General features: G+C 39.4%; 1 protein-coding gene and 1 pseudogene across 2 annotated transcripts; one reads left to right on the forward strand and one right to left on the reverse strand.

Annotated features, from left to right (window-relative positions):
* Positions 1-58,644: 58,644 nt before the first annotated feature.
* FAAH2 (fatty acid amide hydrolase 2) lies at positions 58,645-114,485 on the reverse strand. Of its 2 annotated transcripts, none has more exons than XM_069063721.1 (11): positions 112,762-114,485; positions 103,580-103,662; positions 102,787-102,923; positions 101,867-102,076; positions 93,171-93,290; positions 91,757-91,892; positions 87,669-87,786; positions 66,594-66,713; positions 65,921-66,032; positions 64,519-64,713; positions 58,645-62,935 (listed from the first exon to the last, which is right to left on the reverse strand). In XM_069063721.1, exons 1-11 carry the CDS (start codon positions 113,308-113,310, stop codon positions 62,865-62,867), a joined length of 1,851 nt encoding a protein of 616 aa, XP_068919822.1. In that variant the 5' UTR covers positions 113,311-114,485; the 3' UTR covers positions 58,645-62,864. The 2 variants fall into 2 exon arrangements, with proteins under 2 accessions (XP_068919822.1, XP_068919821.1); XM_069063720.1 differs by having other exon boundaries at positions 58,645-63,405.
* A 27,311-nt stretch (positions 114,486-141,796) lies between these two features.
* LOC138142694 (brain acid soluble protein 1 homolog) overlaps positions 141,797-144,179 on the forward strand; it is a 7,878-nt pseudogene continuing 5,495 nt past the window's right edge.

The following is a 144,179-nucleotide window of genomic DNA, read 5'->3' on the forward strand; positions in this document are numbered from 1 at the left end:
CCCACCCCTCCCTCTCCCTCTCATTTGTATAACTGTCTATCTAATTTCATACCAAGCTTATGTGAGATAATTTCCCCTAATATTCCTTTTCCTTTCCCTGACCAAGAGTGTATTCCTCTTCCCTTCTCTTTTCATTCTTCTTTTAGGATCATCAAGATATGAGAGAACTCCCAGGTCTTATCCAGTTACACTCCCTCCATGACCCCTGATGATACTAAGGTTCAGAAATGATTCATGTATTATCTCCCCATTGTAGAATGTAAACATTGTATCTTAGTTTATTCCCTTTATCCATGTTTACCTTTTTATGTTTTTCTTCATTCTTGTGTTTGAACTTCAAAGTTTGTCTGCAGCTGTAGTCTTTTCATCTGGAATGTTTAGAAGCCCTCTATGTTCATTAAAGTTCCATCCTCTCTCCCCCCCCCCCCCCCCAACCTCAAGGATTTTACTTGGTTTTGCTGGGCAAGTTATCCTTGGTTGCAAGCCATATCCCAAGGCCTCTGATCCTTTGTAGTGGTGGATAATAAATTAAATGTGATCCTGACTGTGACTCCTTGGTACTTGAATGCGTTCTTTCTGACTGCTTTTAATAATTTATTCTCTTTGACCTGGAAGCTCTGGGTTTGGACTATGATGTTCCTGGGAGTGTTCATTTTGGTGTTTCTTTCAGGAGATGATTGGTAGAGTTTTTTTTCTATTTTTACTTTGCCCTCTGGTTCCAAGAAATCTGAACAGTTTTCTTTTATTATTTCTTGAAATAATACCAAGCTTATGTGAGATAATTTCTAGGCTCTTTTTTTGATCATGAATATCAGGTGGTCCAATGATTCTTTTTTTCACTCTTTTTTTTAATCTTTTAGTTTACATCATTCATTTCCACAAAGATTTTAGTTACAAATTTTCTCCCCAATTTTCCCTACCCACCACCCCAAAACAGCATTTCCACTTAATATCCCCTCCCCCAATCTGCTCTGTCCCATATCTTCCCCCATTCCCCCTTCGACTTTCCAGTAGGGCACGGTGGATCTCTATGCCCCAGTGCCTGTATATTTCATTTCCCAGTTACATGTAAAATATTAATAAAAATATGTATATATATTTTTGAACATTTCATTTTAAAACTTTGGATTCCAAATTTTTTCCCTTCCTCCCCTGACACCCACCTTCACTGGGAAGATAAGCAATTTAATATAGGTTGTGCATGAATAGCTATGCAAAACATTTCCATAGTGGATATATTGTGGAAGACTGACTATATATCCCTCTATCCTATCCCATCCCCCACTTGATCTATACTCTACTTTGATCCTTTCCATTTTCAAAAGTGGGTGCTTCCAACTTCCCTCTCACCCAGCCTGCCCTCCCTTCAATTATCCCCCTTCTCCTCCCTTTCCCCTCTACTCTGCTGTAGGGTGAGATACCCTATTTAGTATGTATGCCATTCCCTCCCTAAGCCAAATTCAATGAGAATAAGATTGACTTATTTCTTTTTGCCTTCCTGATTTTTCCCTCCATTGTAACAAATTTCCCTTACCTCTTCTATATGAAATAGTTTACCCCATTCTGTCTCTCCCCATCTCCTCTCATTATATTCCTCTCTCACCTCTTGATTTCACCTTTTAAGTATCAACCCTTCCTATTCAATTGGTCCTGTGCCCTCTGTCTATGTATACCTGTACACATATGTACACATACTCACAAATGTATTCATACTCCCATATACCCTCCTATATAGACATATATATGCATGTATACATATGCACACATATACATACATATATTATACACATACACACATGTACACATTTCTATTCCTTGCAACTATTCTCATACTGAGAAAAGTTTCATAAGTTACAATTAACGTTTTTCCATGTAGGAATATAAGTAGGTCAACTTTGATAAGTTCCTTATGATTTCTTTTCCCTGTTTACCTTCTCAAACTTCTCTTGCTTCTTGTATCTCAATGTCAAATTTTCTATTCAACTCTGGTCTTTTCATCAAGAATGCTTGAAAAGTCCTCTATTCCACTGAATGACTGTATTTTCTCCTGATACTCAGATTTGCTGGGTAGGTGATTCTTGGTTTTAATCCCAGCTCCTTTGACCTCCAGAATATCATATTCCAAGCCCTTTGATCCCTCAATGTAGAAGCTGCCAGGTCCTGAGTCATCCTGATTGTGTTTACACAGTGTTGAAATTGCTTCTTCCTGGCTGCTTGTAATATTTTCTCCTTGATCTGAGAACTCGAGAACCTGGCTATAATATTCCTAGGAGTTTTCTTTTTGGGATCTTTTTTTCAGGAGGTTATCAGTGGACTCTTTCAACCTCTATTTTGCCCTCTGGTTCTAAAACATCAGGGCAATTTTCCTTGAGAATTTCTTGAAGGATGATTTGTAGCTTCTTCTTTTGATCATGGCTTTCAGGTAGTCCAATAATTTTTAAATTATCTCTCCTCGATCTATTTTCCAGGTCAGTGGTTTTTCCCATGAGATATTTCACATTGCCTTCTATTCTTTCATTTGTTTGGATCTGTTTAATAGTATCTTGATTTCTCATAAAGTCACTAGCTTCCATTTGCTCCAGTCTAATTCTGAAGGAATGATTCTCTTCAGTGAGCTTTTGAGATTCTTTTTCCCCCTGGCAAATTCAGCTTTTTAAGGCATTCTTCTCCTCATTGCCTTTTTGAGCCTCTTTTGTCATTTGAGTTAGTCTATTTTTTAAGGTGTTATTTTCTTCAGTCAGGTTGTTGACTCTCATTTCATAATTTTCTTGCATTGTTCTCATTTCTCTTCCCAATTTTTCCTTCACTTCTCTTATTTGATTTTCAAAAACCTTTTTAAGCTCCTCTATGGCCTGTAAGCAACTTATTCTTTTCTTGGAAGCTTTTGGTGCAGGATTTCTGACTTTTCTGTCTTCCTCCTGTTCCATGCTTTGATCCTTTTTGTCCCCAAAATGGAGTGTAAAGTTAGGTTGCTCTGTTTGCATTGCTTCCTTTGCCTTCTTGTGTTGCCACTCAATTACTTGACTTTTGGGCTTTTTGCCACAGTAGAACTCTGGTACCAGAAACGGGAGCTTTATTGCAAATGCTGGGGTTTTCTCAGCTGCCATAGGTATTAGTTGGGTGCCATCTCTAAAGCCTCCACATTCTCTAGCAAGCTGGTCATGCACCCCATGACCTCCATTCTAGATAGCAATCCACATCCAAGCAGGTTAACGCAACAGTGATTATTCCTCAGACTGGTTGCTTGGTCTCCCTACAACTTGCAGACCAGGGGCAGCTGCATGGTGGTGGCACCTCAGCAGCTTCTCACCCCAGGGGCAAAGGCCAGAACGCACTCTGAATTTTCAGGTCCCAAAGCCCACACTGCACTGACCTCTCACTTTGTCCTTGACATCTATGGGTTGATAATTATGGAAACTGCCACAGCTGCTTGTGACCTGAAGTCCCTCCAGCCAGCAGCTGGTCAGGCCACCCTGGAGCTAAGACCTCCAGCTCCAGCAGGACTGGGGTTGCCTCCCAGAGCACTGTCATCAGCAGGAGGTTACCTTCTCTGTGTCATTTTGTGGGTTCTGTAGCTCCAAAGATTTTCTAGAGTAATTTTTACATGAATTGAGGGAGGTGGGAGCCAGAGCTGGGAGGAAGTCCTGTTTCTACTCTGCCATCTTCACTCTGCCTCTTGGTCCAATGATTCTTAATGTTTTTCTCCTTGATCTTTTTTCCAGGACAGTTGTTTTTGATGAGATGCCTTATATTTTCTTCCATTTTTTCAATCTTTTGTCTTTGTTTTAATAGTTCTTATTTTCTCATAAAGTCATTGCTTTCCATTTGGTGCATTCTAACTTTTTGAGAGCTTGTCACCTGTCCAAGATTTTGTACCTGTTGCACACAGCTGTTACCTTTCCAGTTCTTTTTTTCCATAGTTATAATTTCTTTTCCATTTTTTTCCTTAAGAAGTATTCTCATTTCATTTATTAAAAAATTTAAGTCTTAAAAATATTCTTGTTTCATCTCTTCCAGGAATTCTAGTTGAATTTGTACCTGTGCTGTCTTTTTCTCCAAGCCTTTACTTGCACATGTTTTGGTATCATTCTCTTCCAGGCCTATGTCTTAAGCATTCCTGTCACCATAATAGCTTTTTATGGTGGGGTTCTTTTTTGTTTCCTCATTCTTCGAACCCACCTCCTGATTTTGGATTTTATGTTAAGGCTAGGCTCTGCTCACTTTTGGGGTGGATGTCTGAGCTTAGTTTTTGTCTTCTTGAACTCTTCTGCTATTTTCTTGGGGTGTTGAATATTGTGTTATTCTAGGATTTCAGGAACAGCTCAGGCTCTGGACATCCAACTTCTCAGTTCTCTCAGAGTTATGTGATCAAAGGAAAAGTCTGTTCACTTTCCTCTTTGGTGGAGATCTGCAAGTTTCTAACTCAGGTTTGGGTCTGAGAAACCTAGTCATCCCTGGTTGGTGGTTCCGGTAGATGCTGCTAGACCCAGTGACTCTCAGCCAGTTAGGAAACACTGCAGGGTGATAAGAGAACTGCAGGCTCCTTTTTGGTCTGGGCTTCCTGCCCCAATTATTCGACTGTAGACTTCAGCCTGGACTGGAGGCTGTAACTGGGTCTCTGCTCTACTCTGGGAGTCAGAGCCACATAATGTGTTTCTTACTTCTGAACACATTATTTTCTTAATATACAACCTAGGGACATTAACCTCTCATATCTTCTACACCCAGGCACAGATCCCCCCTATCTCTGCCTTGGATCTTTGACCTATAATTGGCTAATGAATGGTAGAACTGCTAGATGGCATGATTCCCACATTGTGTACTGATTTAAGGATCTCTTCCTACCACAGTGCTTAATCTCAGTCCTTTCTCTCCACTATGTGTTCCTGGTCAGATTCTACTCCCAGCATACTTAGTCTAGGTCCCTGTGCTAACTTGAACTTGAAAAGTAACTCACTATGATTTTTTTCATGGAGTTCCTGATCAGGATTCAGCCAAATGTATTTTCTAGATGTTTGTGGAGGGTTGGTGTTGGAGGAACTGGGCTATGTTTTTGCCTACTCCACTGCCATCTTGATTCTGCCCTGACAACCAGACATGACTACAAGCAACTCCTAAGAAATATTTGTATGTACAAAAATTTAATTTCAATATTACAAAAGCTATTTTAAAAGTAGAAAAAGAAGGGGCTCTATCAAATTCTTTCTATGATACAAATATGGTATTGATACCTAAACCTAAACCAAAGAGAGTTTCAAAAGAGAATGAAAATTATACCTTAATATGTCAAATAGAATATACCTAAAACCAAGAGCTAGCTTTATATGTAATAGGAATAAAGTAGAGTCAATTTCCATAAGTTTAAGGGTAAAGCAAGGATACTAAAAGCAGAGACATTGCTGTTGCTCATAGACCTTGCTCCCCTCCAACCACACTGAGACAGATCTTTCCCACTATTCTGGTAAGTTACTTCCCTGCTCCAAGATCAATTCTGAGGCAGTTTTCAAGTTGTTTGGAGGGCAATTTGGAAGGGCTTCAGAGGATTTGCTCTGCCCTCTTGTCACTGGAAATCAGCTCTCTTTTTTTGGTGATTTTCTTGCATCACTCTCTTGCATCACTTTTCTTTCATTATTCTTGAATCACTTTTTTTACATTTATTATTTTCCCAATTTTTCTTCCACCTCTCATTTAATTTTTCAAATACTTTTTGAGCTCTTCCAGGAATACTTTTTTGGGCCTGAGACCAATTAACATTTTACTCTGAGGCTTTGTATGTAACAGTTTTAACTTTGTAGTCTTCTGAGTTTGTGTTTTGATCTTCTCTGTTGCCATAGCCTATTTCTTGACTTTGAACTTTGTGTTAAACTTGGTCTCTGCTCCCAGGTTGGAAGGTGCAGTGTTCTAAGCTTCAGGCTTTTGTGCTTCTGTTTTCAGAGCTAGTTCTAGGGTTTCTGTAAGTTCTCAGTCCTTCCAAGATGGTACTATGTAAGGAGAGATGTGGTTGGTCACTGCTTTCCTGGCCTATGCTCTGACCTTTGAGTGACTATAAGCTTTCTTTTCTACCCTGAAACTATGCCCAAGGTCATTGTTTCCCTGTGGCTGCAAACTGTGTTTTTCTAGTGCTTCTCACTCTAGGACTGGGGCCTAGATACACATATGGGCAATGCAACCAAGTCCTACACCTAGTACTAGCAAAGAGAGATCTTTAATCTCTTTCTGAACAATTTCCAACCACCTTGCCATCTGTGGGCTGAGAACTCAGGAAGCTACAGCTGCAGATTCAGTCTCTCACCCTGGTCTAACAGACCCTTCCTGCCTACCTAAGTTGTCTTGGGCTGAAAATTTGTTTTACCTCATCCTTTTGTGCGTTCTGCTTCTTTAGAACTCATCATTTTGAATAATTATTTAGAGGGTCAGGCCAGGAGGCAATGGTGCAGGGTAGGCCGGGAGGAGGCCTGTTCAATGAGGGGGGCAAGTTGTCCCACCAACCACAAGGGTCACTACCAGGCCTTTCACCAAGGGGCTGGGACTGGAAAGAGCAAGGTAAGAACCAAATGCAGGGCCCCTGTCCAGGATAGCAAATACTCCTGGGACTAGCACTCCATAGCCCAGAAATTCTTTAGCAGTTCCATTTAAAAGATGCCAAGACTTTTTGCTCTATTTTTTTTGTTTCATTTTGTTTTGTTTTGTGTTTTTAGCAATTTGCTCAGTTTTATTTTCCCTTCTGTTTATATTTCTTTTCAACTTATCCAAACCTGATTATTTCCTTTTTCCATTCTGTTACTGTCATATCTTCTTGTAGCTCTGTTTTCTTCATGAGTTAACCAGGTGGAACAGTGATAGAACATTGCATCTGGAATCAGGAAGACCAGAGTTCAAATTTGTCCTGGGACACTTACTAGCTGTGTGACTCTGGGCAACACAGGTTTTTCCCCAGTTTCCTCAACTGTAAAATGCATATTATAATAATAGCACCTACCTTGCCAGGTTGTTGTGAGTATCAAATAAGATGATAGATGAATTTAGATGCTAAAGAATTTGAAACATATAAATTTAATACTGATATTGGCCTGTTGTCTATGGTTCCTTTCAACATACTGTCATTTCCTTGTTTATTCCTTTTTAGATTTTGAATGTTTGTTTTTCTTTTGTCCGATAGTAGATTACAGTTCCTTCTTTCTTAATTGGCTTGATAGAATCATGTAAGGAACAATCTTGTAAGATTGTGGGGTTTTGTTTTCTTTGTCAATCTATCACTTTTTCATTTTATTGGATTGGTTAATCAATTTACCTTTAAAATTTACAAGAACTAGGTTTATATTTTCCTCCATTTGTCTCTAATATTGTTTCATTTTCCAAATGAGTATTTTCACTTTCTTCCTCAGTATGATGTTCCTTCAGTTATATTAATCTATTTTAAGGCAACGTTATTTCCACCAGGTCTCTTTCCCTTACTTTCAACCCCCTTCCCCACTTTTCATCTCTTTCCCTAATTTTGGAGTTTTGGACATTAGTTTCTTTTTGCTTACTTTTATATATTATTTAATTCTTTCCTTCCTTTTTTCCTCTCAGTTCGGTAGTCAAGTAGGATACCCCTTCCTCTCAGGCATCATGGAGTGCCATGCAGACTCACAACCTTCCCCACCCACCTTCCTCTATTCTTCAGTTCTGTTCAAGCTCTGTTGTGGTGCTGAGACAGCTCTTTGCTGTTGTCATGCTCTTGCAGCCCGAGCAAATTTCTGTCATTTAGAGAGCTGAGGCACTATGAAAAATGTGGATTTTGGAGTATAGCGTTGAGTTCTTTTGCAAGATTATGAGTCAGTTTGTGCAGTTCTGCATGGGAGCATGGAAGGGGGGAAGTGTTGAGTGATTGCATTAGGGGTTAGAACTAGCTTCTCTGCTTTGTACCTACTTTGAATTCTCTGCACACCCCACTCTGAGGTCTTCTCACCTGAGGAGGCTGGCTATGAGGCAGCAAAAGGAAGGAGCAGATTCTCTGTGCTGATGGATGATGCCCAGCCTGGCCCCTAGCACTCTTTTGTCAGGGGACTTGCCAGGTCCTTATGCACCCACAGTTGGAGGTTCAGGTAAAGAAGTATTTAGCTTTCGGAAAGTTAAAAGGAACATTCAAGTATGTTAAAGTATCTTTGAAGCATGGAGATGAATAGATATTGGAGGACAAGCTGGCTCTGCAGTTTTCTCCATCCAAAGAAAGATATCAGGAGGTAGTACACAGAGATGAGGTGGAGTACATTCACAGTGGGAGAGAAGCAGAAATATCATTTCTGGACAATTCATGGACAGGTGATTCCCAGGGGTTGGAATACAATAGACCTCATGGACAAAAGTGTATGGGAAAGGACTATAATAAATACTTTTTAATATGGAAATGCCCTTTGAAGAATCTCTTCCTCACGTTCTATCACTTGGTAAGAATCTGAAGAGTTATTGAAACAGGTTATGAGAGAGAAGTCAAAGGAATTATTTTGGAAATTGAAATACGTGTGGTGTAAACCTATGAGAAGTCACCAAGCTGTTGCAAGCAGTAACTGACAGCATGAAATTCAAGGATAATCCCTAGGAAGATCTTGGTGTCAGTATAACCTTAATACCCAGGAGAGATGAAGTAAAAAAAATGAGAATCTGTGAATTTAAAAGAAGCATTTTAATCATATTTTGAAGATAAGAGCTGAATTAGATTAAGTTCTAAAAGACAAAATTAAAGGTTAGTTGCAATAGTAATAAATTTTGATTTGAAAATTTTTAATTTAAAAAAAGAATTTATTAATTGTACAATTTCAGTTATCTGAATAAAGAATGAACCTTTTGCTTTAAAAAAAGGGATAAGATTACTCCAGGCACAGAGGACTCTTAGATATTTGGGGGACAGGTCAGCCTTTCCCCAAACTCAGAGAGCAATTCAGACTCTAGTTGGGGGGTATATAAGGGAATGCAGACCATAGCTCACTTTACTTTTGGGTCAGTCTTGTTGCTGGTCCCACTGTAACTCTGTATTCTTGATCCAGGACCTGGGCTCTTGACTTACATCCCTCTTCCAGTAACTTCATCTTGTGCCCCTATGCTCCAGGTACTTGTGTTTGGTTCTTCTGAGCCTGGGGGTCCTGTCTTCCTCTCTCTTCCCCCAGCCCTTCCCAAAGTACCAGTCCCCTGGCTTGGTTGACATTATTTGCTTCCAGACCTCCCTGATATTTCTTACCTACTTATACCTCAACCTCTACTGGTGTTAGAATTCCTCCCCACCCCACACACACATTCCTTCCATGCTGTACTCTGCTCAGATGCAAAGATTGATTCCTATTTCCTGATACTCGATGTCCTTCCATCTCCTATCTCTCCTTTATCAGCCCAAGTAGCCTTTGACTAGCCAACTAATGTTCCTGGCTGGTCCTGTAACAACTGCTTGAGCCACTGAGAAGTTTTCTTAATTTGATAAAAGCAGAAACGATTTCATAGGGATTAAGTACTTTATGTGAGGTTACACAGATCCTTGGTGACAGAACCTGATTCCCCAAATTCATAAGCTTCAGCTCTTTCCACTAGGCCATGAGCTTTTCCTCAGCTAGGGGGAGCCACAGTGCATAGAGCTCTGAGCTTGGACTCAGAAAGACCTGAGTTCTTAAATGGCCTAGCTGTGTGACCCTGGGCAAGTCACTTTTCCTCTGCTTCAGTTTCCTTATCTGTAATATGGGCATAACAGCAACTACTTCAAAAGGATGCTGTGAGGATCAAATGAGACTGTAATTACAAAGCTATTAGCATAGCACCTGGCACAAAGTGCTTTAGAAATGCTAGCTATTATCATTATTTTGGCTGCATTGGGTCACCAGAGACTTTCCACTGTGCTGTATTGTCTCCTTACATCAAACCAAACCCATTTGGAATTCAATTTTTATATTCCTGGGTGTCAGCACTCTCCCTTAGCCTGCTTCCATATGCAAACTTAACTCAGCAAATGTTTGCATGAACAGACTTCCATGTAGTTTGTGTGACATATTACATTTTACTGGGAAAGATAATCAGATACCTGGTAATATTAAAGGTGCAATAAAATATCTCAAGAAGTAAGCATTACATATGTAAAATTCAGTCATTACATTAATAATCAATCACTAAGTAAATCCAATGAGCCCATTTGATTTGAAAATAGACTAAGTAGGGGCAGCTAGGTGGTGCTACAGTAAATAGAACACCTTCCCTGGAGTCAGGAGGACCTGAGTTCAAATCCAGCCTCAGACACATAACATTTCTAGCCCTATGACCTTGGGCAAGTCACTTAACCCCAATTAACCTGCCTTCCCCCTTGAAGAAAGAAAGAAAGAAAGAAAGAAAGAAAGAAAGAAAGAAAGAAAGAAAGAAAGAAAGAAAGAAAGAAAGAAAGAAAGAAAGAAAGAAGAAAGGGAGGGGTGGAAGAAGGAAGGAAGAAAGGAAAGGAGGGATGAAGGAAGGAAGGAAGGAAATAGACAAAGTAGCAGTTATAATGTGAATTCAGCCTTCACTATTGCCTCTGGGCTCCCAAGCTGCAGCAGCCAATGGGATCCCAGTGCAGCTAATTGCAGCCATGTGGAGAGGGGCTTTAGAGGACCAGAGCTTTGGGCTGGATCTCTGTAAGTCAGCTTCCTCTTATGCCAGAATTGCTGTAACTTGGCTCAGCCACTCCTTAATCTCAGGGGCTGCCCCAAAACATTCTGTTCTTGCTGAACCAGTTCGACCAAACTCTTCCCATTGCCTCCCACTTCCCCCATTCCCACCCAACCACAAGGAAAAATCACCTCCATGCTGCTCCTTTCCCAGGGGAGTGCTTAGCCTAGGTGTCACCATTCACCTTCAGTCTCCTTTTCCTCTTTCCTTCCCCCTTTGCTGAGATTTCCAAAGATTGCCTTTCTGAAACATGTATTGTTCAATCTTTGCCCTATTAATTAAGAGTCTTTATAAGTAAAGATAAAAACGAGATGGGAAAAGAGTATAGGAAAGAAAACTGTTGTTGTTCATCCTTTGTTCTCTGTAATGGGAATGCAAATTTAAAGATCTTCCCTGCCCCTAGGCTAAAGTGCACCTGGAGCCTGGGGTGGGAGGCTTGTTTTTCAGTAGATACTTCTTGATTGGCCAGTGAGTCAATAAGGTTGTTACATTCTCTGAGCCAAGAGAAGGCTATATAAGCCCTGATGTGTAGCTTTGTTTTGGGGCTCACTTTGAGAAGTGTTCTGTGATTTGATCTGGATTCTGGGAAGCCATTGTCCAGAGCCCCCTGGCTTTGAAAAACCCAGATGTTGAAACCCAGATGTTGATTGGGTATGGATGTAATGGTTGGACAGTTTGGAAATCTGTCTACTTGATCTGTTTCTGTCTTGATAATTCTGTCTGCATATTCTGAAGTTTGGGGTGCTGACCTCTTTCCCCGGAACTAGGTAAACGATACACATCTGACTGATTAAAGTAAGCTTGTTAACCCATTTTGAGTTGCTTTCCTTTAACAAAGCACATCCAAGAACCTGTGTTGGCAGCAAACCCTGAGGACGCTTGGGGTGCTTGCTGCTACATTCTCAAAGAGGACCAGTGACATCATAAAGGTAATGTCTTGTAAGTGAATTGAATTTAAGTGAGGCAGAGTTGTATGAGAAGGGACAGTCTGAGGGGAAAAATCCCACTTGCCACACAAGTAGTGATCAAACCCTATACTCCACTGCATTGTGGTACTTTCATTCTTTGTGAAAATCTGTCAAATTCATGGGGCTCTTGGTTCCTTTCTTTGTTTTCCTCTATTCTGACATCACTTTTAATGTTTCTACTATTTGGGTCCTTCATATTGAACTTGCTTGTCAGGTTTGTGTTTCCTAGACTATCAACTGTCCACCAGCAGGTGGTCATGCAACAAGGATACCTGTTCCACACTCTCCTCATCCCCTCATTTTACTTCCTTCCCCACCCCCACTCAGTCAGGGACTGCTCTACACCCCCTCCCAGCAAAAAGTAGCTCCAGAAGAATAGACCTTCATCTCTCTCCCCAGTGCATTTGGGTGGATATTTCTTTTTTTTGGAGGGGGGAAAGGCAGGGCAATTGGGGTTAAGTGACTTGCCCAAGGTCACACAGTTAGTTAAGTGTTAAGTGTCTGAGGCCGCATTTGAACTCAGGTCCTCCTGACTCCAGGGCAAGTGCTCTATTCACTGCACCACCTAGCCACCCCTGGGTGGATATTTCTTGAGCAAGGAGTGATGAGGAAAAAAGGAGTGCTCAAGGCAGATGGAGCAAGCAGGATGCAGAATGTGAGATATGACATAAGATGTGACCAGCCAAGAAAGTGATCAAAGAAGACTATGCATTGAAGCTCCCACCGTGGACTTATCTGTGTGCTTTCACAAAGCACCCCCAACTATGTGACATCCCAGAGCAGCTCTTCCCCCTTTCCTATTCTCTAAGCTTCTCTGTATGACAAAGACACCTCCAGACTATCTGTTATGCCAGGCATTCCAGAGGCCTACGTGCCCCTCCTCCCTTCTCCTGTTCCCTTTCTTCCATCCCATCAAATTGTATATAGTCCAGACACCTAACCCCAATAATTGCTCTGCCTCCTATGGGAGCAGGTCTACTGGGTATGTTACACACAGTAAATCTTTCTTTAACTTGCAGATTCCATGAATGAATTCTTTTTAAAAAAAATTATTTATTTACTTTTAATTTACAACATTTAGTTCCACAGGCCCTTGAGTTTCTAATTTCTTCCCCTCCTTCTCCTCCCCCCTCCCCCCATGGTGGCATGCAATCAAATATAGGATGTACAAATACCTTCACATTAAACATTAGTCTAGTTTTTTTAAATTTTATACATTAATCAAGTTGTAAAGAATTATTATAACCAATTGAGTGAACAACAAGAAAGTAGGAACAAAAGAAAACAAAAAAGAGAGAGCAAGTAAGTTTGTTTCAATCTGCATTCAGTCTCTGTAGTTCTTTCTCTGGATGTGGATATCTCTTTCCATCATGAGTGCGTTGGAGTTTGTCTTATAACCTTGTATTGCTGAGAGGAGCCCAGGCTATCAAAGTTAGTCATCATACATATGATATGTCTATAATTGTGTACAAAGTTCTCCTGGTTCTGCTCTCCTCTGTCAGCATCAGTTTATACAAGTTTCTCCAGGTTATTCTGAAGTCCATCTGCTCCTCATTTCTTATAGCACAATAGTATTCCATTACATTCATATACCACAGCTTGTTCAGCCATTCCCTGATTGATGGGTATCCCCTTAATTTCCAATTCTTTGACACCACAAAAAGAGCTGCTATAAACATGCTCAGTCTAAGAATAAATAATATTTGTTGGAAAGCCAGAAAGGTTTTCATTACATTTATTTTACATTTATTCTGTAATGAATAAATGGGTAGCTTCCAGAAAAAAGACTACAAAGGATCAGACAAAGGCATGCCCTGTTATGCTCATTTCATTTGAATTTCAAGCCTTTTCCCCCTTCAGAGCTGGGATTGTCTCCATCTCCTCTGGTTTACAACTCTCCCAATCTGCCCATGAAACATGCATGTTAATGAAAAGTAAGTGACCATCCCCCAACTGGTCCAAGCCAGCCTAGCTCAGGTCCCTCTTTGCATGTAAAACACCCATTGTTCCTATAGAATCTGTGGAAACCAAACTGCCAGCATTTCTCACAATTTCCCCCATTTTCTCTTTAACAGAAATTTGGTTTCCACACCTTTTAAGCTACCCCTTCCTCAAACTGTTTCAACACCAGCTCTTATCTCTATGCAACAGTTTGACAGGTTCAGCTTGCCACACACCTTATGTACCTGTTCACTTTGTAAATGGGGGCCCTGCAACCCTGACTCCCACCTCCCCTTTAAGTAAGATAGACGCATTGACAAATTAAAGAGGGTAGTCTCCTTTATAAGTATAGATATAGAGACTCAAAAGAAAATAATTTAAAAAACAATAAAAAACAATCCATTGTTCCCTCAAGGTCCAGAAGTCTTTTCTCACACAACTGCCTAGGAGGGACACCATCTGATGGACACTGCCACTTGAACGACCCAAGGAGTGAAGTCTCCCCCCCTCTGGTACTTGTAGTTTCCAGTAGCCCCAGTCAGGTATCCAACGAGATTCCAGGGATGAAATCACTTCAGGTCCTTCCCTCTCTCTGGGGCTCATGGTTCCCGGCAGCCTCAGACTAGACTCCCCAACAAGATCCTCAGGGGTGAAATAATTTTTGGCCTCTTCTCTTTCAGGGACATGTGGTTTCCAGCAGCCCAAACCGGGGCCCCACATGAGCCCAGGGACAAAATGACTCCCGGAACTATCCCCACACCAGGGCTAGTGTGCTTTTCATCAGCCTGTAATTAGGCTCCCCACAAGAGCCCCCAGGGATGAAATGACTTCTAGCCCTCCTCTGGGTCTTGTTGTCTGTGGCCATCTTCAGCAACACATCTCAGCAACTCTTCATCCTCCTGTAGGAATCTGGTTTCTTATGTCCTTCTTCCTACAAAAGTGACCTTGGAACAATTTTAAATTACCATCCTTAAGCCTTATGACCCTACCATCCTTACAAAATCAAAATTTGAACCTTGGCCAATTTTCATGTTCAAGAAACTCACATTAGAAACACCTCCAATACCTGTAAAATATGATTCTAAACAAAGTTTAGAGCTACAGAACCCATAAAGTGACAGAAAGAAACAAATTTCATGCTGAATCCAGCCTGGCAGGTCAACAGGAAGGGTCTATCACACTGGGCTGGGAGCCAAGCACAGTCCCACATGAGCCAAAGCAGACTTCAGGAGAGTGAATCACTGGCAACTATGGTGGTTTCCAGACTTTTCAAACCATAAATGCCAAAGAGAAAGTAAAAGGTCAGTAGGGAACTCTGTTGGAACTGGGTGAGAGGTGGCAGAGGCATGTGGCTGCCTCTGGAGCTCCTGTCCTACAGATAGTAGGGGGCCAAGCAACCATTCAGAGGGTAATAGCTCTTGCTTTGACCTGCTTGGACTTGGATTGTGGTCTTAGGTGGTGGTCCTGGGGCATGTGACCAGTGTGCCAGAACTTAGGGTGTTTGTAGAGAGGGCACCCTCCTCATAGCTCTGACAACATCTGCAAAACCCCAGCGATTTGGGACATAGCTCTCTGCACTCTGGAAGCAGAGTTATGTCATGGCAAAGAGCTCAAAAGTCAAGTAAGTGGCTGGCAAGATGAGCAAGCAGAGGAAGCACAAACAGACCACAGAATCCTTTTTTGGGGACAAAAAGGATCAAAACATGGAATCAGAAGTCAATGAAGCCAAAACTCCTGCATCAAAAGCTTCCAAGAAAAATATGAGTTGGTTACAGGACATGAAGGAACTCAAGAAGAATTTTGAAAATCAAGTAAGAGAAATGGAGGAAAAATTGGAAAGAAAAATGAGAATGATGCAAGAAAATCATGAAAAGCAAGTAAAAACATGCTGAAGAAAATAATGTAAAAAATAGACTAACTTAAATGGCAAAAGAGGCCCAAAAAGCCAATGAGGAGAATGCCTTAAAAAGCCAAATTGGGCAGAGGCAAAAAAACTCACTGAAGAAAATAATTCCTTTAAAATTAGATTGGAGCAAACGGAAGCTAATGACTTTATGAGAAATCAAGATACTGTAAAACAGATCCAAACAAATGAAAAAAATAGAAGGCAATGTGAAATATCTCATTGGAAAAAAACATTGACCTGGAAAATAGATCCAGGAGAGATTATGTAAAAATTAATGGATTACCTGAAAGCCACAATCAAAAAAGAGCCTAGAAATCTTCCTTCAAGAAATTCTCAATGAAAATTGCCCTGATATTCTAGAACCACAGGGCAAAAGAGAAATTGAAAGAATTCACTGATCACCTTTTGAAGGGAGGGCAGATTAGGGAAGAAGGTAGTTAGAAGCACATATATTTGTCAAGTGACAAGGTCAAAGTAGAAAATAGAATAAGTGGGGGGACAAAGCCAAGATGGCAGCATAGAAGCAGGAAAACTCCATGTGTTCCCCCCATAACCACCTCAAATACCTATAAAAATGATTCTAAACAAACTTTAGGGCTAGAACCCACAAAGTGACAGAGAGAAACAAATCTCCCTCTGAAGATAGCCTGGCAGGTGGACAGGAAGGATCCATCACAGCTGGCTGGAAACAGAGCCCAGCCCCACACTGAGCCTGTGGTTTTAGCCTCAGGGCAGCCTGACCAGCTGAGGCTAGAGGGATGTCAGGAGAGTGGATCACGAGCAGCTGTGGCAGTTTCCAGAATTATCAACCTATAAATGCCAAAGACAAAGTGAGAGGTCAGTGTAAACTTTGGGAGCAGAGAGTCCTGGCGTGCGGTCCCAGAGGGAGAAGAGGCTGAGGCGCAGCAGCTGCTGTCACATGGCTGCTTCAGAGCTCCTGGCCTGCAGATTGTAGGGTGACTAAGTGAACATTCCAAGGTGTAATCCCTCTTGATTTAACCTGATTGGATCTGGGTTGCTGTCTAGGGTGGAGGTCCTGGGGTGGGTGACCAGGTACCAGAGCCAGTGGAGGCTTCAGAGAGGGCAGCCAACTAATAGCTCTGGCAGCTGTGAAAACCTCAGTAATTTGGGACAAAGCTCTCTGCTCTCTACTGTGGCAAAAAGCTCAAAAGTCAAGTAATTGAGTGGCAACATGAGCAAGCAAAGGAAGCTACGCGTGTACAACCTATATTGAATTGTTTTTCTTCCCAGTAAGGGTGGTTGACAAGGTAGGAAGGGAAAGAATCTGTAATTCAAAGTTTTAAAATCAAATGTTTAAAATATATATATATATATCATTATTATCATTATTATTATTTTTACATGCAACTTAGAAATAAGATATACTTTTACTACAGTAACTTTAAAATACCAACCTCAGTCCATGGCATTCAACATTGCATTTGTATCCTCATTTCTCTTCCTTCTCAAATTTGATTGAGCTATTAATTAACACCTGTATTCTTAAAATACTTCCTCACACTGTCCCCATACATTTAAACTGTCTGAAACCAACACACAAAGGTGTCCAGAGTAACTATCTAGAGACAAAAGGAGCTTGGATAACCCCTGTTTGTCCCCAAACCTTCTTATCTGCCTTCCATATGTTTTTAACTTGGACCTTGCCTTTTGGATGTATCAGTCCCAGTGATAGCATAGGTGTACACTGGATGAGATAATCCAAAATTGCCTGGATCCATTTCTACTGTATTTGCACAATGTTATTAACAATGAAGTATCCATAAAGATTAGGGCAGAAATGGCAAACTCTCTAGGACTATCCCTAATTAAAAATCATAACAAAATGTTAAGGGCAGAAACTACAGATCACCCATTGTGCAATAAAAATGTGTACCTAGTATCTCTTTTGGAAGACATGGTCAAAGATATGGAGTAGAGCTGTCTAATCCAACCCCCTCATTTTACATAGGAGAAAACAGAAGCTCAGAGGTAAAATTATTCTCTCAAGGTCACAGAGCTAGAAAAGGACCTGGGAATCAAACTCAGGTCCTCTGATTCAAAAGCCAATATCCACTTCAATATGCATGGTGCAGCTATGTGGATAGAGCGCTGGGTTTGAAGGCAGGAATGTTTGTGATGAAAAACCTCATCCAAAATTTAATCAAGAACATGGAGATCTCTTAAGATAAGAACAGGAATTTATTCTCTTCCCTGGGTGAAGAGGGCAGTCAGACCAATCATGAGGAAGAGGCACTTTACAAAAGGTAGAACAAGAATTTATACCCTAATGGTATAATGGGTCCCTTCTCCCATTGGTTGAGAGGTGGATTCAAGTCTCAGCCCAAAAATCTTCCCCAATGGTAAACAACAGAGGATCCTGCCACTATGGCTTACAAAGAACAAGGATGCTGATTGACAGCAAGGGAAAGGGGGGGAGGGTCCCAAAGCAATGGGGAGGAGTGAGCTAGGGCTGACCCTGACCCCCCACTGGCCGGGAGGAGGGGGCCGAAGAGGTGGGAAATCTAAAAGCCTCCTCAAAGGGCTTGCTGCTGATTAACAGCAGAAGAAGGAGTAGGGGAAGAGGGAGGGAAGTTCTGAGAAGTTTTCACTTCCCCCCAGACAAGACCTGAGTTCAAATTTGGCCTCAGACTAGCTATTTGACCCTGGGCAAGTAACTTAATATCTATATGCCTCAGTTTCTGTAAAATGATCTGGAGAAGGGAATAGCAAACCCCTCTGCTGAGAAACCCCAATGTAGTCTCAAAGTGGACATGACCGAATAACAACACTTGTTGCTGTTCAGTCTTCATTGTTATTGTTGTTCAGTTGTTTCAGTCATGTTCATCTTTGTGACCCCATGGACCATAGCACTCCAGACCCTTCTATCCTCCACTATCTCCTGAAATCTTGTCCAAGTTCATGTTCATTGTTTCCATGACACTATCTACCCCATCCTCTGTTACCTTCTTTTGCTTCCCTGGTATAATATAGCTACCTCCCTAAATGACAAATAAGAAATGGTACTGAAATTCAGGGGTGGAAGATATACTGCTGGTAGCCTATTATGGACCTTGTAGCAAGAATGACAGAAAAGAGACAAACTTCCAAACTAATGGAATGTATGCCAAATGACCACAAATACTGAACAGGAAGCCAAAAGCTTAATGGAATGTATCAATGATCCAGCTATTTGGACAGCAAGGATGGAGTCAATGATTCTGTTGTTCCACAAATTGGCAGTGGCATCTTGAAGACTGCCAAAGAATGCATATACACTTGTAGCTCTCGGGAATTAGATACTTAATGAATGGAAGAGTTGGAGGTGACCCTAGAGCTTATTTTGTCTAATTCTCTCAGGATGGGCTAGTGGGAAGAAGGCTGAATTTGGAGTTAGGAAGAGACCTGGATTTGATTCCTCTCTCAGACACTCATTAGTTATGAGAACATGAGTCTCAGTTTTCTCATCTGCTAAATAGGAATAATAAATGCTTTCATGCCTACCTCACAGGGCTATTGTTAGGAACAAATGAGTAATATATATAAATCTTAAAATGCTACAGAAATCTCAGCTTATTTTTTATTAATTAAAAAGGAAGATTGACAAATTGAGGCACACTAGTTAAAAGTAGAATCAATAGTGAAACACCAAATACTAGCTATTTTGAGGAAGTAGATTAGAAAAGGAATAAGAACATTCATAGATTATGCTTAATTTTCCAAGATGACACTGTTTAACAAAAGTATTCTCTCAAAGTGATTGCCTTTCTTTTAAATGAAAGTGTTGGCTAAGCTTCGTTCTGACATGACTTGCAAATTTCAACTGCACTAAGAGGAAATGCAAACACATTTCAATTAACTAATCCATAATAAAAGCAAGAGGCAGTATGCTGTAATGGGCACTGGACTGTCCTCAGGACTGAGAGTTCAAGCTTGACCCAATCTGGCCTTGAGATCCTGGCAAATCACTTAACCTCTAAATGCCCTAGATTACTTGCTAAAGCTCAGAATGTCACTGATAGAGGAAGTTTACTCATTGGGAATTCCCAGTACCAATGAAATCACAGATCAAACCCCTCTTCTTATTCCTGTAATCAAAAGAAATTTATTTCATTTGCTCAATAGTTAATTTTGGGGGAAGAGAGATGTAACTTTAAATACAATTCATTAACCTCCTAATTGTACTTCCCTGGCATATGGCAGCCATTGATTTGTAACCATAAGTTCACTCACCCCGTATTTGTTGATTAACTGGGGATAGATACAGCAGAACTGTGCAATAATCTCAAGAAGTTTAATAAAGAAGTAGCTGCTCCTATTTCATAACTGGAAAAATGTCACCAGAGAGACAACAGAAGGAATTAAAAACTAAGGTTATGCCTAAGGAGTCCTCCATGCAAACTGAGAAACCCTAACTTTAAAGAAATTGTCTTAAATCAGACCTATGAATCAGTCTAAAGCCTGATTTTAACTGACTGCCACATATCCAGAATTCTGTTAGGTACTCTGTGTGTGTATGTGTGTGTGTGCGCGTTTTGATGTCAGAGGACAGACATAAGAGAAGGAAAAGACATGGTCCCTCTCCTTAAGGAGCTTACAGAATAATTCAGGATAGAAAAGATTAGAATTCAATTAGAATTGAATAGTTTGAAAGGATCTGGCTAGTTGTCTAGTCCAACTCTTAAGTGAACATGCCTGACAAGTGGTCAACTAGCCTCTGCTTGAAGACCTTATGGGAGAAAGAGGCTACCACCACCTCTACCTTGGACCAGTTTGAATTCCTAGGGAACTTTTTCTGACCTCAACTCTAAATCTTCCTCTTGGTAACTTTCATTCACTGCTTGTGCTTCTGCCTTCTGGGGCCAACAGAATAAGAAGCCATTGGTTCCCCCACATAATAATACTACAGATATTTAAAGATAGTTCTCATGTCTCCACTGAATCTTCTCTTCTACAAGCTAAATGACCCCAGTTCCTTTAACCAATTCTTTATTAAAAATTCTTTATTTATTTTTAGTTTTCAACATTCATTTCCACAAGATTTTGAGTTACAATTTTTTCTCCCTGTCTTTCCAGTACTCCCACCCCCAAATAGCAAGCCTACTGAATAACCCTTCCCCCAGTCTATTCTCTCATATCCTCCCCCATCATTCCCCTAACTTTCTAGTAGGGCAAGATGGATTTCTATACCCCAGTACCTGTATATCTTATTTCCCAGTTGCATGCAAAAACAATTTCTAAACATTTGTTTTTAAACCTTTGAGTTCCATATTCTTTCCCTTCTTCCCTCCTCACCTGCCCCCCACTGGGAAGATTAGCAATTCAATATAGGTTTTACATGTGTAGTTACCCAAATCATTTCCATAGTAGTTATATTGTGAAAGACTAATTATATTTCTCTCCATCGTATTCCACCCTCCACTTATTCTATTTTCTCCTTTGACCCTATCCTTTTTAAAAAATGTTTGCTTCTGGGGCAGCCATGTAGCACAGCGAGTAAGAGCACCAGCTCCAGTGTTGGGATGACCTGGAGATCGAATCCTGGGCTAAGACACTTAGCACCCACCCAGAAACACCTGGTCGTGTAACCTTGAGCAAGTTACTTAACACTGATTGCTTAAAAAAAATGTTTGCTTCTGGGAGGGTGGAGTCAAGATGGCAGAACCAAAGCAGTAAATTTTCTAAGCTCCTCCATGAATCCCGTCACTAAATTTTATTTTTGTTTTTTTGGGGGGAGGGCAGTTGGGGTTAAGTGACTTGCCCAAAGTCTCATGGCTAGTTATTGTGTCAAATGTCTGAGGCTGGATTTGAACTCAGGTCCTCCTGACTCCAGGGACGGTGCTCTATTCACTGTGCCACCTAGCTGCCCCTCATCACTAAATTTTAAAAAATGAATCTTAACAGATTTTGGAGTGTCAGAATCCACTGGGAGACAGAGCATGGCAGAATCCAGCACAGGAAAGTACCCATGTGGGTCAGGGCAAGTGGAGCGTGATGTACGTATGCCGGGGCTGCAGCAGCTTGGACTAGAGAGCGGATTACAGAGGAGTGAGAAGGAGCCCCAGCCAGCAGACTCATCCACCCCAAGGTCGATTCGCAGCTGTCTCACCACTGGATGGGAGGATCCATCAGAGCTGGGTAAGAGAAAGCTCAGGGCCTGCAGCAGAGATAGCAGCTTCTCCTGGGGCAATTGGCCCCCAGCCTGGAAGTTTAAAAATCACCTGCCTGATTTTCCAGACGCCAGGATGGCAAAGTAAACCCTAGCTGCTCTGAATCCCCCTCCCTAACCAAGAAAACTCAGGGATAAATGTCCCACCCAGAGTAAAATCCTGAAATAGTAGAAATAGCCTCAGGCTTAGTAGTCAAGGAGAAAGGGTGTAACTGAGGCAGTAAGGAGTCTGAAGAGAAGGGCAGGAGGGGTCCCAACAGGCCTTACCTCACCTGACCAGCAAAAGCCTGCCTGAGCTGGAGCCCAGGGACATAGAGGCAGAAATCTGAAGAGGCCAGGCCACCCCTCCCCCACATATTACTCTGTGAGCCTCAGGGGAACTCAGGGGAAACACTGAGAGTCCTGGCCTTGGCCTCAATCTAGACACCCAGAGGCTACAGCACCCAAAGCCAACAACCAGGCACCTAGCTCCCAACCTGAGAAGCTTAGTCAGAGCCCTCTGTACCCCAGGAGCAGAAATACACTTTAAAAGACAAGAAATAGACAATTACAACGGGCCAGAAGCAACTTGCAAAGTCAAGACCAAAGACAATAGAATCCTATTATTCTGAACTAGAAGAATCACTTTCAGGAGACACCATGGACTCTGTGTCCACACCTGAGACCAGAGATGGAAATATGAATGCGTCTCAAGCCAAAAAAGCATTCTTGGAAGAGCCCAAGGAAGATTTTAAAAGCCAAATTAGGGAGGTAGAAGATAAATTTAAAGCTACAGTAAGCAAATTGGAAAAAAGTCTCACTGAAGAAAATACTTAAAAAGTAAAATTTGTGAATTAATTGGAGAAAATATTTCCCTAAAATAGGACCTTCAAAAACTAACTGAAGAAAATAATTCACTAAAAATTAGAATCAGTCAAATTGAAACTCAGGACTCTATGATGCACCAAGAGTCAATCAAACAAAACATGAAGATTGAAAAATTGGAAGAAAGTGTAAAATATCTCACTGGAAAAACAACTGACCTCCAGGAGAGATAACTTAAGAATTATTGGTCTATTGGAAAGCTGTGATGAAAAAAGCACCCTGGACAACATCCTCCAAGAGATTGTCAAAGAAAACTGTCCTGAATTCCTAGAATCAGAAGGTAAAATAGTTATCAAAAGAATTCAATGGTCTCCTTTTGAAAGAGATGCCAAATTGAAAACTCCAAGAAATATAGTAGCCAAATTCCAGAATTACAAGATTAAGGAGAAATTATTGCAAGCAGCCAAAAAGAAACAATTCAAATATCATGGAAATACAGTCAGGATTACACAGGACCTAGCAGCTTCTACATTAAAAGATTGGAGGGATTGGAATTTGATATTTTGTAAGGCAAAAGAGCTAGGACTGCAACCAAGGATTAACTACCCATCAAAACTGACCATAATCTTTCAGGCAAGGAGATGGTCATTTAATGAAATAAGGGACTTCCAGACTTTCCTGATGAAAAAGCCAGAGCTCAATGGAGAATTTGATCTCCAATTACAAGACTGAAGAAAGACATAAAAAGGTAAACAAGGAAAACACACACTCACACATATACACATGCACACATGCACACTCATGCACACATGCATTTAACTTGGGATGCAATAAAAGCAAAATGTTTACATCCCTATATGAGAAGCTAATAACTGTCAATATTGAAATTTATATGATTATCATGACCTTTAAAAGACATAGACAGAGGGTGTGGGTATAAATGAACTAATCTGATGATAAAGAAAACTTATTAAGGGGTTCAAAGGGAATGTAATGGGATAAAAGGAAAGGATGAGGCAGAAAAGGTAAATTATGCCATATGAAGAGGCATAAAAACATACTATAGTAGAGAGGAAGGAAAGAGGGAGAGGAACATCATTTGAACATTATTCTCACTGGTTCTGGATCAAAGAGGGATCAACATAATCAGTTAAGTTTAAGATTCTAACATGAAAAGACACAAAAACCTATTAAATAGAGGGAAAGGAGGGAGGGAGAGGAGAATTATATGAAATTGACTCTCATTGATTTGGGGTCAAAGGGGGAATAACATACTCTGATAAGTATAAAAACCTATTGTGTCCTATAGGCAGTAGGAGGGTAAGGGGAATGGGATAAGAAGGGGTGAGATTAGAAGGGACAGAAATAGCAGTAAGGGGGAGAGGGTAGGTAAAGAAGGTGGGGTCACAGGGAGGGAACACTGAGAGAGGGGGTGGTCAAAAGGAAAACCCTTAAGGAGGGGACGGGAGAAGGAAGAAACAAAAATATAAGCAGGAGAGGGAATATATGGAGGGAAAGAGAGAGATAGTAAGCATTGCTGTGAATGTGAATGGGATGAACTTTCCCATAAAATGGTAGCATAATGGATTAAAAACCATAATCCTATAATAAGCTGTCTACAAGAAACACATCTGAAGCAAAGGGATACCCACAGGGTAAAGGTAAAAGGCTAGAGTAGAATATATTATGCTTCAGCTAAAGTAATAAAAGCAGGGGCAACAATCTTTATCTCAGATAAAGCAAAAGCAAAAATAGATCTAATTAAAAGAGATAAGGAAGGAAACTATATCTTGTTAAAAGCACCATCGAGAATGAAGCAATATCATTACTTAACATATATGCACCAAGTGGTATAGTGTCCAAATTCCTAGAGGAGAAGTTAAGGGAATTAGAGGAAAAAATAGATTGCAAAACTATACTAGTAGGGGACCTTAATCTCCCCCTCTCTGAACTTGATAACTGTAACCTCAAAATAAACAAGAAAGAAATGAAGGAGGCGAAGAGAATTTTAGAGAGGCTACATATGATAGATCTCTGGAGAAAACTGAATGGGGATAAAAAGGAATATACTCTCTTCTCAGCAGTTTATGGCACACACTCAAAAATCAACCATATACTAGGGCATAAAAACCTCACAATTCAGTGCAGAAAAGCAGAAATATTAAATGCATCCTTCTCAGATCATGTTGCAATAAAATTATATGCAATAAAGGGCCATGGAAATATAGACTAAAAGCTAATTGGAAATTAAACAATTTAATCATAAAGAATGAGTGGGTCAAACAAAAAATCATAGAAACAATCAGTAACTTTATTCAAGAGCATAGCAATAATGACATAATATACCAACATTTGTGCGATGCAGCAAAGGCAGTTCTTAGGGGAATTGTTATATTCCTGAGTGCATACATGAATAAATTAGAGAAAATGGAGGCCAATGAATTGGGCATGCAATTGAAAAAGCAAGAAAAAGAACAAATTGAAAATCCCTAATTAAATATTAAATTAGAAATATTGAAAACCAAAGGAGAGATTCATGAAATTGGAATTAAGAAAACTATTGAATTAGCAAATAAAACTAAGAGCTGGTTTTATGAAAAAAAAAAACACAATAAAATTGATAGACCCTTAGCCAATATGATAAAAAAAAGAAAGAAGAAAAACAAATTATGAGTATCAAAAATGAGAAGGGTGAATCTACCTCCAAGGAAGAAGAAACTAAAACAATAATTAGGAATTATTTTGCTCAATTGTATGCTCATAAATTTGACAATCTTAGCGAAATGGATGAATATTTACAAAAATATAAATTGCCCAGATTAACTGAAGAGGAAGTAAATTACTTAAATAAGCCTATCTCAGAAAAAAGAAATTAAACAAGTCATCAGTGAAATCCCTAGGAAATAATTTCCAAGGCCACATGAATTTGCTAACATTTACAAACATTTAAAGAACAATTGATTCCAGTACTCTACAAACTATTTGGGAAAATTAGTGAAGAAGGAGTCCTACCAAATTCTTTTTATGACACAAATATGGTGCTTATACCTAAATCAGGAAGAGACAAAACAGAGAAAGAAAATTATAGACCAATTTCCCTCATGAATATAGATGCAAAAAATTTATATAAAATATTAACAAAAAGACTATAGCAACCTATCACAAGAATAATACACTTTGATCAGGTAGGATTTATTCCAGGAATGCAAGGATGGTTTAATAATAGGAAAACCATCAGTATAATTGATCATATCAATAATAAAACTAGCAAAAACCACATGATTATCTCAATAGATACAGAAAAGGCTTTTGACGAAGTACAACATCCATTCCTATGAAAAACACTAGAAAGTATAGGAATAAATGGAGCCTCCCTTAAAATAATAGGGAGCATCTATTTAGAGCCATCCGCAAGTATTATAATAGGGAGAAGCTAGAAACATTTCCAATAAGATCAGGGGTGAAACAAGGATGTCCACTATCACCCCTCTTATTCAATCTGGTACTAGAAATGTTAGCAGTAGCAATTAGAGAAAAAAAAGAAATCAAAGGAATCAAATTAGGCATAGAAGAGAACAAGCTATCACTCTTTGCAGATGATATGATGATATACTTACAGAATCCTAGAGAATCAAGTAAAAAACTACTTGAGACAATAAATAAATTTGGCAAAGTAGCAGGATATAAAATAAACCCACATAAATCCTCGACATTCCTGTATATTTCTAATGTAAGTAAACAGGAAGAGATAGAAAGAGAAATCCCATTTAAAGTTACTGTAGACATTATAAAATATTTGGGAATCTATCTGCCAGAACAAACCAAGGACCTATATGAACACAACTACAAAACACTTTTCACACAAATAAAATCACATCTAACAAATTGGAAAAACATCAATTGCTCATGAGTGGTTCAAGCTAATATAATAAAAATTATAATTTTAGCTAAATTAAATTACATATTTAGTGCCATACCAATCAATTTACCAAAAAACTACTACATAGAGCTAGAAAAATTAGTAACAAAATTCATTTGGAAGAACAAAAGGTCCAGAATATCAAGGGAATTGATGAAAAGAAATGGTAGAGGAGGTGAACTAACTATACCAGATTTTAATCTGTATAATATAGCAGCAGTCATCAAACTACTTGGTACTGGCTAAGGAATACAGTAGTGGATCAATGGAATAAACTGGGCACACAAGACTCAGCAATCAATGACTATAGTAACCTACTGTTTGATAAACCCAAAGACCCCAGTTTTGGGGATAAAAGCTCACTATCTGACAAAAACTACTGGGAAAACTGGAATATAATATGGCAGAAATTGTGCATAGACCATTATCTAACATCATATACGCAAATCAAGTCTAAATGGGTGCATGATCTAGGTATAAAGGCTGATACTGTAAGCAGTCTGGGAAAGCAAGGAATTGTTTACCTGTAAGATTTGTGGAGGGGGGAAGACTTTATGACCAAACAAGAATTAGAGAACATTATAAAATGCAAAATGGATAATTTCTATTACATTAAATTGAAAAGCTTCTGTACAAACAAAATCAATGTAACCAAGATTAGGAGGGGGAAAATTGGGAAAGAATTTTTACAACCTATGTCTCTGATAAAAGACTCATTTCTAAAATATACAGAGAATTGAGTCAAAGCTATAAGAATACAAGTCATTCCCCGATTGATAAATGGTCAAAGGATATGAACAGGAAGTATTCAGAGAAAGAAATTAAAGATATTTATAAGCATATGAAAAAATGCTCTGAATCACTATTGATTAGAGAAATGGAAATCAAAAGAATTCTGAGGTACCATATCTCACCAGTCAGATTGGCTAAGATGACAAAACAGGAAAATGACAAGTGCTGGAGAAGATGTGGAAAAATTGGAACACTAATGTATTGCTGATGGAGTTGTGAACTGATCCAACCATTCTGAAGAGCAATCTAGAATTATACCCAAAGGGCTATAAATAATTTCATACCCTTTGACCCAGCAATACTACTTCTAGGGCTGTATCCCAAAGAGATCATAGAAGTGCGAGGAAGACCCACATGTATAAAAATATTTATAGCAGCTCTTTTTGTGGTGGCAAAGAATTGGAAATTAAGGGAGTCCCCATTCAATTGGGGAATGACTGAACAAGTTATGGTATATGAATGTAATGGAATACAATTGTGCTATTAGAAATGAGTAGATGGACTTCATATTTACCTGAAGAGGCTTATTATACAAATTGATGCTGAGTGAAAAGAGTAGAACCAGGACAGATTTGTACACAATTACACACACAACGTATGTGTGATGACCAAGTTTGATAGACTGGACTCTTCTAAGAAATGCAAGGTTATAAGTCAACCCCAAAAGACTCATAATGGAGAGAGATGTCTACATACAGAGAAAGAACTGAGTTTTAATGCAGATTGAAGCAAACTACCTGCTACTTTTCTTTTTCTTATTTGGTTTTGTTTCCTCTTTCCCATTGTTCATTCCATCTGATACAATCCTTCTTTATAACCTGACTAATGTCTAATGTGAAAGTATTTGCAGATCCTCTACTTGATTGTATGCCGCCATGGGAGGAGGGGAGGGAGGGAGAGAAAATTTGAAATTCAAGGAATTGTGGAACTGAATCTTGTAAACTAAAAGTAAACAAACAAATTAATAAAGACCAATTAAAAAAAAAGTTTGCTTCTAACTACCCTCTCCTCCAATGTGCCCTCACTTCTATCATGCCCCCCTCTTATCCTCTACCCCCCTATTTTGTTGACTTTTGAGCTCTTTGCCTTGGTATAACTCTGCTTCCAGAATGGAGAGATCTTTGTTCCAAATTGCTGTGGTTTTTTGCAGCTGCCGGAGCTATTAGGAGGGTGCCATCTTTACAGCCCCCACAAATTCTGGCTCACTGGTCACACATCCCAGGACCACCACCCAAGACCATGATCCAAATCCAAGGAGGTCAAAGAAAGAGCAATTACCCTCTGAATGTTTGCTTGGTCCCCCTGAAATCTGCAGGCTAGGAGCTCCTGAGGTGGCCACTTGGCACAGCCCCCAGGCCTCCTCTGCTTCTCACCCTGGGGGCAGGGGCCAGACCGCACCCTTCCATACTCCCTCATTTAACAGAGTTCCACACTAACCTTTTAGTTTGTCTTTGGCATTTATGGGTTGAGAAGTCTGGAAGCCCCCACAGCTGCTGGTGATTTACTCTCCTATAGTCTACTCTAGCTGTTGGTGGTCTGGGATGCCCTGGGGCTGGATCTGCATGGCTTCTACAGGACTGTGCTCAGCTATCAGTGCTCTGTGATAGACCTTTCCTGTTGGCCTGCTGAGCTGTCCTCAGTGGGAGATTTGTTGCTCTGTCACTTTGTGGTTTCTGTAGCTTTAAAATTTGTTTAGAGTCATTGTTTTTATAGGTATTGGAATTGTTTGGAGCCAGAGCATATGCCAAGTTTGTGCTTCTACTCCACCATCTTGGCTTCCTCCTTTGACCAATTCTAATAAAACATGCATCCCAGGCTTGTCACCATCCTGGTCATCCACCCTTGGACCTCCTCTGGCTTATCAGTGTCTGTAAAGGGTGAACTTAACACAATACTCCTAACAAGGTCTAATGAGTATAGAGAGATTACCACCTCCTTATTCCTGCAATATATGTCTTTCCTAATGTAGTCTAAAATAAAATAAGCTTTGTTGGCTATCAAATCAAAGTCATATTGAGCTTACAGTTCACTAAAACCCTCAGATATTTTTCAGATAAACTACTACCTAACCAGGTATCCCTAGTTTTATACTTGTAAAGTTGATTTCTTTTTTACTCCCAAATGTAAAGCTTTACATTTGTCTCTTGAAAGACAAAAGATCTTTTTTCATCATGGTTTTCAGGTAGTCCAATAATTTTAAAATTATCTCTCCTAGATCTATTTCCCAGGTCAGTGGTATTTCTGTAGTGGGAATTCTTCTTTTTTTTTTAAGCAATCGGGGTTAAGTAACTTGCTCAAGGTTACACGGCCAGTTATTTCTGGGTGTGGTGCTAAGTATCTGAGCCCGGATTCGATCCCAGGTCATCCTGACATTGGAGCCGGTGCTCTTACTCACTGAGCCACCTGGCCGCCCCTAGGTCAGTGGTTTTTCTGATGAGATATTTCACATTGTCTTCTATTCTTTCATTCTTTTCGATGTGTTTTATATTTTCTTTATTCATCATAAAGCAATTAGCTTCCATTTGCTCCATTCTAATTTTGAAGGAATTATTTTCTTCGGTGAGATTCTGGACCTCCTTTTATATTTGGTCAATTATGCTTTTTAAGGCATTCTTCTCCTCATTGGCTTTTTGGACCTGTTTTGCCATTTGGGTTACTCTATATTTAAGGCATTATTTTCTTCAGTATTTTTGGGGTCTCCTTTAGCAAACTGTTAAATCATTTTTTCAAGATTTTTTTGCATTGCTCTCATTGCTCTTCCCAGTTTTTCCTCTACTTCTCTTACTTGATTTTCAAAATCCTTTTTGAGCTCTCCCGTGGCCTGTGTTCAATTCATATTTTTTCTTGGAGGCTTTGGAGGAGCTTTGACTTTGTTGTCTTCTTCTGGGTGTATATTTTGATCTTCTTTGTCACCAAAATAAGATTCTATAGTCTGAATTTTTTATGCTGTTTGCTCATTTTCCCAGCCAAATATTTGACTTCCTAAATCTGTCAAGGTAGGACTCTGTTTCCAGTGGGTGTGAGTGTGGGTTTGTGGGTATATTGTTCTAAGCTTCAGGAGTTTTGTACAGCTATTTTTAGAGATACTTCTAGGGGCCTGTAAATTTTCAGCACTCCAAGGTGGTATGGTCCTCTCCTGGCCTGTGCTCTGCTCTGTGAGTGACCATAAGCACTATTTTCTGCCTTGGAACTGTGAGGAGGATTCCTTCTCCACTGCACCACAAACTCCACTACACCAGTGCTCCTCCTTGCCCCAAGACCACCACCCAGCACTGCAACCCAGATTCAAGCAGAGCAAAGCAAGAGAATTCTGCCTCAATGCCAGCAAAGCAGATCCCTGCAACTGCCCTCTGATCAGCCTTGAGTTCACCACACCATCTGTGGGCTGGCTACATTTCTCTGTACTAAATTAAGTCTTATTTAATTCAGTCCACTCTTCCACTCTATCAAGATCTTATTCCTTTATATATTTCATAGATAAAAAATGATGAATAGTACAGGGCCAAGCATAGATTTTTGAATGCTCCACTTTAAGATTGCCTACAACTTTGACATTGAATTATTAAAAATATTCTTTGAAATCACTAATCCAATCAATTCTGAATCCATCCAATTATATTGTCTCAATTCCATATTGTTTTATCTCTACCACAACAATAAGAGGAGATTTTTTTTTAAATCAAAAGCTTTGCTAGAAATTCAGATACAATGGAGAACTAACTGCCCAACCACTTTAAGGTTGATTTCATTCTTCCAGGGACCATGTGAGCGTGTAGAGGAGAGTATGCCCCATTTGAGGGGACATTTTATAATTTCTTCTTTACTATATTTTTTTGTAGAAGCTAATTTTAATTAGTTAGTGGAAAAACATGTTACCCACTTCCTGATAAAGAAGCGTAGTCAATGCAGAATGCCACATATTTGGGGGTTTTTTTTGTTTGTTTTTTTGCTTTTTGGAGGTGGTAAGGTAGGGCAATTGGGGTTAAGTGACTTGCACAAGGTCACATGGCTAGTTTTTGCGTTAAGAATCTGAGGCTGGATTTGAACTCAGGTCCTCCTGACTCCAAGGGCTCTATTCACTGCTCCACCTAGATGCCCCCACATATTTTGTTGGACATGGCTAATAAAGAGCGTTTTTTTTTCTTTCATTCTAATTTGGGAGTGGGATTGAATTAGGATGGTGTAATGGCAAGCAAAAAGTAGTTAACACCTTATTTCAGCTATTGAATTAACACCTTGTTTCAGCTATGTAATTAACACAGAAGTAGTTAATACCTTGTTTCAGTTCATGATTGTATCAAGTATTAAAATCCAGAACTTGTGAATCCCACAACTTGCAAACCCTAGAACTTGTGAACTTCTACAACAGGAAAGGGAGGAGCTAATGACCATATATAAGAAGTGGCCCAGGCTGGAGAGAGCAGAACTGAGAGGGGAGCTCTTGTGGTAGAGGAGAGAACTTGTAGTATCCTGGCACTCTATATTTTTCTGTTCTGTCTGTGTTGATGTTTTTTTATGATATTTTGTACAGAGGCCCCGGGACCTTATTGGAAGCCCTGAAAGAAGATTTTCTGGTTGTATGTGTGCAGAAGTCCTGCAGGAGGGTTTCAGAGGTCCTGGGACTTTACTGATGATTTGTATTGACCTCTTGGACCTTGTTTGTGGGTCTGTGTTGATTTCACAGGCAGATAGTGAATTGATGATGGTGCCAGCAATGTGTATGAATATTATTGTGGCTCTGTTAAGCTTTGTCTTCCCAGAAACAGGAACTGTGAAGGACTTGAGGTAGACTGGACACTGTGTGCTTCAATTTGGAATGGGAAGCGGACAAGGAACTGGATGAATAACTGGACAAGGAACTGGGAGCTGCCTGCCTTTGAACCCAGGTCATAGTTCTGTAGATTTGAGCAGGAGCTGGAATCATAGAAGAGGAACCATGGAAGCTGAAAGCCAGCCTCAAATCAGGGTTTATATAGCATTCTCCTGGCTCAGAGAATGCAACAACCTTCTGGACCTACTGGCCAATCAAAAAGTATCTACTGAAAAACAAGCCTCCCACCCCAGGCTCCAGGTGCACTTTAGCCTAGGGGCAGGGAAGATCTTACAAATTTACATTCCCATTACACACATAGACACTGAGTCTTCCCTTTGTGGTCTATCCTGTCACCTTTCCTGAATGATCCAAATGGGGCAATGGCCTTAGAGGATGATTCAAACTTAAGTGAAAAAGAAGGGCTCTGAGTGCCCTGGTACCCTGCTGAGTTTCTCTCTACAGTTTAGTAGCATTCCCAATCAGTTAGACATCAATTGCTTTCTTATCTTTGGGAACTAAAACCAAAGGCTTCCTCTGGGAAAAGGTTTCATTGTTATCTGCCCACCTACTAAGATATTGGGATCAGTGACTCTTCTCTCTCTTCCTAGACTGGCTCTTCAGAGTGCCAAGCCGAAACTGTCCCAAACTCCTGTCCAAGTTTTGCCAATTGATCACCCGCATCTATATAGCTGCATGGTGTTGTAATAATACAGGTGGGAGAGACCCACAGCTAAAGTCTAAAGCCATTCTGGCAGAAAATGAGACTTAACTGCCCACAAAATAGGCTGGGCATAGGATATGGCAGATCATGATGAGGACACATAAATCCAATCTATCAAAACTGTTTCCTTTATGAACTCCACTCTCTGTCTTGCAGATTCCCATTGAGGAGCTATTTGCAACAGGAATTCATCTTTATGGGACCAGATATGAATAATGCCCTATCTCAGTCATCTCTAAAATCAAAGAGTATTCCCTCTTGGGAAGCTCCAATAAATTTAGTTGATTCTATAAAAGTGATTCCTTGAATAGCTCCACTAGCCTTTGGAGACCAGTTGCTGAGCGAGGCTCACCATTGCATCCATTAGACCTTTTCCTCAGGAGCCAGAAGTTCTCAGGGTTCTATTCATCAACTTCTCCTAGCAGAATCTTGGGGGAAGTTTCCTCACCAAAGCCCCTGCTCCTTCAAGGCAAGGACTCACCGTACTCTCAATAGCAGTAATAAGATAAACCTGGATTATGAGCTCCCTAGTCTCTGCCTTAAGCCTGCTTTCCTTCTGCCTCATGGCTCCTATTTCAATAGGAACCTGAGCATTGGGTTCAGAGACCATAGGGTGGGTCCCTGCTGGGGTTCCTCACTCCCAAGCCCAATCAAGAGAGCCTTTCACTTACTCCTTTAGCTGCTCTCATATTTCATTGCAATGAAAACTGAGATCCATCCCTATACTTGCCAAAATCCAGTTCAGGCTTTCTTTATATTGGAAATCTGACATACATAGCATGCTCAGTGAAGTCCAGAGTGCCAAGCATAGCGCTTCCTTTACCATTCTGGGCCGCCTTCAACAGCACCCATGGATCAGGAACCTGCTCTTTGAGCCATAGAGAAAACTCCTAATTCATGCTTAGAGAGGGAAGAAGGAAGGTACCTACTGGGTGCCAGGCACTGGGATCCCTACCTTTTTGGATTTTTTCAAATATGATCTCATTTGATCCTCATAACAATCCTGCAAGTCAGATGCTGTTATTATAGTCCCTGTTTTATAGATGAAGAAATGAGGTGGATAGCAGTAAAGTAACTTGCCCAAAATCACACATCTAGATTTGGGCCTTGTTTCAACCTCAGCACTCTATCCACTGGGCCACCAGCTGCCTTGGGAATTTGCAAACAAGAGTCATTCAGTGAGTGCCCCATCATCCCCAGATATTTGCCCAGCTCCACCTACATGAGTCTTGAGGATCTCTCATCTCATCCCATCCTGACTACGCCAATTGTTCAGGTTTGATGTTGGGAAGAATGAGGCACTCACAAGGTATTTAACAGTTATCAAAAGGAAGTTGATTTTTCCCTAACACAGTGAGGGATATGCAACAAGGATCCAATGACCCTTAGCTCACCTGGATGTCTCTTCCCCATGCCTCCACCCCCACCTGTCATCTCCACATTGAAATGTTTCTGATCCATAGCTCAGGTTATGATGCTTCACGTGGTCTTCAGAAATTCACCCAATTAGAGGGGTCTGACTACATGTGGATTGGACTTGTTCTGCCTTTAGGTGACCAGGAAGCTGCAGACCAACTAAACGCCAGGGACAGCTGACTGAGACTGCTCCAACTTTATGTTCCATGATCTCAACTGGGTCTCACTACCGCAAGGCAATCCTTTTACACCTCCTAATTGATTCACTCTCCCACTCACCACAGCCCCATTTATAAACCTTTTCATCCTTTGAGGCAGCTAAGTGGAACAGTGGATAGAATGCTGAGGCAGTCAAGAAGACCTGAGTTCATATCTGCCTTCAGATACTCAGACACAGTCTCTACACCTAGTAGACTATATAAATGCTCCCTCCCCCTCGAACTTCCCATGGCTCTTCCTTACCCCCAAACTGAAAACCTTGTCTCAAAAAGTTGAGGCCATTTTCTGTGAGCTCCCTTTCCTCCTGGCTCCCAGGTACTTCTGATACTTTCTCCTCCTTCACTCCTGTCTCAGGAAGAGGCAACTCTTTACTTGTCAAGACTAACCCCTGTACCTGCACAAGCAATCCCCTTATTATCCTGTCTTCTTCTTAAGATTGCCCCCTCCACTATCTGCACTCTCTCACTTATCTCTATTCCCACCCTGACTATTGGCTCTATCCCTGCCTCTTGTTGTCTACAAACAAGCTTGTCTCCCCATCCTCAAAAACCTCTCACTTGATCCTTCCATCCCCAGTAGCTATCATCCCATATCTCTCCTCCTTTTGTGACTAAACACCCTGAGAAAGCTGCCTCTCCCTCTTTTCTTCTCCCTGTCTTCTTAACCCCTTACAATCTGACTTCCATCCACATCAATCTACTGAAACTGCTCTGTCTGCAAAGTTACCAATGATCTCTCAGTTGCCAATCCAATTGGTCTTTTTTCTTTCCTCATTGTCCTCCTCCTGTGTAGCATTTGACACTGTTAATCACCCTCTTCTTGCTAGGTTTTCAGTACACTGTTGTCTTCTGGATCTTCTCCTCTCTGTCTGACTGCTCCTTCTCTGTTTCTTTTGCCACATCTTCATGTAAGTCATGCCCACTAATCATGGGTATCCCCCAAGTCTCTGTCCTTGGTCATCTTTTCTTCTACCTCTATACAACTTCACTTATGGAGCTCGTCTGCTCCCATGGATTCAATTATCATCTCTATGATCATGATTCTCATATTTACTTATCCAGCCCTAACCTCTCTCCACCTTCAGTCTCACGTCACCAATTGCCTTGTAGCTATCTTAAACTCAGCATATAAAAGACAGAACTCTATCTTTCCCTTCAAACCCTTCCCTCTTCATTATTTTCTCATTACTGTGAAAGGTTATTACTATCGAGGTACCTCCTCCCAGTCAGTCACCCCGCTCTCACCACCCCCATGTCCAATCAGTCATCAAGTCTTGTTTCTTCCTTTGTTGAAGCTCTACATCTTTTGAAAATGCCCCCTTCTCTCCTCTGATACTGCCGTTACCCTGATATGGGCCCTCATCACCTTGTGTCTGAAGTTTTTCAATAGCCTGCTGCTGGGGATGCCTATGTCAAGTCTCTCCCCACTTCAACCCATTTTCCACTCAGCTGTCAAATTAATCTTCTAAAGTGCAAATATGACCCCCTTTTGCCTCCAGGATGAAATATAAAACCTTCTATTTGGCATTCAAACCTTTTACAACCTGGCAGGGACTGGCTTTTGACTTTCTTTTATCCTAAGTGCTTAGGACAGTGCCTGGCATATAGTACTTAATAAATGGGGTTTAAGAAATGTTTATTTCCTGAAGGACATTCTGAGGAGGCTTTACTAGATTGCCAAAGGGGTCTATGACTCAAAGAAGGTTAAAAATCCCTGATCTTCCCAACTGTCTTTGTAAAATTGTACAAAGACACCTGAGACCCTGAGAAGTCCAATTACTGGTCCAAAGTTAGCCCTATACAGGGTGTCCCTAAAGTCTGGACACATAGGAAATCTCATTAACTATGCATATGTTTAAGAAATGAAATGAATTAAATTTTCAACAACATTTTATTTAATTAGCATAAATGAGATTTCATAGGAAGACATAAGAGATACATAGGAAATCTCATTAATATGGAAAATAGTCCCCAATAGCTAATGAAAACTTTTATTCTATATGAAATTGTCATGGCTAAAATTTATGCTAATTAAATAAATGTGTCCAGACTTTAGGGACACCGTGTAGTTAGTTACTGGTCAATTAGATAGGAAAGCTCCCAGAATTCTCCCAACCTGGAAGGGGGAAATGTCATGCATGTCTTTAAAGGGGCCTTGATATCAGCTACCTGCTTCATCGTATTCAAGGAAAACAATTGATTCATTCATCTCAGAAAGCAGGATCAGAGCAGTGAATTTTCCTCCTAATATTTTAACTTGCAGACAGAAGACTATGTTACATGAACAACAAATCATGAAGACAATACAATTAAAGAGAATTTTTGACTGGCTTTAAGTGAACTTGCAGTAAAATCAATCTGGCATACTTAAGAAAAAATATCTTCAATATTATGCTGTCATAACTGGGAAGACATGGAAAACAATTGGAGTAAGTGACTGCACTATTATTTTTCATGCAGCCAGACCAAGTATTCCTGGGGTTAGATCAGGGAAAGGGAGTAGGGAATATATTTATCTAGCTGCAAGATTATTTCAAATCCTAGGGCCCCTAATTTGGACTTTGTTGAATAACTTTTGGGTTCATATAGTGGAATAGTGAATAATGAATATAATGAATAATGAATCTTGTGCATTGGGGCACAAGACAAACCTTTACCTTTCAAGATGTAATATTCCCCTAAGGCCTGACCTAAGATGTGTTATTCAGAGGAGATGGCTTGCAGAAATCTAAGGGACTTGCTTTTAACAGATCGTCTGTTCCATGACTCAGCCTTGTACTCATGCCTTGATGTACTCTAACCCACCTCGTATTCCTGAGACTTTTTTCTCTTTGTGCTTGCACAACTCAGGGGCTCTTTTCCTCTGAGTGTCTGATATGTCTGGCATGGTTGGCTAGGTCTTAATATTCATCCATGGCTGGACATGTTGCATTGAGCTATACCTCAGTGTATGCCTGGCATAAGATTTGTGATTTTTTCCTCTGACTAATCTTGTTTGAGCCTATATTAAAAAATTCATCACTCTCTTGAGTCATCTTACGTGGACAGGTTTTTTAAAATTATTTTTATTTCTATCTTTTTCCTCCTGTATGTATCCCTCTCCCTTCTCCCTCTCAGGCATCCATTATAACAAAGAATTCTCAGGTGAACAGTTGATCCCACAGTATTGACTGCAAATCTCCTGGTTGTTGTGTGCCCTGATGACATCTGAGGGGCTGTGTACCCTAGAGGTGGTTAATCCTGCCAAGCCAAGGTCTGTGATGTCTTTCATCTGACAAATGAATGGAGCTGAGTTGCTGTGGGACAGTCTTTCTGGACTTAAAGCCTTGCTATCCGCCTCCCACATCCCCAGTATCACTTAGGGGACCCTTTTATTGTTCTCTATCTCCTTCAGGAGAAAGATCATGCCCCCTGACTCCCTGCTTTTCCCCTTTGCACCCAGCACACACTAGGGAGAATAGTAGATACTTAGGAAACATTTGCTAAGAGCTGACCTGAAGTATCTGCTTCATTCCACTCCTGGCACCACAGCAGCATTCTTGGCCAGTAGTAAATAGAGCCTGACTTCTACTGGCAGAGGTTTAAGCAGGGTTTTCTTAAAAGAGAAATTGCCAAGTTCATAAGCAGAATAGACAGCCTGCACTGTGATATAATATCAAGTTCATTTCTGACCTCAAGTATCTTCTTATTAACCTATCTCTGCTGCCTAAAATTCTACCAGTAGACAGTGATGATCGAGTCTTAAGATATTTCAATGCTGACTCTGCTGGATAGCAGGGGCATACAGATGACTGGACCTCTCAAACAGTAGGTGATCCCAGACTCAGTTTTCTCTTCTGTATGTAATTGGAACCCCCAAACCTATTGATATGGGACCGTCACCTCATTGATGAAGATCAGTTTCTGAATGAGAGGTGGAGTAGAGTTGGTGAGAATAAGAGAGAAGAGAAATCTGGGCTTCTCTGTCTCTTTGGGATACTTCTGGATTTTAGATTCAAGAGAGAAGATGGTCCATCCCAACTTATCTTCAGGGCAATGATGGGAGAAAAAAACTCTGAAAAGAAGCCAACATATAGAAGTTGTTTCTGTTCCCTGCTTGCTACACTAGAGCTTCTGAGGAATATCTTTTTGGATGAGATCTGTGACTCTTCCTCTTAGCTAAGCTGAGTAAGTTACTTCACTCCTGAAGGGCTCTCCCTTTTGTCTGGTATATTCTCATGTTTATACTTTGTCTGATATCTGTTTTTCTATTGACTTGGATAAATGGGCTTCTTTGCTATTTGCTGTATGTTCATTATGGAACTGACATTTGGTGGGTAAGGAGTCAAGCCTTGGATATAAAATGTTGAGTCTCCTTTTTCCCATTATTAAGTAATCATCGGAAGTTTAGTTTGAAGCTAAAAATTATTTCCCCTAGACTGCTAATATTTAAGAGAAAAGATATAATTCTAGCCTGCAACCTCTTCCCTCTGGGGAGAACTGAGTAGTGTACAGCCTCTGGCCTCAACTTCCTCTTTCCTCTCCTGGCAAAAATTGAAGTGTACTTTGGAGAAGGGTGGAGAGAGGATATGCTGTAAGCACAAGCAAGGTGGGATTTTTGTTGTTTTCTTTTTGGAGTTCAGTTTCCCAGGCTCAGGCTAAATTGTAAACATCTGAAGGATTAATATTCTTTGAACCCTGATGATTCACAGCTATGCTGATTCTTGTAGATTTCATGCCTACTGGCTCAGAGTCAATCAGGGGCCAAGTCTTTGTTATATATTCTGGGAGGTTACTGTTTTGCTTTGGGGCTTCTCTCATGAGAAGGATCTTTTGAATTCGTGGTCAAGACTCTGATTAGCCATATGTTCAGAGCCCCCTGACTGCTTAGATGTCTATGTTCTCTTGATCCAGTGATGTATGTAAAGAATATAGCAATATTGCTATGTTCGGACAACTGGAACCCTGTCTGTTGGTCTTTGTGCTAATTTCTCTTCTTGTATTTTCTATACTCACTTCTTTCTCTGTAATTAAAGTAGGGTTGTTAACCCCCTTTTGAGCAGTCTTTCCTTTAAAAGCAGATCAAAGAACCTATGCTAGTAGGCCATCCTGTGTATGCTAGAGTGGTTGCTATTACAGATGCTAGAGATGTGTCTGTTCTTGCCTCCCTGTGAGCCACATACCCCAGCTTACTACATTAAAACTTAAAGTCAGTGAGTTAGTTAAGCAAGCATTTATCAAGCACTTACTATGTGTGAGACACTGGGCTAAATATTGGGAATACAAATACAAGTAAACAAAGACAGTCCCTGCCCTCAAGGAGCCTACATTTTAATAGGAGAAGTTAATACATAGTAAGAAACTGAAAAGGCAGGAGTAGGGGTGGACAGGAGAAAGTACAAGGCTCAGGGCATGATAAAGTCCATAGTATAGCCTTGTGAAAATTGAAGAGATGACTGGTCTGGGCACCCTCCTTAAATGGAAGCTCTAGGGGGAACTGCAGGGTAAATCTGCGGTATGGGTTTCAGGCTAAAGTGATCTTCCAAGAGTTTTCTGTATCATGATAGAGAAGAAGAAACAAAAGGGAAAAAAAAAACTAGATGACCTCTAAAGTCCTTTGCAATTCTAAGATCTATGAACTGATTCTCTCTCTTTTATTTCAATATTTTATTTATTATTTATTATTATTCAAGGAACCAAAAAAAACCAGATTACACAGCCACACACACAAACTACAAATACACACATATATACAAATATCTGTTTATATATACATATAATATATGTATATATCTATGTATGTGTATATCTATGTATATGTGTATATATATACATACCTAGTATTTCTACAACATTTTAAGGCTTGCAAAACACTTTACAAATATTATTTCATTTTATCCTCACAACAACTGTAGGAAGAAGGTATTACTCTTATTTTTACAGATGAGGAAACAGAGGCAGGCAGAGGTTGCCTTGCCCAAAGTCACACAGCTGGTAAGCATCTGAGGCTGGACTTGAATTCAGGTCTTCAAGATTCTATCCACAATGACACCTAGCTGTATGTAATAGAGGTAAAGGCTTCTATTACATCATTTTTTAAAAGTAAATGCTATATTTAACAAGTTTGTAACAACATTTCCCTGTCTGTGTACTTTTTTGAAATTCTTTTGTTTTCTTCTGTATATTTTTGATTTTATTGATTTTTTTTAGCTTGTCTGTCACTACCCAAAAACTCATGCCCTCAACCCCCATAGAAGAGCCCCTTTGAAATAAATAAGGATAGTCAAGAAAAATAAATCAACACACTGGACATATTTGAAAGTATTCTCACTTTGTATCTCTAGTTCTGGGAAATTTTCTTTTCAAAAAAAATATGCTTCAATTTTGATTTTCATAGAGTCCAATGATTTTTAAAATTATTTCTCCTGTATTCATTTTCCAGGTTAGTTATTGATAGTGTTATGTAATATGTGTGTGTATACACACACATACATGTATATATGTACATATACATATTTTATAGTAACATGTATTCTTCTCATTGTTCAGTATTTGGTCTCATTGTTCAGATTTTGGTCTCTTTGTGTTATTGCATTATCAAGTTCTGTTTATATCATTTTGTTTTTCAGGGGATATTTTGATAAAGTTTTCTTCCTTCTGTTCTTAGCTGTATACTTTCTTTCCAAGTACTCTAATTCAATTCTATCCCTTGTTTCAGCATTTCATTCATTTCTTCCATTCTGTTTTAGAGTCCTTGTGGCCACTCCATTTTTTCTGGAGTTTATTGAAAGTGGATTTTTGGGAAGACATAACTGATCCCATTTTGTTCTCTATTCACCATTTTGCTGTGTATGATCCCTGCCTGAACTGCAGGACCAGCTGCAGCAACTGCTTCCCTTGAATGTCTTTTTTGTTCCTCTAATTGGTACAAAAGGGAAGAAAAAGGAAGGCTTCAATGGCCTAAGGAATGTTCCCTTCTTTTATCTAATCTGAAAATTATTAATTCTTCTCTCCAACTTGGAAGGAAGGAGATTTGTTTAAACTGGAAAGCAAATAATTTGGTAACAAGCAAAATTTTAATTGTAAGAGAATATTTTACTTTGCCACTACTTTTTTTGTTTTGTTTTTTGAGGCAGTTGGGATTTGCCGGGCATCACACAGCTATTGTCTGAGGCCAGATTTAAAATCAGATTCTCCTGATTCCAAGGCAGATACTTTATCCACTGCACCAATTAGTTGTCCCCACAGTGTTCTTTTGTGAATGATTTAGTAGAATTTTATTGCCTAGGTAAATTAGAAGCAAAGTCACCTAAAAGGAATTACAATAGACTGCATTTGCAAGATCTTAATCAGGAAAGTTTTACCTGGCAAAATGAGAAACTGTCTGTAAACCTTGACATTTGAAGATCAAGGAAAAATAAAGGTTTTGAAATTAATTGGCTTTGAAGTTTGTGCTAATTTGCAAAAGGAGAGATTTAGTGGAATAAAGAAAACTAATTGTGTTGCTGGACTGGGATATGATTGGGAAATAAAAATGTGAGGGATTGAGAAAGGAATGAAGGATCCAATCAGAGGGTAGAAAGAGAGATTTACTTTTGAAGTTTTCAGGGCTTTAATAAAAGTCTATAGAAAGAAAGATAAAGGCAAGAAAGTGAAACGAGAATTGGAACCCATATGCATGTGAAACTCAAGAAAAAGGCAATTACATGTAAGAGTTTGGGTTTTCTGAAGATCAGGAATATAGAACTGGTGATCAGTTTTTACCCAAGCTGGAATAATATAATGTTTGCCAGCTATCAAAATGTCCAGCATAGGTCAAAAGAAAAGCCAGGGATTTAGCCAAGTGTTGCTAAAAATCATATGCCATCATATTTCACTTGGATAAGAGAAGAGGAAGACTTCCAGGTCTATTAAATTTCAGACTTTTTTTGAGAAGTGTTTGTTTCCTCCTGAGGTGGTTAAAATTAGTTTTGAGATGTCTCATGATTTCACCTATTTTGATGTGCTTGATGTAGAAAAGTAGCTGGAATCATGTTGCAAAATTTAAAATCAAGCAATTCAAGATTTGGCTTAATATTGGCTTTTGATCAATTAATTAGGGGAAATTGTTATTCACAGAATGGTTGATCTGTGTTCTGAACCATAACTGTGAGTGCTACCTTTGTAATTGTAAGAGGCAGCTCAATCCTAATTACTCCATTCTGGTTTCTCAATGCTACTTAGTATGGAATGCCAAAATTGATTGGCACCTCAGATGATTTTTCTATGTAAAATTCTTCAAAAATTATTCAACTGGACTATTAGATTGGCAATGTTTCTTGTTCTAAGTCCATAATACCATTTTATGTTAAAATTATGCTATTTTTTGCATTGTGATTTGGAGAAACCATTATATAAGAAAAACTTCAATTGAGAAATGATACCTAGAGTGTACTATATTTGTATCATTAGATTAGCTCCTCTTCATCTGAATACTGTGAAATTATGAATTCGAACTATCAGTTGTTAAAGACTTTTGTCCTTATGGTTAAGTATTTGATTGGTTTACTTTGATTTAACATGAGTAATAATGATAATGACTTAGTATTTGGGTGAAGTCCAAAAAAACTTGTACATTTTCATTATCTATGAAGTTCTCTGGGGACTTTCCAGGTCCTCTGGGTATTCAACTTTGGCCAGGTCATGACATCTTAAGAGCTCTGTAAGAGGAGCTGTAAGAATGTTGTTGTTTGTCCTTTGTTTTTGAAGAGGACCAATGACATCACAGGGTGATGTCTTGACTTGTGGGTGAATTGCATTTATAAGTGAGTCAAACTTGCACAAAGTCATCGGTCTCACTCCCTCTTCTAGAAGTCGCCAAAGTCCAGTGGTAAGACAAAAGTCGAGATGACTGACAATGGCCCGGGGTGTGGTGGATGACCTTGGCATCTTCAGATTGTTCCAATCCACCTGTTTCACTGGGGGAAGTCTTGGTGAGTCTTGACTGCCCCATGTTTGTATTCACCATTTTGCTGTGTATGACCCCTGCCTGAACTGCAGAACCAGACGCACCAGCTGGTTCCCTTAAGTGTCTTCTTTGTTCCCTCAGTTGGTACAAAAAGACTTAGTTGCTTAAAAAAGGGAAATCTTCAACAGCCTAAGTGGTGTTCCCCTCCTTTACCTAGTCTGACAAGTGAGGTATATTTCCTTTAGATTTAATGCAACTAGATATACCAGTAAGGACATATTCCTTCTCAACATCTTATAGCTACCAATAGCCATTTTCCTTAAGAAGCACACTTTTAAAAAAATAACCAACTGCACTATAGTGAGTGGCCATCTTTTCTTTCCCTCATGTAATGTACAAATATTACTAGCCAAATTGTGATCGACACATATTTCCACCAACTGCTAGTGGAATGTATCACTCTTTGAGTGAATAAACTGCATAAAATCTGTCTCTGAGTCATGCTAGCTAGTCAATGACCTAAAGAAAATTCATACAACAAATTTATTTGTAATTTTTGAACATTCGTGCCTTCTCCTGAAATTTTATCTTGAAATTCTCTTAACCCATAGTATTACTTCATTATATCAGGACTTCTGTTTATTCATATCTTCAACCTTAATTCTTTGATTGAAATATTTTGCCAGTACAAGGGTCTCCCCTCTGTCACAATGTTGGACAGAGTATTTAGGCTCAATTCCTGTAGTCTTGTCACTATAGACTTGGAGTAGGACAATGCTGTGAGGGGGCTAAATTATTGCCTCTGCAGAAGTCTGGATGCTTTTGCTTAGCTATGGCTTGGGATGAGGTGGATGCGTACTTGTTCCATCTTGTGTCCATGACTGGGAAGCCACGTGGGACTAAGCCCTGTCCCTTTCTGTAGCCCTGTTCTGGAACTGGGAACTGGGATAAAGCTCTACTCACTTCCACAGTCTGGTCTTCCACAGCTGTCTTCTAGCATGGCCCCCAGTCAGAAGATCATGCTAGCCTCACTCTGTCTTATGCTTAGCTGAGACTAAAAGCTCAGACTGATTTTGAGCTTAATCCCTATGACTGGATTTAAGATTTTGTTCATCATTCCTTAGGTGTTTCTTGTGGGAGGTTGGTTTACATTGGACAAAAGTCCTGAGCTGGTTCTTTTTAAAATGTAAATACTCTCTAGGAGAGGTAACATCATAAGCCTTAGCTATTAAGTTCAGTTTGAATTTGATTCTCAGAGTTGTTCAGACATGACAGCTGACTAAGAGGCTTCTCCTTGAGAGAATGAGATAGATTCAGTGGTGAAAAGGCGAGAGAAAGTGAAGCATAGAACACTCACTGCCTGGGGAAGACAGGACTGACTTAGAAACCTGGGGTCCCAAGAAGACATTAGAGGAGTAAGGGAGAGGAAATCTGTAAAAAAAATTGGCCTTATAGTGAATGTCAGAGATAATGGGAGGGCAAACCTGATCTGACTTGCCATGTTTTCGTGAATCTTCCATGCCTAGACTAATTCTCATTTGTGATGCCTTTGAATTTTGAAGTAAAATTAGAAGCAATTTATTTGAAAGTTTGTTGTTACTTTTCTTCATTCAAATTGTGGCTGCAGCTTAAATGAGTGATTCTCAGGGCCTCTGTCCTGGGCTTTCTACTTTTCTCTCTCAAAATGATTTCACTTGGGGATTTCATTAACTCCTGTGGGTTTAATGATCATATCTATGCTGATGATTCTAAGACTTACTTATGCATTTCTAATCTTTCTCCTGGCCTCCACTTTTCCATCTCCAACTGCTGTTGTGGGCAAGTCATTTTTCAGTTGTGTCCAACTTTCTGTGACTCGATTTGGGGTTTTCTTGGCAGATATACTGGAGTGATTTGCCATTTCCTTCTCCAGCTTATTTTACAGAAGGGAAAAGTGAGGCAAACAGGGTTAAGTGACTTGCCCAGGGTCACACAGCTAGTAACTGTCTGAGAGCAGATTTAAATTCAGGAAGAAGAATGGGTTTTCTTGACTCCAGGCTGAGCACTCTATCTACTTCAGCATCACCTAGCTGCCCAACTGCTCCAACTGCCCTTTGGCATCAAAAAACAAGGTGTCTCATAAGCATCTTAGACTCAAAATATCTGAAGCTTAACTCATTATCTTTCCTCCACACCTTCCTTTCTTTCTCCTAATTTGAAGCCAGCCAATGAAAAGGCATGAAGTCAGGAAATGGAGAGTTGTGTTTGAGAAATAGCCAGAAGGCCAGTGTAGCTGGAACTGTAGTTTGTGGAGGGGAGTCAAGTGTGGAGTGGGAATCCAAGATTGGAAAGGAAGGAAGAAGTGAATTTGTGAAGGACTTTAAATGCCAAACAGAGCATTTTATATTTGATCCTAGAAATAATAGTCACTGGAGTTTTTTGAGTAGGGAATCAGTCAGACTAGGACTTTAGGGAATAGGTTGGAGTGGAGTAAGACCTGAGACAAAGAAACCAACCAGGAGGCTGTTACAATAGTACCAATGTGAGAGGATAATTTCCTGTACCATGTTGGCAACTGTGTGAATGGAGAGAAAGGGTTATATACTAGAAATGTTGTGAAGTTAGAAATGAAAAGTTTTGGCAATAGATTGGATATATTGGGTAAGTGTGAGTAATCAAAGATGACACTTAGATTGTGAATGTTAGTGACTGGGAGAATGCTGGTGCCCTCATCTTAGAAGGGGGAGAGTTTAAGGCAAATGTTAATGAATTTTGTTTTGGAAGACATTCCAGATTAAACTGTCTGATGGGCATTTGAAAATGTTAGACTGGAGGTCAGCAGAGAGAATAGAACAATATAAATCAATCTGAGAATCTTCAGCATAGAAGATGCTCATTAAATCCACAGGAGCTGATGAGATCACCAAGAGGGAGAAGAGAAGACGGCCCGAAACTGAACCCTGGGGGAATACCTAGAATTAGAAGACATAGTCTGGGTCAGGATGTAGCAAAGGAGACTGAGAAGGGGCATGGAAGGAGAAGAGAATGAGGATTGAGAAAAGGTCACTGGATTTGGCAACTAAGAGATCACTGGAAACTTTGGAGACAATAGTTTCAGTAGAATGATGGGGATCAGAAGCCATTCTCAAGAGGGTTTGGAATTGAGTGAAAAAAATTAAATGCATTGAATGTAGATGGTATTTTCCCAAGGAATTTTACCAGGAAAAGGTTATAGGATAATAGCTACCTCAGATCAAGTAAGGGGATTTTAAGGATGGGAGACACATGGTCATATTTTTAGGCAGCAGAGAAGGTGGCAGTGGATAGGGAGAGATTAGAGATAGAGTGGGGGAGGCAATCTGATGGAGAAGATTGGATGGGATCAAAGACGAATGTAAAGGGATTTGCCTTAGCAAGGATAAGGGCTACCTCTTCATGTGAGATAGGGATAAAGAAAAAGATATTTTAAACTCGGTGTGCCCAAAACTAAAATCCTTGACCACTCCCTCGCCCCCCCCCATATCCAAGTTGTTGCCAAATCTTGTCTATTTTTACCTTCATAACATCTCCTGAATATTCCATCATTTTTTCTCTGACACTCCCTGGTACAAGCCCTCATTACCTAATAGCTGGACTTTCACAATAGCTTCTGGGGGGAAGGGGATCCACCTGCTTCAAGTCTATTTCTACTCTAGTTCATTCTCTATTCAAAATAATTTTCCTAAAGAACACATCTCATTATATCACCTCCTATTCAATAAACCCCAGTGGATCTCTTATCACATTTAGAATCAAACATGAAATCCTCTGTTTAGTGGTGAAAGTCTTTCATACCTTGCCAGGTCTTCTATCACTTTACTCTACCCCCATGTACTCTACAGTTCAGTGACACTGACATCCTGGCTATTCCTCTTATGCAATACTGCATAGACTACCCCTGGGTATTTTCCCTGGTTGTCTCCCATACCTGGGAACTCTCCCTCCTCATCTCTGTCTTCTGGTTTCCTTAGCTTCCCTCAAGTCCTAGCAAAAAGCTCCACTGTTGTAGGGGCAAGATAAGCCCTTCTGTGAGGAATAAGATTATACAAACCAAGGCCCCAACTCAATATGACCTTTCTATTACTCTGAGCTGTTTGGGAACAGGGATTCTGAGAACTTGAGGGCTGCCCCTCTCCTGGGACCCTGGCCAGGTCCTTGAGAAGAGATATGATAACTGCCCAACTCCTGGAACTAAGCATTCCAAGGAAACATTACTCTTGGGGGGGGGGACCTTGGAGGGATTGGCCTCCATCCCAGGCCTCACACCAGATATGATGCTTGCTGAAAACACCTGGCAGTATGCCTTCTTTGTTCTCAGCACTACTTAAACTGTAAGATTCAGACCCCAAATTGGAATCTCACCCATGGAGGAGATGTCCTGTCTGGGATCCTCCCATGCGGGACTCTGAGAGCTGTAACGTGATTCCCCAGCTTGTGTGGTTATGATGGGGGATGGCAATAGGTTATACAGGGACTCCAATCTATGACCAGAATCCCTGAGTATGGAAGGAATTCATCAGGCCCAAGCAAACTTGGAGTCAGGATTGTAAAAGTTTATTGTTATGCTTTACAGCAGGCAGTGCTTCTTAGGGAACCTGCAAGTTTATTGTTACACTTTACAGTAGGCAGGGGTTCTTAGGGAACCTGAAAACTTAAAGAAGTCACAGGTATAATTTTAAGGAGTCGAGATGGTAAATCAGATGTCAATTATGCTAACTAGGTGAGTAAGGGTGGGATTAGGGAGGAGTTAAGGAGTGGTCAGTGCTTAAAGGAACATGCACTTTTAATATCAACTGCATAGGCGTATTGCCCATAATTCACTGGGAAATAACCCAAGGGGGCGGGGCTACATGGAGATGTGGTTTTAGGCTTCAAACATCACTAAGTCAGCTAGAGGTCAGGGCTGACTGAGAAATGCCTAGTCTGCCACCCATCAGTGTCATGTTTGACAAGATGGATGTTTCTTTGGATGTTGGATAATTGGCTGAGGAGTTAACTTACAGATGGTGCATTAAAGGATTCATAGGTGCAGCTGGCCATTATACTAGGGGGGAGATAACATTTGCCTAAGCTAAAATGTTTATAGATGGTTTAGTAAAGGATTCACAGGTGTAGCTTGTTATTGTTCCAAGCAGAAATAAACAATTCATGCATTGTGCTGGGCAGAGTGCTGGCAGGGAGAAAGGGCAGAATTAATGCTCTGGCAGGGGGGAGGGGGGGATTTGATTTTACAGACTGGTTTTACAAACTGATGTTACAAACATAGATCCTAAGCACCACATCAGTCAGGTGTTGGTGCTTCCCCGAAACAGTGATGTTTGTAAATATATATATATATATCCCCTATTAATCATGGTTGCTCTTACTCTGCTATCTCTGGTTTCTTCTCACTTGCCTATATATACATATATTCTGAATAAATATTCTAAAGAAATTGCCTTGGGTCTTTCTTGGAGTGCCGAGCATTCCATTTACGCAAATCCTGAACCTCCTTAATTGGACATTATGGCATCACGAACAGGATTTGAAGGTGGAATGCTGTCCTTAAAGAAATCCACTGTTGGGGTGGCCAGGTAGCACAGCGAGTAAGACCACCAGCCCCAGAGTCGGTATGACCTGGGATTGAATCCGGGCTCAGATACTTATCACCACACCCAGAAATAACTGGCCGTGTAACTTGAGCAAGTTACTTAACCCCAACTGCTTAAAAAAAAAAAAAAGAAAGAAAATAAATCTACTGTGGAAAGGCTGCAATTGAGTGGTTATTGTTATCAAATTTGAGATGGGCACTGATTATGGTAGAAAACATAGACTATTGTAATTTTTTATCATTTTAAGAACCAAAGAAAGCAGTTAGAATTTTAGCCCAGTATGTTTTAAAATTACCTGATTATAATAAGGAAAAAGCAAACTTCTTGTAAACTTTTTGGAAGATATGAATGTGAATGGGTAATTGGAATAGTAAGGAAATAAATAAATTTGTGTATATATTTCCTTTCTGAGGACCAAGTGTATTAGAACTTAGAAATATGTAGTTACATGATCAAAAGGTACATATTGTTATTTTGCATTAAGAAAGTGATTCACTGTATGTCCCCTTTCCCCCCCACCCCGAAACATTTATTTACCTTAGTTTACTGTTCAGTAAGGGGATGGTGGTGGAATCCACATCCTAGGGATTTTTATGGAACTGATATAATTGTAAAGGTCCTTGGTACAAACAACAGTGCTATTTGAGTGTAAACCATGTAAGCTAAAAATTAATGACAGATTGTATCTTTCATGTATGTAAAATGTAAAATGTGTGTCTAAGATTGTCATTAGTAATTGGGTAGTTTATAAGATGTATTGGGGTAGACTTGAGTATGATATGACTTTAAAAAGTAAAACCATTTAGTAAGAGCTAAAAAGAGTAATTATTTTATACAAATGGGGTGTGAGAAGGAAGAAACAACACAGAGGAATTAGATAGAGGAGAGTTGTTAGTTCTGGAAGCCTACTTTCATTGGGAATGGGTTCAAGAGGGAACAACACATACATATTTAGAAGAGTATAAAAGTCTTCTAAATTCAGAAAGAAATAAAATACTAAGGGTATAGGGAGAGGGGAGAGGATAAGGGAGGTATCTCTAGAGGAGAGAGTGAGGGTGTAGGTTAAAAGTGAGGTATAGAAGGGTGTTTAGATTTATGGGAATGGGAGGGATCCTTGGAGGGGTAGGTTAAGTAACAGCAAGACAAAGTAGCAGGTAGAAGTAAAGTAGAGCAGTCAGGAGGGATAGGAAATAAGAGGTATGCACAAACATAAAAACAAATTATCAGAAGTAAAATTTGTTAGGGAAAGTATATGTCTATATGTGTATTATGTATGTATGTATGTGTGAATATGTACATGTGTATCTATATATAAATATATTCATGCCTAATTGTACCCTTCTGGGGGGAGAAGGGAGAAAAAGAACAAAGTAAAAAGTGCACAGCAGAGAACAAAAGACAACTAACAAGGAAGCAAAGAAAAGATGGGCAGCTCTCAACACAACTCATAGTATTTATTACATAGGCTTTCTTGAAAGGGATATTTATTGCTATATATTTTGAATGTTCTTTTATGTTATGTTGTGCACGTGACATACATTTTTCTTTTCTTATTTTGTATCTAAGTTTCAATATTTAAGTTTATAATATTTTTTATTGGGTATTCAAATTTCAGTAATTTTTTTTAAATGTCTCTAAATTTACACAACTCACTTTTTTGTCTCACACACTTTCTTTTTTTAAATTTATTGGTCTTTATTAATTTGTTTGTTTAATTTTACTTTACAAGATTCAGATCTACAACTCCTTGAGTTTCAAATTTTCTCTCCCTCCCTCTCCTCCCCCCCTCCATGACGGCATACAATCAAGTATAGGATCTGCAAATACTTTCACATTAGACATTAGTCAGGTTATAAAGAAGGACTGTATCAGATGGAATGAATAATGGGAAAGAGAAAACAAAACCAAACAAGAAAAAGAAAAAGATCAGGTAGTTTGCTTCAATCTGGATTCAAACTCAATTCTTTCTAGTTCTTTCTCTGGATGTAGACATCTTTCTCCATCATGAGTCTTTTGGGGTTGACTTATAACCCTACATTGTTGAGAAGAGTCAAGTCTATCAAAGTTGGTCATCAAACATATGTTGTGTCTGTAATTGTGTACAAATTTCTCCTGGTTCTACTCTTCTCACTCAGCATCAGTTTGTATAAGCCTCTCCAAGTAAATATGAAGTCCATCTGCTCCTCATTTCTTATAGCACAATAGTATTCCATTACATTCATATACCACAACTTCTTCAGCCATTCCCCAATTGATGTGCACCCCCTTAATTTCCAATTCTTTGCTACCACAAAAAGTGCTGCTATAAATATTTTTGTACATATGAGTCTTCCTCCCACTTCTATGATTCTTTGGGATACAACCCTAGAAGTGGTATTACTGGGTCAAAGGGTATGCAATTATTTATAGCCCTTTGGGCATAATTCCAGATTTCTCTTCAGAATGGTTGGATCAGTTCACAACTCCATCAGCAATGCAACAGTGTTCCAATTTTTCCACATCCTCTCCAGTATTTGTCATTTTCCTGTTTTGTTGTCTTCGCCAATCTGACTGGTGAGATGTGGTACCTCAGAGTTGTTTTGATTTCCATTTCTCTAATCAATAGTGACTTAGAGCATTTTTTCATATGCTTATAGATATCTTTAATTTCTTCCTCTGAAAACTCCCTGTTCATATCCTTTGACCATTTATCAATTGGGGAATGACTTGTATTCTTATAGATTTGACTCAATTCTCTGTGTATTTTAGAAATGAGTCCTTTATCAGAGACATAGGTTGTAAAAATTGTATCCCAATTTCCCACTTCCCTCTTAATCTTGGTTACATTGGCTTTGTTTGTACAGAAGCTTTTGAATTTAATGTAATCAAAATTATCCATTTTGCATTTTCTAATGCTCTCTAATTCTTGTTTGATCATAAACAAGATGATCCTCTCTCCACAAATATGACAGGTAAACTATTCCTTGCTTTCCAGGATTGCTTACTGTATCAGCCTTTATACCTAGATCATGCACTCATTTAGACTTGATTTTGGTATATGGTGTTAGATAATTGTCTATGCCCAGTTTCTGCCATACTATATTCCAGTTTTCCAAGGAGTGGTTGTCAAATAGTGAGTTCTTATCCCCAAAACTGGGGTCTTTGGGTTTATCAAACAATAGAATACTATAGTCATTGACTGCTGAGTCTTGTGTGCCCAATCTATTCCATTGATCCACTACTCTATTTCTCAGCCAGTACCAAGTAGTTTTGATGACTGCTGCTTTATAATACAGATTAAAATCTGCAACAGCTAGTCCACCTTCCCTAGCATTTCTTTTCATCAATTCCCTTGATATTCTGGACCTTTTGTTCTTCCAAATGAATTTTGTTACTATTTTTTTTTCTAGCTCTATAAAGTAGTGTTTTGGTAAATTGATTAGTATGGCACTAAATATATAATTTAATTTAGGTAAAATTATAATTTTTATTATATTAGCTCAACCCAGCCACAAGCAATTGATTTTTCCATTTAGTTAGATCTGAAATTATTTGTGTGAAAAGTGTTTTGTAGTTATGATCATACAGTTCCTGGTTTACTTTTGGCAGGTAGATTCCCAAATATTTTATAATGTCTACAGTGACTTTAAATGGGATTTCTCTTTTTATTTCTTGCTGTTGAATTTCATTAGCAATATACAGGAATGCCAAGGATTTATGTGGGTTTATTTTATATCCTGCTACTTTGCCAAATTTATTTATTGTCTCAAGTAGTTTTTTACTTGATTTTCTAGGATTCTCTACGTATATCATCATATCATCTGCAAAGAGTGATAGCTTGGTCTCTTCTTTGCCTAATTTGATTCCTTTGATTCCTTTTTCTTTTCTAATTGCTACTGCTAACATTTCTAGTACCAGATTGAATAAGAGGGGTGATAATGGACACCCTTGTTTCACCCCTGATCTTATTGGAAATGCTTCTAGCTTCTCCCCATTACATATAATACTTGCTGTTGGCTTTAAATAGATGCTACCTATTATTTTAAGGAAGGCTCTATTTATTCCTATACTTTCTAGTGTTTTCCATAGGAATGGATGTTGTACTTTGTCAAAAAAATTTTCTGCATCTGTTGAGATGATCATGTGGTTTCTGCTAGTTTTATTGTTGATATGATAAATTATACTGATGGTTTTCCTAATATTAAACCATCCTTGCATTCCCATCTCACATTTTTTTGAGCTACTGCAGTTCTACTTTGCTTATAAAGCGTAGTACCTTCTCCTTTGCCAGGGTCTCTCATGTCTCAGACAGACATTGAAAGTGTCCCTGTTTTGCTTCTTCTGAGCTCCACATGAGAACTTGTATGAGTTTTCCATAAAATAGTCTTTTAGGCAAATGTACATTTGACATTCAAACAACATGGCCAGCTCGTCAGGTTATACTCTCTGCAATAGCGTTTCAATACTTGGCAGTTCCACTCGTGAAAAGACCTCAATGTCTGGTACCTTATCCTGCCCAATGATCTTCAGAATCTTCCTAAGACAATTCAAATGGAAGCAATTCAGTTCCCTGGTATGCTGTCCAGGTTTCACAGGCATACAACATAAGGACAACACAACAGCTTTGTAGACCTTCAGTTTGGTAGGCAGCCTAATACTTCTCTCCTGCACTTTCCTTTGGAGTCTCCCAAACTCCGAGTGTGCATCAACCTCATCAGTTGCTACATTCCTGGAAAGCATGCTGCCAAGGCAAGTGAACTTATTCACAGTATTCAGAACTTCTCCATTTGCCATAACCAATGGGTCCACATATGGATGTTGCGGTGCCGGTTGGTGGAGAACCTGTGTTTTATTGGTATTCGTTGTGAGGTCAAAATTAGCACAAGCAGCAGAGAATCAATCCACAGTCTGTTGCATCTCAGCCTCAGAGGATGCACTGAGTGCACAATCATCTGTGACCAAAAAGTCACAGACCATCTCTCCCTCCACTTTAGTCTTGTAGCCTTTTCAAGTTAAATAATTTATTGTTAGTGTGGTAGCTGACCTTGTACCATTTTTGTTCTCTTTGAAGATGTGTTAGCATTGCTGAAAACATGTTAAAAACATGGGAGCAAGCACAAAGCCTTGCTTCACTCCATTGATGACTGGAAAGTGTGAGAGCATTGTCCATTATCTAGAACCTATGGAAGCATGCCATCATGAAACTGGTGTACAATACTGATGAACTTTTTTGGGCAATCAAATTTTTACATGATCTTCCATGGGCCCTCACAACTAACAGTATCAAAGGCTTTGATCAGATTGACAAACATTGTGTAAAATCTCTGTCCTGCTCTTGGCATTTCTCCAGGAGTTGTCAGGCAGAAAACACTATATTAACCATTCCTTGGCACTTTCTAAAGCCAAATTGGCTCTCGGGTATTTATCTGGGTATATACTCAGGTATTTACCATCTTCTAGGTGAAAGATCAGTCTGTTGAGGAGGACTCTGGCAAGAATCTTACCAGTAAAGACTGAGAGACTCCTGTGTGATTGTTACAGGACAATCTATTTCCTTTACCTATGTAGAGATGGACAATGGAGGCATCCTTGAACTCCTGGGGGATAACCTCCTCTTGCCATATAACCTGGAAAGTTTCAGTAAGCTTTTGTATGAGCAATACACCCCTTACCTTGTAGATCTTGGCTGGAATAGAATCAGCACCAGGTTCTTTGCCATACAAAAGGAGGCTAATGGAATTCAAAACCTCTTCTTCAGTTGGACATTTGGATAGAGAGGAATTGACTTCAATCTGAGGTATATGGTCAGTGGCTTCAGCATTGATTGATAATGGTCTGTTGAGAACATTATGAAGTGTTTAGCCCATATCTCTGGGATTATGTTCATATCACTAATCAGTGTGGCTCCATCAGCACTGAGTAGTTGAGATGCACCATAGGTCTTTGGCCCATAAATAGCCTTCATCACATAATAAAAGTGCTTTGTATTGTTAATATTGGCATAAAACTGAATTTCATCTGTCTTCTTACTGAGGCAAGAATTCTGCATCTCTCTAAGCTTTGCTTACACTTTGCTTTTGATGGAGTTAAACAAGGCTTTCTTAGAGATGGAAGAACTATCCTGCTGGTAAACCTTTAAGAGTTCTTGTTTTTTTCATTTAGTGGCTTCTGAATTTCCCCATCATTTTTGTCAAACCAGTCTTGATATTTGCAAGTGCTGTATACCAACTGTCTGAAATCTGCCCTCTCTTTTCTTGCTCCACTTTTGCCAATATTCCCTTCAAGTTTGCAACAAACTGTTCATGCAAAGAGAATCACTCTTATCTGTTGACTTTAAGTCTTCTGGTAGTTGTCTTAGCTTGGGACTCCAACTTTTTTTGAGTAAGAATGCTTTACTTGGAGAGGATAAGTCTATGATCAGCCCAACACTTTGCACCACACATCACCTTCATCACTCTAACATCCTCCCTGCCTCTTCTCCTTACAATGACATAGTCTATTATAGGGCTTAAAATTTTTCCACTCACAATCCCTTTTTATGTTTCACCAGCATTCATTGGTACTGCATAACCTGAGGGCATGCACAGTACAAAGTGTGCATGCTGTGTATTCAGAATCAAGTTTGTAGTAAAATTGCTCAATGCAACATGGGCAAGTGCTGCCGGAAACTCCTCAGATCCATTATGTGTTTGATTTTTTTTATTAATTTTAGTTGCACTTTCAGAAACCTTTTTCTGTTGCTAAATTTTTCATGACCTCACAGTTTAAGAAGTGCTGGATTGAATGCCAACATTTGCTGTGAGGGTGAATCCATGAAGTTCTATTTTGTTTTGTTAAATGGAAGGCAGTGTTGGTAATGTAAAGGTGGGGAGATGCACAAGTCTTCAGTAGTAAATGACTATTGCTGTTTATATTTCTGACTCCATTCTTCCTTGTGTTGGACAGTCTGTGCCTACTCTGGCATTAAAGTCACCCAGAATTATAACCTTGTCCTTTTTCAGCACATTGATGATGAGGGACTCCAGGTCTTCATTTTTTTTGTGTGTCATTCAACTGCAAGATGGGATCCCCAGTTGCCATGGTAATCACAGCAAGGTTGGGTGAAGCAGACAGTTTACAGGGCACTTTTTCTAGCCCCTTTCTCATGCAAAGAGGTGAGTAATACAATACTTCAAAAAGGCTCCTCAGACACCCAGGGGACTGTCAAATCCCACTACTGTTTTAGGCCAGCGAGAAGATGACCTGGGCCCCCTGTATGCAGGGCTGTGACTATAGCTCCTAGTATATCTGCACCTGCTGCTTCATCACCACAGGACTCTGAGGTAGGTAAAAATAGTAAAATGTGTGGGTTATGTCTTTTGACTCATGCATAAGTTAGATTTCAGTGAGGCAGATTTGCACAAAGTCTTTAGCCTCACTCTCTCTTCCACAGTCATTGAAGTCCAGTGGTAAGACAAAAGTCAAGATGACTGGTGATGGCCCAGGATACAATGGATGACCTTGGCATCTTCAACATCTTACCAAGCTCTAAGCATTCCATAGTGCCTGTTTCCAGCACCTCCATTGGAACAAACCATTCACATCCACCTATTCCACTGGGGAAGTCTTCATATACTTAGTGTAGACAGCCCCCTAACTCACCAATGGGTCTAAGGCCCACAACCTGGTTTAACCCATCTGCTGAAATGGTTTACCAAAGTGTGGCCACTCTGTATGCTACAGCTTCTTGGAGCTGCAAGTGAGTTGGGGGCAGGTGGACACCAAAATGGAAAGCAACCCTCACAAAAATAATAGTCTTTCCTGAACACCCATACACCCCACTCAGCAACAATATGGGAAGGATGAAGGAAGGGGGGGGGTAATGAAGGAATTTGTATCAGATGACCTTGACCTCAGAAAATCAGGAGGCAAAGTCACCTACTAAGTAGAGAAAAATGAGGCTTCTTAATTAACTGGCCTTTGAAAGTTAATAAATCTTCAAGAATCAGAATTGTGTGCCTTTTTACTTTGTCCTAAACAACTTACTCTCCTGTCATATATTTCATGGTATTTGCCAGATTTTGGGAGCCATTGCTGATCTGATATTGAGAAGACTTTTCCTTTTTGCCTTTTGGAGGGCAATTGGGGTTAAGTAACTTGCCCAAGGTTACACGGCTATTTTTTTTGTGTGGGTGTTAAGTGTCTGAGGCCAGAACCAAACTCGGATCCTCTGATTCTGGGGCCAGTGCTCTTACTCACTGTGCCACCTAGACACCCCAACTTTTTCTTTTTCTATTCTTTTTTTTACTTTTTATGATGTAGCACACAGTGACTGTATGCTTGTCGTCCAAGTAGCACTCTAGCTAAATTTGTAGAGGCCTATCATCACAGCTTAAACACATAGTAGTGATTTTTTTTTATGACCGCTCATAGCACTGTCCATTAAGGTAATGAAGAGCCACAATCACAGACCCTGGAAACACTGAAGTATTAAAATAATCTAGTCCACATTGGTGACATCATGGGATCAAAGAAGTATGTTTAAGCACAAGCCACAACATCCTCATGTTCCTTGGGGTCCTGCCTGATCTGAGAGATCAGAGGAATCACAGCCCAGGAGGGTGGGACAATTTGAACAAACATTCACAAACATGGAACCAAGAGATGTGATTTCTTTTTCCTTTTAGTCTTATATGTATCAGGTAGCAACAGATATCATTATTATTGTTGCTGAGTTCTAGTTTTCAAATTTATTCAGAAACAGCAACCCAGAGTAGATCCAAGGAAAATTCATAACACGGCCATGAGCAGAGAATTTGGGGCATGCATTTTGGGGGACATCTGGATCCCTTTCCTCTTCAATTTCCTAATATTTGGGTGGCCTTTTCCCACCAGCCTTTTACCTGATAGATAAACTTTCTTATGGAGGTGAAATTAAGTTTTTCCTAATAGTGCATCACTATTTCTATAACTAATGCTCAATCACCTTCTTTCCTTCCCCACTATATTGTGAAAAGGAGATTACCTCTCAGTGTGTGTGTGTGTGTGTGTGTATGTATTTGTGTGTGTGTATTTTTATAGTGTGTATGTTTGTGTTTAATATGTATGTATTTGTGTGGTATGTGTGCATAAGGGTGAGTGTGCTGTGTGTGTGTACGTGTGAGAGGTAATCTCATCTTTTCATATGTGTATGTGTATTTAAATATTTATCTCTTCTACAAACTTAGCTGTTTTCTTGTTGTCTCCTCATTAGAATGTGACCTCCTTGTGGGCAGGGACTGCCTTTTCCCTTTCTTTATATCCCCAAGGTTCAGCACAGAGTCTGGTATATAGTTATGTACTTACTAAATTCTTGTTGCTACTGATTTGGCACTAGCATTCCAGAATCCAATATCTTCTTTCGTTGTAAGACTTGTTTGTTTTATTTTTTGGCATTTTGGTTTCTTTTTTATTTGAACTAGCCCTTGAACAAGTTGCCAATTTAGCTGCAGTACAAAGGTGCCAAGGCCTAAGAAATGGCAATCCAGGACAGCAGAAGAGAATTTGGCTTCTGATGGCATTTGGCCAGAGAGAGCCCCCAGGCCCTTGGACAGATCCTTAACTACATTGAGGTGGCCAGGGCTTTGCTCTAGGATGGAAAATTTAGAGGAAGTCAAGACTACTATCCTAGAATAGACTGCCTTCTCCCCTTCTCCAGATTGCCCTAGGTACCTAAAAGGCTACCCTTAAATCTGCTAAGACACTGGACCTAAAGGTTTTTAAGTAAAAAGTCAGGTGATTCAGAACAAGTTAAGATTAGGCTTACATGAAAATCACGAAGACGAAAAGGAAACAGAATTGCCTGAGCTTTATTTGTTAGATATGCTTTGCACTTTAAGAGCAGCAATGGAGCTTTTACTGTGTTATGTTTTCCAAATCCATCAATTAGGACCTAGAGTTAGAAACACAGCAGTAAAGCAAGCCTGAGAGAACTGAGGAAAAGGTGGGGTGGGAAACATAGGAACAATGTGAGAAGGCAGTCTGGACCAAGGAAGGACATGGGACAATTTGGTGGGTATGAATTAAAATTTGAAATACACAAAAACTTCCTTACCTGTGCCTAGGGGAGCTTTAAAACTCCATATACAGTCTTCTTTTTCTGTTCTTTGTATAGGAAAATGTTCATTTTGTTGGCATTTGGTCAAGTTTATAATAGAAAGGAAACCTTTTTTTAAAAAAGAGAAAAGCATCAAATGCATTGACTTCAGCCCTCTTCAGAGGGGGGATGAGGTAGCCCTGGGGGCATAAGGTATGGGAACAGGCATGACAAGAAAGCAGAAGGCCATAAGTCCAAGGTCTAGCTTGGCCTTGACTTCTGGGACATGGGCTTTTAAGCTAGAAAGAATAGAAGTGGTCATGTAGTCCAATCCCCTCATCTTATAGATGAGAAAACTGAGACACAAATGACTTGTCCAGTGTTACCTTAGTTTCCAAATTCATAAGACAAAAGAATTGGAATAGATGATCTCTGAAGCCTCTTTTAGCTATAAATTCTGTCCACTTATGGTTAAAATGCATGCTGAACCAAGGAGCCCTGAAACTCTGGAAAGGACTACTCTATTAGACTGGGAGCTTTTCACGGGCTTCAATTGCAAGAAGGATCTAATGATCAGTTTTCTAAGGCTAGCACCCAGGGCTCAGAAATTCAATTCATTCAATTCTAAAAGAATCTTGCCATAGAACAGCTTTCTAGATACAGCAGGACTTGGTGACACCAAATCACCACTCAGGGAAAAAGAGACCCATAACTATGTGGCTTAAGCTGAAGCTGAAGCACTTCAGCCACATAATGAGAAGATGGGACTCACTGGGAAAGACTTTAATGTAGGTTGAAGGCAAAAGGAGAACGTGATGACAGAACATGAGATGGATGGATAGTGTCATGGAAACAACAAATATAAACTTGGACAGACTTTGAGAAATAGTAGAGGATAGAAGAGCCTGGCATGTTATGGTCCAGGGGATCACATGACTGAACAACAGCTATGTGGTCCTCATTTTCACTTTTTTCTTTACCATCTGGACATGACCAGGATGAACATTTGTTGGGAAGCACTTTATCAGTCTTTGTGGGCCACTAATCATTTGCCATCTTTTTCTTTTTTTTTTTTAGGTATCAGTCAATAAATGTTTATTAAGTGTGTACTATTTTCTGGAGATACAAATACAAATATGAAAGGCAGTCCCTACTCTCAAGGAGCTCACAATGTAATGGGAGAAGACAGAACCCAAAAGGAAGATGGAAGGGGGGGGGAAGAGGGGAGGCAAAGGATTAGGAGGGAACCTGACAGAGAAATCCAAGAGTGCAACCAAAGAAGAGATAGCTGACCTCAGTCCCCTTCTTAATGGAGGTTTTAGAGTTCATGGCTCCTCTCTTCTGGTCAGAGAGGCAGAGGTTACTGATGAGATGTGAGTACCAAGGCTGGATCTTGCAGGATGATGCAATTTCCCAATGATGAGCCTCCTGGGGCATGATGAAGCAGTCCAAATGAGTCCCTGCTTTCTCAAAGCTCCCTTTGCAATTCTTTTGAATTCCCATTACTTTGTAGGCAAAGCTGCTGCTTGGTGACTTCCTTCATGGGCTAGTCAGCTTCCTCCAGATCTTCTCCTAGAGTTGCATGGTTTTGCATCTGGAAATTCTAGTCTGGAGAAGTAAATGCCTCCCGGAACCTCTGTTTTCAAGAAGGGCCCAGGCCAAGTCATCTTTCATTCCTTTCCTGGTTCTGCTTCTGACTTTCCCACTGACCTCCTTCCCCTCTTCCAGCTCCCTTAAATGTGTTGTCTTCACTCATTAAAATTTAACCTCCTTAAGGGCAGGTCGCATCTTTCTTTTTGTTTATGTTTTGCTTCTATTTGTGCCCCTAGCTCTCAGTGCAATTTCTGGCACACAAATGTTTGTTGCCACCCATTTGCAAACTTGAATTTAAGGAGAGATTGTTGGGGGGTAAAAAACGGGATCCCAAAAGGTTCAACAGATATTCTGATCTTATCCAAGACCAGAAAACCTGCAATATCGTCTGGAAAGAATTCAAGGTCTCAGGCTTAATTGGAGTGAGAGTTGTACAAGTTTATTGTTACACTTCCATGAGAAGCGGGCAAGAGTCCTTTAGGGGACCTGCTACACTTCCATGAGAAGTGTTGCCATCTTTTTCTAAGCTCTCTGAATCCCTCATATTATCTTTCTGCAGCATTAGGGGGAGCTCATTATTGATGGTCTCAGTCACCAAGATCTTAGGCCATGGAACAACATCAAAACAGGATTCACATAAATCCCTAAAGAGACAGAACTTCTGTGCAATCTGGAGTCTTGAGATGTGTGGAATAATGAGGAAGGAGGGGAGAAGCACATTGTCTCTTCTGCCCCATAAGGACCCAAGCCAGTATACCAAAACTTAGAGAAAATAGGCAGTTAGACCCAGATTGAAGTAGAAACTTTTGTTAACAAGAAAAGAACTTATTGATTCAAACTACAACAATTTGTTAGAAAAGGGAGGTACATGAAAATGAAGTTGGTTGCCATCCAATATAACATATATGACAGCTTGGAATGTACAAGATAAGGTTTTGCCTCCAAATTCCAGAGAGCAGATAAGGGAGATGCCAAAGAGGTAATGGGCAATTTTTGTCAGACTAGCTTCCAGGTGTCCAGGAGTTGGAAGAATACTATAAGGAAGGCTCCTACAGAGTATTTGGCAAATAGTAGGTCCTTAATAAATGCTTGCTGACTAACCATCTCTGTGGGGGCACCGCTTAGCTGCATCTCTCTCCATCTCTCTCCCCCCTCTCCCATCTCTCTCCCTCTTCTCCCCTCTTCTCTCCCTCTCTCTCCCCCTTCTCCCTTTCCCCCCTTCTCTGTCTCCCATGCTCCCTCTCTCTCCCTCTCTCCTTCTCCCTCCCTCCCTCTCTCTTTGTCATCATGCCTGTCAGGACAGAAGATGGAACAATCAGGAACTCTTTGCTCCTCTCCTGCACAAAGAGCTGTCCTTAAACATCTTCCTCCTCTTTCCCCCCACTGGATCTACGGTGCAAATCCCTCTGTGTTCCTTGACCTTGAAGGCTTGCTAAGTCTCCATTTCCTTTTTATTCTTTTTCTCCTACCTTCTCTCCATCTTTCAAAGACCATACTTTGGCTTTACGAGCTATAAAGCTGCAGGGTCTTGTGTCTAATAAAGAAACCCCCACTGGGAAGAGGGCGCTGATTTATCATTGATTGCCATCTTTACAGCAATGTGCATGTGAATGTTAAAGGTTAGTTTTGAAAATTAACGTTCTGTTTCTGCAAATTACTTTCAATAGATTTGGCCATTTTTACTGTGCCAGGAGTTTCCCTTGGAAGGTGCTCTGCTCGCTTATCCTCATGAATTGCCTTTCCTTCTCCTTTGAACAACCATCGTTTTTACTGAGATCTATTGGCCAAATGTGAAAGATGCAAAGGAAGGGAAGGTCAAATGAACCCCAGCCCCTCCTAATTACATTCACTATAGTTCTCATCCAGCCAATATAATTATGGATGGCTGTTTGGGAAGGGGAGTTCAAATGAACCCCAATCCCTCCTAGTAGCATCCGCTATAGTACTAACAATAGGATTCTTCCAGCTAATATAACTATGGCCTGGCCAAAAGAGATGGGGAAGTGACTTTCCAAAGAAAAGAACATTGAGAGCCCCCTGTTTCAACTGCTGATTAGATGTCTAGCTCCTGCTTCCTAACAGCCTTAAAATAACAGGATCATAGATGCTACACTCAGAGGCTAAACGTTCCTAGGTGCTTCAATTGCTCTTGTATGACATCATTTCTATTTCCTTGCACCCCACACTTACACTTATTTGCATCTTGCCTGAAATATGGTGCCAAAAATGGAACAAGGGGTGGCCAGGTAGCACAGTGAGTAAGAGCACCGGCTCCAGTGTCGGGATGACCTGGGGATCAAATCTGGGCTCAGATACTCAGCACCACACCCAGAAATAACTGGCCGTGTAACCTTGAGCAAGTTACTTAACCCTGATTGCTTTAAAAAAAAATGAAACAAAACAGTCTTAACCAAGACAGAGTCCAAAAGGAATATGATGTCTCCCCAAGCCCTGTGACCCAGTGCAACCTAAGATTGTTTGCACTTTGTGGGCAGTTGTGGTCATGTGGAGTTTGCAATCCAATAATGCCTCTAACTCTTCTTCACATGAATGGTAGTCAGGTTTCCTCCATTGTCTTGTTCTTGAATCCAGATGTCAGACTTCATCCATCATTAAATTTCATTCATCTGTTAGATTTGATCTCTAAAGCTTATCAAGATATTTTTTTTCAATGGAATGTTAGTCATCCCTCTTAGCTCTTTGTTACCCATAAATTGGATAAATCAGAATTGTAGGAAGGTTATTCTAGGACTTTCCAGGACAGACCCAGCCACCAAAACTCTTCTCCAGGTACTGAGCCACGGCCAGAGTCAGGTGATCATTGAAAGGGGCAGCTACCACCTGGATACCCAGAGGAAGTCCCTTGCTGTTCAGGCCAAGTGGGCACTGGGTCACAGGCAAGCCCAGGGCATTGAAGATGCCTAAAAGGAAGAGAAGAAAGTCACACTTGTTTTCTAAGATTCATTCATTCTACTTTCTTCACAGAAAACTGTAGCTTTTCAACTCACATTCTCTAAGTTCACGGGAGTACCAGAACAAAAGGAAGGGTCATATTTAACTGTATGCACATTATCTTATTTTGGCACTGTGGCTGTGTGACTTTTTCCAAAACTCCAAATGAATGGTGCTGAAAAGATAACTGTGATGACACACACTCCATTCACCAACTAGAATAGCACCCATTCTCCAACTAGGCGAATGGACCAATGAAATGAAACCCTTCTTGGCACAAGAGAAACAAGGTGATGAGATAGGAGACTGTGGGTACCATCAAGCAGGGGCAGGGTGCCACCTGGTTTTGTGACAAGGGAAGGTTTGCTGGGGTATGCTCAGAAACAAACAGGTCTCAATCCATTGGGAACCTTGTGGTCAGTACATAGTAATTCCTACTGAGGATGAGGAGAGGACTTTAATGTGGCCACTCCAGCAAATTAGTGCAGGGGAGGTAAAAAAAAGTAGGGAAATCTTGATAGTTTTCTGAGAATTTACTACATTAAGAAGGCAGGAATGTGTGGTTTTATAAAATCACAGAATTTGAGAGTAGGAAAGGACTTTGGCAGCCATGTGGTCCAATCCATACACAATAGAAATCCCTATGCTAACACATCCATGGAGTACTTGTCCAGCCTCTGCCTAAAGAGCTCCAAGGAGGGGGAGCCCACCACCTTTTAAGGCAGTTAGGAAGTTTTTCCTGACATCTGGTCTAAATCTACATCTTTGAAGCTTCTATCCCTCATTCCTGGTTCTGTCCTTCGGAGCTATCAGAACAAGTCAAATCTCCCCTCCCCCTCCACCTGGCAGTCCTTCAAACACTAGCACAACATCCCCACTGAATCAATTCTCCAAGCTACACATGCCCAAGGCCTTCAAGGGCTTCATAGTTGTATTAGAATTCAAATGGAATGGTTATGAATAGAGGCATCCAACAGGTAAGCAAGTAGACTTTGGCTTGGTAAGAACCATGAATGCCCCACGACTGACAGCTCTGAGGACAAGCTGTGGACAACCTCATCTCTTTCTAAGCTGGAACCCACCTGTGTAAGCAAAGTTGAAAGGCCTTGTCAGAGGGAAGTGGTGCTTTGGAGCCACTCGAGGATGGGAGGGATATAAGAAGACTCCATCATTTCCCAGCATGCCTACAAGCTCTGACCAAAGGGTTTGCCTTAATTCTTCAAACTTGGCATTGGTTTGAGAGTCATATTTGAGAACTGACTCCAACAGGCCCAGACCTATGGGCGACAATAAAAATCGATATGAAATTAGAGAGAACACTCACATTTAGTAGCCCCTAATTGGGACAGTATTTCTACATATAGTCTCTGTTCTTCATACTTTACCCCACAGTAATCATCCAAGCCTTCCAAAGACACTTGACACCTAAGAAAGAAGAGCTTTCTCCCTTTCCTTGTCTTTTAGCATCCTTTCCTGCTATATCCATGGCACAATCCAGGAGGTCATTCATCTCTCATCACCAGGAAGGACAGAGTCAAGAAGCTTTGCCACCAAAATTTTCATAGAGCATCAACTTAGGGCACATGGTTGGTTAAGCTGCTGCCTCTTCCTATTGACTAAAGAGTCCTATGTTTTCTGAGCAGCAGCTCCTTGCTCCAATCATGGGCTACATTTTCATGCCCAAATCCACTGGGACACAGTATATCTAACATCCAAGGTTTTTCTGCTGACTAATTTACTCTAGTCACTAAAGAAAACAACAAAAAGAAACTTAGCTACTCCCCCCATCCCCCAAACTGAAGCCCTCCCACAAAATGAGGTTCTGGACTAGGATAGTGCCAGTGGTGATGTGGAAGAAATGTATTTGTTCAGTATTTAGAAGGAAGAACTGTCCAGACTTGCTGGTTAACTGGATATGGGGAAGTGAGGGAAGAAGAGGAGGTCATGAAGCCATGGTTTCAATAATGGGTGACTGAGTGACGTTTGGGTATATGATTTTCTTCAGATCATTATCTTAAGTGCCTTAGCATTAGTGATAGAACTCAGATACCCAAATAACCCTACTCCAAGAACTAGAAAATGTGGCCTACCAATAGGTAGTAGTTTCACTGATCAGAATAACAGCAAGTTTGTGGCTAAACAAAAATCGTTGCCACTACTCAGTATTAGAGATGCTAAGCAAAGCAATGCTATAGGTTCACGGGATCACAACAGGTTAAACCCACTTTCTGTTTCTTCCAGGGCAGTACCTACCACCCAACCCATTTCCTCATGGAATGAGTTTACAAGTTGTAACATTTTGGCAATGCTCCCCAGATTGAGAACTATTTTTCTGACAGTTTAGCCATGCCCACAATTCACATATATATCCATGAAGGGAATTGTCCTGTGCAAAATAAAGTTTTCAAGGATTTCAGGACTAAAAATTTGTTCAGGCTTCTTGCATGCTACCCTTTCCCTGTGAAAGAAGACAACTGGATATACCAATAGAAGGAATGGTGTGTGTTGACATCCCAAGGACCCACTTCACCAGTTCCCAGAGGGGCCACACAGGCTTTCCATGATCTCCTAGCAGCTCTTGGTACTTCACCGTTTCCTGGAATTTGTCAAACAAAACACATATAGTTGAACACTTTTTTGAATGATGTTTCAAAGCAAATGGGTCAGGGAAATCTTCTCAGCTGCTCTTCCCAGGGCTCATAATGAAAAGTCTATAGAGAGAGATACAATTTAAGAAATTAACTCCTCCCCCCATCCCTTTTTTCCTGAGAAGTAGCCAGGCCATCCTTTTTTCTACAGGAGAAAAGTAATACCTATGGCTTCCTTTACCCAGCTTCCTCCCAACCTGCAGCCATCCCGGCAATTCCAAGACTCTGGGATACAGAGGAAAACCATACAACAAAGAATATTAGAAAATTTGCTGCCTTCTTATGTTAGTATAAAATTTGTCAAGAGAGATAAAAACAGAATCGTAGAAAAAAATATGATCAAGGAAGAAGCAGGGTTCTTTCAAAGTTCTTGTCACTATAAACATGAGTTGCAAGATTAAAAATCAGCATTTCTATCACCCATTGCATGAAACAGGGTGTATTTTCAGACACAGAAAACCCACAATCCTCAAAGCATATCGTGATATCACAATCCCATGACAACATACCGTGCCATCATGGTTCTTGGCTGACATCATGGTGACCCAGATCTGGAAAGAGTATTTCATTTGGCTAAGTTTTACATGCTGAACTGAGGCACCTAGCACAGTCTCCAGATGTCTCACCACCTAAGACCAAAGAGAAATAAAAATTTAAAAAATCATATCAATTGAAAACTCTGGATGCATCAAAGTAAGCAAAATATCCTATAGATCACAAACAAGGAGTCCAAGGATGTGAGTTCACTTTTATCCTTCAATCTACTAGAAGGAACCAATGACTCTCATTGGATGATGAATGGCTAACTTACCATTCTTGCTGCAAGATAAAGAGACAATGATAGACAATGCTGCCAGGCTAAGGATGCCAAGTCAGACCTGGTTATGCCCAGGGTCCCTTTTTTCGGTCCTTACATGGCCCAAAGTAATCGATAGTCATACACAGACCCTGCTGGGCCAGGCACAGAATCAAGGGTTTGTCTGGGAGAAAGTTTCAGATTCACAATGAAACCTAGTCTGATAGAAAACAGTACATTGTTTCTATATACTTCAAGCAAGGCATTATCTTTTAGCTAATGTTTTCCAACAGAACACACAAAGAGGAATTCATGGAACACCATGAATCTCCATTTCATACACGTTGTTTTAAACAGTTTCAAAACTGTCCCATTGATCTATGTTTCCTTTTGAACTTCTTTCAATTCTCTTCTGTGCATTTTATTTTTTTAATTACATGTAAAAATAATTTTTAACATTCATTGAAAATAAATTTTTGAATTTCAGATTCTTTCCCTCCCTTACACTGTTCCCCCTCTCATGGAGAAAGGCAAGAAATTTGTTATGTTAAACATTTGCAGTTTTGCAAAACATATTTCCATGAAAGAAAACACAGACTAAAAAAGCCCAATAAAAATAAGGAAAGTAAAAATTAATATGCTTTGATCAACATTCAGACTCCATCAGTTTTTTTCCTCTGGAGGTGGAGTGCATTTTTCATCTTAAATTCTTCAGAAATGTCTTAGATCATTATTGATAAGAAGAGCTAAGTCATTTACAATTGATCATTGTATAATATTGCTGTTATTATGCACAATGTTCCCTTGGTTCTGCTCACTTCACTTTGAATCAGCTCATGCAAGTCTTTTCAGGTTTTCCTAACATCATCTTGCTCTTCATTTTATATATATATATATATTTTAAACATTTAATAATTCATTTTCCCAATCACATGTAAAAACAAATTTTAACATTTGGTTTTTTGTGAATTTTGATTTCCAAATTTTCTCCCTCCCTTACCTTCCTCCTCATTGAGAAGGCAAGCAATTTGAAATGGGTAATATATGTGCAAAACATACTTCCGTATTAATCATTTGGTGAAAAAAACACAGACCAAAAAAAAAAAAGAAAAAGAAATTTTAAAAAGTGTGTTTTGATCTGCATTCAGAATCCATCAATTCTTTCTCTGGAGATGGATAGTATTTTTTCATCATAAGTTTTTCAGAATTATCTTGGATCATTGTATTGCTGAGAATAAGTCATTCATAGTTGATCATTTTACAATATTGCTGTTACTATGTACAATGCCTCTTGGCACTTCTCATTTCACTTTGCATCAATTCCTTTTTTTCATTTTTCAAATGCTTTATTAACTTCTCATTTATATCATTCATTTCTGCCAGATTTTGAGTTACAAATTTTTCCCCTACCCACTGCCCCAAAATAGCAGTTCCACAGGATATCCCCTCCTCCAATCTGCTCTCTCCCATATTTTCTCCCATACCCCTTTCGACTTTTCCAGTGGATCTCTATGCCCCAGTGCCTGTATATCTTATTTCACAATTACATGTAAAATAGTATTAATAATAGTATATATATATGTACATATATATACATATATTTAAACATTTGATTTTAAAACTTTGAATTCCAGATTCATTACCTTCCTCCCTTGTCACCCACCCTTACTGGGAAGATAAGCAGTTCAGTATAGGTTGTACATGTGTAGCTAATGCAAAACAATAACATAGTAGATATATTGTAAAAGACTGACTATATTTCCCTCCCTCCTATCCCACCTCCCACTTGTTCTATTCTCTACTTTGATCCCATACTTTTTCAAAGGTGGGTGTTTCCAACTTGCTTCCTCCCCAGCCTGCCCTCCCTTCCATCATCCCCCCTCTCATCCCCTTCCCCCCTAATCTCCTGCAGGGTGAGATACCCAATTTAGTGTGTATTTCATTCTCTCCCCAAGACAAATTCAATAAGAATAAGGTTGACCCATTCCCTTTTGCCTTCCTATTCTTCCCCTCCATTGTAACCATTTTCCCTTGCCTCTTCTATATGAGATAGTTTACCCCATTCTGTCTCTCCCCATCTCCTCTCATTATATTCCTCTCTCACCTCTTAATTTCACCTTTTAAGTATCATATCTTCCTATCAAATTGGTCCTGTGCCCTCTATCTATGTATACCTGTAAACATATATACACACATTCACATATGTATTCATATGCCCATATAACCTCATATATAGACATATATATATATATGTATATTTCTATTCCCTTCAACTATTTTCATATTTAGAAAAGTTTCATCAGTTACAATTATTGTTTTTCCATTTGGGAATGTTAATAGTTCAACTTTCATAAGTTCCTTGTGATTTCTTTTCCCTGTTTACCTTCTCATGCTTCTCTTGCTTCTTGTATCTGAATGTCAAATTTTCTATTCAACTCTGGTTTTTTCAGCAAGAATGCTTGAAAGTCCTCTATTCCACTGAATGACCATATTTTCCCCTGAAACATGATACTCAGCTTTGCTGGGTAGGTGATTCTTGGTTTTAATACCAGCTCCTTTCACCTCTGGAATATCATATTCCAAGCCCTTTGATCCCTCAGTGTAGAAGCTGCCAGATCCTGGGTTATCCTGATTGTGTTTCCACAATATTCAAATTGTTTCTTCCTGGCTGCTTGTAATATTCTCTCCTTGATCTGGGAATTCCAGAACCTGGCTATAATATTCCTAGGAGTTTTCTTTTTGGGATCTTTTTCAGAAGGTGATCGGTGGATTCTTTCAACATCTATTTTGTCCTCTGGTTATAAAACATCAGGGCAGTTTTCTTTGAGAACTTCCCGGAGGATGCTTTCTAGATAATTACTTTGATCATGGCTTTCAGGTAGTCCAATAATTTTTAGATTATCTCTCCTGGATCTATTTTCCAGGTCAGTGGTTTTTCCAATGAGATATTTCACATTGCCTTCTATTCTTTCATTTTTTTGGATCTGTTTAACAGCATCTTGATTTCTCATAAAGTCATTAGCTTCCATTTGCTCCAATCTAATTCTGAAGCAATGATTCTCCTCATTGAGCTTTTGAGATTCTTTTTCCATCATTTCCAAAAGTCGGCTTTTTAAGGCATTTTTCTCCTCTTTGCCTTTTTGTGCTTCTTTAGCCAATTGAGTTAGTCTATTTTTTAAGGTATGATTTTCCTCTGTCAGGCTGTTGACTCTCATTTCGTAATTTTCTTGCATCTTTCTCATTTCTCTTTCCAATTTTTCCTCCACTTCTCTTATCTGCTTCTTAAGGTCCTCTATGGCCTGTAACCAGCTTGTATCTTCCTTTGAAGCTTTTGGTGCAGGAGTTCTGACTTCACTGTCTTCCTTCTGTTCCATGCTTTGCTCTTTTTTTGTCCCCAAAATAGGAGTCTAATGTTGGATTCTTCTGTTTGGTTTGTTTCTTTTGCCTGGTCATGTTGCCTCTCAGTCACTTGACCCCTGGGCTTTTTGCTACAATAAGACTCTACCACCAGACAGGGGAGCTTTCGTCCCAAACACTGGGGTTTTCTCAGTTGCCAGAGGTATTAGATGGGTGCCCTCTCTGAGGCCTCCACATGCTCTGGCAAGCTGGACACACACCCCAAGTCCTCTACCCTAGACTGCAATCCAGATCCAAGCAGGTTAAAGCAAAAGTGATTACCCCCCAGACTGGTCCTTGGTCCCCCTACACTCTGCAGGCCAGGAACTGAAGCTGCCACGTGGCTCTGGCTGGCTGTGCTGGGTGTCTCAGTGGCTTCTCCTCCTGAAGGCAAAAGCTGATGCACTCCCACTTACTGGGTCCCAAAGTCCAGATTGCACTGACCTCTCACTTTGTCCTTCGCATCTCTGTGTTGACAATTCTGGAAACAGCCACAGCTGCTGCTTATCTGGAGTCCCTCCGGCCAGCGGCTGGTCAGGCCCGCCCTGGGGCTAAAACCTCTGGCTCACAGGCCTGGCTCGGCTCCCAGAGCGCTGCGCTGGCCGATTCCTGCCGGCCTGCTGGGCTGTCCTCAGCGGGGGTTTAGCTTCTCTGTGTCATTTTGTGTGTTGTGTAGCTCTAAAGTTTGTTCAGAGTCCCCTTTTACATGGATTGGGGAAGGTGGAAGCCAGAGCTGCGAGGAGGTCATGCTTCTACTCCACCATCTTGACCCCTTTGCATCAATTCTTGCAAGTCCTTCCAGGTTTTTCTAAGAGTATCCTCATTATTTCTTATAGCACCATAGTAATCCATCACGATCATATGCCACAACTTGTTCAGCTATTCCCAATTGATGGGGATTCCCTCAATTTCCAATTCTTTGCCACAATAAAAAGGAGCTGCTATAAATATTTTCATACATATAGTACTTTTCCCTTTTTGTTTTTTAATCTCTTTGGAATACAGACCTAGTAGTGATATTACTGTGTCAAAGGGTATACATGCTTTTATAGTCCTTTGGGCATAGTTCCAAATTGCTCTCCAGAATGGTTGGATCAGTTCATAACTCCACCAACATCTTCTCCAACATCTGTCATTTTACTTTTCTGTCACATTAGTCAATCTGATAGGTGTGGAGTGGTATGTTGAAGTTCTTTTAATTTGCATTTCTCTAATCAATAGTAATTTAGAGCATTTTTTCATATCACTATAGACTGATTTAATATTTTCATCAAGTGCATGTTCATATCCTTTGACCGTTTATCAATTAAGGAATGATTTTTATGCTTATAAATTTGACTCCATTCTCTATATATGTGAGAAATAAGACCTTTATCAGAGAAACTTGCTGTAATTTTTTCACAGTTATGATTGCTGTGTATTTCCCTCCATCCTATTTTCTCTGTTTATCCTTCTCTCATTCTCCTTTGACCCTGTCTCTCCTCAAAAGTATTTTGCTTCTGACCACTGCCTCCCCCAATCTCCCCTCACTTCTATCAGCTACATCATCCTTTCTCTTGTCCCCTTCACTTACTACTTCTCTGTAGGGTAAGATAGTTTTCATCTTTGATCCAATTCTAATGAAAATAAGGTTCAAGTGTTGTCTGCCCGCCCCCCATCTTCCCCTCCATTATAAAAGTTCTTTTGGCTCTCTTTTGGATCTGTCATCACCGGGTGGACCCAGTGCCACGATGCAGATTTTTGTGAAGAGGTTGAACCGTTCAATACTATTGAAAATGTCAAGGCCAAGATACAAGATAAGAAAGGTATTCCACCTGATCAACAAAGATTGATTTTTGTGGGCAAGCAACTGGAAGATGGATGTACTTTGTCTGGCTACAACATTCAGAAGGAATCTACCCTTCATCTTGTTCTGAAGCTTCGTGGTGGTGCCAAGAAGAGAAAGAATTCTTATACCACTCCCAAAAAGAACAATCATAAAAGAAAGAAGGTTAAGCTTGCTGTTCTGAAGTACTACAAGGCTGATGAGAATGGCAAGATTAGCCGTCTTCGACGAGAGTGCCTTTCTGATGAATGTGATGCTGGAGTCTTTATGGCTAGCCATTTTGACAGACATTATTGTGGCAAGTGTTGTCTAACCTATTGCTTCAACAAGCCAGAAGACAAGTAAATGTATATGTGTTAATAAAAAAGTCAACTATTAAAAAAAGTTCTTTTGTACCTCTTTTGTGTGAGATATTTACCCCATTCTACCTCTTCCTTTCCTCTTTTTTTTAAGGTCATCCCTTTTTCTCATACCTTAATTTAATTTTTTAATGATAACATCCCATCACTGTTATCCCTCTTTTTTACCTTTTTCTTTTCTTTTCTTTTTTGGATATCATCCCATCAAGTCACACCCACGTCCTCTGTCTATGTTGTTGTTTGTCCTTTATTCTCTAAGAGGACTATGACATCAGGGAGGTATACCATGACATGTAAGTGAATTGTATTCAAGTGAGGGAGGGCTGTGCATAGTCACCAGTGTTACTTTCTCCTCCAGAGCTATCTGGGTCCCTGATTGACTCAAAATGAATGTAAACCCTGAAGTTCTGCCTATGTATACTCCTAACTGCCCTAATAATGAGAAAGATCTTCAGAGTCACAACTATAATCTTCCCATGCAGAAATGTAAACAGTTGGGGCAGAGCCAAGATGGCTGACTAGAAGCACAAACTTGGTGCAGGTTCCACTCCAATCACTCCCAATACATGTAAAAAAATGACTCTACATAAATGTTAGAGCTACAGAACCCACAAAGAGACAAAGAGAAACAAAGCTCCCACTGAAGGCACCCTGGCAGGCCAACAGGAAGGATCTATCACACCAGGCTGAGAGCTGAGCACAGCCCCACGTGAGCCACATGGTTCCCAGCCCCAGGGTGGCCCTGACCAGCAGCAGGCCCGGAGCATACTTCAGGAGAGAGAATCACTAGCAGCTGTGGTGATTTCCAGAATTATCAAACCATAAATGCCAAAAAGAAAGTAAAAGGTCAGTGTGGAACTTTGTGGGAACAGGGGGACTGAAAGCATGGTCCAGCCCCTGTACCTGGAACAAAAAGCAGCAGAGGAACAGTGGTTGTGCAGTGGACTTTGCCTGGCTGTCTCAGGAACTCCTGGCTTGCAGATTGCAGGGGTATCAAGCAACCATTCAGAGGGTAATCGCTCTTCCTTTAACCTGGTTGGTTCTAGATCACTGTATTGGGTGATGGTCCTGGGGTGTGTGAGCAGTGAGCCAGAAAGTGTGGGGACTGTAGACAGGGCACCCAACTAATAGCTCCAGCAGCTGTGAAAACCCAAGTGATTTGGGATGAAGCTCTCTCCATTTTGGGAGCAGAGTTCTACTGTGGCAAAGCGTTCAAAAGTCAAGTAATTGACTGGCAAGATGAGCAAGCCCAGGAAACATAATCAAACCACAGAGTCCTTTTTTGGGGACAAAAAGGATCAAGGCTTGAAAGTCTTCTATTTCATTGAATGTTATTTTTACCCCTGAAGGATTATACTCAGTTTTACTGGGTAGGTCATTTTTGTAATCCTACCTCCTTTGTCTTCCTCTGGAATAGCATATTCCAAGCCCTCCCATCCTTTAATGGAGAAGCTGCTAAATCTTGTATTATCCTGACTGTGGCTCCATGATATTGGAAATGTTTCTTTCTGGCTGCCTGTAACATTTTCTTCTTGATCTGGGAGCTCCGGAATTTGGCTATAATATTTCTGGCAATTTTCATTTTGGGATTTCTTCTAGGAGGTGATCAATGGATTCTTTCAATAACTATTTTACCCTCTGACTCTAGGATATCAGGGCAGCTTTTCTTGATAATTTATTGAAATATTATGCTAAGCTCTTTTTTTTAAAAAAAATCATGGTTTTCAGGTAGCCCAATAATTGTTAAATTATCTCTCCTACATGTATTTTCCAGGTCAGTTGTTTTTTCCAATGAGATATTTCCCATTTTCTTCTATTTTTCATTATTTTGATTTTGTTTTATTGTTTCTTGGCATCTCATGAAGTCATTAGCTTCCACTTGCCGAGTTCTAAGTTTTAAGGAATTATATTCTTCAGTGAGCTTTTCTATCTTCCTTTCCACTTAGCCAATTCTACTTTTTAAGGAGTTTTCTTCAATTATTTTTTTAAGTATATTTTTCTAGTTGGCCTATTTAACTTTTTAAGGAGTTTTTCTCTTCAGTTGATTTTTTTCCTCTTTTATAATTTGTCTTATTCTATTTTTAAGTGTTACTTCCTTCAGTATTTTTGCGCCTCCTTTACCAAACTATGGACTCTTTTTGCATGATTTTCTTGAAACACTCTCTTTTCTTTTCCCAAGTTTTCCTCTACCTCTCTTATTTGAGTTTTCAAATCATTTTTGAAATCTTTTGAATCCTTACCTCTTCCAGGAATTCTTTTTGAGTCTGAGACAAGTTCACATTTTTCTTTGAGGCTTGGGATGTAGCAATTTTGACTTTGTTGCCTTCTGAGTTTGTGTTTTGATCTTACCTGTCATCATAGGAACTTTCTATGGTCAGATTTTTTTGTTCATTTGCTCATATTTTTTTTTCAGTTTATTTCTTGACTATAAACTTTGTCTTAAAGTTGGGCTCTGCTCCTGGGGTAGAGGAAGCACTGTCCCAAGCTTCAGTTTTTAGTTTTCAGTGCTGCTGTTTTTAGAGCTAGTTATTAGGGTCTGTAAGTTTTCAGTTCTTTCAAGGTCTTATGATGTAAGGAAAGGTGTGGTCACTGCTCTCCTAGCCTGTGCTCTTGTCTATGAGTGACCACAAGCACTCTTTTTCCACCTTAGAACCATGACCAAGGTTGTTGTTCCATTGCAGCTGCAGGCACTAGTGTTTTAATGCTCCTCCTCTTGCTGGGATTGTGACCAAGAACTGTGTAATGGGCAATGCAACAGAATTCTGCTACCATTGCTAGCAAAGGGCCCTCTGTAATCTCCCTCTAACCAGTTATCTGACTCCTTTACAGTCTATGGGCTGAGAGCTCAGGAAGCCAGAGTCACAGATTCAGTCACCTCCAAAGTCTGCTGCTGGCTTGTTAAGATGGGGTTTGTACTGGATTGTGCTCCACTCTCACCCCAGTAAGAAGAACTTTACTGCCAACCTAATTTGTCTTGTGCTAGAATGTTATTTTACCTCATCCTTTTTTAGTTTAGTTTTTTTTTTGCCTTTTGGAGGGCAATTGGGGTTAAGTAACTTGCTAGTTTGTGTGTGTGTGTGTGTGTGTTTTGTGCCTGAGGCCAGAACTGAACTCGGGTCCTCCTGACTCCAGGGCCGGCACTTTACTCACTGCGCCACCTAGACGCCCCTTTAGTTTCTTTTAAGGTATTATTTTAATGTTGTTTGGAGGGGAATTTGGGAGAATACAAATGAATCTCAGCCTTTATTGTGCCATCATGGCTCTGCACCCTTTTCTGTGCATTTAAAAAAATGTTTCAATGACCCTTTTAATTGACATCACTATTTCAAATTTCCTTTGGCCATTTAAAATAAGGGTAAGGGGGTGGAGCCAAGACGGCAGAATGGAAGCAGTAACTTTTTTAAGCTCCTCCATGAATCCTGTCACTAAACTTTAAAAAGTGAATCTGAACAGATTTTAGAGTGACAGAATTCACTGGCAGATGGAGCATGGCAGAATCCAGCGCAGGAAAGTGTCCACATGGGTCTGGGCAGGGGGAGCATGGCTGCACCAGCACAGACTAGAGAGCAGACTACAACAGAGTGAGAAAGAGCCCCAGTCAGCAGACTCACCCACCCCATGGGTGATTTGCAGCAGTCTCACCAGCATAGGACAGAGGATCAGTCAGAGCTGGGTAAGAGAAAGCTCAGTGCCTGCAGCTGAGACAGCAGCTTCTCCTGCGGCTATCAGCCCACAGCCTGGAAGTTTAAAAATCACCTACCTGATTTTCTAGAAGCCAAGATGGCAAAGGAAACTCTTGCTGCTCCAATTCCCCCTCCCTGACCTAGAAAACCCAGAGATAAAGGTCCCACCCAGAGTAAAATCCTGAAATACAGGAAATAGTCTTAGTCTTGGGAGTCACTGAGAAAGGGTGTAACTGAGGCAGCAAGGAGTCTGAAGTGAAGGGCGGGAGGGGTCCCAACAAGCTCCACCTGAGTTGACCAACAAGAGCTCCCAAAACCCAGGTTGGTGGAGCCAGCAAGTGCTAACAACAGAAGCCCAGGTGGACCTTAGCACTACCAGGGGAATCTGCAGACACCAGCACTGCCAGCCACCAGCTGCAGAGCCTGCCTGAGCTGTAGCCCAGGGGCATAGAGACAGAAATCTGAAGGGGCCAGACCATCCCTCCCCCACAGGTTATTCTGTGAGCCTGAGAGTAACTCAGGGGAAACATTGAGAGTCCTGGCCTTGGTCTCAGTCTAGACACCCAGAGGCTACAGCACACAAAGTCAACAACTAGGCCCTTAGCTCCCAGCCTGAGAAGCAATGTCAGGAAATGGGCAATCAAAATGGGTAAGAAGGCAGTTGAGAAGGAGAATGGAAAGGCAAGAAAATCTATCCAAGCTTATTATAGTGAGCAAGAACAAGCAAATACAGAGGACAACATGGACTCTATACTCACACCTGAGACCACAGAAGGAAATACGAACTGGTCTCAATCCCAAAAAGCATTCTTGGAGGAGCTCAAGCAAGATTTTAAAAGCCAAATTAGAGAGGTAGAAGATAAATTTAAATCTACAGTGACCAAACTGGAAAAAAAAACTCATTGAAGAAAACAAAACCTTAAAAAGTAAAATTTGTGAACTGGGACAGGAGGTTCAAAATCTAACTGGAGAAAATAACACCCTAAAAAGGACCTTCTAAAACTAAAAGAAGAAAATAGTTCACTAAAAATTAGAATCAGTCAAATCGAAGCTCAGGACGACATGATGCACCAAGAGTCAATCAAGCAAAACATCAAGATTGAAAAATTAGAAGAAAGTGTAAAATGTCTCACTGGAAAAACAACTGACCTGGAGAACAGACCCAGGAGAGATAACTTAAGAAATACTGGTCTACCGGAAAGCCATGATGAAAAAAGCAGCCTGGACAACATCCTCCAAGAGATGTCAAAAGTTTTCTCAAAGAAAACTGTCCTGAAGTCCTAGAATCAGAAGGTAAAATAGTTATTGAAAGAACTCACCAGACTCCTCCTGAAAACTCCAAGAAATATATTAGCCAAATTCCAGAATTACAAGGTTAAGGAGAAAATACTGTAAGCAGCCAAAAAGAAACAATTCAAATATGGAAATGCAGTCAGGATTACACAGGACCTAGCAGCTTCTACATTAAAAGAATGGAGGGATTAGAATTTGATATTTCGTAAGGCAAAAGAGCTAGGACTGCAACCAAGGATCAACTACCTGGAAAAAATGAGCATAATCTTTCAGGCAAGAAGATAGTCATTTAATGAAATAAGGGACTTCCAGACTTTCCTAATGAAAAAGCCAGAGTTCAATGGAAAATTTGATCTCCAATTATGAGACTCAAGAAAGACATAAAAAGGTAAACAAGGAAAACACACATACATACTCACACATGCACACTCATACACACATGCACTTAACTTGGGACGCAATAAGAGCAAACTGTTTACATCCCTATATGAGAAGCTGATACCTATCAATATTGAAATTTATATAATTATCACGACTTTTAAAAGGGATATGCATAGATAGAGGGTGTGGGTATAAATGAACTAATCTGATGATAATAAAAACTTTATTAAGGGGTTCAAACACAATATAATGGAATAAGAGGAAAGGATGAGGCAGAAAAAGGTAAATTATGCCACACAAAGAGTCATAAAAACATACTATAGTAGAGGGGAAGGAGAGAGACAGATGAATATCATATGAACATTATTCTCATTGGTTCTGGTTCAAAGAGGGATCAACATAATCAGTTAAGTTTAAGATTCTAACATGAAAAGACACAAAAACATATTATAATAGAGGGAAAGGAGCACTGTATGAAATTTACTATCATTGGTTTGGGGTCAATGAGGAAATAACATGCTCTGATAAGTATAAAAATCCATTGTGCCCTATAGGCAGTAGGAGTGAGGGGGTGCGGGGATAAGAAGGGTGGGATTAGAAGGGAGGGAAATAGTAGGAAGGGAAAAGGATAGGTAAAGAAAGGGGATCAAAGGGAGGGAATACTGAGGGAAACCCTTAAGGAGGGGAAGGGAGAAGGAAAAAACAAAAACATAAACAGGGGAGGGAAGAGGATGGAGGGAAAGACACAGAGAGTAATCATTACTGTGAATGTGAATAGGATGAAATCTCCCATAAAATGGAGGTGGATAGCAGAATGGATTAACAACCATAATGCTACAATATGCTGTCTACAAAGAAACACATTTGAAACAATTGGATACCCACAGGGTATTATGCTTCAGCTAAAGTAAAAAAAAAACAGGGGTAGCAATCCTTAGATAAAGCAAAAGCAAAAATAGATCTAATTAAAAGAGATAAGGAAGGAAACTATATCTTATTAAAAGGCACCATTGAGAATGAAGCAATGTCATTACTTAAGATATATGCACCAAGTGCCATAGCATCCGAATTTCTAGAGAAGAAGTTAAGGGAATTAGAGGTAGAAATAGAGAGGAAACTATACTAGTGGAAGACCTTAATGTCTCCCTCTCTGAACTTGATAAATCTAACCTCAAAATGAAAAAGAAATAAGTTAAGGAAGCGAATAGAATTTTAGAGAGGCTCAATATGATAGCTCTCTGGAGAAAACTGAATGGGGATAAAAAGGAATATACCTTGTCCTCAGCAGTACATGGCACATACATAAAAATCAAACATGTACTAGGGCATAAAAACCTCACAATTTAGTGTATAAAAGCAGAAATATCAAATGCATCATTCTCAGATCATGAGTTGATAAAATCACATGCAATAAAGGGCCACGGAAAGATAGACTAAAAACTAATTGGAAACTAAACAATTTAATCATAAAGAATGAAAGAGTCATGAAATTAGAGAGACAATCAGTAACATCATCAAGAAAATTAAAATAATGAGACAATATACCAAAACTAAAGAGGAAATAAATTACTTAAATAACCCCACCTCAGAGAAAGAAATCAAACAAGTTATCAGTCACCTCCCTAGGAAAAAATCTCCAGGGCCAGAAGAATTTACTAGCAAATTCTTTCAAACATTTAAAGAACAATTGATTCTAATACTCTACAAACTCTTTGGGAAAATTAATGAAGAAGGAGTCCTACCAAATATATCAACCATAAAACTAGCAAAACCCCATGATTTTTATCTCAATAGATGCAGAAAAGGCTTTTGACAAAGTACAATGTTCATTCCTATTAAAAATACTAGAAAGTATAGGAATTAATGGAGCTTTCCTTAAAATAATAAGTAGCATCTATTTAAAGCCATCAGCAAGTATTATAATGTAATGGGGATAAGCTAGAAGCATTTCCAATAAGATCAGGGGTGAAACAAGGATGTCCACTATCACCCCTCTTATTCAATCTGGTACTAGAATATAGCAGTAGCAATTAGAGAAGAAAAAGAAATTGAAGGAATCAAATTAGGCAAAGAAGAGACCAAATTATCACTCTTTGCAGATGATATGATGATATACTTGGAGAATCCTAAAGAATCAAGTAAAAAAATACTTGAGACAATAAATAAATTTGGCAAAGTAGCAGGATATAAAATAAACCCACATAAATCATCGGCATTCCTGTATATTTCTAATGAAATCCAACAGCAAGAGATAGAAAGAGAAATCCCATTTAAAATTACTGTAGACATTATAAAATATCTGGGAATCTACCTAACAAAACAAACCCAGGACCTATATGAACACAACTACAAAACACTTTCCACACAAATAAAGTCAGATCTAACTAAGTGGAAAAACATCAATTGCTCATGGTTGGGTCGAGCTAATATAATAAAAATGACAATTTTACCTAAATTAAATTACATATTTAATGCCATACCTATCAATCCACCAAAAAACTACTATATAGAGCTAGAAAAAATCATAACAAAACTCATTTGGAAGAATAAAAGGTCCAGAATATCAAGGGTATTAATGAAAAGAAATGCTAGGGAAGGTGGCCTAGCTATACCAGATTTTAATCTGTATTATAAAGCAGCAGTCATCAAAACTACTTGATACTGGCTGAGGAATAGAGCAATGGATCAGTGGAATAGATGGGGTACACGAGACTCAGCAGTCAATGACTATAATAATCTACTCTTTGATAAACCCAAAGACCCCAGTTTTTGGAATAAGAGCTCACTATTTGACAAACACTGCTGGGAAAACTGGAATATAGTATGGCAGAAACTGGGCATAGACCATTATCTAACACCATAAACCAAAATTAAGTCTAAATGGGTGCATAATCTAGGTACAAAGGATGATACTGTAAGCAATATGAGAAAGCAAGGAATAGTTTACCTGTCAGATTTATGGAGAAAGGAAGATTTCATGAACGAATGAGAATCAGAGAGCATTATAAAATGCAAAATGGATAACTTTGATTACATGAAACTTAAAAGCTTCTGGACAAACAAAGTCACAATGTAACCAAGATTAAGAGGGAAGTGGGAAATTGGGAAAGAATTTTTACAGCCATTGTCTCTGATAAAGGCCTCATTTCTAAAATATACAGAGAATTGAGTCAAATCTATAAGAATACAATTATTCCCCAATTGATAAATGGACAGATTAAAGCTCTCATTTTGTAATACAAGAATTAGTTCCAACTGAGCAGGCTACTTAAATTGCCAGAGGAAGAATTTAAAGATATCTATAAGTATATGAAAAAATGCTCTAAATCACTATTGATTAGAGAAATGCAAATCAAAACAACTCTAAGGTACCATATCTCACCGGTCAGATTGGCTAAAATGACAAAACAGGAAAATGATAAATGCTGAAAAGGATGTGGAAAAATTGGAACACTAATACATTGCTGGAGGAGTTGTGAACTGATCCAACCATTCTGGAGAGCAATCGGGAACTATGTCCAAAGGGCTATAAGTAATTTCACATCCTTTGACCCAGCAATACCACTTCTAGGGTTGTATCCCAAAGAGATCACAGAAGTGGGAGGAAGACCCATATGTACATAAATATTTATAGCAGCTCTTTTTGTGGTGGCAAAGAATTGGAAATTAAGGGGATGCCCATCAGTTGGGGAATGGCTAAACAAGTTATGGTATATGAATGTAATGGAATACTACTGTGCCATAAGAAATGAAGAGCAGATGGACTTCATATCTACCTGGAGAAGCTTATAGGCACTGATGCTGAGTGAGAAGAGCAGAACCAGGGAAAATTTGTATACTATTACAGATACAACGTATGTGTGATGACCAACTTTGATAGACAGGACTCTTCTCAGAAATGCAGGGCTACAAGTAAACTCCAAAAGACTCATGATGGAAAGAGATGTCTACATTCAGAAAGAACAGAGTTTGAATGCAGATTGAAGCAAATTACCTGTTCTTTCTCTTTCTTGTTTGGTTTGGTTTCCTCTTTTCCACTGTTCAATCCTTCTTTTCAACATGACCAATGTCTAATGTGAAAGTATCTGCAGATCCTATACCTGATTGTATGCTGCCATGGGGCAGGGGAAGGAGAGGGAGGGGGAGAAAATTTGAAACTCAAAGAACCAGGGAACAAAATCTTGCAAACTCAAAGTAAACAAACAAATTAATAAAGAACAAAAAAGAAATAATGAAAACCAAAGGAGAGATTAATAAAATTGAAATTAAGAAAACTATTGAATTAATAAATAAAATTAAGAGCTGGTTTTAAGAAAAAAACAATAAAATTGATAGACCCATAGTCAATATGATAAAAAAAGAAAGAAGACCAAATTATGAGTATCAAAAATGAAAGGGTGAATCTTCCTCCAATGAAGAGGAAATTAAAACAATAATTAGGAATTATTTTGCCAAATTATATGCACATAAATTTGACAATCTTGTGAAATGAATGAATATTTACAAAATTATAAATTGTCCAGATTAACTGAAGAGGAAGTAAATTACTTAAATAACTTCATTTTAGAAAAAGAAATCGAACAAGCCATCAGTGAATTCCCTAGGAAAAAATCTCCAGAGCCAGATGAATTTACTAGAGAATTCTATCAAACATTTAAAGAACAATTGATTCCAATACTCTACAAACTATTTGGGAAAATTAGTGAAGAAGGGGTCTTACCAAATTCTTTTTATGACACAAATATGGTACTGATACCTAAATTAGGAAGAGAGAAAACTGAGAAAGAAAATTATAGACCAATTTCACTCATGAATATAAATAGTGATGGAATTAGGGTTAGTGCTGGAATTAGGTTTGGTGCCGGACTGGACTCTTCTCAGAAATGCAAGGTTATAAGTCAACTCCAAAAGACTCATGATGGAGAGAGGTGTCTACATTCAGAGAAAGAACTAGAAAGAATAGAGTTTAAATGCACATTGAAGTAAACTACTTGCTCTCTTTCTTTTTCTTGTTTGGTTTTGTTTCCTCTTTCCCATTGTTCATTCCATCCAATACAATCCTTCTTTATAACCTGACTAATGTCCAATGTGAAAGTATTTGCAGATCCTATACTTGATCGTGTGCCACCATGGGGGGTGGGGGAGAGTGAGAAAATTTGAAACTCAAGGAATTGTGGAACTGAATCTTGTAAACTAAAAGTAAACAAACTAATAAAGATAAAAAAATTAAAATAAAATAAAATAAGAGTAAGGTTCATCTAATTCCCATTCTCCTCACCCCTTATTCCATGTCTGTATAGTCTTCATCTTAAACACTCTCATTCTAAGTTTTACCTTCTCCTTCATTCTTTACAATATTTTTCCTTTTTCTCTCCTTTCTATTCTCTCACTTCAAACCCTAAGAAAAGAACTAATCTACTCAGGACTTGTGTTTTTTTTTTATTATTTAACTCCCTCAACATCCCTCAGAGATATTAAGGTTTCGAATTGATGCTTGTTTTTTTCTCCTCATATTAGAATGGGGATCATTCTAGTCTGCATCATCATATAACCTCTTCAAACAGCTCAAATAAGTGTAGAGGAATAGTGAAATGGGGTCTCTTATCTGACTTTATCCCTCCCATCTCATGCTGTGCTTTCCTCCAGCTGGATCTCCAGCTTCCTTTTGGAAGAATAATGTCCTCCACTTAATGATGAACATTTTTATGTTAAGTTATACCTGTCAAATTCTGGTGATTATGAACTCCTGTAGATCATCATCCAAATTCCATTTCTTACCCCTCCCCCATCATCAAACTCCTTATTCTCATTCCCTTCAACCCTTTCACACCAAAGTTCCAACCTAACTCCACCCAGTCCTTCCACTGTGCCCTCTGGAATGCCTCTTCCATCAACAACAAATTTCCCTTCATTTAAATCTTTTATTTTGTCTTTTAGCAATAACTGAGGCCTGAATCCTCCCAACAACAGAGTTCCTTTCCATACTTTCTAATACTGGCTGCACCTTCACTTATTCTCCTTGGTTCACTGATCAAGGCAAGGGAGTTGGTTCACTCCTTGCCTCTTTGTTGCTACTTCCATCAGTCAGTAACCTCTCCTCCTTTGATGTTCATGCTATTCCTAACTATCACCCAATCAAAATCCTGGCAGCTGTTGTCTACAGACCTCCAGATCACTCCCCTTCCTTTCTCAATGAGTTCAGTGCCTGGATCATAATTTTTCTCTTCTCCCCAACCCCTGCCCTCATACTTAGAGACTGCAACATACATATTGACTCTCCCTCAAACACTCTAACCACTCATCTCCTCAGCCAACTCACTTCCCATGACCTTTATTGTAGACAAAGATTATGACCATCTTAATCTTGCTATCACTTACAAATGTATCACTTCCATGTCCAAGAATTTTTAAATCCCCTTATCCAACTATAATCTATTGCTTTCTACCCTCTGTGTTCCCTTACCAAACACTACTCTTTGTCCAAACTCAAACCTTCAGTTCTCTCCCAGATTACCTACTCTACAATAACCATCTTCTACCCCTCTTAATTCCAGTGCCTTCCCACTGATAATTATTTCCTATTTATCCTGCATATCCCTTGCTTTGTATATATTTGTTTGCATGTTGTCTCTCCCGTTAGATTTAAAGTTCCTGGAGGGCAGGCACTGTCTTTTGTCTTTTTTTGTATCCCCAGCACCTAGCACAGTGCCATAGCCCTTAATAAATGTTTATAGACTGACAGATTAAAGCTCTCATTTTATAATACAAGAATTAGTTCCAACTGAGCAGGCTACTTAAAACTGAGGACTCATCCTCTAACCTCAGGATTTATCTAGGTCCCAGTCTGTCCAAGAGCACCAAGTGAAGGCAGAAGAACAAATTCTTCCTGATACTCTGGCTGTTTCCTAGGGAGCGACACCCAATCAGATGCTGCAGACAGCAATAATGCTTACAATACTTAAATGTTTACCTGCTTATCAGAGACAGCTACGTTTCCATTAAAAAAACATGTGGTACATACCTAGGTATTCATAAAATATACCTGTATTGATCCATGATTCTATTGATACAGGACCTTCAGGTTTAGAAACCAATGCAGATTCGTAACTCAATTGTAACTTAGAGTCCTGGAGAATTGCTTGGAGAAGGGTCAAGTACTGAATTTGACTGACAGAAAACTTTTCTTTCCTTATTGCCCAAAGGGCTCACAGCTGTATCCCAGATCAACTAATCTAAGGGCAAAGCTAACCCAAATTGCCTCAGATTGGCACCACAACCTCCTTTACTGCTATAGTCCCAGCTAATGTTCCATTAATATCCTGACCCATAACATCACCTAAATTAATTTACAGATTTAGTGCTAAACTAATCAAATTACCTGGGAGACACTTTTTAGAACTAGACAAAATCATAACAAAATTCATTTGGAGAAATAAAAGGTCTGAAATATCAAAGGAAACAATGAGAAAAAAAGGATGAATAAAGGAGACAGCATTACCAAGCTTCAAGCTATATAGCAATATTTAGCAAAGTAATTTGGTATTAAGAAAAAAAGAGAAGGAAGCAGATTAATGGAACAGACTAGATTAACAAGAAAGAGTGGAACAATATTTGATAAACTCAAGAACATAAACTACTGGAAGACAAGAACAGCTAGAAAAACTGAAAATCAGTTTGGCAGAAATAAGGATTGGATCATTTTATGCCATTTATTACCACAAACTCAAAATGAATACACAACCTAAATAAAAGAACTCTCAGCATAAAAAATAACCTAAAATGAGATCTGCCAAGAATTCCTTTTTTTTTTTTTTTTGCTTTTTTGGAGGGCAATTGGGGTTAAGTGACTTGCCCAAGGTCACACAGCTAGGTTTTTGTGTGTGTGTGTGTTAAGTGTCTGAGGCTGGATTTGAACTAAGGTCCTCCTGACTCCAGCACCGGTGCTCTATTCACTGTACCACCTAGCCACCCCTGAGGAGGAGAATTCCTAATAAAACAAAGAAAAGAAGGGATGGCAGGAGATATAATAGATAATTTTGACTACATAAAATTAAAAATCTCTTGCACAGATGAAATTAATAGAGAATTAGAAGCAGTACAGTAGAAAAATATTTTCATAAAATATTAACAATAAGTCTGATATCCAAACTATATAAGGGCAGGTAGGTGGTGCAGTGGATAGAATGCTAAACCTGAAGTCAAGAAAACTCATTTTCCTGAGTTTGAATCTGGACTCAGACACTTATTAGCTTTGTGACCCTGGGCAAGTCACTTAACCCTGTTTTTGCCTCAGTTCCTCATTTATAAAATGAGCTAGAGAAGGAAATGGCAAACCACCCCAGTATCTCTGCCAAGAAAACCCCAAATGGGGTCATGGAGAAATGGACACGACTGAAAAATGACTGAAAAACAACATCTAAACTACGTAGGGAAATGACATAAATATATAACATCAAGTAATTTCCCCAAAGGATAAGTGGTCAAAGAATATGAATTACTTCCAAAATAAAACTTACAACCACAGAAAAATGCTCCAAATGCAGATTAAAAGCAATCTGAAGTTTCATATCACTCTATACAAACTGGCAAGGATAAAAAAAAAGAATATTGGAAGGGCTATGGAAGCTAACACACTGATTGTACTTTGAATGAAATTAGTGGTCTAACTATTTTGGATTTCAATTTGTAATCATTAAAGAAAAATTACTAAACTGACCATACTTTTTATCATGGTAATCACACCACTGGACATATAACCCAAAGAAATGTCTAATACATACCAAAATATAAATAGTCTTTTAAATTATAGGAAAGAACTAGCCATAAATTGGATGAACACACACACATATATGTATATATGTGTACACATATTACATATATCTATATCTCTATATATCTGCCAGTTTTTTTAAATTTTTTTTAAAGCAATCGGGGTTAAGTAACTTGCTCAAGGTTACACGGCCAGGTGTTTCTGGGTGGGTGCTAAGTGTCTGAGCCCAGGATTCGATCTCCAGGTCTTCTTCAACACTGGAGCTGGTGCTCTTACTCGCTGTGCTACCTGGCCGCCCCCAATCTGCCAGTTTTTCCAGAAGTTTTTCTCGAATAGCGAATTCTTGCCCCAATCTTTGGGTTTATCAAACATTAGGTTTACTGTGCTTATTTCCTTCTGTATATTGTGTACCTAATGGATTCCATTGATCAACCACTCTATTTCTTACCTAGTACCAAAAGTGTTTAGATCATTACGGCTTTGTAGTATAGTTTGGGATTAGGTACTGCTGGGCCCCCCTCCCTTCCAATTTTTTCGATTTCCTTGATAGTCTTGTCCTTTTTGTCCCGCCAGATAATTTGGTTATATATATATTTTACTAGCTCTATAGAGCAATCCTTTGGCAGTTTGATTGGTATGGCACTGAACAAGTAACTCAGGTAGGTAGAATTGTCATTTTTATTATTTGGCTGGTCTACACATGAGCAATTAATATTTCTTGAACTATTTAGATATGCCTTTATTCATGTCTATTTATGACTAAGGCATAAAGGTAAGAAGCGTCAATAAAACATTTTTGAAAACAAAAAAATAAAATGAGGAGTTATGCTAGATGATTTCTAGGGTCCTTCTGAGCTCTAAATCTATGAACCCATGACTTCTCCACACCATACACATACACACATACAATTACTTTAGTTGAATCTAGGATTATGAGTCTGGTAGGACTTTTGCTATAATCACATGAAATGGCATTTAAACAGTTCAACTTGACTTTCGACAGTATTACCCACATGTCTACCATTAGTATTCTGATGTATTAGGTGATAACTATCATAAATAAGTAAGTCCTCCCACTTACTTTCTCCTGGGCCTGAAGTAGTTCTTGGTCCACTCGGGACACTAGAAATGAGCCCCCATCATGTTCCATCCAGTAGAATTTTATTTTTTGTGCTGGAACCTTTTTGTCTAGCTTTAACCTGAGGTAAAGAAAAGGAAAGGGATATTAAGAAAAATATTTACCTGTCTCCTCCCACTACTGAAACTGCTATGCTGTAAATACTTCCCACAAGATTATCAGAATCTTCAGACTTCAGATACAGTGAGTGAGCTCTTCCAAAACAAAAGTACCTATAATGCCTACATCAATAAAGAAATATAGCAAAGTGTGGATTTAGGGTTAGGGCAGCACCTTCAGACGGAGAGGCAAGAGAAGGCAGGGGCATCTAATATCTGTTTGCAGAAAAGACAACAAACTCAGGTATATGAATAAATTCCTATTTGCCTTTGCAAACTAGATCATTAAGACATCTTAGGAGCAAGAATAGAATTTAAAATGAGTTGGGTCCAATGTTCCTCTCTAATTTTTAACAATTTTAAGTGGATGACTGACTTTCAGGAGTAAGCAATAATGAAGGCTGGTCACACCTGAGGCATTTTGTTTTGTAGCCAACTGAGCTTGACATCTCCCTCTCCATAGCTGTTATCCCCCACCTCCAATCAATAGTTATTGTACTTTGGCAATCTCACTCTGGTGGCATCTCATTCCCTTTCCACTCTCACGGCCATTCCTCTTGCTAATGCCCCCTTAGCCTATCCCCTGGACTGGTGCTCAAACTTCCCAAGCAGTTCCATTCCACTCCAGGACGTCCTCCACAGAGCCAATCATTTGTCAATGAAAGTTGGAAATATTGCTGTGTTACTAAACAGACAAGTTCTAGTTTTTAGAAAAAGGTTGTATCTTTCATACAAAGATGCACACTAAATCTCTTGGTTATTCCACTGACCTTCAAATCACCTGGTATTAGACAGCTGGACCTTTTTTCTTGCTCCCTGATGGCAGCATACATGAACTACAGGAAGGGTAGGGGGAGGGTTAGATGAACTCTTTAACTGCTGAAATGGCATATCTCACTAAAGTGGACAGCTTCAAAATGGGGGATAGCATAAGTAAGAACACAATAAAGTTTTCCCTCTGTTTCTTTTATCTCTCACTTTTCTATATTGCTTGCCCTCTCTAATTTAATAGCAAATATTTATATAGGATCATAGGATCTGAATTCTAGAGCTGACAGGGACCTTTCAGGTCATCTAGTTCAAATCCATCATTTTACAGATGAAGAAACTGAGGCCCATGGAGGTTAAATATCCTACCCAAAGTTATACATATAATAAAAGCCAGAAGCAGGATTTGAACCGAGGTCCTCTGACTTTAGATGGGGTATTCTTTCCATTTTGGTTTAAGGTTTACTAAATGGAGAAGAAAAGGGCAAAACACTCCAGTTCTTTGGCAAGAAAACCCAATGGACAGCATTGGTGTGCTATGGTCCACTGGGTCACAGAATCAGACATGACTGAATGACTGAACAACAATAAAGCACATCAATAAACGATTTCATTGGAGCCTTACAAGTACCCTGGGAGGTAGGCACTACATGTATTATTATCTCTATTTTGCAAAGGAAGAAACTGAGGCTCAGAAAGGCATACCTTTGTATATAATTAATATGTTCATGCAGAAGGGAAGTATATATGACTGGTATTCCACACCCCAGGGCCTGTGGATGCACCCATCTCTTACTCAAACTACTTCCCCTCTCTTGCCATCAGAGAATGCCATAATCTACCAGAGCAGAAACTGGAATTAGGTGAGGAGTTAGGAAAACAAATCATAAAATAGGCATAGAAGAAGGGGTGTGCTGGTAAATATTTAACAACCAGCCCTCAAAAAAATGTATGCAAGACACATTTTTAAGTTTCATCTCCATTAACTTTCTCCATCACTTTGTTAAGCCTAGACAATTAACAAAGCAATATATTAAGCCCTGATTGGTAGCATTTGATGATTTTCATCGTGTAAAAATTCACACTGAAAACTTAATCAGCTCTTGTAAGTCAGTTTAAGCTGGCTCTAGGATACCACAACATGGAAGTAGAATAATGTGGGGATGGGAGGGCCTTTGACTATCCATATATTTGCTAGGAACCTCTTTCTGCTCAAATTAGACCAGCTGATAAATCTATAACTTGCCTTTATGAGAAATTCAGCCTTTAAAAGGTGAAGAAGAAAACAGAGGAATTGGTATCCTGGAGCTGATTCTGGCCAGGGAAGAGGGGTAAACAGCAAGGGCAGGATGGAGAAGGATTTGGTGGGGGGAGTGCCAAAGGCCTGAAGGAAGACTAGGAAGGTTCAATGGTCTGCCACCTTGTGATGGCAATTGGTCCAAACCAGATGGGAAGTCCCCAAGAATGTAAATGTTGAAACACAGGTAGAAACAGCTAAAACAGCTACAGTGAGGATGAAAAGGGGGCAATGTGGCTGTCTGTGCATGGCCCAGTCAGGTTGTTAAAAGATGAAGACTGTGTAGAGATGATATAACCAAGGGCAAGTACTTGAGGAGGAATTTACAGGAGCAGCATGGTGAAGGTGATAGAAGAATGCTGTATCTATCCGAAGTACTAAAGCTCCAAAGGAGCCAAGGCTCACAAGGAACCCAATAAGAACCACAACAAAAGACCCTCCCCTCTCCCCCCCCCCAAACTAAGAGCTAGGAGGGACCACTAACACATTAGATGCATAGCTAAAAAGATCTCTGGCTAGAGTGATGGGCCAAATGAAATAAAATGAACTTAAAAGGAGCAAATGTCAAGTCTTGACATATTTTTATTCCATTCTACCAGTATTGGAGGAGGAAGGGGTGGCTAGATAACAATTGATTCAAGTGAGGCAGTGTGTGGCATAGGGGAATTGACAGAGCCCTAATTCCACTTGGAATCCAGACTGGGTTCAAATCATCCATTAGACAACTGTGCCCTAGCAGGCAAGTCATTTAACCTCCTAACACTGGAGCTGTCCAAGTGAATAGGAGGCCTCAGGAAGTAGTGAGATCTTCTCAGTAGAGGTGATAGACCAAGAGTGCTACAAAAGTGGAGTGAGCTGCCTTGAGTGGTACTGGGCTCTCCCTTATTGAAGGTCTTGAGGCAGAAGCTGGATGACCGCTTGCCAGGTATGCTACAGTTTGGGATTCCTTTTGGGTGTGGACTGGCCACTGAGGTCCCTTCCAACCTCAAGTTCTACAATTAGGGTTGGGCAGATGAACTTTCAGATTCCATGATTCCATAATTTGAATTGGCAAAGCCTAGGTGTGCTTTGAGCTGTCTTCTCTAGAGGGTTGTGCTCCCTGATTCAGCCCCATTATGGGGCACTAGATGCATAGCTATCATCAAACATGGGGTCTGATTCTCTCTAATCAGGGGAAGATTGTTTTGCCTTTTCCTTGATTTATCTTTTCTTCCCTCCAGGAGTGGGGTAAAATTCCCCACCTCCATCCATTGTTTTCTAATCTACATGCAATAGCATGTCATTGACTAACAGTCCCATTTGGACTAGAAAGCCTTTTAGCAACTGGTTCCTTTAGAATTTACTTCAGCTATAGTTTGAAGTAAGAGCACTAAGAGAATATATAGAATGAAAACCAAGCAGGAAATTAATACAGCACCTTCTTCAGGAAGCTCCAAAAAATCAGCATTTATAGACAGTGGCTTATTACTACTTACAAAATGTCTTTGTTAGAATCTAAGAATCAGCATTTCTATTTTATAGATGTGAGAACTGAGTCAAAGGCATTCAGAGGTAGTGTAACTTAAGGACTGAAATACTGAACTTGGAATCAGGAGAGACTTGGCTTCCAACACCACTAGTAACATTTACTAGCTAAGTGACCATGGATAGGTCTCAACACTTCTCCGAGCTTCAGTTCCCTCATTTGGAAAACGAAGATAATACCTGCAACACAGAGCTCTCAGGGTTGCTCCAAGGAGCAAATGAAAGGATGCATACAAAGCAAGTTATAACTCTTAAAGCACTTTCAAAATGTCAGGCACTATTATTAGAAAGGAAATGTAAATGGCATCAAATAGCTTTGGCATAGGATAATGTCAAGAAGGTACTTATGGATGCCAGGTCCTGCCATGACTCTCAGCATAGGTTCCAGATCCTCGGCATAGCGACACATGGGGCCTGTGCACTGGAATTCTTCCTGGGCTCCCATAGCCATGGGAAACTGACCTTCATTGGAGACCACTCCTAAAAGCAGAGATATGTAGATTAGCATGGAAAAGCCTTTCCTTCCTAGCCCAGTGGTCTACAAGTTTCCCCACATAGGTTTCATTGCAGAGCTAAAGGCCTCACTATAGCCACTAAGGCCTACCCCATCTGTATGAGATCAAAGGGAGAAGGATGGTTTTAGTGCCCCTTGGGTTACAAAATAAAGAGGTTAAAGGCATAGTCATCTTAGGGAAGTCCATGAAAAAGGAAGAAGAGAAAAACAATAAAATGGCCTTCAACTTCTTCCCAGCCATATATTCCATTCTAATGTGAAACTCATTCATTTGCATGCCACTTGCTTTATCTCCTGGTAGAAAAGAAGCCACAGGATTTCTAGAAAGTTCCCCTGAACAAGTAGTGATGGAGAAATTAGGTCTAAACTACAATCTACATACAGCCTGCAGTTGCACATCTGGGACAGTATTACAGGCTCAATAGGCAAACAATAAAATGGGCTTTAGGTGAACTGGAAGGGTCCCCCATCCTTCTTTCCAGACTCAACCAGAATCTAGAAATGGAACCCTAGAAACATCAGGGTTTCTGCAGGTGGGTTTACATTTCCTTGTCAAAGGCAGATAATTTTCTTTTTGGACAGAACTAGCCTCTCTTTTGGAGGGGGTATCTCAGTGTTCAAAACTTTGCCGATTCAGTATTTCAAGGATCAGCAGTTTTATTTCTATGGCCTCAAGCAATGTAGATCACAAACTGCCACACTCCAAGAGGCCATCTTTCCCAGAAGGATGGTCACCAGGGGAATATAATTTTTTTCCCCCAAACAGTCTTATCTATCCTAACCCAACTCTGTGCACTTTAACTTAAGCCTATGTGGAGGAAGGCAGACAATCAATATCTTCCTTGTAACAACTGTCCACATTTCTGGTGTTCTTCTTTTGCATTCTTTTCCATGCTAAATAACACAAATCTCTTTCACTTTTCTTCATGGAACCCACTTTTTATCCTATTTTCTGTACCTTCTTTTCATATTGCTCAATTTTAAGAGATGAAAACTGCACTGTTTAATTGTGACATACTTGGCATACTTAGTATTGAGGAGACAGAACAAATTTATAGTGTCCAGAATCACAAAGGGACTTGAGGTTTTACTCCCCAAACCCTACATATATTTCTGAGTTATAGAGAACACCAGCCCTGTGTAATAGAGTATACTCTTCCAAATGACCAGGGTTTCTCCTGCTAAAGAGAAAAGGATCTTTTTCCCCACATGCCACCCTGCTCCCGGCCCCAGATGAACATTACCTGATGTGGGTTTATGTCCAAAAATACCGTTGAAAAAAGCTGGCATCCGGATGCTGCCACCAATATCTGAGCCCACACCAATTACTGAGCAAGCAGCAGCTAGGGCACAGCCTTCACCTCCTGAACACACAAAAAAGAAGCCTTCAAGCAAACAAATAAGGCCTACTACTGGATCCTGGTGGCAGCAAAACAAAAGTCACTGAAACTTTCTGAAGCACCCATCTACTCGTAAGCTGGCCTTGAGTATCGTACAAAATAAAGGCTAGAAATGATTATCCTCATCTTCTCATCTCTCAGTTTTAGAACAGTGATATGTCCATTTCCTGGGAAGAAGGGGCTACTAAAGATTATGGTACCAAACTATCATGAAGTTGATACAAATTTAGGTAAAAGCCTAGAACATGAGCAGGATCTCTTGTAGTAAATACATGGAGACTTCCAGATCTATCCCTGGAAAAAACATATTTGGAAAAGTTTGGGCAAGATCCTCTTAGGAGCAACGTCTCTATTTTTTGGAAACAATATGCACTTGCATATTGAATATTTGAATATTTTACATGCCATAGAGGAAGAATATAAATAATCCTACAAAAAGAAAAAGACAAAACTTCCTCTCCACTCCCTCCACCCAGAAACAGCTATTTGTACCCATGCCTTACAGTTTCTACTAGAATGTAGGGAGCATACTGGAGGTTCCTTGAGGACAAGAAGCATTTTTATACCCCACAGCCTATAAAAGCTAGCCTAGCCTACCACAAAGCAGTATCTTGTACATACCATATACCCAATAAACATTTCCTAGAGTTTTGAAATAATAGAAGACTTTTAAGGTCAATTACTCCAAACCCATACCAGAAGCATAATTCCCCTCCACAATATCTTTGACAAGTGGTTACCGAGTCTCAGCCTGGAGACTACCAAAGGCAGAGAACTCATTACCTATCTGAGGTAATTCATTTCACTTGAAAGCAGCTCAAATTAATTGTTTAAAAGTTTTCCCTTATATTGAATCAAAAAACTTCTGTCCATTGGTTCTCTGAGGTCAGCCAAAATAAATTTAATTTTTTTCCACATGATAACTCTTCAAATATTTGAAGGCCACAACCATGGACATCTTCTCCTTTCCAGACTAAACATCTCAGGTCCTTCAATCTTTATGTGATGTTTTTAAAGTGAATTTAAAAAAAAATGGAAGAGGGAAGGCAAGGCAATTGGCATTAAGTGACTTGCCCAAAGTCACACAGCTAGTGTGTCAAGTGTCTGAGGTCATATTTGAACTCAGGTCCTCCTGACTCCAGGGCCAGTGCTCTATTCACTGTACCACCTAGCTGCCCCTAATTTTTGTTTACATCACCAAAATTTCCCCCTGTATGTCTCTCCATAGCCCTCCCAGAAAACAAATATTTGAAAATGGGTGGGGGTAAGGGAAGCAAGAAAAACAGAGGAGGAAAGAGAAGAAATAGAGTGTTATGTAATTATGTGGTTGTTGTTTGTTCTTTGTTTTCAAAGAGGATCAGTGATATCATGGGGTGATGCCTTGACTGCTAACAGGGTTTTACCAGGGTGTGGCCACTGCTCAGAGAAAGAGTATGTAATTATAGTGACCAAGGTTCAGGTCAAAGAACAGATGAGAAAATGACCCTTCCCCCTACACTGAGGAGCTGCGGACTGCAGGTATAAAGTTAGTGTATGCTGCCAGACTCTGTGGATGGTCTGGTGATAGCTGGGTTTTTGTCTTCTTTCTTTTTTAACCTTTCATAAAAGAGATGGCTTACTGGGTAGAAGAGTGGGGAGAGACATGCTCAGAAATGAGGGCAGAGACAAGATGGCAGAATAAAGGCAAGGATCTGACTGAGGTCTCCCTCAAATCCCTCCAAACACTTTTAAAAAATGACTCTAAACAAATTCTAGAGCAGCATAGCCCACAAAAAGATGGAATGAAAAAAAATTCCAGTTCAAGACAACTTGGAAGGTTGGCAAGTAAGGTCTGTTGCACCAGGGTGATAGAGGAGTGCAATCCAACCCAGGTTATGCCAGCACAGACTGGGCCCCAGCAAATCCAGAGCAGGCCTCAGGGCACCTGAATCACTAGCAGCAGTGATAGTTTCTTCTTAGCCTACAGACACCAAAGGCAACTTAAAAGATCAGCAGGAGAGGTCTGTCACACCTGGGTGAGAGTAGAGCACAGTCCAGCACAGTCTGCACCAGCACACTCCCTGCCACAGTAAACCAGGAGCACCCTTTGGAGCCACTGAATAAGTGGTAGCAGCTGCTTCCAGAGCTCTCAGTCCACAGATGGTAAGAGGGTCAAACAACTGGTCAGAAGGAGATTATAGGAGTCTCTTTGCTGACACTGAGGCAGGACTGTGTTGCTTTGCCCATACTCAAATCCAGGTCGCAGGACTGGGTGGCAGACCCAGGACAAAGAGGAGCATTAGCATAGCAGAGATTGTGGGCCATAGTGGAGCAGGGACCCTTGTCACAGTTCAAGGGCAGAAAAGAGTGCTTGTGATCACTCACAGACAAGAGCACAGACCACGAGAATAGTAAATACCTCTCCCTTAGATCCATACCACCTTGGAAGAACTAAAACTTACAGGTCCCTAGAAGTATCTCTAAAAATCATTGTACAAAAACCCTGAAGCTTGGGACAAGGTTCTCTCCACCCTAGAAACAGAGCCTTACTTTAACCAAGAGTTAAAAGTCAAGTAATAGGCTGGGAAAATGAGAAAACAATAGAAAAAAAAACTATGAAGATAGAAAGTTACTATGGTGGCAAGGAAGATCAAAACACACACTCAGAAGAAGATAACAAAGTCAAAGCTCCTATGTCTAAAGCCTCTGAGAAAAAGATGAATTGGTCTTGGGCCATGGAAGAGCTCAAAAAGGATTTTGGAAATCAAGTAAGAGAGGTAGAGGAAAAATTGGGAAGAGAAATCAGAGTGAGGCAAGAAAATCATGAAAAATGAGTCAACAGCTTGGTAAGGAGATACAAAAAAATACTGAAGAAAATAACCTTTAAAAGTAGAATTGGTCAAATGGAAAAGGAAGTCCAAAAGCTCACTGAAGAAAATAATTCCTTCAAAATTAGAATGGAGAAAATTTATGCATAAAAATTAGAATGGAGCTAATGACTTTATGAGAAATCAAGAAATAATAAAATAAAACCAAAAGAATGAAAAAATAGAAGACAATATGAAATATCTCATTATAAAAAAAAACTAACCTAGAAAATAGATGCAGGAGAGATCATTTCAAAACTATTAGACTACCTGAAAGCCATGATCAAAAAATGAGCCTAGACATCATCTTTCAAGAAATTACCAAGGAAAACTGCCTTGATATTCTAGAACCAGAGGGTAAAATAGAAATAGAAAGAAGTCAACAATCACTTCCTGAAAGAGATCCCAAAATGAAAATTGTCAGGAATATTATAGCCAAATTCCAGAGTTCCCAGGTCAAAGAGAAAATATTGCAAGTAGCCAGATAGAAAAAAAATCATGGAGCCAGAGTCAAGATAACACAACATTTAGCAACTTCTACATTAAAAGATCAGAGGGCTTGGAATATTATATTCTGGAGGGCAAAGGAGCCAGGATTACTAAGAATCACCTACCCAGCAAAATTTCAGGGGGGAAATGGACATTCAATGAGACAAAGGACTTTTAAGCATTCTTGATGAAAAGACCAGAGCTGAATAGAAAATTTGACTTTCAAATATAAGGCTCAAGAGAGGTATTAAAAAAGTAAATAGGAAAGGGAAATCATAAGGGACTTAATAAGGTTAAACTGTTTACATTCCTACATGGGAAGATGTATTTGTAACTCATAAGAGCTTCCTCATTATTAGTGTAGTTATAAGCAGTATAGATAGAGGGCACAGGTGTGAATTGAAAATGAAGGGATGGGGGATGGCCAGGTAGCACAGCGAGTAAGAGCACCGGCTCCAGTGTCGGGATGACCTGGAGATCGAATCCCGGGCTCAGACACTTAGGACCCACCCAGAAACACCTGGCCGTGTAACCTTGAGCAAGTTACTTAACCCCAACTGCTTAGGGGTGGCCAGGTGGCTCAGCGAGTAAGAGCACCGGCTCCAGTGTTGGGATGACCTGGATCGAATCCCGGGCTCAGATACTCAGCACCACACCCAGAAATAACTGGCTGTGTAACCTTGAGCAAGTTACCTAACCCCAATTGCTTAAAAAAAAAAAAAAAGAAAATGGAGGGATGATATCTAAAAATTAAAACTAAGGAGTGAGACATGAATGTATTGGGAGAAAGAGAAAGGGGAAGGTATAATGGAATAAATTATCTCACATAAGATAGACAAGAAAAAGCTTTTACAGTGGAGGGGAAGCGGGGGAGCAAGAGGGAGTGAGGGAACCTTACTGTCATCAGAACTGGCTCAAAGAGGTTATAACATACACACTCAATTAGGTATAGAAATCTATCTTACCCTACAGGAAAGTAGGAGGGGAAGGGGATAAGAGAAGGTGGAGGGTGATAGAAGATAGGGTAGATTGGGGGAGGTAGATTGGGGTAGTCAGAAGCAAAACACTTTTGAGGAGGGATAGGATGGAAAGAGAGAGAGAATAGAATAAATGGGGGAGGGGGTATTAGGATGGAGGGAAATACAGTTAGCAATAGTAACTGGGGAAAAATTTTGAAGCAAGTTTATGTGATAAAAGCCTCATTTCTTAAATATAAAAAACTGAATTAAATTTATAAAAATAAAAGCTATTCCCAAATTGATAAATGATCAAAAGATAGGATCAGGTTTTGGATGAAGTTATCAAAGCTATCTATAGCCATATTGAAAAAAAAATACTGTAACTCACTATTGATTGGAGAAATGCAAATTAAAACAATTCTGAGTTACTACCTCATACCTATTAGATTAGCTAATAGGACAGAAAAGGAAAATGACAAATGTTGAAGGTAGTGTGGGAAAAATGAGACATTAATGCACTGTTAGCAGAGTTGTGAACTGATTCAACCATTCTGTAGAGCAATTTGGAAGTATGACCAAAGGGCTATAAAACCATGCATACACTTTGACCTAGCAATACCACTACTAGGTCTGTATCCCAAAAGAGATTAAAAAAAAAAAGGAAAAGGACCTATATGTACAAAAATATTTATAGCAGCTCTTTTTGTGGTGGCAAAGAATAGGAAACTGAAGGAATGGCCATCAATTGGAGAATGGCTAAACAAGCTGTGGTATATTGATTGTGATGGAATACTATTGTGCTATAAGAAATGATGAGGATGATGGTTTCAGAGAAACCTGAGAAGCCTTATATGAATTGATGCAGGTGAAGTGAACAGAACCAGTAGGACAATTCATACAGATATAACAATGCAAATACAAACTATTTTGAACACTACAATAAGTCTACTCAATGAAATGACCAACCATGACTCCAGAGTACTGAGGAGGAAACATGCTACCCCCTTACTGACTAAACCATACATTTCTGGACATGGTAAATGCATGAATTTGTTTTCCTTGACAATGTTTATCTGTTACAAGGATTGTGATTTTCTTTTTTTTTATTTTAGGGGAAGGAGTGTTTGGGGAAAGGGGCAACTATTCATAGTGCTGCTAAATAAATAAACAAATAAATAGATAAATGAATAAATAGCTAGATGAAAAATAGGTCATTGAAGTCTTTTTAGAAATGCAGAGAAGAGAGCAGAAGAATGTTCAAAAGGCAATACAGACAGGGCAGGGTGGCCTTGAAAGTAACAAGTGAATTTGAGATTCTACATCATACCCATGGCAAAGCTGACATAAAAGGAAAATGACAAACATTAAAAGTGTTGAAGGAAAACAGGTACATTACTACACTTTTGGTGGAGCTGTGAACTTGTGAACTCATTCTGGCAAGCAACTTGGAATTTTTCCTCCAAAGTTTGTAAATTGCACATAGCCTGTGACTTAACAATACCACTACTAGCCTATACTCCAAAGAGATCAATTAAAGAGGAAAAGGGCCCATGTCTACAAAAGTATTTATAGTTGTTCTTTTCATAGTGGCAAAAAACTAGGAACTAAAGAGGCTCCCACCAATTGGGGAATGACTGAACAAATTATGATATATGAATGTAATGGAATACTATTTTGCCATAAGAAACAGTTACTACATTAATCAGAGTTCTTATTCTTTCAAAGTTGCCTTTTAATTTTATTGTTATAGTGCCATTCATTTCACTCTTTATCAGTTTATACAAATCTTCTCTGACTTCTCTGGAATGGTTAAAAAGAACTTTGAAAGACTTAAGAACTTTTCAAAAGATAAAATAGATCATTCTGATAATGTGAAATTGAAAAGCTTCTGCACAAACAAAATTAATGCATCTAGATTTAGAAAGGAATTGGTAGAATTGGAAAATAGGTTTATATCCAATTTTATCAAAGATAAGAGTTTGTTGTCTAAGACATGTAAATAATATCCAAGACATGTAAATAAATATAAAGATACATACATATACATATAAACAAAGGGTACTCTTCAACATATAAGTAGTCAAAGGATATGAAGAAACAGTCCTCAAGAGAACTGCAAATTATTAACAACCATGTTTAAGAATGCTCTAAATCACTAATAATAAGGGAAATGAAAAATCAAAACAACCCTGAGGTTTTACCTCATACCCTGCAAATTGACAAAGATGACAAAAGATGGGAATAGTCAATGTTGGAAGGATTGTGGGAAGAGAGGCACACTGGTATATTGTGGATGGAGCTTTGAAATTTTACAACCATTTTGGCAAACAACTTGGAATTGTGCAAATAAAGTGACTAAAATGTCCCTATCCTTTGACTCACAGATTTTATTATTAGGCATTTACTCTTAGTAGATTATTGATAAGGAGAAAGATCCCATACATACTAAAATCTTTATAGTAGCACTTTTTGTATTAGCAAAGAATCGGAAACAAAATAGATGTCCATTGTTCAGGGAATGGCTAAACACATTATGGCACAAGACTGTAATAGGATAAGACTATGCTGTAAGAAATGATGTGTGTAATACAAACAGAGAAGATCCACGAGAACTGATACAGAAGAAAATCATCAGAGCCAAGAAAACAATCTCAATGACTACAACATTATAAATGAAAAGAATAAATATAAGTGAATAGAATATATATGAAGAATAAATATAAATGAAAAGAATAAATACAAATAAAAAAATTAAATATGAATAAATATAAATGAAAAGAATAAATACAAATAAAAAATTAAATATGAATAAATATAAATGAAAAGAATTAAAAACTACAAAATAATCAAAAGCTAATGTTGCCAATTTACAAAGAACAAGTGAAGCCCCAAAGAAGGAATATGAAATGATACTTCCTCCCCACTCCTTTGCAGAGGTACGTGGGCCACAGGTGTGGAACATGGCATGTATTTCAGACTCTTTTTTGAGTACTGATTGGTTTTGCTTATTTTTTTTAAATCCTTTTTTTTCTTTGAAAAATATTGTTATATGGCCTGGACAAAAACTCTGATCAATGCAATGACTAGCCAGGATTCCAGAGGACTCTTGATGAAGAATACTGCCTACCTCCTAATGGAGACATAATGCGGCAGCTCTGGGGCATCACAGTGCACAGGGTGCTGGGCCTGGAATTGAAAACACCTGAATTCAAATTCAACCTCAGATCCTTCATAGCTGTGAAATCCTGGACAAGTCACTTCACCAGTTTGCTTCAGTTTCCTCCTCTTTAGAATGAGGGTGATAATAGCACCTACTTCCCAGGGCCGTCATGAGTTAACAAATGAGATAATATTGGTAAAGTGCTTACTTAGCACAATAGCTGGCACATAGTAAAAGCTATAGAAATGTTAGCTACTATTATCATCATCATTGTCATTATTTAGTGATGGAGTGAAAATGGAGAATGAGTCATTCATTTTTGGACGTGATCAATATGGGAGCTTGTTTTGCCTCACTATGCTGATCTGTTATGAGTGTTTTCCTTTATTTCTTTTTAAATGGGGGTGAGGTAGGAGGGAGAGAAAACAAATGTCTATTAATTGAAAAAATTAAGAGATAAAATGTAACATGTTTAATTTATTATATATATATTTAAAACAAATTGCATGTAATAGGGATTCTAGTTTTCACAAATGATCCTTTCTATTCTACTTTGTATACGGAAATGTTCTTTTTATATTTGCTAAAGTTAGAATAAAAAATAAAATTTAAAAATTAACTATTAAATTAGAAAGGAGGCAGTGTAAAAACAAAACATAATAGTAATTGTTTAAAATACAGGCAACCACAGTGTTAGATATATAATAGATAGCTAATAAATACTTATTGACTGAATCTCATCCTAGAGCTAGAAAGTCTTTGAGAGAAAAATCACCATCTTGAACAGATCTCTTCAAAGTTTCATTTGTGCTAAAATGATTTTCCAAAAGTAGCCATCTCTTTATCTAAGTTATCTTTATAAGTTGGACCAATTGGGCAAACAGGACCAATTGTCAGCTCCATTAGATTATAAGCTCCTTGAGGGCAGGGACTGTCTTTCTTTTTCTTATCCCCAATGTTTAGCACAGTGCCTGGCATATATGGTGCTGGATCAATGCTTATTGACTGGTTGATTGATTGATCCTTACTTCACTTTGTAGTCTTAACACACTACCTCCTCCCTGTTAATTCAAACATGTAACGCACCTGAACTACCACCTACGATGCACTGCACATCATATGGGTTGTTGGTTCTGCCATAAACATTGTTGCTGGACTCATACCACATGCAAAGCTCACTGCAATTGGTCACTCCAAGGGGAATAGCACCAGCTTGCTTTAGCAATGCCACTACTGCAGCATCTGATTTGGAGACAACATTCCGGCGGTTCACTAGGCCTGAAGAATTGGGCATTCCTAGAAGGACAAAGACAGGAAAAATCAGTTTCAATTCTTGTATTCTTGGATTTTAGGTAGTAAAATATGAAAAAAACAGCCTTTTATGTTGGTCTAATGATTACAGTGGGCCCATATCCCAAAACAGAGCATCCTGATTAAAAAAATAAATAAACTAGGAAGTCTAATGGAACTCAGGTTAATGGCAGCTCCAAACCTTGTTCTTATTTGTACATGTCAATACATTGACCATCTCCAAGCCTCTGCACACACTGGGCTCCAGAACTGAAGTGTATACCCACTTAACTCTAGCTTCCTTAAAGCTAACTACTACAGGAAGCCTGTCTTGATTCCCCCAATTCCTAGTCCCTACCCACCCACCCAAATTGCCTTTTATGCCATTCAGCTAACATTAATGCTTGGCATATAGTAGGCACTTAATAAATGTTTGTCCTAGGGGCAGCTAGGTGGTACAGTGAATACAGCACTGGCCCTGGAGTCAGGAGAACCTGAATTGAAATCCGGCCTCAGACACTTGACACTTAACTAGCTGTGTGACCTTGGGCAAGTCACTTAACCCCAATTGCCTTGTGTTTCCCCTAACCCCCCTCCAAAAAATAAAGAAAAGGACAAAAATAAATAAATGTTTGTCCTTTCTGCTGGAGGATCAGGAAAATCTATATCACCTATAAGTTTAATCCAAATACCAAACTGAGAAAAATAAAGATTACCATGCAACTCAAATGCTTCCTTGACAGTCAAAGGGACCCCCAAAAAGGGCCATTTCTTTTCTAGTGTGGCTTCATCTTCTTGTTCCTCTGACAGCCTTCTATCTACCTCCAAAGCTTCTTGCTGAGCTGCCTCAAATCTGGGAAGGAAAAAGAAAACATCTCATTTAAGAGAAAAGCATAAAAATATGGAAACTGTTGGCAAAAGTACATCTATTGTGAGTATCTCTGCTACCCCAATGAAGCCTTTATTTCATGTGATAGCACAAAAAAGTCCCTCTCAGATGCATGGGAGTAGGGCTTTTCAGTATCTCAGTTTATATGTCTTCAATACAGGAGTGGAAATACTCTACTATTGTGAGAAATGATTTTATTTTTAATCATGAAAGGACCTTGGATCACTTAGAACTTCAGTCACAAAAAGACACAAAAATCCAAACAAGAATATAACAGCTTTTCAGTGGAAAGAAGTCCAAGATGGGCAAGCTCCATTCCCTTCCTTGCAGAATTGTTTCCTACCACTTGCCAAAGCATTTTTTCTAGCTGTTAGCTGTGCTGTGTTGGTGAAGACAGCTATCAAAAGGGAGCTGTCATGGATGATGAAACTAAAGCATCTAGAATCCCACAAACACCAGCCTTTTTCCCAAGGGACATGAAGATGAGAATTTTGTTTCCTAATTATTTTCACTAAAAGATATGACAGACTTTGAAAAGAATTATAATTCCCTCTCACCTACAGCAAGTTCATGTCTGCTTATGAGTAATTATTAAGTCCTGTCTTGGGACTCTGACTCACCTATCCTTGACAATTGCATTGATCATTGGGTTCACTTCCTTTATGCGGTCAATATATGTATTAATGACATCTATACACTTCACCTGAAAAATAAAAAATTTAAAAAAACACCCCACATTAAGAAGCAAGTAGCACTGCACATGTGCAAAGACTTTGATAAATGATTCCATTAGTGAATATTTATGGTGCACCTACCTTGAGCAAGGCACTATGAGAGGCAAAATAGGCATAGCCAAGGATACAAGAAGGATTAAGATATACTTCTTGTTCTAAAGGAACTTACCATCTAGTGGGCATAGAAATAGGACCCAAATTGCCATAATATAGAGTAGACTGTAAGTGCCATAATGAAGAAGGGAAATAAATCAAGATGAGAGGAAAAGGGCATTCCAGGTGGAGGAAGCCACTTGTATCAATATATGGTGGTAAAAATGAATGAAAAACCTAGCACTGTGTAGCAGCAAGCACCCCAGTGTCTCCAGGGTGGCTGCTCACACAGGTTCTTGGATCTGCTTTGATAAAGGAAAGCAACTCAAAATGGGTTAACAAGCTTACTTTAATCAGTCAGACATATATCGTTTACCTTGTTCAGGGGGAAAAGGTCAGCACCCCGAACTTCAAAGTATACAGGCAGAATTATCAAGACAGAAACAGATCAAGTAGACAGATTTCCAAACTGTCCAACCATTACATCCATACCCAGTCAACATCTGGGTTTCCACATATGGGTTTTTCCAAAGTCGGGGGACTCTAAACAACGGCTTCCCAGAATTCAGATCAAATCACAGAACACTTCTCAAAGTGAGTCCCAAAACAAAGCTACACATCAGGGCTTATATAGCCTCCTCCTGGCTCAGAGAATGTAACAACCTTATTGACTCACTGGCCAATCAAGAAGTATCTACTGAAAAACAAGCCTCCCACCCCAGGCTTCAGGTGCACTTTAGCCTAGGGGCAGGAAAGATCTTCCAAATCTGCATTCCCATTACACACTGGGGACACAAATTTTAAAAAACTCAAACCAGAGACAGTTCCCTGCTCTCAAAGAACTTACATTCTAGTGGGAAAGACAACACATATAGTAGGCTTCAGCTGCAAGTTGGAAAGGTCCAGTAGTTCTTAGGGAAGAGCAGCAAAACAGATGGTAATGCATTATCTTGAATGTCATTTCCACTGATAAAGTCATATCCATGTGTAATGGTGAATCACTTGATCTACCTGCAGAAGCTATTTCCCAGTCTCATCTCTACAGAAAGTGATTCCCTAGATGATGGCTTCAGGGGTCAATGAGGAGCACTGATCTTTCCAGCAGTTCAGGGATGTAGCCTTTGGGACTTGAGGAGAGAGGTGATATAGTTGGTGAGTTGCCCAGCAAGCACTGCCTCCTGTCTATCCCTTTGCTGCTCAGCTAGGTTAGCTTTCTTGCTTCATAGCTGGTAGTTGGTCAACATTTGGTGGGGATCTGGCCTATATTCTGGAGTTCTTGAGTAGGTAGAAGAATCACAAGATAGAGGAGATGTTTTAGGAAGATTCACACTGCAGTACTGTGTAGGATAGAGTAGAGAGGGTAGAGATGGGGAGGCAGATAAACCAGTCAGAAGGTTGGTCAACAGCTTCTGTTGAGAGGGACAAGAAGCAGATGACAAAGAAGTATATAAAATCATCTAGAGTGGAGGAGCCAAGATGGTAGAGCAGGGACTTGGGGGAGATCTCCCCCAAACCCCTTCAAATACCTGTAAAAAATGACTCTAAACAAATTCTAGAGCTACAGAAATCACAAAATGACAGAGTTTACAGCCCAAGATAGCCTGGAAGGCCAACAGGAAGAATATATTGCACTAGGCTGGGAGTGGAGCAAAGTACAGTGTGTAGGGGACTGAATCACTGGTAACTATGGTGGTTTCCATGCTTCTCAACACACAGATGCTAAAGACAACATAGAAGGTCAATGGAAAAACTCTGTGGGACCTGGGTGAAAGAGGAGTATGGCCCTGCTAGGGTCCAGCCCCAGCCCCAGCCCCAGGGTGGTGGAGGTGGGGGGGGGGAATCAGCGGTGGTGGCCATGGGAGCAGCACAGCAGCACTAGCAGTAGTAACAATCATCTGCTTCCAGAGCTCTGGGCCTACAGATGGTGGGAGATCAAGCAGTTGATAGAAAACCCCTGAGGCCTGGGACAGTACACCCATCCCCAGACCTACTGGAGTCAGTGTCCTACCTTGACAAAGAGTTAGGAAGTAAAGTATTTGGCTGGAAAGATGAGCAAACAGCATAAAAAAGTCAGATTATAGAATCTGACTTTGGTGACAAAGAAGATCAAAATATTTAACCAGAAGAAGACAACAAAGTCAAAGCTCCTGCATCAGAAGCCTCCAAGAAAAATATGAATTGGTCACAGGCCATGGAAGAGCTCAAAAAAGATTTTGAAAATCAAGTAAGAGAAGAAGAGGAAAAAGTGGGAAGAGAAATGAGAATGATGCAAGAAAATCTTGGAAAACAAGTCAACAGTTTGCTAAAGGAGACCCAAAAAATACTGAAGAAAATAACACTTTAAAAAATAGAGTAGCCCAAATGGCAAAAGAGATCCAAAAAGCCAATGAGGAGAAGAATGCCTTAAAAGCAGAATTGGCCAAATGGAAAAGGAGATCCAAAAGATTACTGAAGAAAATAATTCCTTCAAAATTAGAATGGAGCAAATGGAAGCTAATGACTTTATGAGAAATCAAGAAATTATAAAACAGAACCAAAAGAAGGAAAAAATAGAAGACAATGTAAAGTATCTCATTGGAAAAACCACTGACCTAGAAAATAGATACAGGAGAGAGAATTTAAAAATTATTGGACTACATGTATAATCTTTCAAGAAATTATCAAGGAAAACTGCCCTGATATTCTAGAACCAGAGGGTAAAATAGAAATTGTAAGAATCCACTAATCTCCTTTTGAAAGAGATACCAAAAGGAAAACTCCTAGGAATAATGTAGCCAAATTCCAAGGTCAAGGGGAAAATATTGCAAGCAACCAGACAGAAATAATTTGAGTATTATGGAAATACAATCAGAAAAACACAAGATCTAGCAGGTTCTACATTAAGGGATTAAAGGGATTGGAATATGATATTCCAGAGGTCAGAAGAGCTAGGACTAAAACCAAGAATCACCTACCCAGCAAAACTGAATATGATACTTCAGGGGGAAAAAAAGATATTCAGTGAAATAGAGGACTTTCAAGCATTCTTGATGAAAAGACCATTGCTGAATAGATAATTTGACTTTCAAATACAAAAATTAGGAGAAGTCAGGGTGGCTAGGTGGAACAGTGAACAGAGCACCAACCCTGGAGTCAGGAGGACCTGAGTTCAAATCCAGCCTCAGAAACTTAACACTTACTAGCTGTGTGACCTTGGGCAAATCACTTAACCCCAATTGCCCTGCCTTCCCCCCTCTAAAAAAGAAAAAAAAAGAATCAGGAGAAGCATAAAAAGTTAAACAGGAAAAAGAAATCATAAGGGACTTATTAAAGTTGAACTGTTTATATTTCTACATGGAAAGATGATATTTTTTACTCATGAGACCTTTCTTAGTATTAGAGTAGTTAGAGGAGATAGATAGATAGATAGATAGATAGATAGATAGATAGATAGATAGATAGATAGATAGATAGATAGATAGATAGATGGCACAGGGTAAGTTGAATATTAAGGGATTATATCTAAAAATAAAATTAAGGGGTGAGAGAGGAATATATTGGGAGGAGAAAGGGAAAGATACAATAGGGTAAATTATCTCACATAAAAGAGGAGAGAAAAAGGTTTCACAGTGGAGGGAAAGAGCAGGGAGGTGAGAAGGAATGAGTGAACTTACTTTCATCAGATTTGGCTTAAGGAGGGAATACCATACACATTCAATTGGGTATCTTACCCTACAGGAAAGTAAGGAGGAAGGGGATGGGGGGGTAATGATATAAGGGAGGGCACTCTGGGGGAGGGGGTAGTCAGAAGCAAACACTTTTGAAATGGGACAGGGTCAAAGAAGAAAATAGAATAAGTGGGGAGTGTGATAGGATGGAGGAAAATAATAGTCTTTCACAACATGATTATTATGGAACTGTTTTGCATAACTACATATGTATAATCTATATTGAATTGCTTGTCTTCTTAATGAGGGTGGGTGGGGAGGGAAGAAGGGAGAGAATTTCAAACTCAAAGTTTTAAAAACAAATGTAAAAAAATTGTTTTTTTACATGCAACTGGAAAATAAGATATACAGGCAATGGGGTATAGAAATCCATCATGCCCTATGAGAAAGTAAAGGGGAAGTGGTTGGGGGGGGTGATAAAAGGGAGGGCAGACTGGAGGAAGGGGTAATCAGAATGCATACCATCTCGAGATGGAGGGGAGGGAGAGATGGGGAGAAAATTTGGAATTCAAAGTCTTGTGGAAATGAATGTTGAAAACTAAAAATAAATTAATTAATTAATAAAAATTTTAAAAAATAAAGTCGTCTGTACTCAAGAATGGAATTGAGGCAGATGTTCCTCTGTGTGTCATCAGGAAACAGTGGCCACCCCCTAGCCTCAGAGAGCTGATCACAATCACTCTCACAGCTGAAGGTGCCCACTATCCTGCTGACCAGCACATGCCCAACTCCAGTCAACTGTCTCAGTGATACTAGGAAGTAAAGTTCAACATGATACCTGGCACATGGTAGGGACTTAAGAAATATTTAATTTAAAAAAATGAAAGTATGGAGAGAATAGAAGGAGGAGGAGAGGGACAAAGAATGAATCTTTAGGAATCTTGTATTTAGGGGATAAAAAGGAAAAGAATAATATTCAGAGAAGTAGGAAGAGAGCTCAAATGGCAGTATCAGAAGAGTGGTGAGGGAAGAAGCTGGATTGCAAAGGATTGTTGGAAATCAAATAGAAGCAGTAGGAATACATAGCTTAGTCATTTAAGAAGTTTGGGAGTGAAATGGAGGAGCAGAATTTCAAGTATTGAAGAGTAGAAAGAGCCAGTGGATGGTGAAGGGATTAAATGTGGCCTCGAAATCCCTCAAGTGTCAGCAAAATAGTCTTTAGGTTTTCTTCAAGGATTGCAATGCACTTTGAGTATTCAATTATAGTTCTCTAACAAGAAAAGTTGTAAGACAGGGTTTGCTTACTGCTTTGCTATTGGGGATATGTATATCCACTTATGTTCCTACATGGGAGAGCTGGGTACTAGAAAAATGTAACATAGGCACATATGGAACATGGCACTGTAATGTAATACCAAGCAAAGGCAACTTCTCAGGTTCAAAATACCAGCATAGGTGCTCTCTATTTTATTTAGTGACAAACCAAGAACAGAGAAGATCAAAACATGACATCATTCAAAATACAGCATTCACTAAGCGTGATTAAATAATCTCCAAGTACTACCCCACCCCAGGACCTTCCAATCATTCAATCAATTACAAAGTCTCTGTTCTAAATACTTCTCCACTCCTAGGCTATACCTTAATTAAGTCCACCACAAAGCCCCTCTTCTCAAATGGAGATTAGTTTCCAAACATAGGTGAAGTACCTTCATTCGTCAATCACAGAGCACAATAAGGTCAAAAGTTCCCCACCCCTGGATCACAATTGAATCTACCCCAGAGTTACATCAAGTTTAAACACAGCACTTAATACCCAAATGGAGGTCTTTTCTTCATCTTGACATGAGGCAAATTCTCAGCAATCTTAGTTCCTGGGGAGACAAGGCTTAGCAAAGCCACAAGATACATTGCCAGTCCCTTCATGAATTTATCCTCTGTCTGTAGAACAGTCCTAGAACCCCTGAACACATTAGCAAAGCCCTCTCCCAGGATTTCTGTAAACATACAACAAGAAAATCCTTCTTCAGGGCTTCTGAACCAACAGAAAGGCTCCCAGACCCCTGCAACAACAGCACTGTCCCTCACCAGTGGACAGTATTCACTCTGTCTGCAGGACAGTCTCCAGACCCCTGCAACAACAGTACTGTCCCTCACCAGTGGACAGTATTCACTCTCTGTCTGCAGGACAGTCGCAGGCCTTCTTAGCGAACAGCCAGGTTCCAGGACTTCTTCAACAAAAGGACAGTCTTTCTCCAGCGGACAAATCTGGCAAAATAACATCAAAACAGACAGACAAAGTACCAGCAAAACAGCCATGTCTCCTCAGTCCTTGGCAGCTCAGGGGGCAGGTCTCAAAAGTCCAGGGCAATTCAAAGCGGCCACCAGCAATTCTCTTAGTCTCTCTCTCTCCACGAGGTGCTGCTTCCAAAAAAAGCTCTTCCGCCTCTCTCCTGTCTCTCCAAATCTACATCACCAGCTCCTCCCAGTTCAGGACTTTCTTTTCACATCAACAAGCCCATCCCACAGGTGGCATTAACAAACTCTGGGTTTTAACACAATCAATTTGAAAACCAAGCCAATACAGGGGAATCTTTAATTGTCATTACTATCACAGGCACATAAAGGAAAGAAATCCTGACCCTGCTTACTTCCTGTGCAATCTTATGCCAGATCTGTGGACCTGGTTTTTCTCATTTCCTAAAGGAAGGGAGTTGGGGGGGGGGTCCCTTCCAACTCTAGAGCCAATGATTTTAATAAAATCATTTATCATATCTGGGCTTCATTGCTCTCCATCACTGACTATTTTTTGAGCAGGGGTTCGTCACTTAGCTCCTATGAGTATTTTTTAAAATTGATAACTGTAATTCAATATAGTTGGTTTCTGTAATCATCATATTTATTGTATGTATTTAAAGATGTGATTTTTGAGAAAGGGTCCCTTAGGCTTCATCAGACTGACCACCAAAGGGACCCAAGACACACCAAAAGACCCTTACTTTAGAGTAAACTCAATGAACAGAAAACTACAGGCTCTTGTTAATAAGCGCTAACACTTCTATGTCATTTAAGTAATACAGATTCTGGCATCTCTGTCCAAATCCAGGAAAACATTAAGGCCCCTGAGGTTAGGGTGGAACTACCCTTAATGATGAAACCCAACAAAAATCACGGTAGATTGGGCAGAATCTCAATGAAACTCTCCTCCACACACCTACTTCACCAGGGAGGTTAAAGTTCTGATAGGGTTTGGGGTTGATGATCTGAAAGTGAATCAATACAAAATAAACAAAAAATGTATTATTAATGTTGAAACAAAGAAGGGAATTGGGGTTACTTGAGAGATTCAAACACGAAGGTTGTGCTCATGAGAACTTCCCAAAAATAAAATAACAAAGGGTGAAGTTGAGTCACTGAATCACAGAGCTGAAAAGTGGGTTAGAGACCTCTTAGTTTAATCCCTTTATTTGGGAGAGGAAGAAACTGGGCAATGACTTGTCTGTAAAACACGGATAATGCCAAGAGCCTGGACAGCTCCCAGCAGCAGCAGTAGCATTATAGCATTGTGTTCATGTTAGTTCATTCAGTACTATTTCAGGCACTAGGAATATAACAAGAAAACGCCCCTTGCCCTCAAGGAAGTCTTCCAGATCCCTCAATTTTTCTGAACCTTCTTGGCATATTTCGTTTTGATATATTGGAAGGAAGGACTAAGTCTACAAGTTTTGGTTCTGTTTGCTCCTAGAACTGATAAGCACAGAAACTGCGATTGCATCCCACTACTTTTTTTTTTTTCACCACAGATTACAAAGAATTTCCATCCCAGTTCACCTAAGGAGAGAAAAAAAGGGAAGCCACTTCTTCCTCCAAACATACACACATACTACCTGAGATCACTGTGGGAGCTGACTGTAGAGATTTACCTGAGAGGAACCAAGTTTTGATAATTAGCAAGTCAGAAATTGTCCTACTTTTCTTTCAAAGTCCTTATACAGTTTCTTTAGCAGACATGGAACTGAAATTGGACTGGACCAATCTGCTGAGACATTAGAAGGAGAGGTGGGTGCTAGAAAAATGGAACATAGGATAACTGACCCATAGAGAAAGGAGGGAAATTCTGACCCTGCTGTTTACTTTCCCGGTGATCTTACACAAGACCTCTGGAGCTTGGTTTTCTCATTTCCTAAAATGAAGAGTTGTGATTTTTTTTTGGGGGGGGAATGAGGGACGACTTTCAACTCTAAGGCCAATGATTTTAACAAAATCATTAAATCCACATTTTGTCATTTAGTCATGTCCCATTCTTCATAGATTATATCATGCCAATGCTGTGCATGTGGTTTTCATGGCAAAGATACCAGAGTAATTTGCCATTTCCTTCTCCAGTGGATTTAGGCAAACAGAGGTGAAATGACTGGTCCAGGATCACAAAGCTAGTTAGTACATACATGTCTGAGGCTGAATTTGAACTTCAGTCTTCCTACTCCAAGTTCAGCCCTCTATCCACTGAGTACCTAGCTTCCTCTTAAGTCCACATTTACTATTTGGTAAAATATGGATATTTCCCAATTCACAGTGGGGTGTAGTGCATCCTTACACTTTCCACACCAGAGCTGCTTCTTCAAGGACTAGTCAAGGCCCATTACATAATGTACCTTCTGTTTCCCCATTAACATTTTTATACGTATTAGAGGAACCTAGTTAAGGTTATCATCGAGGATAGCCAAGTATTATCGAAATAGGTGAGTCCTGGAGTTTTGGTTTTGGTCCCAGCTCTACCACTCACTAAGCCTCTGTGGAGCTTTTTGCGTTGATGTGGACCTCAGTTTCCCGTTTTGTTAGGGGAAATGAATGGATTAGGCGATTGGTAAGGCCACTTGCGTCCCTCAAGACCGAAGGGTGGGAGTTGTTAAACGAGTTTTCGCGGGGAAAAAAAAAGGCGAGGGAAAAAGGAGGCGACCTGAACGAGGAGGGGGGACAGGGAGGAGCAGGGAAACGGAGAAGGCCAAGGAAGTCACGAACTCGCTCATTGCCCGCTAATGAGGCGGGGGAGGGCGCCCGCTCGGGGGGCGGAGGGGGGTGGGGGGGAGGGTAGGGGGAACTCCGGAGGAGTGGGCCTGGGGCGCTTGAGACGCTGGCTCGGCCCGAACTGCAACTCCCAGAAGGCCTTGCGGCCCGGCGGTCCGTCTCACGCCTCAGACCCCCAAAGGCCAGGACGGCTAGGGGTTTGCTTTCACTGGACCCGTTCGCGTCCCCTCCACCGCCTCGCCCACCACAGCCCCCGCCCACACCTCCCCTCCCCTCCCGCCCCGCCCCGCCCCTTCTCACCTTCCTCTGCCGGATGAGCTTGGCTAGCTGCACCCCTGACAGGAGCAGCAGGGGCTCGCTCGTGGGCCGGGCTATGCGGCCGCCGCGGTACCGCCGAGGGAAGTCGAGGGCTCTCGCTGCGGTGCCGAAGAGGCCGATGAAGAAGCCGAAGGCGCGCATCAGCAGCATAAGGCCGCGCTTGGTGAGGGACGGTGGCATGACGCTGACAGAAGCCCAGCTGGACTGCTCCTGGTCGACTAGGCGCGCTGGGGCATCTTTTAAAGCGCTTACCCACAATGCCTCGCGAGGCCCTGCCCGCGCCTCTAGGGCACGGTGCCAGAAATGCCAGGATCTGGATAGCTCCGAGGCCACAGGCTGCTGGGTGGCGTGGGGGCTGTGCGACCCCGGCCAGAGGGTGTCGTGACTTGGCCAAGAGCTGATTTGCGTAGATTCCGCCCTGGTTTGGCTTAAGGGTGGTGTGTGGGTGAGTGCCTTGGGGACGAGGAATGTTTCACCTCTCACTGTACCCTTAGTACCTAACATGGGCCAAGGCACATAGCCACTCCCCATAGTGTGGCCGTTCCTGGAGAGGAAGGACTTTGATTTTTGTGCCTAGTACTTAATAGGTAATTAGCAAATGCTACTTAATTGGTGAATAAATTCATTCATTCATCCCCTAGGTGACGTCACCCCCTTCTCCAAAAGTAGCCTCCATCTGAAGACGACCCACAGCCTTGGAACCTTCACCTCCTCACCTCAGCCTGCATCATTCTAAGATTTTCCAGATGGGAGTCAACCTAGATCTATGCAACATCTACCTGTTGTTCCTGTTTCTGCCCTCTGACCAAGCCGAATTTACCTAATCCCTCTTGTGGCTGTTCTGGTGGTTTCACTCATATCCAAATCTTTGTGACCCTCTTTAGGGTTTTTTTTTTTTTTTTTGGCACAGATACTGGATTGGTTTTCCATTTCCTTCTCCAGTGGATCATCTTTTGCCAAAACTTTCCACTATGACCTCTCTGTCTTGGGTAACTCTGCAGGGCATAGCTTTTTTTTTTTTCATTTTGCAACTCCCTACTGAACAATAGTGATCCAGGAAAGGGGTAATAATATTACTACTTCTAATAATAATAGACATTTATATAGTGCCTACTATGTGCCAAGCACTGAGCTAAGCATTTTACTGTTATCACCTCATTGGACCCTCACAACAATCGTGTGAAGTAAGAGCTGTTATCCCCATTTTACATATGAAGAAATAGAGGAAGCAAATGAATTAAATGACCTGGTCACAGAGGGTCACATAGCTAGGAAGGATTTAAACCCAGGTCTTCTGACTCCAGGCCCAACACTTTATCCACTGTACTCTAAGTAATAGAGTCAGGATTAGCACCCTGGTCCTCTGACTTATAAGCTAGTGCTCTCAGTGTGCCTGATTACTGAACATAGAGATCTAGAAGGAAATTCAGAGATCAGCTAGTCCTGTGAATTTTACAGGTGACGAAATTGAGGCCAAGGGGGACAAGGTGACAAGATCACATAGGTCCCAAGGGTTAAAAGTGAAATTTAAATTCATATTCTCAGGCTTCAGAACTGGGACTCTCCAGAGCACTCTACTGCAGCCAGGAAACCAGCTCGTGGCTTTTTGCACCACACTTAGTCTCTCATTTGTTCCTTACAAAATCTCTCTGAGGCAGAACCTGTTATTTACTCCACTTTACATCTAAAGAAACTGAGGCTCAGTGAGATTGAGTAACTTCCCCAGGGTGATGAACCTAACTAGTGTATGAGGTAGGATTTGAATGGAACTCTGAAGGGTCTTATGTCAGGTCTGACAATCTAGCTGAATGAATGGAGAGAACCTCATTTCTAGCCTGGCCACAAGTTGATGAATTTCTCATGGGAACGACCTCTGCAAATCAATGCAATAAGTTATAAAAGACTATGGTCTTCTAGATTTAAAGGAATGCCTGCACTGATGAAAGAGACCAAAAAGTCTAGAACGCTCACTGGCATGAGAGAACCAGAAAGTGTAAAGACTGGAGGGCCTTGAAAAATTATCTTATCCAATTCCCTTATTCTATTTGTTTTTGTTTTTGGTTTTTTTTTGTTTGTTGGTTGTTTTTTAGGGAGGAAGGCAAGTCAATTGGGGTTAAATAACTTGCCCAAGGTCACACAGCTAGTAAGTGTGTCAAGTGTCTGAGGCCGGATTTGAACTCAGGTCCTTCTGACTCCAGGGCCAGTGCTCTATTCACTGCTTGACCTAGCTACCCCAATTCCCATATTTTAAAGAGAACCAAGGTTCCAGACACAGCATCCCCAGCAATTCAGCTACTTAGTGACTGAAACAAGACTCAGAACTTGGGATTGTGGAACTGAACATTGTAAACTAAAAGTAAATACATTTAAAAAAAAGACTTAGAATTCAAGCCCCTTGACTACCAATAAAACTCTTTGCATCACAGATCTGGCCCCCAAACTATTTGTTATCCCCAGTGAGGAGAAAAAGGATAAGACTTAGCAAAGTCACCATGAAGAAATACTCTGTTCTGCACACTTCACTCTCTCAACAATCCCCAATTTGGTTCCCCTCCCCCTTCTTGTTTTCTGTTATCAAAATGGTGAATAAGATTGATACATAAACATATTTAAGTATATATTATATGTGTATATGTGAGTGTGTGTGCATGTAATATAGTTTAAGGATCTTTGCTACCAAAGTCATGTATTGGACTGAACTTGTAGAAAAACCTATTTTAGACATTTCTAGGGGGGCAGAGTTGGGGAAGAATAGCATTTTTATCAGCAGGGAAAACAATATAGTCTTCCCCTAAAACAAACTTCACCATGCTCTCCAGAGGAGGAGCGATTCCAGGCTACTTTTGCTCAGTTCCTGGAAACTATGGAGACATTTGCCTCAACATTCCTGGTTTCTTTTACAGAACCAATCCCTCATTTGCCATCTGTCTTCCTACCTGTAATCCCACAGAACTGGCTGATAGCCTGCAGTCTCCTTCCCTTGCCAAAAGCTCCCCAGGAATCAATCAGTCGGTCAGCAAGCATTTTATTAAGCACCACTACTTTGAGTTCCCTCACCATGCCTTCCTCCTCTCTTACTCCTCCTGGCATAGGTGGTTTCCCTTACCAGCATTCTTACCCCCATGTTGATCATGAATTTATAGTCCAGACCATCCAAATTAAAAAAAAAGTTGTATCTCCAAATTTTGTAGTGACAAATTAGTTATTTGGACTAGATTACCTAAGTTCCCTTCTGTCTGACAGTTTGGGTTCTGTGATCTCTGCCTCAGAAAACATTTTGTGCACAGAAACATTGTTATATATCATATTTAATTAACAGCCAAAGCCAACTCTCAAAAATCTTTTAAAATCCATATTTCATCTCTCTATAATTCCATAACTCATCTCTCCATATTACCTCCTTTGCAATTTCATCTTCTCTCCTGCCCACAAGTTATCACTTCTACATGGATGATTCACCGAGGATGCCTGTCAGCCCCAACATACCCCAGACTAAACTCATATAAAACTTCTCCATGCTAAAACCTCTCCCTCCCTTGTGTATTTCTATTGATGGCACCATTTTTCTCCTAGTCACTGAGGTGTGAGGTGAAGAAAGTGTTCTAGATGGAGGCAGTAATCCCTGCACTTGAATCTTAACCTCCAACATTTAATCATTGTAAGCTTGGGCAGCTTTCTCTAGGTCTCAGTCTACTTTTCTGCAAAAGGGAAATAAAACTACCTGCAGCACCCTTATGTTTAGATTGTGGAGGGCCTTAAATGAGAAAGTGTGTTGAAAGAACTTTGCATATGTTAAAGCACTATGTAAAGGAAAGTCATTGTTTTCTTTCACTCTTCCTCCCTGCCCCCCCCCCAGTGCCTTAGCTACCATGATCAATCAATTGCCAAAATCTCTCAATTCTAATTCCAACAATTTTTAATATCCCTCTTTCACAATCCCATCACAGACATCATTTAAACCCTCATCACCATTTACCTGGATTATTATCTCCTAACTGGTCTTCCTACCTCCATTCTTAACCTCTCTTTAGTCCATTCTTCACACTAATGGCCAAATATTATTAATATACTGCTCTGATTGTGTCAATCCTCTACTCAGAAGTCTTCAGTGGCTCTCTATTGCCCCCCCCCAAAGTGTAAACTCTTTGGCCTGGCACCTTGAGGGCAGGAACAGTAATTTTGCCTTTCTTTGAGTCCCCATTGATTAATACAGTGCTTGACATAGTAAATGCTTAATACATGCTCTGTCTCTGTTTATTTTGATCAATTTAGATGTCTTGGAAGCCATTGGATAAATTGGAGTAAACTTGCACAGGAAGTCTGCTCAAAACCTTCAGCAAACCTCTAAGAAGAAATCACTTGGGAAGGAGGGTGGTAAGAGTGAGGGAGGCATCCATTTCTTACTTGTTAATTTTAATTGGCTATGGATCCAGAACTGGATGTACATACAAGATCCTCTAGTGGGGAAACTTAAGTTCTTTCTCTCTTTTCTGGGGATGAGCAAGAAAGAACCACCTCCAGGTTAGGGGGAAGTAGAGGCTTCAGCTGCTGTATCTCCCTACCTAGGATGTCATGTAGCACGTGAACACATGGCCCTGCTGATTACACCCAGCCAAGCCTCAGCCTTAAATAATCCCCACCATTCATTGCCTTCCAAAGTAAAGAAAATCACACAAAGATTTTGGCAGTGTCCACTAAAAATTGATGTTACACAACCTAAACTGGGCCCTCACTGCTACTAGGCAATCCTACTTTAGCTTCCATATCGACTCACTATCTCATTCTCTACTTCAGCTATTCCTAACCTCCTCATCCTTCCTCAAATCTCCCATATCTCCTCTTCCCCCTACCCTCTCAATTGAGAACCTTGCCTCATATTGTATAAAAAAAAAATTGAAGTAATTCAATGTGAACTTCATCTCCTCCCCTCTTCCTTATCTCCCATCACTCAGGTGTCTTCTGCCCCTCTCTCCTCCTTCGCCTCCTCTCTCACATGATTAAATGCCTTACTCCTTATCAAGGCCAACTCCTCTACATGTTCAAACGATACCATTCCATTCCATCTTCCCCAACAGATCCATCCCTGTGTCATCCCCACTATCTCATTTATTTTCAATCCTCCCGTCTACTGACTGTTTCCCTGCTGCTTGCAAAAGTGTCTATGCTTCCCTTATCCTGAAACACCCTCACTTGATCCATCCATCTCCTCTAGCTATCATCCTATTTCTCTTTCACTCTTTGTAGCTAAACTCTTCAAAAAGACCATCCAGAGTACAAGCCTCCACTAACTCTCCCTCATTCTCTTCTTAACCCTTTACAATCTGGCTTCCACAGATTTACAACCATTCCACTGAATCTACTCTCTCCAGAGTTATGAGTGATTATTTTCATTGCCAGATCCAATAGGGTTTTCTCTTTCCTCATTCTCCTTGGCCTCTCTGTAGTCTCTGTCCTGCTCCTTGATACTCTCTTCTCCCTAGGTTTTTGGGATACCGCTATTTCTTGGTTCTCCTACCTGAGCGATCCTTTTCTGTCTCCTTAGCTGGATTCTCTTCCAGACCACATTATCCAACTGAAGATAGCCCTCAAGGCTCTGTTGTGGGGCCTCTTCTCTTCTCCCTAGAATTCTCTAGAATACTTCACTTGGTGATCTTATCAGCAACCATGGATGAAATTACTATCTCTGTACTGATTATTCTCAAATCCACCTTTCCTGCCCAAACTCTCTGTTGACTGCCAGTCTTGTATCTCCAACTCTTTCAGACATCTTAAACTAAACAAAATCAGAACTCATTATCTTTTCCCCTAAATCCTCTCTCTCCACCTTTCCTATTACTGGAGAGGGTATCACAATCCTCCCCTCCCCTGGACTCACAATCTTGGAGCCTAGACTCCTCACTATCTCTTGTCCTTCATATCCCTTCTGTTGCCAAGGCCTGTTGAGTGTACGCTTTGCAATATCTTTGGAATACAATACACTTCTTTCCTTTCTCTGACACTGCCACCACTCTGGTACAGGCCTTTACTGCACACCTGGATGATTGCAGTAGCTACTGCTGGGTCTGTCTGCCTCAAGTCTCTCCTCACTTCAATCCATCCTCCATTCACTAAAGTGATCTTCCTAAAGCACAGATACAACCATGTTGGCCCCCCCCCACACACACACACGCACTCAATAAATTCCAGAGGCTTCCTATTGCCTTCAGGATCAAATACAAAGTGCTTTATTTGTCATTCAAAGCCCTTAATAATCTAGCCCCCTCCTACAATACTATTCAATCCAATGACACTGGCTGTTCCACAACCAAGACCCTCCTTTTCTCAGCTCTGAGGCTCTGGGCATTTTGTTTGGCTGGCCCCCATGCCTTGAATGCTCTCCCTCCTCTGCTCTACCCACTGTCTTTCCTGGCTTCCTTTAAATCCCAACTAAAATCCTACCTCCTACTTCCTGTACTTCCACAATTCCTCTTAAGTATAGTCCCATTCCTCTATTAATTATTTCCTATTTATCCCATATATTGCTTGATATATATATATACATATATATGTGTGTGTGTGTATTTATGTATATGTGTGTATGTATATAGTGTGTATATATATATATGTCATTAAATATCATATTTTTGACCAAAGTCTGAATTAATCAAACAAACTACTTTGCTTTGCTTAAAAATGCCTTTTCCTGTGTCAGCAACTTCAGAGACCATTTGGGGCTGGAGGTGAGATTTCCCCTTATCTTGGGACATACTCCCTATGGGAGGAAAACAGACATCCTGAGACCATAAATTGCAAATGGAACCTGCTCCTTTTGTTGTCATGTCAATTTGTATTTACAACCAAGAAACTTCCTTTCTCACATATGGATGATAACAAATGGAGATAATAAATTTGTGTAACATGGTCATCCTGAATTAGGACGGTTCTAAAATGTATATAAGTTTTCTCATCCCTCTGCTCAGATAGTTAGGGTCGAGCTCTCCTAACTCCTTGTACAAGTTTGCTAGTCTTAAGGGAATACATTTTGTAACTATTATATCACTATATATATCACTATTTATTTGTCTCCTTTAACCAAACTTTTTAAAAGGTTAGCAGCTATGGTGCCAGTGACTTTGGATGGAACTGTTGGATGGGATAGACTGAACAGCACCTCACTTCATCAAAGTTAATGATTCAGACACCTCAGGATTCATTTTTCCTGGAGTCTTAACCTTGATGGAATTGAGTAAGTTCCCCATTCTTCCAAAGGACACCCACTACTGTGGCCAGTGCAGTTGGTGGGCTAGTGAGCAGTGAGAATAACGAGATGGGGGTGTAATCAATAGTCTGTTTATTACAAGACCTTTTCATACAGAACCAAAAATGCAAGGGGCTCACAGAGTTTTTATGCCCCCCCCCCAGGAGAATGTAGACACCCCCAAAGAATGCAGACAATGTAGAAAGATCCTATATCAAAGGAATGCAAATATTGTAGAAGGAGCCTCCCTTAATCCTGTTTACTATTTACCCTTGGTTAGTTACTTATTGGGTATTATTCTAGGACCATATCTGGAGGCATAGACAAAAAAGATTACACATTACACGCCCTCTTGCTATCTGCCCTGATAACCTTTGCAGATAACTGTATAGGACAGGGGAATATACCTAGCAAAGTCAAGGGACCCCAAAATGTTCCATTCATAATACATCTTCTTGCTTGTCTGCCCTGTAGCCTTTCAGATAATAATATAGGGAAGGGGAACATTTCATTAGCGAAGCAGAGAAACTTCTGAAAGTTTGCTACATCCTACTAATTTTGTTGAAGTCTGAAATTCCCTTAAAGCTACCTCAGAAGGCGGGGATAAATTCATGTTAAATCACTCTGTATTAATTGAATCTCCTCTGGAGACTGATCTTAGGAAAAGTCTACTAAAGATAGCCCAAAATTATGTTGGCCACAATAGGGCTATTTTGGAACAGTTAAAGTTACTTTATCTTAAAACCAAGTTAAGTTTAAAGGCCAACAAAACTTCTAACCAGGAGAGGGGATGTTTTCATTGTTGTTTCACTGAGATAGCTGAGCAAGAGCAAAAGTCAGCAGCCTCTTCCTTTACAACTCACAAAGTTGCTTCAGCATCAGCCCCTCCTTCCCCAGTACCTGTTAATTTCCCCCTTTCCCTTAAAAATTTCCTGTGGATAATAGCTGAGCTTACCTCCCAGTTTGCTGAAATGCTAGCAACAGAGGCTGAGGAGGACCTTGAAGCAAAAGGGGGCTTCAAACAGCTCCCATTCCAAATGCACACCCCATCCCTGGTGTGGTAAGTGATCACAAACCTGGTATTTGCCACTATTGCAAGAAACCAGGACATTGGAAAGCAGAATGTAGGACATGGCTTAAGGTTCTAGAAAGTCAGAAAAGCAAAGGGCACTGAGCCCAACCCCAACACCATAGAGGTGCTCAAAGCAAAGGTTACAGAATCTGATCTCCAGCCACTTCTACCCTGTCAGATCTTGAATCCTTGAATAATAATAGCCAATTTATAACAAACCTCTAATTCACCCTCTTTTGTCATTAAATGTGGACTTTGTATTTGTATTTGAAATGTCAGTTTGTCTGTCAATGTCTTTGTGTCTGTATCGTGTGTGTGCTGTGAATGAGTCTGTTATCTTGTAAGATCTAAACTACAGGTAGTCAAAGATTTCTATAAAACTCTTTTCCTTGTAGTTTCTGGTCTGGCCAACCTGGAATTACAATGAAAAGTTAGATATAGCTAAAAACATCCTAACAGATTCTGAGAGTAATCATTAAGAGGTTGGAAATTGATTATATTGGGATTGCTGGAGAGACTTAGGTAGACAGTAAAACACCTACCCTCAGTGGAGATCACTTAGCATTTGACCACTTCCTCCCCAGAGTTAAGAGAGTATCTCTGTCTGGAGATTTTTTTTTAACAGTCACAAGTTTTTTGTTAACCCTTCTCATCCCAAATCAGGTAAGAGAAGAGAATGCAGGAGAATTGTAGGGACAGTACTTGCAGACTGGCAATAGCCCTAACTGCCAGTGCCCCTGGGCACTTTGTAGTCCACCATTCTAGGCAAAGCTTGGAAATGTCACCCAGGTCCTGTATATTCTGCCTACCCTGGCCCAGTAGCTGCAAACTGCCCCAGGCTCAGTACATTTTGCAGTTGTGGGAAAGGGATAGGTGGATAGATCAGGCCTGTGGGGAGCATTCCCTAAGCCCTGCCTCCAAGAAATATCACTGGGAAGCCAGCCTCTAATCCAGGTAAACTTTACACTTCTCCATTCCAGTTGCAAAAATGGATTTTATCTCTGTTTGACCTATTTCCTGAATTTGTTAAAAAAAAAAAGTAGTTGTTATGGGATCAAAAAGGTATAATGATTGTAAAAGTTTAATATAATGATTGGCATATGGTGAATACAACATTATTATTATTATCTCTTTAACTTTGAAGTGGTTTTTGAATGCCAGGAGTGATAAGATCAATTATTTTATAAGTCATTTGATGTCATTTGAAATTCATCATTATGTTGTTGATGTATCTCTAAAATGTTGTGTTTCTAAAAGTTCGCTTAGCTAGTGAAATTTGAAAAAAAACATTTTGAAGTAAGAATGGTGTTACAGCAATTTTTAAAAATCTGGATTATGTTGCATGTAAATTGGGTTTTTGTGTTATAAAATTTGATAATTTAAAGCTGTTATATTTGGGTTACAAACAGGTAGTAATAATACTGCTGATATTTACTATAATAGCTGATTGTTCCTTTAAAATTTTGGCTATTACAGGAATATATAATGATTTAAAAGTTATAGTATCCACATTATTAATGATGAGATGAATGATTCTCTGTGCAAGGTGAATTAGAAATTCATTGTGTAGAATTCTTATTAAGCAAATGAGAAACCTTGAAAAATGTATATAGGGATGTGATTTTCAAGCTTGTTTCATCTAATGATGTATTTATGTTAATTTAAAGTTTTATGGATCACCACATTCACCATCTATCTGACATTCCAGAATCTAAATGATTTCTAGTGATAAGTGGGTTGGGTGTGTGATACCAAGAAAGTTTTCATCTGTGTAAAACAATTTGAAAACATATATGACAGAATTAAGGTCACCAGATAGGTAACTAATTGGTTTTGATTTCAAAGTTTAAATTTAAGAACATGATAATTGTTTATGATAAACCATTACTGTTGTATTATCTATGTTATAAACAGTTGTATTATCTATGTTATAAAAGAAGCAGTTTCTCTTATAGTCTAAAAGTTGTTAAATTGAGAATTATACCGTCAGAGGAACAGAAAAATGATGAATGGGCACTCTGACCATGTGTTGTAGTATTTTAAGATATTGTAATTTGGGAAATCATAATCTTCCAAGTTTGTCTTGTTTAAAAGGAAGTTTCAATTGAGATTGTTTTGCTATCATTTATGAAACTTGTAAGATTGTTAACTAAGTATTTGGAGTTACTGTTTTAATGCTAAAACCTAAAATTGTTAATTGATTATTGTATGTATGGGAGTTGGCAGGCAGAGGCACCAGCATCAGCCCCTCCCTGGGGTCCATGTCAATTCTACTTATTTTGTAAAATTGCCAAGGCCCCTGGAAACCATCTGTATAGATAAGGTCATCACCCTTCTATTGCAAATTTCTATGATCAGAGCAGTCAGTAAAATATATGAGATCTTTTGTGTTATCTTACTATCTAATATGATCTAATATCTTATTAAATATAATATGATTTTTCATCTAGAATTAGAATATATGCATAAATTTATGCAAACTGCTTAAGACTCACCTTAAGATGTTCCCATTGTTTAAAGGGATTCTAAAAGCAGTAGCTTTTAAGAGCACTGACTGTGATAGGTCTCTTAACTGTTACCAATATGAAATTCGATTACAACACCTTTTTGACTAAGGAACTTTGTGATCTAGGAATTCTGTATAATACCTTAGGAATTTGTGTTACTTAACTTAGTTGAATGAATTCCAATTTTAAAGGTTTATTTTTGCTTAAAGGAGGAAGAAAGATATCATTCAAAACTTTTCAATTAATTTTCTTCATAAAGTTTTAGTGATTATTCCTCTTAACATAAGGATAAATTCAAACTGTTTTTAAAGAAAAGAAAATACTTTTAGAAGAGATGTTTTGAAAGGTCTTCTTTGATATTTTTTGAAGGTCTACTAAATTTGCAAGATAAGTTATTATTAAATTAATGAAATAAGTTGTAAAGCAGAAAAGATCTTGCTGTTTTAATCTGAATTTGTAGTTATTCCATGGCTTAAGCAAAAGTTAACATTTGTATTTGAATGTATAAGTGAAAGATTTAGATTCCTGAAGTATCTCACTCTTCCAGACTATAATTCCTATAATTAGGGAAGAATAACCAAGGGCATAGTCTGTGGGGTTGGCTATTAACCTCCTTGCTTTGTTTAAGCTAGTATTACAGTACAGAGTTATGTTAGTAAAAGAATAATAACTTATGAGCTATCTTGTTTTATGGTTAAAATTGTAAAGGAAAGCTGAATAAACTGGATAATGGGTTTGAGAGATTAGGAAAGATAAGAAGGTTTGGGGACAAATGAGGGTTATCCAAGCCCCTCCTGTCTCTAGATGGTTGCTCTGGATACCTTTTTGTCAGTTTTAGATGGTTTAAGTATGTTGAGAGAGTGTGAGGCAGCATTTTTAAGAAGACAGAAAGATTTGTAACTTGATTTTATAATTAATAGCTCAATCAAATTTTAGATGGCCCTATCTGAAGGATACCAGTCTATATTTATTTGCTATTTAAGACTTTTGGGCAGTGAATAGAGCACCAGCGCTGGAGTCTGGAGGTCTTGAGTTCAAATCTGACCTCAGACACTTAACACAAAAACTAGCTGTGTGACCTTGGGCAAGTCACTTAACCCCAATTGCCCTCCAAAAAGGAAAAAAAAAGACTTTTTGGGACAATTTACTATTGTTTTAAGCTTTGGTTACAGGGATAGCTGTCATAAAAGCCAATAATAGAATGGCTGAGAACTGCTAATGGTGGGTGTCTGTGCCTGGGAAAGGTTTTGAAGACAACCTTGGAAACTGCCTAGGTAGGATCTTTTAAAACTATTTACTAGTTGTACTTTTTTTCCTTTTTGAAAAGGAAAATTCACCACCTGATTACTCTTAAGCCCTGATTTCAGCACCTAGTGGCTACATGATTGCCTATCAGAGATGACTCATGCCTGGAATCAAACAGAGCTAAGGAGGTTCATTCCTTCTGGTGAGCTATATGACATTGTTCCTCTTTATCTTTTATAGCAAATTTATCAAGAAGTTATATTCATGGCCAAATAAATAAATAAGTATAATATAGAGATAACATCCTCCAAAGGAGTAAATGATTAGACCAAGTAATGAGAATAGCAAATTTTGAGGAAAGCAACAGGATCAGATTGATTCTTCTAAGAACTATATACAGATGTATAAGATTGGCTTCCAAATTTTTTCTATCATAGAAATTCAAACTTTGAGCATGTTTAGTAATAAGATCTCAAATTTGGATTTTTGCACAAAAGTTGTATAAGATAGTAGAAAATTGAAATTATTTCTTCTTTATTAAAGTATCTGTATGATAATTTTAAAAGGCAGATGAACTCATTTTTGGATAGATCTTCACATTTTAAAGGATTCTTATACCAGGTACAGAATTTAGGTAAGGATAGAAATAATATAAATAAACTGAAAATTCTCTGAAGTTTCAAAAATGTGGAACCAAATTTAAGTGATAGTACTAATTTATATTAAGTCAAAATTATCTGGGAACCTTTATATCTGAACCAGAGAAGCAGAACTCCGTTTTTGAATTGTATAACTACATGAGGCATCTGGGATTCAAAAAGGTGCTGTTTAAATGTATATTGGGAATAGGTCACTGGAATACAAGGAATTTGATGTTAATTAACATTGGTAATAATGATTCTGTTGATTTATATGGTTCATGTGTAAGTTTCTTGTTTATCTTTGTGACATGTAATCTCCCTTCCCAAAACTAGTATATTGTGAGCCACCTACGAAGTTTAATTTGTATCTGACAATGTAATTATGCAATTTTGTAAAACTGTGAGATTGTTGTATTGTTTGATTCTTGTATTGTTTGAACCTAGCCTTGCATGGCTGGTAACTGAACTGTTTCTATGTGCCTTTGGTGTCAAATTATATGTTTCTGGGAGCCCCTGTCAGGTCTGTCTGACTTCTCCAGCTTGTGGATTTGGACTCTAGGATCCATCTATGTCCTCTAAAGATTGCCCCTGCTCCTAAGTGGACATCTGAGCTAAGGGACCTGAAAAAGACAACATCAGATGCAGACAGCTTTCCCAAGAGTCCTGACCAGGCCTGCACGAAAACTGCTCCCTCCCTGGGCCCCCTTACATATCCAAGACTGGTCCTTTCTATCTTTTTGCAGTTTTAACTTATTTCTGCTTTGTTGTTCTATATTCCCATTGTGCTACCTTGATTCCCCCTTGCAGCCTGTTCCTTTTGCTTGTATTGAAATTGCCTTGTAGTTGCTCATCTCTAGGGATGTCCAACCATTCAACTATTATATTTAGTGTCCCTTATTTCAGGAAGTGATTAAGAAAACCCTGAATTCACCTAGATAAGGATCTTGTGAACACCCCCCCCCAAGAAGAGAGCTTTTTTCCATACCTTCTTTGGTAAAAAAAAAAAAAAAACAAACAAAATCATAATAGATTTGTTCTTGACCAAAAAGGGAGGAAATTATATCATTAAATATCATATTTTTGACCAAAGTCTGAATTAATCCAACAAACTACTTTGCTTTGCTTAAAAATGCCTTTTCCTGTGTCGGCAACTTCAGAGACCATTTTGAGCTAGAGGTGAGATTTTCCCTTATATTGGGACATACTCCCTATGGGAGGAAAACAGACATCCTGAGACCATAAATTGCAAATGGAACTTGCTCCCTCTGTTGTCTTGTCAATTTGTATTTACAACCAAGAAACTTCCTTTCTCACATATGGATGGTAACAAATGGAGATCATAAATTTGTGTAACATGGTCATCCTGAATTGGGATGGTTCTAAAATGTATGTAAGTTTTCTCATTCCTTTGCTCAGACAGTTAGGACTTAGCTCTCCTAACTCCTTGTACAAGTTTGCTAGTCTTAATGGAATAAATTCTGTAACTGCATATCATTATTTGTTTGTCTCCTTTAACCAAACTTTTTAAAAGGTTAACTCTATCTATCTATCTATCTATCTATCTATCTATCTATCTATCTATCTATCTATCTATCTACCTATATCTATATATATATATATACACGTATATATCATATCTACTTATAGCTATATATTTCCATGTTGTCTCCCCATTAGACTGTGAGCTCCTTGAGGTCAGGGACTCTTCTTTGTCACTCTTTGTATCCACAGACCTTCATATAGTACCTGGCAAATAATAGACACTTAATTGATTGAATTGCCCTACCAACATCTGCTTCAAGATGTTCATTGTAAGGAAAAGTCTGTGCCGCTGAAGGCAATTGCCCATTCCATTTGAGGAGAACATAGCTAAAGAATTCATCTTCAGATTGAACCAATGCTTAGGATACCTATAGCTTACACCCAGTGCTACTGTCTCTGCCCCTGTGGAGCCAGGCAGGTGCTTCTTATTTCTGTCTCCTGGTACCAAGCCAATTTTCTAGTTGTATGTCTAAGACATATCCAGCTTGTCTTCTTCAGCAGTTATGGATTCCAGAGTGTTGGGAATATTAGCAATACAATGAAATGGGGCAATCTGCAAGAAGAATCATGATTGTGACCTAGTTATAAAACTTTTATTAAAAGGTTAAATGACTGCATTATGTAAAATGTTATATAGTTTGAAGTCATATAAATCAGTGATATCTTTGGTATTTATCATCTTAACACTGTTTTACAAAGGTTAATTTGTTTACTTAAAGTAAAGCATTTTTAGCAAAAACATTTAATCTGATTTTTAAAAAATCATTAATATTTTTTATCTTGCTGTAATGTTGTATGCTTTCTTAATAAAGGTTGACTTGTTTTTCTTGGAAGTTAAAAATGTACTCAGAGCAAAAAAAAAAAAAATCTTACTTTGCCAAATATATAGACAGCAACCAAAATGCCAATATATGCAAAAAGTCAGACCACTAAGTGCCTGCCTCCATCAATCAATTCTTTAGTCCATAAATATTGATTGAATGCTTAGCATTATGTTAAATGTCCTCTTTAAGAGATGCAAAGAAGTATAAGGCCTGATCCCTACACTGTAAGGGCTTATTGTTTAGTTGGGGAAATAAGTCACATACATGAAACAACTGGAGAAAAATGCAAACTATTGTTTTTTTTAATTTATTTATTTACATTTAGTTTACAACATTCAGTTCCACAATCTCTTAAGTTTCAAATTTTCTCCCCCTTTCTCTCCTCCTCCCTCCCCCCAAAAGTGTCATGTAATCAAATATAGGTTCTACAAATACCTTCACATTGAACATTAGTCATGTTGTAAAGGATTATAACCAATAGAGTAAGCAATGAGAAAGAAGGGATAAAACAAAACAAAACACAAATGAGAGAGAGCAAATATTTTGCTTCAGTCTGCATTCAGAATCTGTAGTTCTTTCTCTGGGTGTGGATATCCCTTTACAACATGAGTCTTTTGTAGTTGTCTTCTAACCTTGTATTGCTGAGAGGACTCCAGTCTATCTAAGTTAGTCGTCACACATACAATGTGTCTGTAATTGTGTACACACTTCTCCTGGTTCTGCTTTCCTCACTCAGCATCAGTTTATATAAGTCTCTCCAAGTTATTATGAAGTCGATCTGCTCCTCATTTATATTCATATACCACAACTTGTTTGGCCATTCCCCAATTGATGGGCATCCCCTTGATTTCTAATTCTTTGCCACCACAAATAGATCTGCTATAAATATTTTTGCACATATGGGTCTTTCTACTACTTCTGTGATTTCTTTGGGATATAACCCTAGAAGTGGTATTTGCTGGGTCAAAGGGGTACGCACCTTTTTATAGCCCTTTGGGCATAGTTCCAGATTGCTCTCCAGAATGGTTGGATTAGTTCAGAGCTCCACCAACATTCTCTCCAGCATTTATCATTTTCCTGTTTTTGTCATCTTAACCAATCTGACTGGTGAGATGTGGTACCTCGGAGTTGTTTTGATTTGTGGTTCTCTAATCAATAGTGATTTAGAGCATTTTTTCATGTGCTTATAAATATCTTTAATTTATTCCTCTGAAAACTGTCTGTCCATATCCCTTGACCATTTATTAATTGGGGAATGACTTGTATTCTTACAGATTTGACTTAATTGCAAGATTGTGCCCTACAGATTCTATTACATGAAATTCACAAAGGTATGACCTGAAATAGTTGGGGGAGGTTTTGTGAAGAAGGTAGAACTTGAGCTAGTGCTTGAAGGATTTGAGGAGGTGGAGGAGGTGGAGGGAGATCTTTCTAGGTCCTCTGCATGTACCTGTAAAAATGAAGATAGCTATGGATGTAAGACCGCATCATTAATGCTTCTTACCTGTCTTTAAACTTTTTTTTTGCCTTCTAGATTGATAACTGATGAACATTGCCAAATCTGGTCTACGTCATCCTTCACAAATTCATTGAGAAACCCTTGGTAGTGGAGAGAAATTGTCCTTGGCAAAGCAGGAAACTATGCTACAATCCAGTTACTCCTTTTTGTCTAGTTTTCGTTTGTCTTTGATACACAGGCTCTTTTTGACTGGGGACAATCTCTTAGGGGCAGCTAGGTGGTACAGTGGACAGAGGACTGGGTGTAGAGTCAGGAAGACACTTCATGAATTCAAATCTGGCCTGAGATACTTATTAGCTGTGTGACCCTGGTCAAGTTGCTTAACCCTGTTTGCCTCAGTTTTCTTATCTGTAAAATGAGCTAGAGAAGGAAATGGCAAACCACTCCAGTATCTTTGCCAAAAAAATAATAAATGGAGTCATGAAGAGTCAGACATGACTGAATAACAACAAATCTCTCAGGCCACTGACTCAAAAACTTTTTAAAAATGGGCCTGCCCCCTACCCCATCTCCATTTCCCCTGTTCTGAAGAAATGACTGTTGTTAGTAAAGCAAATAAATACTGAGAATAAACTGGTGCAGGTTAGTTGGGAGAGCAATAATCACTTACATTTTTATAGTACTTTAAGGTTTTCAAAGTTTTGTGCATATATTTTCTCATTTGACCTTTACAGCAACCTTGGAAGGTTGGTGTTATTATTAACCCCAACTTATAGATGAGAAAATTAACAAACAGAGATAAAGTGTTTTACTCTGAGTCACATAGCTAGCAAGTGGCATTTGAACCTGGGATTGAACCATTTTTGGATTCTAATTCCACTGCTCTATGCGCCATGCCCAGCTGCCTCTCCATGTCTCAAGTAGCTCTGGAGGAGAAGGGAGCAAAAGGTAAGGATGTGTTAGCCTAATTTGGGAACCTCTGACATAGAAAACACATGTGGCACAAAGCCCAGTCCCACCCACTGTTATTAACATAGAGATGCACACCCACAGAGGCACCCAGCCAAACACCTGTCTACACCTGTTGGTGTGCCAATTCATATGCATAAATCACATCCCTACAAAAGACTGATGCTCATGAATACTCACCAATAGAAATGAGTGCATGACTTCTCACACAAAAAGGAGTAGGTGGATGAAAATTTAATGAGTGGGTGAATAGATAAGCAGATAAAATGAGGGTTGAATTTTGAACGTGAGTGATTGGGACAAAGGTACATTATCAACAAAAATGGGGGAGTCAGGAAAGGGAGACAGGCATTTTAGTTAGGGAGAAAGAAGATAACGAAGAAATGTTGAGTTTGAAATGACAGCACAGAAACCAAGGGAACAGAGATTAGAAAATGAGAGAAATAGTCTGCTGTCAAAAACACAATACTAACAAATTAAGCACCTACTGTGTTCACAACATTTGCTAGGCACTGAGGGAAAATTTAGATAAGATGATTCTGGCCTCAAGAAGCTTGAGGGTCTAGTAACAGAAGATATCATCAAAGATAGCTAGCTACAAAGCACACACAATATTGACTATGTACATTAAAAGAATTACATAATACAACATTATGTGAGGTCTGAGCAGGTTATTATAAGTTGGGTTGGGGGTGTGGTGTTGGGAAAAATAGATAGGCAACAAGAAAAAACTTCCAAGAGGAAGTCAGTTTCAGTCAGTTGGGTTTGAGAGGATAGGTTCCAAGATTTCAGTAGGCAAGGCAAAAGACAGAGGGTGATGGGGAAATTTTTTGTTATTCAATCATTTTTCAGTCTTGCCTCTTAGTCACCCCATTTGGGATTTTCTTAGCAAAGATACTGGAGTAGTTTGCCATTTGCTTCTCTAGCTCATCATAAAAATGCTGAAACTGAGGCAAACAGGATTAATTGACTTGCCCAGGGTCACACAGCTAGTGTCTGAGGCTGAATTTGAACTCATGAGTCTTGCTAATTTCAGGCCAGGCACTCTATCTTCTGTGCCACCTAACTGCCAGTGATAGAGAATAATAAGAGTAAATTCTTTATTGTTTGTTTGTTTTGTTTTTGTTTTGTGGAGGAGGGAAGGTAGGGCAATTAGGGTTAAGTGACTTGCCCAAGGTCACAGGGCTAGTAAATGTTAAGTACCTGAGGCCATATTTGAACTCAGGTCCTCCTGACTCCAGGGCCCACGCTCTAGTCACTGTGTTACCTAGCCATCCCATGAGTAAATTCTAATAAGCTTATAGATTTAGTCTTGGAAGTCACCTTAAGGATTATGCAACGTAGTTCAGCCCCCTCCTTTACAAATGAAAAGACTGAGGCACAGAGAAGTTAACTTTCCCAGCTCCCAGATTTGAACCAAGGTTTTAAGACTACAGATTGAAGGTAGATCTCCTAGAGGCAGAAGAATTTGATTCATTATTTGGGGGTAAGGAGAGAAGTTGTCTAGTTTGGTCAAAGCATAGTGTTCATGGAGGGAAATGATCTGAGATAAAGCTGGAAATTGAAAGTGACACCAGGTTCAAAAAGATTTTATTTGGGAAACAAAGAGGAGGCCCTGAAAATTTTTATGTAGACTCAAGTAAATATCAAATATTTAATTATTTAACAAGGTCCTACAATGTCTCTAATATGACATGATAACAGATGTCCAGTGGTCAAAGAGGATTAGGACTGAGAAAAAAGAGACCATTGGATTTGTTGACCAGCATGATATTGGTGACTTTTAAGAGAACAGTTTTAATAGCCAGAACATACTCCATCCTTACTTCTGTCTTTTAGAATCCCTAGTTTCCTTCAAGGCTCAACTCAAGCACAACATTCTACATGAGGCTTTTCCTTCTCTGCTCCCCGTCCAAGTTCCCAGTGCCTTCTCCCCAATCACTTTGTATCTATTCTGACTATTTTAGTTTTTGCCTATAGCATTACTTTTGGGCTCACTCCCCCAACATGCATAGGCAGGTTGGGTTTCTAGAGGGTAGTGCCTACTATCCTAAGGGTTCTAGGGTAAACCTGTAAGTGACCATCTTCCTGTAGTTCATGAGCTTTAACTTGTGTGCTTCCCATCAACAATCAGCCAAGAGAGAGCTGAGCCAAGATGATGCAGTAAAAGCAGGGATTTGCCTAAGCTCTTACAAATTCACTTCCAAACAACATTAAAATAATGTCTCAAAATGAATTCTGGAGCTAAGCAGAATCAATAAAAGATTGAGGTGAAACAATTTTTCCAGCCCAAGATAACATGGAAAGTCAAAATGAAAGTTCTTTAAAGTTGGGGTGAGAGTGAAGCACAGGTTCTGCACAGACCAGGCTTGGCAAGCCAGCAGTAGGTCTTTGGAATGATTGCATCAGTGGTGGCAGGGGCTTCTGGAACCTTCAGCCCACATATAGTAAGGGGATTGGACAAATGGCCAGAAGGAGATTATACGACTCCCTTTGGTGGCATTAAGTGCAAGACTGTTGCACTCCCCATAAATGGTTCTGGGTTGAAGTCTCAGGGTGAAGAGGAGCATGAACAGGAACAAGGACCATGATTGTTGTACCAGGATGGAAAAGAGTGCTTATGGTCACTCACAGACCAGAGTGAAAGCCAGGAGAGTAGTAAACACATCTCCCCTGAGATCATATCACCTTGGAAGAGATGAGAACTTGAAGACCCCCAAGAACTAGCTCTGGAAACAGCAGCACAAGAAACTTGAAGCTTAGGACAGTGGCTCCTTCACCCCAGAAGCAAAGCCCAACTTTAACATAAAATTTAAGGTCAAGAAATAGAATGAAAAAAATGAACAAACAACAGAAAAAGAACCAGATCATAAAAAGTTACTATGGTGACAGGGAAGATCAAAACACAAACTCAGAAGAAGACAACAAAATAAAAGCAGATACCTGCAAAGCCTCAAAGAAAAATGTGAATTAGTCTCAGTCCATGGAAGAGCTTAAAAAAATTTAAAAAATCAGATAAGAGAGAGAGAGAGGAAAAAGTGGGAAAAGAAATGAGTGATGAAAGAAAATCATGAAAAAAAGAATCAACAGCTTGGTAAGGAAGGCACCAAAAATATTTGAGAAAATAATATCTTAAAAAACAGAATAGACCAAATGGTAAAAGAGGCACAAAAATTAAGAATTAGCTAAATTAAAAAGGAAATACAAAAGCTTACTTAAGAAAATAATTCTTTAAAAATTGGAATTGGATAAATGGAAGTTAATAACTCCATGAAACATCAAGAAATAATCAATCAAAATCAGAAGTATGAAAAATAGAGGAAAATGTGAAATATCTCATTGGGAAAACAATTGACATGGAACATAGATCTAGGAGAAATAATTTAAGAATTACTGGACTACATGAAAGCCAGGATAAAAATGAAGAGCCTACACATCATATTTCATTTCAAGAAACTAAGGAAAACTGTCCTGGTATCCTAGAGCCAGAGGATAAAATAGAAATTGAAATAATCCACTGATCACCTCCTGAAAGAGCTCCCAAAATGAAAGCTCCTAAGAATGTTATAGCCAAATTAAGAGTTCCCAACTCAAGGAGAAAATATTGCAAGGAGCCAGAAAGAAACAATTCAAGTATTGTGGAGCCACAGTCAGGATGACGCAAGATTTAGCAGCTTCTACTTTAAAGGATCAGAGGGCTTGGAATATAATATTCTGGAGGACAATGGGGCTAGGATTACAACCTACTCAGCAAAACTGAGTATAATCCTTCAAGGGAAAAATGGATATTCAATGAAATAGAGAACTTTCAAGTATCCCTGATAAAAAGACCAGAGCTGAATAGAAAATTTGACTATCAAATACAAACTCAAGAGAAGCATAAAAAGGTAAACAGGAAAGATAAATCATAAGGGATTCAATAAAGTTAGATTGTTTACATTTCTACATGGGAAGATGATACTTGTAACTCATAAGAACTTTATCATTATTACGGCAAGTTAGAAGGAGTATACATAGCAAAGGGCATGGTTGTGAGTTGTCTATGGCAGGATGATATCCAAAAAATAAAATAAAATTAAGGGATGAGAAAGAGAGATGCACTGGGAGAAGAGGGGAGGAAGAGGTAGAATGGGGGTAAGTTATCTCACATAAAAGAGTCATGAGGGGCGGCCCGGTGGCACAGTGAGTAAGAGCATCGGCCCCAGAGTCGGGATGACCTGGGATCGAATCCAGGCTCCAATACTTAGCACCATACCCAGAAATAACTGGCCATGTAACCTTGAGCAAGTTACTTAACCCCAACTGCTTTAAAAAAAAAAAGGAGTCATGAAAAAGCTTTTACAGTAGAAAGGAAGATGGGGGAAGGTGGCAGGCAGTGCTTGAAACTTGCTCTCATTGGAATTATCTCAAAGAGGGAATAGCATGCATATTCAGTTGGGTGTAGAAATATATCTTGCCCTACAAGGAAACAGAAGGGAAGAGGAATAAGAGAAGTGGTGGGGCTCATAGAAGGGAGAACAGATTTGAGGAGGCAGTGGTCAGAAGCAAAACACTTTTGAGCAGACAGAGTGAAAGGAGAGAGAATGATAATCAGGGGAAAATACAGGATGGAGGGAAATACAAAGTTATTCATCACAACTGTGAAGGTGAATGGAATGAACTCACCCATAAAGTGAATGTAGATAGCAAAATGGATTAGAAACCAGAGTCCTACAATACATTATTTGCAAGAAAAATACTTGAAGCAGAGAGACACAAACAGCAAAAGTGGATGGAGCAGAATCTATTATACTTCAGCTGAAGTTTAACAAAAGGGAGGGATAATAACCATGATCTCAGACAAAGCAAAAGCAAAAATCGACCTAATTAAAAGAAATAAGAATGGAGAAGACACTTTACTAAAAGGTATCACAAACAGTGAAGTAATATCAATACTAAATATGTATGTACCAAATGTCTTCACATCCAAATTCTTAAAGAAAAAATTAAATGAATTATATAAATGAAATAGACAGAAAAACAATACTAGTGGGGGATCTTGACTTTCCACTCTCAGAACTAGATGAATCTAACACAAAAAAAACAAGAAAGAAGTTAAGGAGATGAATATAAGCTTTAAAAAGTTAGATAAGATGGACCTCTGGAGAAAACTGAATGGGAATAGAAAGGAATATAGCTTTTATTTAGTGGTATATGGCACCTACACAAAAATTAAAGCATAATAACTTCAAAACCAAATGCAGGGTGCAGCTAGATGGTGCAGTGAATAGAGCACCGACCCTGGAGTCAGGAGGACCTGAGTTCAAATCCAGTCTCAGACACTTAACACTGAAAACTAGCCATGTGACATTGGGCAAGTTACTTACCCCCAGTTGCCCTACTTTCCCCATCCAAAAAAGAAAAAAAAAGAAAAAATTGGGGCACCTAGGTGGTGCAGTGAATAGAGCACTGGCCTTGGAGTCAGGAGGACCTGAGTTGAAATCTGGCCTCAAACACTTGCCACACTTACTAGCCAGGTGACTTTGGGCAAGTTACTTAACCCCAATTGCCCTCCAAAAAGCAAAATAAAAAAAACAAAAAACAAATACAGAAGAGCAGAAATATTAAATGCGCCCTTTTCAGACCATAATGCAATAAAAAATTACATTCACTAAAAGGCCATGGAAACAGATTAAAAATTAATCAGAAACCAATCTAATCCTGAGGAATGAGTGGGTCAAATAACAAATAGGAACAATCAGTTTCATGAAAGAGAATGACAATGAGACAACATACCAAACTTTATGGGATGCATCCAAAGCAGTATGTAAGAGAAAATTTATATCAAAATGCTTACATCAATAAAATAAAGAAAGAGCAAATCAGTGAATGCAACTAAAAAAAACTACTAGAAAACAAACAAATAAAAATCCACAATTAAACACCAAATTGGACATCCTGAAAATCAAAGGAGACATTAATAAAACTGAAAGTAAGAAAACCATCTAATTAATAAATAAGACTAGAAGTTGGTTTTATGGGGGGGGGGGAGTAAACAACAAAATAGACAAACTACTGCTTAATTTGATCAAAAAAAGAAGAAAACCAAATGACCAGTATAAAAAAAAATCAAAAATGGTGAATTCATCACCAATGAAGATTAAATTAAAGCAATTACTAGGAGCCATTTTGCCAAAATATGTGCCAATAAATCTAACAACCTAAGTGAAGTGGATGAATTTTTGGAAAAAAATACAAATTGCTCAGATTAACAGAAGGTGAAATAGAATACTTAAGTTATGCTATTTAAAAAAAAATTGAACAAGCTATCAATGAGCTCCCTAAGAACAATTAATTCCAATATTATATAAACTATATGAACTCACTATTTGACAAAAACTTCTGGGAAAATTGGCAAAAACTAGGTATAGACCTATATCTTATACAATATACCAAGAAAAGGTCAAAATGAGATATCAAGGGTGATACCATAAGCAAATTAGGAAAACACAGAATAGTTTACCTTTCAGATCTATGGAAAAGGGAAGAGTTCATGATCAAACAAGGGATGAAAAGGATTATGGGAGGTAAAATAAATAATTTTAATTACATTAAATTAAAATGGGTTTGCACAAAGAAAACCAATACAAACCAAAATTAGAAGAAAAGCAGAAAACTGCAATAAGAAATTTTACAAGTGTCTCTGACAAAGACCTCATTTCCCAAATATATAGAGAACTGAGCCAAATTTACAAATCAAAGTATAATAAATGGTCAAAGCATGTGAAAAGGCAATTTTCAGAAGAAGAAATCAGAGCTGTCTAAAGTCATATTAAAAAAATGCTCAAACCATTATCAATTAGAGAAATTCAAATTAAGAAAAAACTGCTGTACTACCTCATATCTATCAGATTGACTAATATGACAGAAAAGGAAAATGATCAATGTTGGAGCAAATGTGGGAAAATTGGGACATGAATGCACTGTTGGTGGAATCATGGACTGATCCAACCATTCTAGGGAGCAATTTGGGACTATACCCAAAGAGCCATGAATATGGCTTTGACCCATCAATACTTATAACTAGGACTATCCCAAAGAGATTTTTTTTAAAGGAAAAGGACCTATTTGTACAAAATTATAGCAGATCTTTTTGTAGTGGGAAAGATTTAGAAATTGAGGGGATCCCCATCAATTAGGGAATGGCTAAACAAATTGTGGTCTATGATTGTGATAGAATACTATCATGCATAAGAAATGATGAACAGGATGCTTTCAGAAAAACCTGGAAAGACTTACATGAACTGACACAAAGAGGATTGAACAGAACCAGGAGACATTGTATACAGTAAGAGCATTATTGTATGATGACAAACTGTGAATGACTTCTCTATTCTCAGCAATATAATGATCCAAGACAATTCTAAGGGACTCATGATGAAAAATGCTATCCACCTCCAGAAAAAGAATCAATGGAGTCTGAATACAGATTGAAACATGCTTTTTTCACTTTATTTTTCTTGCAATATAGCTAATATGGGAATGTGTTTTGCATGATTTCACTTGTATAATTGATATCCTCACATTTCTTACCTTCACATTGGGTGGGGGAGGGTGGGAAGGAAGGAAAGATTAGGAACTCAAAATTTTAAAAAAGTCAATGTTAAAATAAATAAACATTAAAAAAAACAATTCCAAGTAGGTATTTGTGCATTCTTGTGTGATATTTTCAGATCATTTTATGGCTTGTGATAGTAATGGCAATTAAAGATTCCCCTGTATTGGCTTGGTTTTCAAATTGATTGTGTTGAAACCCAGAGTTTGTTAATCCCACCTGTGGGATGGGCTTGTTGATGTGAAAAGAAAGTCCTGAACTGGGAGGAGCTGGTGATGTAGATTTGGAGAGACAAGAGAGAGGCGGAAGATTTTTTTTTGGAAGCAGCACCTCGTGGAGAGAGAGAGAGACTAAGAGAATTGCTGGTGGCCGCTTTGAATTGCCCTGGACTTTTGAGACCTGCCCCTTGAGCTGCCAAGGACTGAGGAGACATGGCTGTTTTGCTGGTACTTTGTCTGTCTGTTTTGATGTTGTTTTGCCAGATTTGTCCACTGGTGAAAGACAGTCCTTTTGTTGAAGAAGTCCTGGAACCTGGCTGTTCGCTAAGAAGCCCTGAGACTGTCCTGCAGACAGAGAGTGAATACTGTCCACTGGTGAGGGACAGTACTGTTGTTGCAGGGGTCTGGAGACTGTCCTGCAGACAGAATGAATACTGTCCACTGGTGAAGGACAGTGCTGTTGTTGCAGGGGTCTGGGAGCCTTTCTGTTGGTTCAGAAGCCCTGAAGAAGGATTTTCTTGTTGTATGTTTACAGAAATCCTGGGAGAGGGCTTTGCTAATGTGTTCAGGGGTTCTAGGACTGTTCTACAGACAGAGGATAAATTCATGAAGGGACTGGCAATGTATCTTATGGCCTTGCTAAGCCTTGTCTCCCCAGGAACTAAGATTGCTGAGAACTTTCCTCGTGTCAAGATGAAGAAAAGACCTCCATTTGGGTATTAAGTGCTGTGTTTAAACTTGATGTAACTCTGGGGTAGATTCAATTGTGATCCAGGGGTGGGGAACTTTTGACCTTATGTTTGGAAACTAATCTACATTTGAGAAGAGGGGCTTTGTGGTGGACTTAATTAGGGTATAGCCTAGGGGTGGAGAAGTATTTAGAACAGAGACTTTGTAATTGATTGAATGATTGGAAGGTCCTGGGGTGGGGTAGTGCTTGGAGATTATTTAATCACACTTAGTAAATGCTGTATTTGAAATGATGTCATGTTTTAATCTTCTCTGTTCTTGGTTTGTCACTGAATAAAATAGAGAGCACCTATGCTGGTATTTTGAACCTGGGAAGTTGCCTTTCTTTTGGCATTACATTACATGGCTCCAAGATTAAATGTGTTTTTTATCAAAAGAGCAACAATGAGATCTGTTAGCTAACAAATCTGGGCTAACATTATTGCGACTTTCTATCCTTAGCTTTTAAAGACGACCAGTGAATCACAATGGGCTTAGTCCATACATAGTAATAGGAGGCTTATAAAAATAAAAAATGTCTGCTTAAAAGAAAAAAAAAGAGTTGGTGGAGCCAAGGTGGTGGAGAAAAGGCTGCAATTCACCTGCAAAACCCCTCTGAACACCTTTAAATAATGCCATAAAACAATTCCTGGAGTGGCAGAACCCACAAAATTGCAGGGTGAAATAATTTTCCAGTCAAAGACAACTTGGAAGGTTAGCAGGGAAGGTCTGTCACATAGGGATGAGAGTAAAGGACAGTCCAACACAGGCTGTGCCAGCGTGGACCAGGCCCCAGTGGATGAGCGAAGTGCATTGGGAGCCACTGGGTTTGTGGTGGTAGTATTTGTTTCCAGAGCTCTGGACCATGGTGGGGTTGAATGAATGGTCAGAGGGAGATTATAGGGGTCTCTTTGTTGGTGTTGAGGCAGGACTATGTTACTTTGCCTGTGCTGGGATCCAGGTCACAGTCCTGGATGGCAGTTCCAGGGCAAGGAGGAGCTCTGGCACTCCAGAGCTTGTGGGTCATAGTGGAGCAGGGACCCTTGTCATAGTTCCAGGGCAGAAAAGAGTGCTTCTGGTTTCTCACAGATCAGAGCACAGGCCAGGAGAGTAGAAAACATCTCTCCTTAGATCATACCATACCACCTTGGAAGAACTGAAAACTTACAGGTTGATAGAAGCATCTATGAAAACAGATTCATGAAAACTGTGAAGCTTGGAACAGTACACCCTCCACCCTGGAAGCAGAGTCCCACTTTAACAAAGAGTTAAAAGTCAAATAGACTAGAAAAGTGACTAAACAACTTATTTTCTTCTATTTTTTACCACATTAGGTTTGCTTGTGCAAAAGCTTGTTGTTATTTTCTAACTCTATAAAATATTCCTTGGGGAGTTTGATTGGTATAGCACTGAATAAGTAAATTAATTTAGGTACTTTCTTATATTGGATCAGCCTAGCCCTAAGCAATTAATGTTTCTCCAATTATTTCAGTTCATCTTCATTTGGCAAAGAGTGTTTCATAGTTAAATTCCTTGGGTGAATCTTGAAATATACACTCACAAGAATTTTATAGCTTCTGCAATTATTTTTTTAAAGCAATCGGGGTTAAGTAACTTGCTCAAGGTTACACGGCCAGTTATTTCTGGGTGTGGTGCTGAGTATCTGATCCTGGGATTCGATCCAGGTTATCCCAACACTGGAGCCGGTGCTCTTACTCGCTGAGCCACCTGGTCACCCCTAAGAAATTGGGGTTAAGTAACTTGCTCAAGGTTACACGGCCAGGTGTTTCTGGGTGGGTGCTAAGTGTCTGAGCCCAGGATTCGATCTCCAAGTCATCCCGACACTGGAGCCTGTGCTCTTGCTCGCTGTGCTACCTGGCTGCCCCTTCTGCAATTATTTTGAATGCAATTTCTCTTTCTAGTTCTTCTTTCTGGGTTTTGGTGGTTATATATAAGAATGCTAATGATTTATGTGCGTTTTAATATCCTGAAACCTTTCTGAAGTTATAAATTATTTCAATTAATTTTAGTTGATTCTCTAGGATTCTCTAAATATACCATTATACCATGCAAAAATACTAATTTTGTTGTTTTTTCCATGAACTTAATTTCCTCAATTTTTTCTTGTCTTATTGTTATAGGTAGCATTTCTAGCACTGTGTTAAATAGCAGTTGTGATAATGACATCCTTGATGATGATCTTATCTCAGTGGAAAGGCCACTAACTTTTCTCCATTACATATAATGTTTTTTTATGATTCCAATAAATACTATTTGCTATATGAAGGAAAGAACCATTTATTCCTAGGATTCCCAGAGCTTTTAATGGAAATGAGCATTGGATTCTTTCCCAAAACTTTTTTAGCATCAATTGATAAAACCATAAGGTTTTTATTATTTATATTATTAACATGGTTTGTTATATTTACAATTATCCTTATGTCAAACCAGCCCTGCATTCCGGACATAGAACTAACCTTCTCATAGTGTATAATCTTTCTAATATATTGTTGTAGCCTACTTGCTAATATTTTATTAAAAATCTTTGCAGGCTCAGATTCGATCTGGCATGCTTGTCTACACAAGAGTCACAAAGGCTCAGATTCTATCTAGCCTGCTTACAAACATTACAAATGCTCAGATTTATTAAGTCTACCCAATATGGCAGATCTTTAATAAACTTTGTTTTCCTTTGGCTGATAGAAGGTTTGAGTAGAATTCATTTGAGCAGGACCTTTATTTCACTATTTTGGGGTCCCAGAACCCCTCAATCTCAACATTTTCATTCCCTGAGACCAGGAAATTGCTAACCATGCTCTTCTCCAGCCAAGACTGGAAGAACTTAACAGTTTTTTACTGAGTTTTGGATTGGAATCTCTGAATATTTGGAGGGATGTCAACCTTTTGAAATGAAAATGCCCATCATCAAAACCAACTAGCTGCAGTCACTAGAGAATAGACATTATTTAAGAACTCAGAGATGGGAGGCAAGCTCAGCAAGAAGAAGGGGTACAATGTAAATGATGAGAAAGCCAAGAATAAAGATGAGAAAGCTGAAGGAGCTGGTGCAGAGGAAGAAGAAACTGCCAAGGAGAATGATGAGACCCAGACAGTGGCAGAGACCACAGACATGAAGGAGAACAAGAAAAAGGAGAAGACCATTAAAGATTCCCAGGTCACTGCTAACAAGACTGAAGATAAGGAAGCAGAGAAGAATGCAGCAGCTGGCAAAGAAGAGGCTCCGATATCAGAGCCTGAGAAACCAGAGGCTGTCCCTGATGGAAAGGTAGAGCTGCAGAAGGATACTGAGCTGAAGTAGGCTCCTGCCTCTGCCCCAGCAGCCAATAGTGATGCTTCTAAGACTTCAGTGCCTAGCACTGAGGTAAAGGTCTCTCATGCTTCAGAAGTCACATCAACTAGTAAAGTAGATGACAAAAGCAAACAGGATGGGGAAGTCAAAGGAGACCCTAGCAGCAGTGGAAGCCCCTAGCTCTACACCTAAGGCCCAGGAATCTGCAGCCCCAGCAGAAGAGGTTAAACTTTTTGAAGCTCCAACCACGAATTCAGATCAAATCATAGCAGTGAAAGAGTACCAAGGACAGGCTACTGAAAATAGTAATACTAATCACTTAAAAACAACCTATGTGTGTGTCTCCCTCTCCCCCCCCCCAGCTATACTAACTTGTTTCAAATCTGAAATAACGATATTGTGCCCCCCCCCCAAAAAAAAGGATATCCCATCAAGGGAGGGAGGGAGAGGGTGAGGAGATAATCCAAATTGTATTTTTGTGGGGAAATATCTAATACACCTTCAGTCAACTTTACAAATAAGTCCTGGATTTTAAAGATGGATTTCTGAAAGTACAATACATCTTTTGTACCTGAACTGCTGTTAAATGCACTCTACCAATATATCAAAATGTATTTTCTTCTGTAATCAGTTTTGGGAGTGATGTGTTTAATTTTGCCCACACCGACTGTGCCAAGGCAATCAGATCTTGATGAAAGCAGTATTTTCTGTGTTTTTTTTTATTTATAGCCTTTCTTTGATTTTTTTTCCTTTTTTAGGGGGGAAGGTAGGGCAATTGGGGTTAAGTGAATTGCCCAAGGTCACATGGCTAGTTTTTTATGTTTTGTGTCTGAGGTCGGATTTGAACTCAAGTCCTCCTGACTCTAGGGGCAGTGCTCTCTATTCACTGCTCCACCTAGCCACCCTTAAGTTGATATTTTTAATGCCAATTTTCAGACAGTACTCACTTAGTTGTCTACATTTTTTCTCAATGCCAATCCTCCATTCTTCCTCTCCAGATATTTTTGGGAGTAACAAATATTCTCATTCTACTCAGCCTACCTAGATTTCTCATGATGAGCTAATGCATATCCATGGTTGGGTGCACCTGTTGTTCTGTTTATTGGTCTATGGAAATGAAAAAAAAAAGAAATCTGCATTCATTGCAGTTCCAGTTTCTCTTTCATTCTGTGTCACAGACACCAACACACCACTCATTGGAAAATGAAAAAAAAATACATACACAAAAAGAAAACAACCAAAATATATGATGGATGCATTGAAATTATATGTAATTGCACAAATGGTTCTACAGTAAAAAAGTTAAATAATTTTTAAAAATCTTTATAGCCCAAAGAGCTATAAAGTTGTGCATGCCTGTTGACTCAGCAACTAGGTCTGTATCCCAAAAAGATTTTAAGAAAAGAAAAAGGACATATATGCACAAAAATATTTATAACATCTCTTTTGTAGTGAAAAAGAATTAGAAATCTAGGCGATGGACATCAATTAGGGAATGGCTGCACAAACCGTGGTCTATGATTGTGATGGAATGCTATCATGCATAAGGAATGATGAGCAGGATGCTTTCAGAAAAATCTGGAAAAATTTACATGAACATCAGATACAAAGTGAAGTGAGCAGAACCAGCAGACATTGTACACAGTAACAGTATTATTGTATGATGATCAGCTATTAATCGCTTAGTTATTCTCAGTAATACGCAGATCAGTTGTATCAACAATACAGTTCCAAAGGACTCATGATAAAAAATACTATCCACCTCCAGAAAAAAAAAATTGATGGAATGCAGAGTGAACCATACTTTTTTTTTAAACTTTCTTTTTCTTGGTCTCTTTTCTTTCACAACATGACTAATGTGGAAATATGTTTTTCATGACTGTACATATATCAAAAATGTCAAATTGCTTGCCTTCTTAGTGAAGGGGGTGGAGAGGGAGGGAGTAAGTAAATTTGGAACTTAATTTTTTTTAGAAAAATACAATATTTTTAAAATTTTGCAACAAAATTCATTAAGAATATTGGTCTACAGTTTTTTTCCCTCGAATTTTTC

Source organism: Petaurus breviceps, unplaced genomic scaffold (assembly GCF_028583685.1).
Source record: "Petaurus breviceps papuanus isolate PSGF00001 unplaced genomic scaffold, PetGlider_PUasm1.0 90601, whole genome shotgun sequence".
NCBI classification, from domain to species: domain Eukaryota; kingdom Metazoa; phylum Chordata; class Mammalia; order Diprotodontia; family Petauridae; genus Petaurus; species Petaurus breviceps.

Bases quoted from the DNA above. Each gene is read 5' to 3' on its own strand.
- FAAH2 (XM_069063720.1), bottom strand. From the start codon at position 113,310: ATGGGGAGTGGCTATGTGCCTTGGCCCATGTTAGGTACTAAGGGTACA. The intron at 103,663-112,761 runs GTGAGAAGGGGC...TTTATTTTTCAG, and splicing joins AGCTCATCCGGCAGAGGAAG to GTGAAGTGTATAGATGTCAT. The intron at 64,714-65,920 runs GTATATCCAGTT...TGTCGCCCATAG, and splicing joins ACACACCATTCCTTCTATTG to GTCTGGGCCTGTTGGAGTCA.